The sequence below is a fragment of the Lactuca virosa genome, chromosome 3 (genome assembly GCF_052849685.1).
Source record: "Lactuca virosa cultivar CGN04683 chromosome 3, Lactuca_virosa_CGN04683_v6, whole genome shotgun sequence".
Classification (NCBI taxonomy): domain Eukaryota; kingdom Viridiplantae; phylum Streptophyta; class Magnoliopsida; order Asterales; family Asteraceae; genus Lactuca; species Lactuca virosa.
In genome coordinates, this window is record NC_136428.1 from 410078180 (window position 1) to 410222358 (window position 144179).

Consider the following 144179-nt stretch of genomic DNA (forward strand, 5'->3'; position numbering starts at 1 on the left):
TCAGAGACTACCGACACAGGAACCCCATGTCTAGCCACTACCTCACGCATGTAAATATCCGCCAACTTCTCAGCGGATCTACTTTCTGATATCGGAATGAAATGGGCACTCTTCGTTAGTCTATCCACAATCACCCATACGACATCCACACCCCTTGACGTCCTTGGCAACTTCGTAATGAAGTCCATCGTGATCTCCTCCCACTTCCACATGGGACTGGGTAGCGGCTGGACCTTACCTTGAGGCCGATGATGCTCGGCCTTGACCTTCCTGCAAGTCAAGCACCGCTCTACAAACCACGCAATTTCCCGCTTCACGCACGGCCACCAATAACTCAGCCTCAAGTCCCTATACATTTTCGTAGCTCCTGGATGTATAGAGAACCTGGACTTATGCGCTTCCTCCAATATCTTTTGTCTCACTCCCCCAGTCGTCGGTACCCACACCCGACCACACTGCGTCAATAGGCCTCGACTATCCTTACCAAACAAAGGATACTGCCCTCAGATCCTTTCTACCTTCCAATTCTCTTTCTTTACTCCCTCAACCTGAGCCTCTTTGATCATCTCCAACAATGGAGAGATCACTATCATCCTCAAACACACATTCCTAATCGGGGAACCTGTCGTCTTATGGCTCAAAGCGTCGACCACAACGTTGGCCTTCTCTGGGTGGTATAGAATCTCGCAATCATAGTCTTTTAGCACGTCCAACCACCTTCTCTGTCGTACGTTGAGGTTCTGTTGGTCCATCAAATACTTCAGACTCTTGTGGTCGGTGTAAATGGTGCACCGCACTCCATACAAGTAATGCCTCCAAATCTTGAGGGAAAACACCACTGCCCCCAGTTCCAGATCGTGAGTAGGGTAATTTGCCTCATGTCACACCCCCGAACCAGACGGCGGAAACGTCCGAGGGATCGCGTGACTTAAATTGAAATATCATCAAAATGAATATACATGAAACATAACATAAACATCACCATGCATTAATACATTACAACTGACCTTGTTCACATCAAGTACATTGTCTAAATATTACATATCCATAGCATAAATTGTTTGAGAGTTACAAAACATAACATCCTAACACACTTGGTAATTTTCTTCAGCTTATCTGTTACATGAGAATACAAGTTATTTTGAAAACGGTCAACACATATAATGTTGGTGAGTTCAAAAGCAGGTTTGATATGAAAATGTTTTGTGTAGTTTGTAAAACCTATAAAATCCGATACTTTCTGAAACGGCAATTGCTTACGAAATAGGTGTGATGATCCATAAGTATATGCGTGAATGATTTCAAAACGTGTAAAAGTAGTATGTTTCTCATAATGAATTCTTGTATTATAGTTATCGAAAGTAAAAGTGAATAATGTTGTTCCCCCGGAAAACCCGATGTTTTCCGATATAAATAGTATGATCGTCTTGTATTATTGTATCGTCACAACGAATGAATATGATTTCCCATGATTACTTAGATGGTATTGGATCTCTATATGAGTCGTTATAACCATGCATAATAATGACTATTTTGTCTGTCTTGGCATTCTAATGAAAGCCGGTATTAAATTAAGATTTTGTCATCCTAGACTGGCCGAGTCTAACTGTAGCGATCAACTTAGGTGTGGGGGAGTTACACCCGTATAGATCTACACACAAACTCTCGCTCTCCCTTGAGGAGACTTTGATTATAACTACAGACTATGACCGACACTTATTGGTGTCGCCCGTTATTAGTCACTAAATCCAAATGAAATTGAATAACCTTGTTTAACAACCTGATTTATGTTTACTTGAATAAAAGGGTAAGCCTAACAGACGAAGAGAAGAGGACTACGGGGGCCCACTAATCGCGTATGTTATTATAGGCTGTCGAGTATGCGATAGACACGTTAGCCCATCACGCATATGTTTGATTTGGACCTTACTAGCAATGCAAATGGGCCACTACGGCCCAATAGCATGTAAAAGCCATTGAGGGTCCATTAGGCATGTAATTGGGTCACATGAGGTCCAATAAACATGTGTAATTATATTGGGCCCAATAATCATGATATTAGGCCACAAAGGCCCAATAGCACGAATAGAAGGTATTTGGGCCCAACCATTGAATCGCTTATGTTTTATCGAGTTTAAGTTCGTATTGTTGGTATTTGTTGTATGCTAAATGTTTATTCACAATGTTTTTAAAAAATATCTTAACGTTTGAATTATAACGAAGCTTTACTTATACATATATATATATATATATATATATATATATATATATATATATATATATATATATATATATATATATATATATATATATATATATATATATATATATAAGCTTGATATTTTTAACCCAAACATTCATAATTGTTTATTTGGCCCAAAAACATTTAGATTCACCATTTTGGCCCCTTTTTCTTTCAAAATGGCACTTTTAGTCCCTTTTTATGAAAATTGACATTTTTGGTCCTTAAACCATTTTTTCTTGACATTTTCCACCCAAACTTTATTTGAATAGTAATTTCAGTCCAAAACTATTGCATTTGTCATCTCCAACCTTTATTTGTAAAAATTTTACATTTTTGGCCCAATTTTCGTAAGTTTTACAATTTTGACCCCAAAATCAAAAACTTCGCATTTTTAGTCCAATTTGGTAATAAAATCAATTTCAACCCCTGAAATAGTTTATTTACGTTTTAGACTCATAGTTTGTTAAGTTTTACATTTCAGCCCCTCAAAACTTCATTTTTTCGCAACCTTGGTCCTAAAAACTCGTGAGGCCCCATTTAAAGCCCAATAAGCTAAAATTTATGTTTTTGACCCTTTGAGAAGTATTATTTTCATAAAAATCAGCTTTTATACAAATAAATACCTTATAACCCTCATAAAACCGATAATTATCAATTTACACCCAATCTTTGTTATTTTTGCAAAAATGACACTTGTAAAGTTCTTTGGCTTTGTTTTTCACTTTTTAAGCTTAAGGACCCTTGGATCTATGATGTATGTTGTTTATTATGTTTTTGTTTATGATTCTTTCAACATTTTTGCTATAGATCTCGAAATATCACAAGTATTACATATTATCACAACCAAAAACTAAAGAAAACACTCATAACATGCAAACACACATAGATCATCACATAATACTTGTATTCTCCCCCAAAAACAAGTAAAAACCGAAAACAAGGGGGTATGAACTCACCTTGCTTAGTTGTTTCGGTTTTGAAGAAGATGTGAAGAAGATTTTTGGTCCTAGCAACACCTTGATGTGGATCTCGAACTTGAGATGATTCTAGGAGTATGATTACCACAAATGTTTAAGAGAAGGGATCTAACATGAGAAAAGAGTTATATAATTCTTGGATATGTATAACTTACCAAGAAATGATGATGTTCTTGTGAAAATCCTCTTGATACACAAGCAAAACTTTGAGATTTTGGAGGGAGAAGGAAGATAATACTTGAGAGAGTTTGAAGGAAGTTTGAAGGTGTGTGTGTGTGTGTGTGTGTTTTCCTCTTGCTCTCGGCCAAAGAAGAAAAAGAGAGGGGGGGGGGGGGAGAGTTGAAGTGATGGGTGTATGGATGCATGAGAAGTGCATGGTTATATGTTGTGTAATAAAGAGGTGTCAACATAAAGTCAACTCTCTAAATCTCTTTTTTTTATATAAAAATATAGTTGGGCCGAGAGAGAGAAAGGAGAGAAGTGGTTTGGGCCTTTAGTGCTTGAGTCCGATAATATGAAGCCCAAATTGATGGTTTTCGGCCCATTAGGCCTTTAGGAGGGTTTACGGCCGAATCTTGCATAAAAGAATGGATTTGTGGCCCATTAGGATTAATTGGATTTGTATGGCCCAACAAGGCCCATTAAGGTAAACCAATTCATTTGGGGTCCATTATGGCCCAAAATGTTAAGTTTCATGAAAGTGGGTCCAATTAGGGCCCTTTAAGGGTCCTAAGCCCAAAATAGTCAAATTGGAAGCTTATTGGTCCATTAGGCCCAATAAGGAAATCCTAGTCCATAATGGACTTAAACCGGGATTTTTAGGGTTTCCAATCTTTTGTTGACCATTTGAAGTGTTTGTATAGAGTGTTTGATGAAATTTTCTTTTCATTGAATAAACATCATGCATACTTTCAAGTTTTAGCCACAAATGTTACTCTTGTTAATGTTTACAAAAACCTTAGAATTCCTAGTTGTGACATCATCCCCCCGTTAGAGGGAATTTCGTCCCGAAATTCTTTTTGAAGCTAGATTTGAGAATGCGAGAATAAGTGAGGGTACTTTTGCTTCATCTGGTCTTCGCGTTCCCATGTGAATTCCGGTCCACGTTTTGCGTTCCACCGAACTTTCATAATCGGAACGCGACTTTGCTTAGTACGCTTCACTTCCCTGTCTATGATTTCAACTGGTTCCTCAATGAACATGAGATTCTCGTTGATTTCAATTTCTTCCAATGTGATGACGAGAGTTTCATTGGATAAGCACTTCTTCAAATTGGAAATATGGAACACGGGGTGTACACTGCTGAGTTCGGCAGGTAGCTGCAGTCTATAAGCCACTGGACCGATTCGGGCAAGAATCTCGAATGGTCCAATGTACCGTGGGTTTAGTTTTCCCCGTTTCCCGAAACGAATCACCACTTTCCAGGGAGAGACTTTTAACAACACCCGATCCCCGACTTGAAATTCCAAGGGCTTTCGCCGTTTATCAGCGTAGCTCTTATGTCGGTCTCGTGACGCTTGAAGTCGAGCTCTGATTTGAACTATCTTCTCTGTCGTTTCGCGTATGATTTCTGGTCCTGTTAACGCATTGTTTGGTATTTGTCCTCTTGCTAGCTGAGTGTCACCTACCTCAGGCCAACACAATGGTGATCTACATTTACACCCATATAATGCTTCAAAAGGAGCAACTTTGATGCTTGTGTGATAATTGTTGTTGTATGAAAACTCAATTGAAGGCAAGTGGGTATCCCACGACCTTCCAAAGTCTATCACACATGCTCGAAGCATATCTTCAAGCGCTTGAATGGTTTGCTCACTTTGACCATCCGTTTGTGGGTGGTAGGCAGTGCTCATGTCGAGTTGTGTTCCCATAGCTTTCTGAAGCGTTTTCCAAAAGCGTGAAGTGAATCTGCTATCTCGATCTGAGATGATAGATATTGTTACTCCATGGAGTCTCACGATTTCCTTGATGTAGATTCTCGTAAATCGTTCCATCTTGTATGATTCCTTTATTGGCAGGAAATGAGCGGATTTTGTCAACCTATCAACTATTACCCATATGGCATCCAATCCATCAGTTGTCTTGGTAATTTGGTCACAAAGTCCATGGTAATCCTTTCCCATTTCCACTCGGGTATTACCGGTTGTTGTAATAGTCCCGAGGGCTTCTAATATTGTACCTTCACTTTAGCGCAAGTAAGGCACTTGCTAACGTAAGTGGCAATTTTTGCCTTCATGTTAGGCCACCAATAATGTTGCTTGATATCCATGTACATTTTATCTGAACCCGGATGGATGGAGCATCGTGTCTTATGGGCCTCATTCATGACTACCTCTCTGAATCCCCCAAGTTTAGGAACCTAAATTCGGTTCATGAAATAATATCTTCCATCCTCCTTGACTTTGAAGTTCTTTTCCATTCCACGTAACGCTTTGCTTGTTCTGTTTTCTGTCTTCATGGCGTCGAACTGGGCTGCTTTGATTTGTGAGGACAGATGGGATTGAATGGTTATTGAAAGAGTCTTCACACGACGATTTGAGTATTCTTTCCGACTCAAGGCATCAGCTACCACGTTAGCCTTCCTGGGGTGGTACTTGATTTCACACTCATAATCGTTTACCAGCTCAACCCATCTTTGCTGCCTCATGTTTAACTCCTTTTGATTTAAAATGTGTTGGAGGCTCTTGTGTTCGGTGAAAATGGTGCACTTTGTACCATAAAAGGTAGTGCCTCCAAATCTTCAAGGCAAAGACCACAGCTCCCAATTTGAGATCATGGGTGGTATAATTCAACTCATGTGTCTTTAGTTGTCGGGATGCATAAGCTATCACCTTCCCACGCTGCATGAGTACACAGCCTAAACCCTGATTCGAAGCATCGCAGTAAACTACGAAGTCCTCAGTTCCCTCTGGTAATGATAGTACTGGTGCACTACAGAGAGCTCGTTTCAGAGTTCGGAAGGCAACCTCCTGCTTTTCTATCCATTCAAATGGTACGCCCTTTTGTGTAAGCATGGTAAGTGGCTTGGCTGTTTTGGAGAAGTTCTGAATGAATCTTCTGTAGTAGGCTGCGAGACCCAAAAATTGACGAATTTCTGTGGGTGTCGTTGGGACTGCCCATCCTTCAATGGATTTGATCTTAGAAGGGTACACATGTATCCCTTCTTGACTGACAACATGACCTAAAAAGTTTACGCTACGGAGCCAGAACTCACACTTAGAGAGTTTTGCGTATAAATTTTCGGTTCGTAGGGTTTCCAAAATTTGCCGGCGATGTCGACTATGCTCCTCTTCGCTTCGAGAATAGACCAGGATATCGTCGATGAAAACGATGACAAAGTTGTCGAGGAATGGTTGGAAGAATCGATTCATCAGGTCCATGAATGCGGCAGGGGCATTCGTTAGACCGAAGGGCATTACAACAAATTCATAATGTCCATAGCGAGTTCGGAAAGCGGTCTTGGGGATATCCGCTTCCCGGACCTTGAGTTGGTGGTAGCCGGATCACAGATCTATCTTAGAGAAGTAGTTCGCTCCTTGAAGTTTGTCGAATAGATCTTCGATTCGCGGAAGTGGGTAGCGATTTTTGATAGTGAGCTTATTCAGTTCTCTATAATCGATACACATCCTAAAGGATCCGTTCTTTTTGTTAACAAAGAGGATCGGAGCTCCCCAGGGTGAGAAGCTAGGTCGGATGAATCCTTTGCTCAAGAGTTCGCTGAGTTTGCTTGACAGTTCTTGCATCATCGTAGGAGCCAACCTATAGGGTGATTTGGCAATGGGTGTAGCTCTTGGCACAAGGTCAATTCAGAACTCGACTTGTCTTTCTAGGGGTATCCCTGGAAGATCTTCAGGAAAGACATCCCGGAAATCGCAAGCCACTGGGATGTCTCGAATATTGACCTCTTCCTTGGACTTATCCACTATGTGAGCCAGAAACGCCAAGTCCTTCTTTTGTAGATACTTCTGTGCCTTAATGCACGAGATAAGACGAAGGTTCGTACTGGGTTTGTCTCCGTATATAATTAGGGTTTCGTGGTTAGGGAGATGAAGGCGAACGGCCTTCTCGCGACTCATAATTTCGGCATGATGGGGGATCAACCAGTCCATGCCGATAATCACATCAAAACTCCTAATAGTTACAGGCATCAAGTTTATTTGAAAGGCATGGTGATTTAAGGTTAGGGTACATCCTACGTAGATTTCCCCAGTTGATTCTGTTTTCCCATTAGCCATTTCCACCGTAAAGGTTTCATTAAGCTTTTGGGGTTGTTGTTTTAGCAAATGTTTGAATTTATTACTAATAAAACTTCGCTCTGCCCCGGTATCAAACAGAATGCATGCATATGTGTGGTTAAGGAGAAACATACCAGTGACAACAGCGGGATCCTGAACCGCTTCTCCTTGACAGGAAGTGCCCGGTCGGCTGGCCCTCCGTCTCTCAGATCATAAAATTCCCTGGCCATCCCATATGGGGGTTGCAGCCCCTGCTGACTGCTCCATCTCCAAATATCCATGCCCTATGGAGGCGTGGGGCCATTTGGGCCCATCCGATGAGCGGGCACCCTAATCGGGTAAGGTGGGTTGATGACTTCGGACTCCCCGTCCGAATCACCATCGTTGTCATCACCGGGTTCTTCCTCGGACTCCCCTTCGGGGTCTTCTTCGGCTTCTTCTTCTTCCAAGTCTACCACTGGCTCAGCAGGTCCGCCCTCGACTTCCGCTTTAGGTTCCTCTTCAGACTCCTCCTCTGGGTCTTCTTCAGGTTCCTCTTCCAGCCATCCGTTATCCCCTGGTTAGGGAAATACGGATCTCCAGGATGATGGAAGCCGGCCATACTGTCTGCGAGAGGGTATATAAATAAACTATTATTATTCCTAAGATACTTTTAGTTGTTATAAAAATTGGGTTGATGTTCTCCTCTTGTTTAACAAAAGGGTGTGCCTTAGGTTTACTGACCATCGCGATTGCTCCAGGGCATGTGATAGTTTTGAAGAAATGTAGTTGATCAGGCTACATTCATCCTTAATACAACTGTAAACAGTCCTGGCTTAACCGAGACGTCTGGTTTTCCCAATCATCTTCTTTGATTTGTTATTATGTTCATTTTTCTAAGTCGCACAAGTAAGAGTGTTTATTAGTATATTTTATTTGTTTTGTTCAGAGTTATTTAGTCCCTCTTTGGGTTTATAGTTGCATATCAATGTGTGGTTAGATATGCCAGTTCACTATAAACAGAGCTCTGATACCAACCTGTCACACCCCCGAACCAGACGGCGGAAATGTCCGAGGGCTCGCGTGACTTAAATTGAAATATCATCACAATGAATATACATGAAACAAAAGATAAACATCACCATGCATTAATACATTACAACTGACCTTGTTCACATCAAGTACATTGTCTAAATATTACATATCCATAGCATAAATTTTTTGAGAGTCATAAAACATAACATCCTAACACACTTGGTCATTTCCTTCAGCTTATCTGTTACCTGAGAATACAAGTTATTTTGAAAACGGTCAACACATATAATGTTGGTGAGTTCATAAGCAGGTTTGATATGAAAATGTTTTGTGTAGTTTGTAAAACCCAGAAAATCCGATATTTTCTGAAATGGTAATTGTTTACAAAATAGGTGTGATGATCCATAAGTATATGCGTGAATGATTACAAAACGTGTAAAAGTAGTATGTTTCTCATAATGAATTCTTGTATTATAGTTATCGAAAGTAAAAGTGAATAATGTTGTTCCCCCGGAAAACCCAATGTTTTCCGATATAAATAGTATAATCGTAGTGTATTATTGTATCATCACAACGAATGAATATGATTTCCCATGATTACTTAGATGGTATTGGATCTCTATGTGAGTCGTTATAACCATGCATAATAATGACTATTTCGTCTGTCTTGGCATTATAATGAAAGCCGGTATTGAATTAAGATTTTGTCACCCTAGACTGCCTGAGTCTAACTGTAGCGAACAACTTAGGTGTGGGGGAGTCACCCCCGTATAGATCTATACACAAACTCTCGCTCTCCCTCCAGGAGATTTTGATTATAACTACAGACTACGACCGACACTTATTGGTGTCGCCCGTTATTACTCACTAAATCCAAATGAAATTGAATAACCTTGTTTAACAACCTGATTTATGTTTACTTAAATAAAAGGGTAAGCCTAACAGACGAAGAGAAGAGGAGTACGGGGGCCCACTAATCACGCATGTTATTATAGGCTGTCGAGTATGCGACGGACACGTTAGCCGATCACGCATATGTTTGATTTGGACCTTACTAGCAATGCAAATGGGCCACTACGACCCAATAGCATGTAACAGCCATTGATGGTCCATTAGGCATGTAATTGGGTCACTTGAGGCCCAATAAACATGTGTAATTATATTGGGCCCAATAATCATGATATTGGGCCACAAAGGCCCAATAGCACGAATAGAAGGTATTTGGGCTCAACCATTGAATCGCTTATGTTTTATCGAGTTTAAGTTCGTATTGTTGGTATTTGTTGTATGCTAAATGTTTATTCACAATGTTTTTAAAAAAATATCTTAACGTTTGAATTATAACGAAGCTTTATATATATATATATATATATATATATATATATATATATATATATATATATATATATATATATATATATATATATATATATATATATATATATATATATATATAGAATCATGCGTTATGAGCTTGATATTTTTAACACAAACATTCATAATTGTTTATTTGGCCCAAAAACATTTATATTGACCATTTTGGCCCCTTTTTCTTTAAAAATGGCACTTTTAGTCCCTTTTTATGAAAATTGACATTTTTGATCCTTAAACCATTTTTTCTTGACATTTTCCACCCAAACTTTATTTGAATAGTAATTTCAGTCCAAAGCTATTGCATTTGTCATCTCCAGCCTTTATTTGTAAAAAGTTTACATTTTTGGCCCAATTTCCGTAAGTTTTACAATTTTGACCCCAAAATCAAAAACTTCGCATTTTTAGTCCAATTTGGTAATAAAATCATTTTCATCCCCTGAAATAGTTGATTTACATTTTAGACTCAGAGTTTGTTAAGTTTAACATTTCAGCCCCTCAAAACTTCATTTTTTCGCAACCTTGGGCCTAAAAACTCGTGAGGCCCAATTTAAAGCCCAATAAGCTAAAATTTATGTTTTTGACCCTTTGAGAAGTATTATTTTCATAAAAATCATCTTTTATACAAATAAATACCTTATAACCCTCATAAAACTGATAATTATCAATTTACACCCAATCTTTGTTATTTTTGCAAAAATGACACTTGTAAAGTTCTTTGGCTTTGTTTTTCACTTTTTAAGCTTAAGGACCCTTGGATCTATGATGTATGTTGTTTATTATGTTTTTGTTTATGATTCTTTCTCCCTTTTTTCTATAGATCTCGAAATATCACAAGTATTACATATTATCACAACCAAACACTAAAGAAAACACTCATAACATGCAAACACACATAGATCATCACATAATACTTGTATTCTCCCCCAAAAATAAGTAAAAACCGAAAACAAGGGGGTATGAACTCACCTTTCTTAGTTGTTTCGGTTTTGAAGAAGATGTGAAGAAGATTTTTGGTCCTAGCAACACCTTGATGTGGATCTCGAACTTGAGATGATTCTAGGAGTATGATTACCACAAATGTTTAAGAGAAGGGATCTAACATGAGAAAAGAGTTATATAATTCTTGGATATGTATAACTTACCAAGAAATGATGATGTTCTTGTGAAAATCGTCTTGATACACAAGCAAAACTTCGAGATTTTGGAGGGAGAAGGAAAACAATACTTGAGAGAGTTTGAAGGGAGTTTGAAGGTGTGTGTGTGTGTGTGTGTTTTCCTCTTGCTCTCGGTCGAAGAAGAAAAAGAGAGGGGGGGGGGAGAGAGTTGAAGTGATGGGTGTATGGATGCATGAGAAGTGCATGGTTATATGTTGTGTAATAAAGAGGTGGCAACATAAAGTCAACTCTCTAAATCTCTTTTTTTTATATATATAAATATAGTTTGGCCGAGAGGGAGAAAGGAGAGAAGTGGTGATAGTTTCATTTTATTTACTTCTTTTTATAGTTTATTTTAGCACATTCCATCTCATTTTAGTTAATCTTCATGCATATTTTCTCTTTTTGTTATTTTTCTCCTTTACCGGGTGCTTTCCAGTCTTTTGAGCTTATTTGCAGGATTTATCGAAGACTATTTGTCATTGGAGGTATGGAAGGAGTGCGGGACTATTAGGGGCTTGCAATTTGTTCGTGAACTTGAAGTGTGGCGATTGGGCTCGGTGTCAGTACAAGCGGGATGCGCGTTGGATTTTATATTGGACGAGGACTCGAGTTGAGGAAGATTAAGGAGAATTGGATCAATCAAAGAAGGCTTTGGAATGGCACAAATGGGCTCTAAAGAGTTATGCATGTGGGCTGAAGTGTGAATGAGAAGATTGGGCTAGATCGCATGTTAAATGGCCCAAGTCCCACATTCAGCGTGACCTACGCGGTCTGTGTGGACCCATACGTGGTCCGCGTGAAATGTGCTGACTTGATTCCGAGTTTTGACTTGTTGACTCTACTTGTGGAAAGTTGGTGGGTAGCTTTTGGGCAACTTTTTGAATCGGGAAATGAACCTTATCTGCTGGAGTTTGGGAGCATTCTTGAGGATTATCACTTGAAGAACACACACAATTGTCTCTCAAGAGGGCTTTGGAAGATTTGAAGATTTTTGAAGATTAGTGTAATTTCTTTCCATCTTGCAACTAGAACAATGTTTGGTACCACAAAACTATATTGTCTTTCTGTTACTTTGGCCATGCTTGGCTAAACTTTCATTTGGTTGATTAGGGTTTAATCCCATGGATGATTGGTTGTTTTGTGGACTATTATTATCTTGTGTTGAAATTTATGGAAATGTTTTCTAGTTAAACATCTTGTTGTGTTTATTTATATTTGATCATGAGCTTAGATGAATGAATGCTTATTTTGTAATGGACTTTCAAATTAGTAAGCAACAAATGGTTTATATGTTTGTTTTCATTTCATTTGGACCATGGAAATGTTTCCTCCATAATGATAATGTAAGCATTTGATTATCTTTTGGACTTGGTAACTCTTACAACTTAAAGCTAATTGATTTTCACAAGATTTTATGCTTCATTGATTTTGTGACTTCAATTAAGGAAATGTGTTAAGAGCTCCTCTAGCCATTTTAACATCTAAGAAGAGTTGAGGCAATTTGTGCTTATGAATTGCTATAGCCAAGTTAAACCAATTCACAAGTGTTATTCTATTTAGTCTAATGATAAGTCAACCATGTCATCCATGTGGTGTACCCAAAATCAACCAATTTCACTTCATTGAATTTAATCAAATCTTTTACTTGTTTACTTGTCATATTTACATTCTAGTTAGTTTTAATTTTGTCAAGCAATCAAAAAGAACTAAACCCCCCCCCCCCATTTTTATTTTATTGTCATTTTACAAGTACTTTTGCAGAGAGATTTTCCATAGAGTTATAAATTGAACCAATCTCCGTGGATCGACCCCTTTACCACTATACACTATTTTACTGTAAAAGATTTAGGGTTATTTATTTTTGTTGGCCCCGACAACCACCAATTTTTGGCGCCATTGCCGGGGATTGATTTATTTTTAATCAATTTGTTTCTCTATGCCCAGATCTCAGCGTACATGTGACTTTATTTATAACCCATAAATTGAAAAAGAAGCAAGGCGTTTGGCGAAGGAAAAGCGAATTGAACGTGGTCAAACTTCTAATCCTCACGGGGATCCGGAGGTTGAACCTGCTTCATCAAGTGACATGGAACCCAATTCTAGTCCCGACCCTCGCCAAGAAATTCCCAAAACACCACCTCTACAACAAAATCCACCCGTTATTGAACCAATTGGAATGGAGGACGGAGGAGAAGTTCCCGAAAGAACTTTGAGGCAAATGATGGAAACCGATGTTACACAAACTCCAACCGGTATCAATTACACGATTTTGGAAGGAGGTTCGGAATTGAAGTCAAGTTTAGTCCATCACCTCCCAACTTTTCATGGATTGGAGAATGAATACCCACATAAGCATTTGAAGATGTTCCACATTATTTTCACTAGTATGAAGCCACAAGGGTCAACCGATGACCAAATCAAGCTAAGGGCATTCCCCTTTTCATTGGCTGATAGAGAAAAAGATTGGTTGTTCTATCTTCCCCCGGGGTCGATCAACTCATGGACTGACATGGCAAGAGATTTTCTTGATAAGTTCTATCCCGCTTCAAGAGTCTCAAGTCTTAGAAATGAGATTTGTGGAATTCGCCATGGTCAAAATGAGACTTTTCATGATTATTGGGAGAGATTCAACAATTTGGGTTATAGTTGCCCACAACACCAAATTTTGGAACAACTCCTCATTCAACACTTCTATGAGGGATTGTTGCCAATGGAGAGGAGACTAGTTGATGCCTCAAGTGGTGGTGATGTCTTTAGTAAAACTCCACAACAAACAAGACAACTTTTCAACACCATAGCCGCGAATTCTGAACACTTTGGCCCACACCAAGATATGAAAAGAGACACACAACACAAAGTCAATGAAGTGGGAACATCGAACCTCGAGTCTCAAATCAAAGATCTAACCTCCGTTGTCCAAAAGCTAGCCATGGGACAAATGCCAAAAGTGATGGTTTGTGGGATGTGTGTTACAATGGGACATCCTACGGATATGTGTCCAATTCTTCAAGAAGATGCGGAACATGTAAATTCCACGGGAGAGTTCCAAAATTACCACAACAAGCCATCCGGTTACCAAAATGCTTACAATCCAAGTTGGAAGCCAAATCCCAACATGAGCTACAACCCAAGACCATTGCCTCAAAATGCATTGGTTAGACCTTCCTATCCACCACCACAAGCTCATTACCAACATCCACAACCACACTATCAATCCAAACCACACCCTCCGCACCACCAACAACCTCCTCAATCCCAACCAAGTAGCTCCGGAATGTCTCTTGAATACATTGTCAAATCCCTAGCCACTAGTACCCAACAATTCCAAAAAGAGACAAGAACTAGTATCTTCAACCTTGAAGCACAAATAGGAGATATAGTTACATCCATAAGCAAGTTGGAGTCCCGTGGTAAACTCCCTTCTCAAACCGAAAAGAATCCAAATGTCAATGTGGTGACCTTGAGAAGTGGCAAACAAACCAGAGAAAGTAGTTCAAAGAAGAAGCCAAGGGATGAAGAGGAAGAAATAGAAGTCATTCCCATTGAAGAACCTATAGTCAAGAATGATGCACAAGCCGGAGCCCCAAAGAATACAACCCCTCTAGTGACTCCAATAGCCACTCAACCGCCATTCCCCTCCCGACTTGCAACTTCAAAGAAGAAAATGGAGGAAAAAGAGATTTTGGATACCTTCCGAAAGGTGGAAGTAAACATCCCTCTACTTGATGCAATCAAGCAAATCCCGAGATATGCAAAGTTTTTGAAAGAACTTTGTACCAACAAGAGGAAGTTGAAGGGAAATGAGAAAATTTCGATGAATGAAAATGCGTCCGCGGTTTTACAAAGGAAGCTTCCACCCAAGTGCAAAGATCCGGAAATGTTTACGGTTCCTTGCAAGATAGGAGATGTCAGTTTTAGTAGTGCCATGCTTGACCTTGGTGCTTCTATTAACTTCATCCCCTATTCGGTGTATGAATCATCGAATGTTGGACCTTTAAGTGAAACCGGTGTCATAATCTCTCTTGCGGATAAATCAAGTGTCTTTCCTAGAGGTGTTTTGGAGGATGTCCTAGTGCAAGTAAACCAATTGGTCTTCCCGGCGGATTTCTATGTGATTGATCTAGATGAACAAGTGTCCTCAAAGTCGGGTATAATTTTACTTGGGAGACCATTCTTGAAGACGACTAGCACAAAGATTGATGTGTATGCGGGAAGCTTAAAAATGGAGTTTGATGGTGAAACAATAAGTTTTAACATTTATGACGCTATGAGATATCCTAGTGATGTTTCATCCTTGTGTTTTGTTGATGTTATTGAACCATTAACCCAAGAGTTGTTCGAGTTGTCTAATGGTGACACGTTGGAGATGGTTTTGAGCAAAGGGTTTGATTGTGGAAAGTTAGCCAAGAAGTTGAAGCTCTACTCACTAGACCCCAAAGTTGAAAGATTGGTTAACAATTTGGAGATCAAGAAGACCACTCAATTTAGTGTGAAGCAAATTGAATTACCTCAAACTCACACAAGATTGCCACCCCCCCTTGTTCAACCTCCGAAATTAGAATTGAAGGTCCTTCCTCAACATTTGAAGTATGCGTACTTAGGAAACAACGAGACTCTTCCGGTCATCATTTCAACTCACTTAACCGAATGTGAAGAAGAGCAACTCCTCAAGGTGTTGAGAGAGCATAAAGAAGCCATGGGTTGGACGATTGCGGATATCAAAGGGTTGAGCCCCTCCACTTGCTTGCTCAAAATTCTAATGGAGGATGAATGCAAGCCAAGTAGAGACTCGCAAAGAAGGTTGAATCCGCCAATGATGGAAGTGGTCAAGAAAGAGATTTTGAAGCTCTTAGATGCGGGAATGATCTATCCAATCTCGGATAGCAAGTGGGTGAGCCCGGTGCAAGTGACGGGAATCACGGTAGTCGAGAACAACAAAGGTATGATGGTCCCCACCCGTGTGCAAAACGGGTGGAGAGTATGTATTGACTACCACAAACTCAATGCAAGCACAAGAAAAGATCACTTCCCATTACCTTTCATTGATCAAATGTTAAAAAGGTTGGCCGGGAAATCACATTATTGTTATCTAGACGGGTACTCCGGTTTTCACCAAATCCCGGTGGCACCGGAAGACCAAGAAAAGACAACATTTATATGTCCATTTGCCACTTTCGCATACCGAAGAATGCCCTTTGGATTATGTAACGCCCCGGCCACTTTCCAACGTTGCATGGTTAGTTTCTTTTCCGAATATGTCGAAAACATAATTGAGGTTTTTATGGACGATTTTACGGTATATGGAAATTCCTTTCAAGAGTGTTTGATCAATCTCACCAAAATTTTGAAAAGATGTATTGAAACAAATTTGGGTTTAAATTTTGAGAAGGGTCATTTCGTAGACCCGCCATTTGGTCCCTAGCTTCGGATGGTGTCCCTTTGACTCCTCATGTCGTGAAAAACTCCTTGTTCACGCCGTGAGTTTGGATCTTATCCCCTCGCCGCCTCGTCACACCTTCTAGATCCGAAATGTGTCGGTTTGAGTCCTCACGTCGTGAGTTTTTATGCTCACGTCGTGAGTTCAGTCAAATTAGGGTTTCTGACAGCGATATCTTCGGAATGCCATAACTTTTGCATACGAACTCCGTTTTTGACGTTCTTTATATCCACGCGTAGGTATTTACGAGTACTACAACTCTCTATTAGACTTAAATAGCTAGTTCTAAGTCTATTTTAAATTCCTCTTTTTATAGAGATTTATAGTGTTCGTTTATCATAACTTCTTCATGCGAGGTCAGATTCAAACATTCTCTATATTTTTGGGATCGTATGGACGTATACTTTGAGTTGTATTATAAAGAAGATTCATATTTGTATTAGAATTTATCATGAACTACATAACACTCTTACTACATTACTATTGGATATAGTGTCTAAGTCCATAACTATATTTGGTATGTACTTGACCCGACCCGACATGGTCCATTTGGGTTGCACTTCACCCGAACAATTTATGGATAATCGTTTGAGAATAGTATAAGTTATGATATATTAATATATTATAAGTCCTAATATATTAATATAAAATCATATTATTTAATTAGTATTGATCTATAATTAATTTGGAATTAATTTAGAGATCAAAATTATGACTAATTAAATATGGGCTCTTGTATTTATATAGTGTGGGCTAATGCTTATTTGGGGCTAGGCTTGCATGGAAAGTCCATGGATACTCCATGGAGCTTTAACCCATGGATCTCATGGAAATGAAAAGACATGGGTATTAGGGTTTACATGGATGTAACCCTAATCCACCACACTATATAAAGGAGGCTTTGGTTCTTGAAATTGCACTAGTTGATGTGTGTAAACTAAGAGGGCCGATTTCAAGAAGTTTGTGACTATTCTCTCAAGTTTCCAAGTTTATGGTGATTTGTGACTTCCATTTGAGGCATCCACATTATTGGTGCTAGGGTCTAAAACTCCAAGCAATCAACTACTACTACAAGGTACGTAATTCTACTAGTTTTATTTGATTCAAGTACCCCATGCCATGCTAGTTAGGATAAGAACCTTGGAAAAATAATTATTTGCATGTATCTTAGTCAAACATAGATCCAAGGTTTCTAGGGTTGCATGTACACCATAGGAGTGTTAGAATGCTCAAAACCCATCAATTACTAGGTTAACATAATCACATTACATGATTGGCATAATCGCATGTGATTGTCTATTGACCTATTTTGACTAGTGTTACCCAATCCAACACCGGACACATCGCTATAGACAGCGAAGTCTTCAAGTCCATCGGGTAGAGAAAGAATCGGTGCTTCACATAGCTTCTTCTGTAGCAACTCGAATGCTTATTGGTGTTTATCGCTCCAAGCATAAGTAGCTCCTTTGTGAGTCAAAGCTGTTAATGGAGTAGCGATCGAAGAAAAGCCTTGGATAAACCTTCGGTAATATGCGGCTAATCCCAAAAAGCTTCGGACCTCCGTGGGACTTTTTGGTTGTTCCCACTTCGTCACAACTTCGATCTTTGCTGGATCAACCATTATTCCTTCTTGGTTGACCACGCGGCCCAAGAATTGGACTTCTCGGATCCAAAAATCACATTTGGAGAACTTAGCATAGAGCTTCTCCTTCTTCAAGACTTCCAAAACTTCTCGCAAGTGTCTGCCATGCTCCTCTTGGCTTTTTGAATAAATCAGAATGTCATCTATGAACACTATCACAGATTTATCAAGGAACGGATTACAAACTCTGTTCATTAAATCCATGAATGCTGCTGGAGCATTGGTTAGTCCAAACGACATAACCAAAAACTCGTAGTGTCCATGTCGCGTTCTAAATGCAGTCTTCTCGATATCCTGCTCTCTGACCTTCAGCTGATGATATCCTGACCTTAGGTCGATCTTTGAAAATAACTTGAACCTTGTAGTTGATCGAACAGGTCGTCAATCCTCGACAACGGATATCTATTCTTTATCGTCGCCTTATTCAGCTCTCTGTAGTCAATGCACATCCTCATACTCCCATCCTTTTTCTTTACAAATAGCACCGGGGCTCCCAAGGGTGATGAACTAGGTCTAATGAAACCTTTGTCCAATAACTCCTGAAGTTGTGTCATAAGCTCTTTCATCTCTGTTGGCGCTAGTCGGTATGGTGCTTTTGCTATTGGTGTGGTCCCTGGTAACAAGTCAATACGGAATTCTACTTGTCGATCAGGCGGTAATCCAGGAAGATCTTCGGGAAAAACTTCTGGATACTCACACACGACAGGAATGCTCTTCATCTCCTTTTCCCCTTCTTTGCGTCAATCACGAATGCCAAATATGATGTACATCCTTTGGCCAAAAACTTTCTGGCTTTCATTAGAGAAATGATTCCAGAATTTACCCTGCGTTTTTCCCCGTACACCATAAATGACTCCTTCCCTGGCGGGTTTACTTTTACTATCTTCTTTTGGCACAATATTTCGGCATCATTGGCGCTAAGCCAATCCATTCCCAGCACGATGTCGAAACCATTTAGTTCGATAGGCAACAATTCCTCGTGGAACTTATTCCCATTCAGGTCGATTAAGATGTTTTTCATACGATGGCTAACAGGTACAAACTTGCCACTAGGAACTTCGACTAATAAAGTATTATCTAGTCTATCGACAGGCAAAGCTAGTTTTCTACCAAATTCGTGCGAAATAAAGGAGTAGTTGGCTCCAGAATCAAATAAAATTTGGGCAGGCAATTTGTTTACGAGAAAGGTACCTGAAGCGACATCGGCTTCTTCTTTAGCAGCTTCCAGTGTCATCTGAAAGGCTCTCGCTTTTGGCTTTGGGGGATTGTTGGGTTTTGCTGCCTCCTTCCTTTTCGGACAATCCCTCGAGATGTGCCCCTCCTCACCACACCCGTAGCAGACTTTCTTGGTGAGGGTGCATTCGTTGGCATAGTGCCCTGGCTTTCCACATTTGAAGCATGTGACTTCCCCATCACATTTCCCATGATGCTTCTTTTTTCATTTGTCGCACCACTTCGCTTCCCCTCCTCCTCCTCTCGAACTAGACTTCGAGAATTTTTTTTCTTGTTGGACCCTGAAGGCCCATCCAACTTCCTCTTCTCACCAACCTCTGATCTCTCCAGACCCTTCTCCCTGATCTGAGTCTCAACATTCTTAGCAGCCCAGATGACAGCTTTCAACGTGGTTACTTGCTTAACCATTGGACCATAGTCCGCTGGTAGTCCGAGGGCAAACTTATTGACCTTTGAGAGTTCTGTTGGAACTAGGTATGGGATAAGCTTCATCTTTTCTGTGAAACTAGCAGCGTATTCAGTAACACTCATTTTTCCCTTTTTCAAATTCTGAAACTCATTATTGATTTCCAAAAGGTCCTGCTCGGAGCAGTATTGCAGTTTCAGTTGTTCCACAAAGTCTTCCCAAGACATCGTGCTCGCTTCTCCCTTGGGCATAGAGTCAGCTAACAGCTTCCACCAACTCAACACGCCAGATTTTAACAAAGGGATCGCAAGAGCGGTATTCTGCATGTTGCTGCATTCGCAACTTTCAAACATTGTCTCCATTTCGGAGATCCAATCCATAATTTGCACCGGCGTCAGGCTTCCGGATAGACATGGTGGCTTAGATGCCATAAAATCCTTGTATTTACATCCTCTTCCATCATTTCCTCCATTGCGATTATCTTGTCTAAAAATTGGTGGGTTGGCTTGACCAATGGTACCACTGAAGTTTCCACCTTCCGACGGCCCTCCATTCACTTCGGGCTCTTCAACTTGGATTGAAAGTTCTTCACGATTTTGTTGAAGCAGACGTCTAGTTTCTTCCATCTGACGATCCAACATCGTCTGAATCATCAATTGTACACCAGCCATTGTCACCGGCTCAGGTGCTGCTGCTACAACAGGTATTTGCTCGATTACAGGTGGTTGATTCCTGTTTTCGTTTGTGTTTCCAGCGCCACTTCTTGTTCTTGCCATTGCTGATCTACACACCGAACAAGGTGAATTTAGATCCTCCTTCACGATACATAATTATCCAAATCACTCCGAAACGTTTATATGCTAATTCTAATACCGTCGTCACACGCTTAGAATCCTAAACACATAAGGTTTCCAGATCCAACAGACCATAGATCTGAAAAAATAATATCATATATGGCAAACATATAACATTTAGCACATAAAAGCATTTTAGGCAATTTTCCTAAAATAAACTAGTGCTCGCATCTCACAATCATCGCTTAGCATTCTAAGTTTAAGACTAGAAATCCTACAAGTTCCTAGTTCGCTTAAACTAATGCCCTGATACCAACTGTGACATCCCCAAAATCACGGCTAGAAAAGACCGGTTTCATTTATGCTTTTAAATAAAATCAGAGTAATCCTTTGATTAAAAGAGTAGCGGAATTTGTTCCCAAAACGAAATATGATAAAAATTTATCAAAGCTTTTCATAAAGAAATGCATTTTCGTTATATAACAAAATCTCGGGATGTCATGTTCCGATACAGACCAAAAGCATAAACAATAAAAAATAGACCTTACAACAGTTATACATAACTACAGGTCTATAATCCAAAAATATCTTGACAATGTCATCCAACTTATGCCCTTGCGCCACTACCTGTAATACAAAGAAACTGAGTGGGCCAGGCTTGGGAGCCTGGTGAGCATATAGGGTTTTCAACCCACAATAAATAGTTATATTTAATTTCACCAACCAACAATAACCCGATTATCCATTCCCGTTATCCTCACTTTATGTCCCTAAAACAACAACTATTACAAGGGACCTAATCTAGGATTTTCATCGGGACGGACATTACTACAAAGGGGCTTCCTTAGCAATAGATGTCCTAAAGGAAACCATGAGGGGGATAGAGTACACCGGTGAACACATCGTTCACAACACCTACAAGTTATAAGCCTGCTAGTGCTCCACTGGACTGTCTAGAATGAGTCCGTGGTCGTCATCCATACTCCGCTAGATGACTAGATCAACAACGACATTGAGGCTTCTCATCATTTTAGTTCTTCACACACCAATTGTCTACCCATGTTCTACCCAACATATTAGTAGATAAGATATATACATTTATATACAGCTTAAAACCTGTACAAAACATCCATTCAACAACTAGTTCAAATAAACAAATAATATGTAAACACATAGCACATATTTTTATAAAGAATACTTCATATCTATGTGTTAGAAGAAAACAAATATACACTCACTTGATCAGAAGATGATCGGACAGCACTACGACTCTAAGAGTAGTGTTCTTCGGTGAAACCGGGAGATCTTCACGCACCGGGCTTCTCGCGGGCAGGGCTTCGGCTCGGAAACTCTTTTCTTTTCGGGATCTTCGGTGCTTCGGGACTCGCTTCGGGTCTCGGGATGATACCGGGGCTTCGTGGGGGGGGGGGGGGGGGTTAAAATAGGGCTTAGAGAGAGTATCGGGAGTGAGAGAGAAGAGATTGAGCAACCAAACTCGGCTGCCCCTTGAATTCTATTTATAGGGCCAACATTCGGTACTCACATCGTGAGTTTTAAGTGTTCACGTCGTGAGCACAGTAGGTCACTGCGTTCGTCATTCGTCCACTTGCTCTGGAGGACGTCCAGTCTGTTCTCACGTCGTGAGCACTGTGCTCACCTCGTGAGCTCTGACACAGCCTCGAATAATATGTTCTGAACTTCAGAAATTCATATCTTTCGCATACGAGCTCTATTTTCGACGTTCTTTATATCCACGCGTAGGTGAGATCATGCTCTACAACTCTCGTTTAGACTCCGTTGGCTAATTTTGACTTTATTTTTATTATATTATTTTTAGTAGGCCGGGACAGGAAAACTCCGTTTTAAATCCATAACTTCTTCATCTGACGTCCGTTTTCGTCTGTCTTTTTACTTTTGCACTAATACTGACGAGATCTTCGATTCTCGTTTAGATTGTTTCAGCTAGAAATCACTCGGTCTCAAAATCGAACTTCGGGCTGCATACTGCTAAAGCTGAAACTTAGAAAAATCATAACTTCCTCATACGAAGTCAGATTTAGACGTTCTTTTTATGCACACTCCCGGTTTAATGTATTCTACGACTTTCGTTTTGATCACTAAGGCTAAAAATCACTCTATCGCAATTTCACATTTTACGTCACGCAGCGTCGTGCCGGTTCTGTCGCGAAACTTTGACAGGTCATAACTTCTTCGTTATAACTCGGATTTCAGCATTCTATATATATTCGGAAACCTCGTTACGACCACTACCACATCATTCGTAGATATCGGGTTTGTCTAACATTTTATTTTATCGCTTATTTTTATCCTTAATTCACTTAAATCACACAATTAAGCATAAAACACATAATACTCAAATAATACATTCTTATTATTTCAAAATGACTTACAAAGGTTGACCTAGACTATTACATCAATATTAATGCCTAGCCCAGAAACGCGGGCGTTACAGTATTGTCCTCAAGGGGTCGGATATCTCATTCTTCCCGACTCTCGAGTCACCAACTTCACCTTCCACGATCGCACTCAATGGAGACTCGCGAGGACCATTACTCAGTCAGTCAATGAGGATGTGCTTCAGGATCAAGATGATGACGAGATGCATGTGGATGACGAGCCCGGTGATGAGCCCACCCATGGTCCACAGCACGCCCAGCCCCAAGCACCTCCCGGATATTACCCGCTTCCCCCCAATTTTCCCGAACGGTTCGAAACTCTTTGCATCTCCAACCAAATCATGTCCCAGCAGATGCACCATATGTGGGGGTGATCCCAAAACCATTTTGAGAACATCCCACTTCCACCTCCCTATCCATACCCTCCACCCACCCCCCATTATCCCCCTCCACCTTACCCCTACCCTTACCCCCAATACCCATATCCTCCTCCAGATCCCCCGATCTAGGTACTTTCGCCTCGCCCCAAGCATTGAGGAAAATGCTTATTTCTAAGCTTGGGGTGGGGTATTCCCTTTTCTTTTTAATTTATCATACATTTTAATTAGGTTGCATAACATTTTAGTATAAATTGTATTCATTTTTTATATATATATATATAAAACTCCAAAAAAAATTTATTTTTCTTCTTTTTCACTTTTACTTTTGCATGGCATTTAGCCTAGGGCATAAGCATTCATGCACTTTTGTTATCTCTTTATTCTCATCTCCGAACATCTTTACTTGAAAGACACGACGCACCTTAATTACAATTCTTTTGGAAACTCACATAACAAATAAGAATCGCTCTTAGGGACTTTCAGTTGTTGCTTCTTCTCTTATATATACGTGGGGAGAGAGTGCAAGTAGTTGTGCATATGAATCAACCCATATCAAGTGTGGCATAAGTAGGGGGACGACTTAGCCCCGTGCTGACCAGTCCCTCACCTGAATTCTCCGTGCAGGCCACAATCAAATCCCAAAGAAAGGAATAAAAACTAGATTCTGGTATTTTGAGATCTTTAGTGTCTAACTGCTACAATTCACATCATATCTCACTACTTTATGATTTAGACACATTTTTCCCACTTGATCTCGAATTAGCCTTAGTGTAGTTGTGCTCGTTTGGCCTCTTGTTTGGGTTAGACTTAGACTCTGCTTATAGTTGTATATAGTTTTGTATTTTTTTTTCAGGCTTTACTTGTAAAACTCCTATGGTAAACCAAAAAAGTGAGTCTAAAAAAAAAATTATTAAAGGAGAGACAGCTACCCCCTTTTCCAGTTTTGTTTTGTTTTATGAGTCAAAAGTAAACTGTTTCAAAAGTATCGTTCTAAAAGTTTTGCATCAATTTACTAAAAATAAATAAATAAAAAAAGGGGTTCAATAAAGTCTAGTATTTAGTTCGTGCACTTGAAATTTCAGATGTAACCAATTTGTTTGGAGAAGTCAAACTTTTGATATTTTGTGAAATTTGAACCTTATGTTTGTTGGTTCTAGTCTTTAGAAGTTAAAAAAATAAAAATAAAATAAAAATAAAAATTATTTTTGAAAAGTCGGATATTATCGCAATCATAAAATGCGAGTGTAGTTATATATTTTTAGTATTTTCTTCTTTGTGTCTTAAGTATTTGTATTTGTTTTTGTAACATGTTTTTGGGATTTTGTTGTCCAAAAAAAAAAAAAAAGGTCGGGCCACGGAGTTGTATCCATTTGTTTGCTTTTGTAAATGTTTAGTTTTTCGGATTCTAGCTCATGTAATTAGTTTCTAGTTGATGTTTTTCTAGTTAGATATCATTTTTGTTGGCAACTACCAAGGTGACCTTCACTCATCGCGTGCTCGACTCTTTGCTCTACATGGATCATATTTTGGTGGAAGCACTTACTCTTCTAGATGATTGTAGTTTGCCAACTTTTGTACATAGCTCGCTTCTTGCCATTTTTGGCCCGGGTTATCTTTCTCTAGGTTTTATTTCTTGATGTGGGGTTGAAGTTGTGAGGAGTGTGGAACATTCTAACCGAGGGACACTTTCTCATGGCTAGTGGGCTAGATAGGACCACGAAACAATGTCACATAAACCATACTAGTGAAGTATGCATCCTCGTTTTGCATCTTGATCAACATGTATCCCTTGCTAGAAAGGTAACAAAGGCTCGTCCCTCAAAGTGATTCTTACCCCTAAAAATGGATTATATGTTTTTATTTTAAGGGCGTGTTGTGAATTTCCAATTAAGATGTTCATTCTTTTTTCTTTCTATGATAGTTCATTTTAGTATTGTCTTACTTGAGGACAAGTAAGGTTTAAGCTTGGGGTGATTTGATAGTTTCATTTTATTTACTTCTTTTTATAGTTTATTTTAGCACATTCCATCTCATTTTAGTTAATCTTCATGCATATTTTCTCTTTTTGTTATTTTTCTCCTTTACCGGGTGCTTTCCAGTCTTTTGAGCTTATTTGCAGGATTTATCGAAGATTATTTGTCATTGGAGGTATGGAAGGAGTGCGGGACTATTAGGGGCTTGCAATTTGTTCGTGAACTTGAAGTGTGGCGATTGGGCTCGGTGTCAGTACAAGCGGGATGCGCGTTGGATTTTATATTGGACGAGGAATCAAGTTGAGGAAGATTAAGGAGCATTGGATCAATCAAAGAAGGCTTTGGAATGGCACAAATGGGCTCTAAAGAGTTATGCATGTGGGCTGAAGTGTGAATGAGAAGATTGGGCTAGATTGCATGTTAAATGGCCCAAGTCCCACATTCAGCGTGACACACGCGGTCCGCGTAGACCCATACGCGGTCCGCGTGAAATGTGCTGACTTGATTCCGAGTTTTGACTTGTTGACTCTGCTTGTGGAAAGTTGGTGGGTAGCTTTTGGGGAACTTTTTGAATCGGGAAATGAACCTTATCTGCTGGAGTTTGGGAGCATTCTTGAGGATTATCACTTGAAGAACACACACAATTCTCTATCAAGAGGGCTTTGGAAGATTTGAAGATTTTTTGAAGATTAGTGTAATTTCTTTCCATCTTGCAACTAGAACAATGTTTGGTACCACTAAACTATATTGTCTTTCTTTTACTTTGGCCATGCTTGGCTAAACTTTCATTTCGTTGATTAGGGTTTAATCCCATGGATGATTGGTTGTTTTGAAGACTATTATTATCTTGTGTTGAAATTTATGGAAATGTTTTCTAGTTAAACATCGTGTTGTGTTTATTTATCTTTGATCATGAGCTTAGATGAATGAATGCTTATTTTTGTTGACTAATTTCTTAATGGACTTCCAAATTAGTAAGCAACAAATGGTTTATATGTTTGTTTTCATTTCATTTAGACCATGGAAATGTTTCCTCCATAATGATAATGTAAGCATTTGATTATCTTTTGGACTTGGTAACTCTTACAACTTAAAGCTAATTGATTTTCACAAGATTTTATGCTTCATTGATTTTGTGACTTCAATTAAGAAAATGTGTTAAGAGCTCCTCTAGCCATTTTAATATCTAAGAAGAGTTGAGGCAATTTGTGCTTATGAATTGCTCTAGCCAAGTTAAACCAATTCACAAGTGTTATTCTATTTAGTCTAATGATAAGTCAACCATGTCATCCATGTGGTGTACCCAAAATCAACCAATTTCGCTTCATTGAATTTAATCAAATCTTTTACTTGTTTACTTGTCATATTTACATTCTAGTTAGTTTTAATTTTTTCAAGCAATCAAAAAGAACTAAACCCCCCTATTTTTATTTTATTGTCATTTTACAAGTACTTTTACAAAGAGATTTTCCATAGAGTTATAAATTGAACCAATCTCCGTGGATCGACCCCTTTACCACTATACACTCATTTAGTGTAAAAGATTTAGGGTTTTTTATTTATGTTGGCCCCGACAACCACCAAGTGGTTTGGGCCTTTAGTGCTTGATTCCGATAATGTGAAGCCCGAATTGATGGTTTTCGGCCCATTGGGCCCTTAGGATGGTTTACGGCCCAATCTTGCATAAAAGAATGGATTTGTGGCCCATTAGGATTAATTGGATTTGTTATGGCCCAACAAGGCCCATTAAGGTAAACCAATTCATTTGGGGTCTATTATGGCCCAAAATGTTAAGTTTCATGAAAGTGGGTCCAATTAGGGCCCATTTATGGGTCCTAAGCCCAAAATAGTCAAATTGGAAGCTTATTGGTCCAATAGGCCCAATAAAGAAATCCTAGTCCATAATGGACTTAAACCGGGATTTTTAGGGTTTCCAATCTTTTGTTGACCATTTGAAGTGTTTGTATGGAGTGTTTGATGAAATTTTGTTGTCATTGAATAAACATGATGCATACTTTCAAGTTTTAGCCACAAATGTTACTCTTGTTAATGTTTAGAAAAACCTTAGAATTCCTAGTTGTGACACCTCATGAGGCTTCAGTTGTCGCGAGGCATATGCTATCACGTGCCCTCTTTGCATCAGTACCGGACCTAACCCTGAAATCAATGTGTCATAGTACACCACCAGATCATCTAATCCTTCTGGTAAAACAAGGATCGAAGCCTCGCACAATTTCCGCCTCAAGGTCTCGAAGGCCAACTGCTGATCCGTACCCCACCGAAACGTCACATTCTTCTTGGTTAGTAGTGTCAATGGCACAACAATCTTGGAGAAGTCCTGAATAAATCTCCGATATTAAACCGCTAAACCCAAGAAGCTACGAATCTCTGATGCATTCTTCAATACTTCCCACCGCATCACAACCCCAAATTTGGCTGGATCAACCGAAATACCCTCCTGATTGATGATATGCCCCAAGAATTGTACCTCTCGCAGCCATAAATCACACTTGGAGAACTTGGCATACAACTTCTCCGCCCTTAGGGTCTCCAGCACCTCCCTTAAGTGTTGTTCGTGCCGCTCCCTGGTCTTAGAATAGACCAAGATATCATCAATGAAAACGATCACTGATCGATCCAGCATCGGTCTACACACCCTATTCATAAGGTCCATGAACGCTGCTGGGGCGTTGGTGAGCCCAAACGACATCACTACAAACTCATAATGCCCATACCGAGTCCTGAAAGCCGTCTTCGGTATATCCTCATCCCGAATCCTCATCTGATGATATCCCGACCGAAGATCAATCTTGGAAAACCAAGATGCACCCTGCAGCTGATCGAACAAATCATCGATCCTTGGCAACGGATAACGGTTCTTCACCGTTAGCTTGTTTAGCTCTCTATAATCGATACACATCCTGTGGGATCCATCCTTCTTTTTCAAGAAAAGGATTGGTGCTCCCCACGGGGAACTACTCGGACGAATGAACCCTCAGTCTAAAATCTCCTGAAGCTATGTAGATACTCTTGCATCTCAGGTGGTTCGAACCGATATGGTGCCTTTGCTATCGGAGCGACACCCGACACCAAATCTATGCGAAATTCCACCTACCTCTCCGGAGGCACCCCTGGTAACTCTTCGGGGAAAACATCCCAAAATTCCTGAACAATGGGCACACTGCCTACATCCTTCGTGATCTCTACCCTTGTATCCAAAATATATGTCAGAAATCCCATACAACCCTGCTGTAGGAACCTCCTAGCCCATGCCCTATCACCATGCATGACCAGTTCTCCCCCACTTGGGGTTCGAACCCTCACCAACTGATGCTCGCAGTCAATCATGACCCCGTTGGCCCCCAACCGATCCATTCTGATAATCACCTTCAGCCCTCGCAATGGTATCGGGACTAGGTCGACTCGAAATCTCTCACCAAGTACATTCAGGACACAGTCCCGACACACCCTCGTAGCACTAACGGTGCGGTCATCCCCAATCTTCACCTCGAGTGGGGAATCCATAGTTCCAGGCGCTTCCCGGAACTTCTTGCTAAGCGCAAGAGCTACAAACGATCGGGTTGTACCCGAATCAAACAAGACATGAGAAGACATACCATTGACCAAAAAGGTCCCTATACAAGCGTATAATACACACAAGAAAATGGCCGGTCTGGTTGCAGTGAAAACATATTAAGCCCTTCGCGGGGCAGTCCCTGCTCATATAGCCCTGTTGGCCACATGCATAACATCCCGAACCTGTGATACGACAAGCTCCATTATGTACCCGGCTACAATTTGCACATCGGCCCCGACCCTGGTGACCCTTGCTCGAAGTGTCTGACGTCTTAGGCTTCTTAGCCTGTCCTACTGCTGCCTGAGCCTGCTCAGGCTTCCGCTTCGTGCGGGATTCCAGCTCCATTTCCTGTTCCCAGGCCTTCTCCACCATTTCATTTAGGGTCTTACACCTCGTAAAGCTCACAAACTCCCGAATATTGTCCCTTAGCATGGAATGATATCGGGTCCGCCTCATTTCCTCATCGGTAGCGTATTGTGGAATCAACAAAGCTTCGTTCCCGAAACTTGGCGGTGATTTCCGCCACAGTCTCGGTGGTCTGCTGCAAATCACGAAACTCTCGCACTAAACGTTGCACCTCAATGGGTGGTGCAAACTCCAGATCAAATCGCCGAACAAACTCGACCCACATCATCTCAGCCACCCCAACTGGTCCCACCTTTCTGGTAACCTCGCCCCACCAATCCTGGGCTCTATCTCTCAGCATGCAAGAAGCAAACCCAACCTTTGCCACATCCAGGCAAGAACTTGTGCGCTGGGCGTTTTCGATATCCGCCATCCAGCGTCGACTGACAATGGGGTCCCTGACCCCGAAAAACTCTGGCGCCCCACATGCCTTGAACTCCCGAAACGAGGGAGTTCGGGCCCCCAACTGGCCCGCAGCAATCTCAATCCTGAATGATCTGAGTCTCTCCTCCATGATCTCCATTATACCCTCCTTGACCGTCCCAAAAATGACTGGGGTAGCGTCAAGGATGTCCCTGGTAACGTCGGCTGCAATAAGCTCGCACGGCCTCTCATCTATTCCGTCTGTGGTGTCACCCGATCCATTCCCGGATCCAGATCCCGATCCTGATTCTCCCACCCCGAAACGTGTCACTACCATGCTGAACTGGAATGTCATAAATCATAACGATCAGGATTTTCATAAAACGCATCTCTCCACACCGGTCCTCCTTGAAGTTTTCAGATCTAACATTGGCTTGGGTACAGGTCCTGTGGTTCTAGTAGTACGGGCCCAATACTACCTTCCACACCTACCTGTATCCTTCCCCAAGGCTCGACCTGATAACACCATTTAGTCCCAAATGAACCATATACTACCAACCACATCATAACCTAAATCCTAGACTGTTCTAAGATTTCTCTACCAACATCAAACAGACCAATCATAATAGGTTGCCTTTATGCATGCCAATTATACACAGAAGAGGATCAAATAGACTTTCGAATAAAAGATTATACCCTAGGGCCACAACCAAACAAGGAACAGGAAGTAAGGCCAAGTCGATCATTCTAAGGCTATAAGCTCCTAACCGTATATAAATTTAAGAGCATACACATAGCAAATTCCATACGATCATCCAAGTTCAAATATCAAAATAGCATGACTAGCATATTGGGGATATACTTACTTGGCTCGGTTAATCATGCTCGTTGCACTCTCAGCTTTTCCTTATTTCAAAAGTTTTTTATGTTATTTTTTAAAACAAATTTACCCTTTCCTTAGTTTGAGTCCTAACACACCCGAGAGTATGCCCGAATCCCTCAAACCAAGGCTTTGATACCAACTTGTAACGACCCAAATTTTACAAAGAAAATTTTCATTTTTAATTAATCAACCATTTTCATAAAACATAAAGATTCCAATAATCGTTTTCGAAACCATCAACATTACAACATTATTATTTTCAAAACATCAGAGTGTCCCCCAAACCAGATCGGAAAAGAGAGGTAGAGTGCACGCCGCATCATCACGCCTTGCCTTTACCCTTGGACTCCGATGTACCTGAAACAAATCCACAAACGGTAAGCTGAAAGCTTAGTGAGTCCCCCAGAGCACACCCCACATAAACCACATATCATATTAGCTATAAAGCTACCTGTACCACATATCACATGTCAATTAGCCATGAAGCTATCTCTACCGTTAGCCACAAAGGCTATCTCTACCATCAACCATAAAGGCTGTCTCTACCATTGGCCATAAGGCCGTCTCTACCATTAGCCATACGACTATCTCTACCATTAGCCACAAAGGCTATCTCTACCACATATCATGCACAAATACATATCACACCTCTACATAACAAGTAAACCAAGTATCGCAAAATGGGCCGGCCTTGGTGCCTTGGACCCATTGGTATGGTGAGAAGACTTACCTCTCAAAGGCTGAACTAGCAAACTGGATTCAGCTATGCTTGTGCTGCTCTTCCCAAACTGTTTATAATCAATGAGTAAATATCTCAACATAGTCCCATAAATACCCCCAGGGTCAACCCTGGTCAAAGTCAAAGTCTATAGTCAAGGTCAACAGTCCATATTGACCTTGACTCGTCGAGTACAATCATTCACTTGTCGGGTTCCCTGCTTAACTCGTCCACTCGCCGAGTCACCCGAGGGACTCGTCGAGTTCCTTGGTGTTTACGGCCGTAAACCACCAATCGTACACCTTTGACCGTAAACCCTTGGCCGAACACCCTTGGCCGTACAGCCTTGGCCGTACACCCTTGGCCGTAAACGAGAAAACCCTCTCGACTCGCTGAGTTACTTTCACGACTCGTCGAGTCCCCCAAAGTTCATCATGATTACAGTCCTTTCCAGTGTGACTTAAGGTCCCAAACTTTAGATCCATCATCTCCTATTGTAGATTTCACATAAAGTTACAAACTTTACGTGCATGCAGGGCCTCTCATAACCGTAAACACCAAAACTAATCCTCCAACAAGGTTTTCACGCATGGGAGGGAATAAGCTTATAAAGCATGCAACTTTATGATATTTGGGACCTAGTGAGGTTTTGATTTGGAACCATACCCTTGTGTTAGGTCCAGATCTAGGCTTGCTTCCATTTCCTCAAAGTTGGGTCATGAACTCCCAATTTGAATATAGGCTTAAGGTAACATATTCATACCTCAAATTCTTTCCAATTCAAACCAGGTCTTACAAAACATCCTTTAGTGGACCTTCTATTTTTGGATATATTCAATTTAAGCCCAACATCAAATTCGTTCCTTCCCTCACCCCATTCACGGTTCAAAAAAAATTTGTAAATAATCAAATTAAGTGACACCTCACCTTTAACTAATGGACTTCCAAGCAAATTGCATTACATGTATCTAAACCTCTACATCTTAATCTTCCATGTATTAACCAATCTTCCTCTATCTCTATTCTCTTATTACTCTCGGCCGAGAGCACCCACAAACACATACATTTTTACTTTCAAACTCTCTCATAATTCCTCTCAAGCTCAAGGAAAATTCCCTCATTTCCCTTGCCATTTTCGTGACTTTGGTGTGTGCTTTCAAGAGGTTTTTCATCAATTTCATCACTCTTGGTAAGTCTTTGCTTAAACCTATGGTCTAACTTCAAGATTACATCAAAAATCTCTTCCTAACCCACATCATTTCATGATCTATACTCTTGAACTTCATAGATTTCGAAAACCTACTGAAGGAAGCTCCTAGGGCCGAAAACCTTCTTCAAACTCTTCATCGAACCGAGAACAACAACCCAAAGTGAGTTAATACCCCCTATTTTCTCTTTTTACTAAGTTTTAGGGGGGGAATACAAGTTGTTTTGTGTAGATCTATGTGTATATTCATGACTATGTGTGTTTTTCATGATTTATTTGGTGATTATGTGTTGTTTACTTCATAAATCTAAAAATATGTTAAAAATATGAAGTTTATCACTTAGATCTTCATAAAAACTATGAGAAAGGTATATGTTATCATGTAAAATTGCATATCTGAGATTTATACACTCAAAATAACAAAAACAAGTGTTGTGTTCAAAAATCTATAACCTAGACTCAAAAATCAGCTTTTAACAGAAAAGTTTTGGTCTAGTTACCAACTGTTTTGACCAGCTTGATGGTAATATGTTTCAAAACTGTTATACATGAAAAAAGTTCAGGTTTATACCTTTAAAATGACTACTCTCACGCATTCATATGATTTTTCTATAATTTTTGGCAAGTTTTACAAAACTGCCTATCATTTCGGGAATGATTTCGTACCAGTCAGTGAAATTGAACATTTTCACATAGGTTTGAGGCCATTTCAAATCTTAATAAAAATTATGAATAAAGTAGACTCATTTTCCAAACTCTCAGAGTTTACGGATCTAAATTTCGACTTACGATGATTTTTCTATAATTTTTCTAAAAACAGAGACAGAAAGGTCAAAAACAAGGAAATTATTTTTATCATGCAAAAATCTCTAAAACTAGTCTTAAATGCAAGTTTTGTTCTTAAAAGGGGCCTAAACTGTTATTTTTACCAAAAATGGGCCTTAATTGTAAATTTCCGGCTTAATGGGCCAAAAATGTCATTCTTTCAAAAATTGGGCCTTTTATATCATTTTGGTAAATAATTGTGATAAAACTAGCAATATCATAACAAACGGGCTAATTAGGTCATTCTCATGTTTATTGGGCCTTAGTGGCCCATTAATATGCTTGATAGGTCCTGAATACTATTTATTTGTTTATTGGGCCTCACTGACCCATTAACATGAGCGACGGACATTGGATACTATATGCGTGCTGTTTGGGCCTATAAATACCTTACATGTGAAATGGGCCTTAGTTGTCCTTTTACATATATTTTGGGCCCATGTTATATAATCTCATTTCTTTCGGACCTGAAAATGACTTACGTGTTCAGTGAGACTCAGTGGTCCGCATACATGGTTCATTGGGCCCGGAATGAGTTTTATATGTTTCTCTTCGCATAAAATTCGATTAAGGATCTAGTAAGACTTGTCGGTTGACGCCTATTGAGTGTACGATCACAGCCTCTAGTTATAACGAGAGTCTCTTGGAGGAAGAGCGAGGGTTTGTGTATATATCTATACGAGGATGACACCCCGCACCTGAGCTGTTCGCTACAGTTAGACTACATCAGTCTTGGGTGACGATAACCTTATTCTATTTTCCGTCGGCGTTCAACAACGCCATAACATGCGAATTTATTATTATTATCATGATTATAACGACTCACTTAGAGGAATTAACGTTATGAAATTTACAGGAGACCATTCTCTTTTCTCTTGGATTACTCGGGAACATACTCACACTGGTACTCAACCTCGGGGGTTGGTACGGAAACATTCTCTTTTACATGCAACATAGGGTTGTCTGGGGGCATTCTTTTTACATTCTCTTAACTTACTTTTGGGATTCTACTAAACAAAAACACAAATGCATTAATACAAGGTCGGACACAAACACACTAAACTATTTTAAGAAAATACAGGATTTTCTTGTGATTACAAAGTTGTACAAATCATTTTCTCAGAACATGCTTATGAACTCACCAACATATTTATGTTGACCTTTTTATATTAACTTGTATTCTCAGGAAACTGCCGAAGCAGGTTGAGCTGAACAGTTAAATGAATATTTTGTTATATTTTATTCATCATACTCTAATTATTTTGGCATGTAATATTTAAAGACAATACTCGATGTAAACAACGTATCCTGTTATATTACATGTGTGATGATGATGATGTTATGTTTCAATTATATACTATGTGATGATACTACAAGGATGAAGTCACATCAAGCCCGCGGACGTTTCCGCCGTCTGGTTCGGGGGTGTGACAAATTGGTATCAGAGCATTGTTTATAGTGAACTAGCATATCTAATCATACAAGATATGCAATTATAAATAGAATGGGACTAAACTACTCTGAACATAATAATTAAAATACATACCTATGTGTGCATTTTAGAGTAATAAGACAACAAGAACAATAAAAGTCCTTGGAGGATTTGAAAATCGCGATTAAACTTGGGCAATTATGTAGTCGTATTGGGGGTGAATGTAGCCTGATCAACTACATTCATTCAAAATACGACAAACATGTGTTCGGGAGTAATTGTGATGGACAATGAATCAAAAACTTACCACCTAATTATCCAAAGAGCTTATAGAACCAAACCTAAATAAAATTAAAATACTATTGGAGTATTTGGTGTGCTATTTGTTTCTAGTATTTATACACTTTTGTGTAGACACTATGGCCGGGTATCATTAGCCAGGAGACCCCTATCTCCTTAGTCAGGGGAAGGCAGGGTGGCTTGACCCAGAGGAAGACCCAGAAGGAGACTCAGAGGAAGAACCAGAGGAGGAATAAGAAGTACAACTTGCAGATGGACCCGCCGAGCCAGTGGTGGACCTCGAAGAGGGAGAGCTCGAGGGCAATGATGATGATGACTCGGGTGCAGAGTCCGAGGTCATCAATCCTCCATACATGGCCAGAGTACCAGCTTATCGTATGGGCCTTGATGGACCCACGCCTCATGGGCACATGATATTGGAAGTTGGAGTCACCGGCAGGGGATACGACCGCCCTACGGTATGAATCGAGGTCCTTTCGATCTTAGTCATGGAGGACCAGCTGACCGGGCCCTCTCAGACGTGGTCCGACGCACCCGAGATATTGATAACCAAGCTCATGACACCCCAAATCAAACGGACCAAATGTGGGCTGCTGATGAGAGAGATGAGAGACAAACACATCGAGGACTTCCAAGTGAGGCAGTTAGTTTAGGAGGCACGACTACGAGACACCGAGCGACAAGTAGCTCATATCCAGGGTGCATCCACTTCATCAGCACCACCACCAGACACTTTCCGCCACAATTAGGATCAGCTTTTCCCCTACTACTATCCGTTATGACTCTCTTTCGTGTACTAAGATGGTACTCACTAATGAAACAACTTTTTGCTTTTCTTATTTCGTGTTATTGCATGAGTCCACTTATATGCACAACTGAACCCCCAAAACCGCTAGATACTCAAGGATCTCGAAGCCAAAACAACTTATATACTCTATGGATAGACTTAATATTCGTGCCAAATCTACGATTACCTACTACCATAAATACATCATAGGGATGTAGATTGAAACATTGTGAATCATACGACAAAACGCGAAGTTTATAGAGTACAACCAGAAATGACCATAGTTACTTACGATCTTGCTTATCATCATGCATCAGAAAATGTCATCCCACAAAAATAACAAGCACACCCGTGAGACACCAATCCTACAGATGGACTCTGCTACATTCCAATCTGCTGTAACGGATGCCGTAACCGCTGCTATGGCACTACTCAACGCAAACAACACCAACAAAGATGGAGATAACGTCGACAACTCCAGCCGAACTAACGACCGTGGAAACCAAAGAGTGACAGCTTATCAAGGCACTCCAAAACTCAAGCTTAAGAGCAGGAAGCGAGAGTCTGGGAGTAAGAGGAAGGGACAGCCAACTCAAGGGTCGTCGAAGAAACAACATGCTGTTGCTATCCATGCGGCCATGACACCTACTACATCAACACCAGTAAGAACATATGTTGGAAGTCTTCCAAAATGAAACAAGTGCAATTTCTATCATAAAGGAGCCTGCCGGAAGCCGTATTGCAATAGAAGCAACAAGAAATGACACACCACCCGATACTGCAGATCTCAACCACAACATAACCAACAACCAAACTTCCACAACAACAATAACCACAACAACAATAACGCTGGGGTTAGTCACACTTGTTACATATATGGATGGACCGGCCATTTCAGATGCAATTGTCCTAAAGCCAACAACCAGGGGGCAGGAGGATCAGGAAGGATCTTGACTTTGGGTCAAGGTGAGACAAACCAAGACCCAACGGTTGTACAAGTACATTCCCACATAACAACACTTACGCATGCATCTTATTCGATAGTGGAGCTGAGCGAAGCTTTGTTAGTAACAAATTCAAACACTTACTAAAACAACAACCCCAGAAGCTAAGCGAAGCCTTCACGGTGGAGATGGCTAATGGGAAAACCGAAACAACCAAAGATGTTTACGTAGGGTGCACATTAAAACTAAACAACCATTCACTTCGAATAGATTTGATGCCAGTAAATATTTGGAGTTTTGATGTGATAATCAGCATGGATTGGTTAAGCCCCCACCGTGCTGATATTATGTGCCAATCTTCGTCTCATCTCCGCAATCACTAACCCTAATTTTCTACGACGATAAGTCGAGCGCCAATCTTCGTATCATCTCGTGCATCAAGGCACAGAAGTGCCTGCATAAGAAGAACTATGCCTTCCTAGCTCACGTTGTGGATAAAGACAAGGAAGAAGTAAACATTAAAGACATCCCAGTGGCATGCGACTTCCCGGGTGTATTTCCTGAAGACCTTCAGGGAATACCCCCAGAAAGGCAGGTCGAATTCCGAATCGACCTAATACCAGGAGCCACATTAATTTCCAAATCACCCTACAGGTTAGCTCCCGCCGAAATGCAGGAGTTATCCAGCTAACGAAGCGATATGTTGAGCAAAGGATTCATCCGACCAAGCTTCAAACCTTGGGGAGCTCCGGTCTTGTTTGTCAAGAAAAAGGACGGATCTTTCAGAATGTGCATCGACTATAGGGAGTTAAACAAGCTCACTGTCCAAAACCGATACCCACTTCCACGGGTTGACAATCTATTTGACCAGCTTCAAGGAGCTAGTAATTTCTCAAAAATAGATCTGAGATCCGGTTATCGTCAACTCCGAGTTCGGGAAGAGGACATTCCAAAAACTGCCTTTCGAACTCGATACGGTCATTATGAATTTGTTGTCATGCCCTTTGGTCTAACAAATGCTCCCGCTGCATTTATGGACCTCAGGAATCGAGTCTGCCACCCATTCCTTGATAAATTCATGATGGTCTTCATCGATGATATTCTTATCTACTCTCGAAGCAAAGAAGAGCATGGTCAACAACTCCGTCAAATCTTTGAAACCCTAAGAGCTGAAAGATTATATGCGAAGCTCTCCAAATGCAAGTTCTGGATCCGCAGTGTAAACTCTTTGGGTCACATAGTCAGCGAGGTGGGGATTCACGTAGATCCTTCCAAGATAAAGGCCATTGAAGGTTGGGCGATCCTGAGAATTCCAACAGAAATCCAACAATTCCTGGGACTCGCTGGCTACTACCGAAGGTTTATCCATAAATTTTCCAAGATAGCCAAACCCCTACCACATTGACACAAAAAGGTGTGTCTTTCAACTGGACAGAAAAGCAAGAAACTGCCTTCCAAACCTTGAAGCAAGCCCTCTGTAGTACACCAGTGCTATCTTTACCGAAGGGAACCGAAGATTTTGTAGTCTATTGCATCCAAACAATTAAAGATGCATGAAGTAAATTACACCACCCATGATCTCGAGCTGGGAGCTGTGGTTTTCGCCATGAAGATTTGGAGGCTCTACCTCTATGGTACAAAGTGCACCATCTTCACCGATCACAAAAGCCTCCAGAACATTCTAAACCAGAAGGAGCTAAACATGAGGCAGCGAAGGTGAGTTGAGTTGCTCAATGACTATGAATGCGAGATCAAGTAACACCCAGACAAGGCTAACGTGGTAGCCGCTGCCCTGAGCAGAAAAGAATACTCAGGCCGCCGGGTGAAAACCCTATCGATAACTATCCAATCCCACCTAACCTCGCAGATCAGGGAAGCCCAAACAAATGCATTGAACCCGGAGAACATCGCGAATGAAACACTGCATGGGATGGATAAAGATTTTAAAGCCAAAGAGGACGGATATTATTGTTTCTTGAACAGAATCTGGGTCGCTAAAGTTGGGGGATTCAGATAAAAGATTATGAACGAAGCCCACAAGACGCGATATTCCATCCATCCGGGTTCGGATAAGATGTACCTGGGCATTAAGCAACATTATTTGTGGCCAAATATGAAGGCAGAGATCACCAATTATGTGGGCAAGTGTCTCACTTCCGCCAAGGTGAAAGTGGAATACCAAAAGCCCTCGGGACTATTACTACAACTAGTAATACCCGAGTGGAAATGGGAAAGGATTACTATGGACTTCGTGACCAAATTACCTAAGACGACAGACAGATTGGATGCTATATGGGTAATCATCGATAGGTTAACTAAATCCGCTCATTTCCTGCCAATAAAAGAATCTTACAAGATGGAAAGGCTGACACGAATCTACATCAAAGAGTTCGTAAGACTTCATGGGGTGCCAATGTCTATTCTCTCGGATAGAGATAGTAGATTTACCTCACGATTTTGGTAGTCACTTCAAAAGGCAATGGAAACACAACTAGACATGAGCACCACTTACCACCCTCAAACCAATGGCCAAAGCGAACGAACCATCCAAACACTTGAAGACATGCTCCGAGCCTGTGTGATTGATTTCGGCAAGTCATGGGATACCCACTTGCCTTTGGATGAATTCTCATCCAACAACAATTATCACACGAGCATCAAGGTTGCTCCTTTTGAGGCTTTATATCGTCGCAAATGAAGATCGACTCTATGCTGGGTTGAGGTCGGTGACACCCAACTAGCAAAAGGACAATCACCAGACAGCACTCTGTCACACCCCCAAACTAGAGGGCAGAAACGTCCGGGGGTGGATGATTTCATTTGTAGTATCACGACACATGCATCATAGTAATCAAAGTCCAAACAACCATTGTATTTAAAAAGTATAAGTATTTACATGTGTTCAATCATTGTATATTGAAACCAAAATAGTTATACAAAAGAAGAAGACATGAGTCAAAATAGCTCCATCTTCTCAAAAGATCGGGGAGTACCTGTCTACTGATTCCCTAAGAATACAAGTAATTTGAAAAGAGAGTAACAACATAAAGTTGAGTGAGTGCATAAGTATTTATGTTTGAATGAATGTTTTCTGTTTCTTGAATATGTAAACTGTTCCAGAAAATCCTATATTTTGTGCTGTATATGAAAAATAGTTTTAATCTCATAAAATCGTTCTGTTTGTAAAACAATGTTCTGTATTTGTATTCCTTTATATAAAACTTGTAATTGTGAGTGTGCCTGGTTCCACCAACTGTTATTGTAAACTGTAATGTAATACTGTAAATTGTATCTTGTAAACTAGTACTTTGAAAATGTACTTATGTTTAGTTAATTATACACTAACATATTGTTAATATCTTTTTAATGAGTTATTATAACCATACTGAGACTAAATCGCCTGACCCAATGCTATGAATGCGTTAAAAACTATTGATAAAAACTGTCACTCGTAGGCGTGTATGCCTGACTGTAGCTATCAGTCTAAGTGCGGGGTTGTCAATCCTAATATCGATCTATAAACACATTGTTTCGATCCCCGACTGAGATTCAGGTTATAATGTCAGGAATTTAACTATGTTGTTTAAATGAACTAAACAACCTGAACCAAATGACTCATAAAAAGTATATAGACGTTTCATGTATAATAGTTATGAAAACCCAATCATTCTGAAATGAATGATTGATAGTATGCCCCTGATTTAGTATTTGAAAGATGTATAGTCTTGATTAGTTTTGAATCAAACCCTTGTTCTTGTAACACAATATACTTTAGTCTACTTGAATCATGAAATAATATTCTATGAATCATAAATTATACCTATTATAATTCATATGTACTTTCTGAATTGATACTAACTGTTCATGAATGCAACCCCTTGCTCAACATGTTACAAAGGGTATCTAAAATGAATGAGATAACTTTTATATTTATATACATATACAAATATATATATATATATATATATATATATATATATATATATATATATATATATATATATATATATAAGTAAAATTTAAATGACATTTGGACAAATAAGCGATACTTATAATCCCACATCCAAACAAGGAAAAGGAACCAAAGTGAGTTATCAGTCGTAACCCTTTTAAACCTTATATATATATATATATATATATATATATATATATATATATATATATATATATATATATATATATATATATATATATATATAAGGTTTAAAAGGGTTACGACTGATAACTCACTTTGGTTCCTTTTCCTTGTTTGGATGTGGGATTATAAGTATCGCTTATTTGTCCAAATGTCATTTAAATTTTACTTATATATATATATATATATATATATATATATATATATATATATATATATATATATATATGTATATATATATATATATATATATATATATATATATATATATATATATATATATAAATATGATTTCTGAGGAAAAATATAAGTTTATAAATTCATTTAAAAGAAGTTTCATATTTTGAAATACTTTTGATGATAACTAAAATTCATTTTGATAAGATATTTGAAACTATTTGTTTGTAACACAAATTCTTTGTGTTAGACTTGTATTACGAGGGTATGAACTCACCTGTAGTGAGTGATTAAAATGAAAGATCGATATAGGATGCTAAGAATGTCAAGTGAAGTCTTGAGCATAAACGGATCATATTAAGAATAAAATGACACATATATGTGCATAAATAGTTTATATAACAATTAATCATGTAAGGTAAACAACCTTAGGTGCTAGGAAACACTTGAAATGAAGTGTTACAATCACATGTGATTGATGAAAGGGTGTTCACGACCACACTGTAAGTGTTTACGACTATAGAGGTGTTTACGGCCACACATATGAAGTGTTTACGGCCAATACTTGTTCTCATGAAGGGTTTACGGCCACATCAAGATCTTATGAAGGGTTTACAACCACATCAAGATCATATGAAGGGTTTACGGCCATGGATGAAGGGTTCACGGCCGTGAACTCTTGAAGATCATGCATTTGGGTGTTTGTTTCATGGTTGTAATCAAGTGTTTCTAATGTATAATAGGATGATAGAAGAGATACTCATGTTTTGGAAGTCTATAGGGAGTTTACGGCCGAAGAACAAGTGTGTGTTCTTGGTGTTCTTGGTGAAAAAGATGATGATTTGAAGATCTAAACCAAAAGTGTTGAATTCATGGATGAAATCAAAGAGTTTCTTGTGAATAAGAAGGATATCAATTTAATATGGATGAATCACTTACGATTTTGAAGAGAAAGGAGAGTGTTCTTGATGATACTTGAGAGAGTTTTGAGAGTTCTAGACTTGAAGATGTGAGGAATGAAGAAATAATGAAGGAACACCATATATATGAAGAGGGGTTCACGACCAACATGGGTTCATGGCCATGAACCCTAGTTTGCGGCTGTGAACTCCTTGTGAAGGTGTTTTCGGCTCAATTGCAACACAATGATCTCAAGTTAATACTTTGTAACACACAATCCGTGAGTGTACTAGTCTTAGAACTATCAAACAGACCCTTAACAAAGCTAAATGTTAACAGAAACAAGTCCGACTTTTGATTGAACTGATTGGCTTTACAAGATAGAAAAATAACGGGATGTTACATTATCCCCCTGTTAGAGAGAATTTCGTCCTGAAATTTGGATTAAAGAGATACAGAAAGACTAGGGAAAAAGATGTGGATACTTCTGTTGCATTTGATCCTCCCGCTCCCAAGTGAATTCAGGTCCCCGTTTTGCATTCCAGCGAACCTTCACTATCGAGATACAAATTTGTTTGGTTCTCTTTACTTCCCTATCTAAGATATCTACGGGTTCTTCCATGAAGTTGAGATTCTCGTTAATCTCGATCTCTTCGAGTGGGATCACAAGAGTCTCGTCGGATAAGCACTTTTTCAAGTTAGAGACGTGGAAGATAGGATGTATGTTACTTAGTTATTGGGGTAGTCAGAGTTTCTAAGCTACTGGACCGATTCTAGCAAGAATGTCGAATGGTCCTATGTACCTTGGATTCAGCTTGTCACACTTTCCAAAGCGTATCATGCCCTTCCAGGATGAGACCTTTAACATGACACGGTCACCAATCAGGAATTCCAAAGGATTTCTTCTTTTGTCAGCGTAGCTTTTCTGTCTATCTCTAGAAGCTTTAAGTCGCTCCCGGATTTGTACGATTTTCTCCGTAGTTTCGTGAATGATTTCCAGACCAGTGAGAGTACTGTCAGGAACTTGACCTCTAGCTAGCTGCGTGTCACCTACTTCAGCCCAGCACAGTGGTGATCTGCACTTGCGGCCACAGAGGGCTTCGAAAGGAGCAACCTTTATGCTAGTGTGATAATTGTTGTTGTAAGAGAATTCTACAAGGGGTAAATGAGTATCCCGTGCCTTTCCAAAGTCTATCACGCATCTCGCAACATGTCTTCTAAATTTTGAATCGTCCTCTCACTTTATCCGTCAATTTGTGGATGGTAGGCTGTACTCATGTCCAACCTAGTTCCCAAAGAGTTTTGTAAAGACTGCCAGAAACGAGAGGTGAATCTACTATCTGGGTCTGAAATAATAGATATTGGCACACCATGTAGTCTAACAATCTCCTTGAGGTAAGTTCTTGTTAGCTTCTCCATCTTGTCCGTTTCTTTTATTGGCAAGAAGTGTGCGGATTTGGTCAATCTGTCGACGATCACCCATATAGTATCATAGCCACCCGATGTCTTGGGTAACTTAGTTATGAAATCCATCGTAATCTGCTCCCACTTCCATTCATGGATTTCAGGCTGTTGTAATAAACCTGAAGGTTTCTGGTACTCTACCTTGACTTTGTCACAAGTAAGGCACTTGCCCACAAAGGTAGCGATTTTGGCCTTCATGTTAGGCCACCAGTAAAGTTTCTTAAGGTCCAGATACATCTTGTCTGAAACCGGATGAATGAAGTATCAGGTTTTGTGTGTTTCATTCATAACCACATCTCTGTAACCACTGAACTTTGGTGTCCAGATCCGGTTCATGAAACAATAGACTCCATCATCCCCAACTTCGAAGTTCTTATTCATTCCTCTCAGGGATTCACCTGCCACATTTTCGGGTTTTAAGGCTTCGAGTTGAGCCTCTCTGATTTGTGTGGACAGATGTGAATGGATGGTCATGGTCAACGACTTTACTTGGCGTCCCGAGTATTCTTTTCTGCTAAGGGCATCAGCTACTACGTTAACTTTACCAGGGTGATAAAGAATCTCACATTCGTAGTCGTTCAGTAGCTCCGCCCACCGTCGTTGCCTCATGTTGAGTTCTTTCTGATCAACGATATGTTGAAGTCTTTTATGATCAGTAAAGACTGTGCACTTTGTACCATACAGGTAATGCCTCCAGATCTTGAAGGCAAAAACCACTACTCCTATGAAAGAACCTGAACTTTCGTATTTCTGAAATATTGTTACTCCAAAACATGCTACATGCATAATCATAAAACAATATTTTACAATGATAGTTTATTTACATAGACTGGATACAAACCGACTATTAAGATTTTTACAAAGTTTTATATATTACATACTTTCCCAGGAATACAATACAAAAGTTATAATATTATCTATTCTACATCTCCTACCAGTACATAACTATATTGGATGCTTATCACCTGCAATAGATTAAACATTAAGAGGGATAAGCGGGTGACACTAAGTGAGTTCAATAATAGTTACAATATAAAATTATGCCATATACATATCAATATGACAGAAGCAAAGAGGGACAAAGAACAAGAAAGACCAATGAGTATCATATGACAAGCTTTCAATATCAACGAATAATCAGATTAAAAGATTTGTAATCAATGAGACATAATAATTTCAATACTTGATATACATCAATAAGACTTCAACCCAAGTGGTGCATAAAATATAATTTCAGAATATCATTTTGCTAGAATACACAGGCTCTCAGCCCTATCTTAGCATTCTATTAATGCCAAAGTGATGCTTATGTCATACACTTCATGGCCAAAGGCTACATACCTGTACCCAAGTGATGCTTATGTCATACACTTCATGGTCTAAGGTATAGCTCCTTATCATAATAACATGGAAAGCACATTGAACATATAACACATAACATACAATTGTCCCTATATTGAACTCACCTTGAAATAACCCGGGATTAAATGATAATTTGGGCAGCACTTCGACTCTAAATATGACCTTCTGTGATGAAACCGAGGAGTTTAGTTGAAAACCGGCCTTACTCGGGCAGAGTTTCGACTTGTAAATATGACTTTCTCAGAAACTTCAGACCGTCGAGGCTTACTTCGGGTATCAGGGGCAATACCCGGGCTTCGGGGGGCTAAAAGTGGGTAATGAAGAAGTAGAGAGTGAGAGAGAATAGGTTTTGTAAACAAAAACCCGGAGGTCTTGCTTACTATTTATAGCGGCTAAAACCCGGATTACGCTGGGCGTAATCTTCAAGTACGCTGGGCGTACTGCTCTATTAACCATTATGTTAGGCGTACAGCTTAGTACGTTGGGCGTACTCTGATGCGTGGCATCAGACGTGTCGAACCTGCGTGATACGTGTCGATTGCGAGGAATAGGCGACGTGGCCAATCTCGGACCGTGAACACGAGTACGCTGGGCGTACTCCAAATTTCCAAACTTCAAAAATGCGTATCTTTTGCATACGAGCTCCGTTTTGACGTACTTTATATCCACACGTATGTGAGATAATACTCTACAACTTTCGTTTAGACTCCGTCGGCTAATTTTGATTTATTTTTAATATTATATTTTTAACGGGCCGGAACAGGAAAAGTCCGGTAAAAATTCATAACTTCTTCATCCGTTGTCCGTTTTCATCTGTCTTTTTACCGTTGCACTAATATTGACGAGACCTTTGATTCTCATTTAGGCTGCGTTGGCTAAAAATCACTCGATCTTTATTTCGAGTTTTTAGCTGTCTACTGCTATTCCGAAACTTAGAAAAATCATAACTTCGTCATACGAAGTCAGATTTGGACGTTCTTTTGATGAAAATTCTCGGTTTAACGAATACTACGACTTTCATTTAGATCATAAGGGCTAGAAACTAGTTTATCGAAAACTCACTTTTTACGTCATACGGCGTCGTGCCGGTTCTGTCGCGAAACTTCAAATAGTCATAACTTCTTCGTTATAACTTGAATTTCGATGAGGTTTTTGCCTAAATGTTTCTAACGAGATTCTTTACAGCTTTCAATAATATAATTTTAGTTATCTTAAATTTTATATTTTCGTTAATTTCAATATTTGACTTCTGATTGGAATCTCATAAGACTTCCAATATTTTCCGAGTGATTCTAAACATAGTTTTACTTCAATTCTAGTAAAAACTATCAATTAGAACTCAACACTCAAAATCACATAATATTTCATAATATTATTAACTTTTAATTACAAAACACGATAACTTAACGTGTATGTTACAAATACATCATCCTTTTGAGGATTTCGTCCCCGAAATTACAACGATTTAAACAAATGGGGATACTTCGCTCTTATCTCATTCTTATTTTCCCAAGTATAATTTGGGCCTCGATGGTGTTTCCACTTGACAAGCACCAACTCCACTTCTTTATTTCGTAGATTAGTCATTCTTTCGTTTACGATCTCTTCAGGCTCTTCTACATATGTTAATTTATTATCCAGTTTCACCTCAGATAACGGAACCGCTTCATCATATATGCTTAAACATTTACGCAGATAACTCACATAAAATACATCATGTATACCTGCCAAATCTTTAGGTAATTCTAAGCGGTATGCTTGTTTACCAATCCTCTGGATGATTTTGAAAGGACCAACAAATCTAGGACTTAGTTTTCCTTTCTCCCCACATCACATAATGCCTTTCCATGGGGATACCTTCAGCATTACGAAATCACCCACCTGGAATTCTATGGGTCGTCTCCTCTTTTCTGCATAGGACTTTTGTCGATCCTGGGCCGCTTTCATTCTTTCTCGTACGATTTGAATCTTGTCGGTGGTGTCTTGAATCATTTCAGGGCCTCCAAGGATTTTTTGTCCTATATCACGCCAACATAATAGAGTACGGCATTTCCGACCATATAATGCTTAATATGGTGGCATTTTGATTGAAGCGTGGTAACTTTTATTATATGAAAATTCAACAAGATGTAAATACTTATCCCAGTTACCACTGAACTGCAAGACGCATGCACAAAGCATATCTTCTACTGTTTGGATTGTTCTCTCCGTCTGACCATCTGTCTGGGGATGATAAGTAGTATTGAGAGTGATCCAAGATCCTAATTCACGTTGCATACTCGCCCAGAAATGAGAGGTAAAGCGAGTATCACGATCGGAAATAATATTTAGTACACGCCATGTCTCGCAATGATTTCATCTAAGTATACTTGTGCATATTTCTCCATAGGGGTTGTTTCAAGCATGGCGAGAAAATGGGCGCTTTTAGTTAGGCGGTCGACAATTACCCAAATGCTATCTTGTTGTGTAGCAGTCTTTGGCAATTTGGTAATAAAATCCATGGACAGCTCCTCCCATTTCCACATATGGACATTAATACCTTCTAGACTACCATATGGCTTTTGGTGTTCCGCTTTGACTTGTAAACATACTAAGCATTCCTGCACGTATCTTCCAATGTCTCTCTTCAATCCAGGCCACCAATAATCAGCTCGTACTTACTTGTACCAGGATGTATTGACAGCTTAGACTTATGGGCTTCATCTAAAACCTTCCGTCTTAATCCACCAATCTTTGTAATCCATAGTCGATTCTTAAATACTTTCAGTCCTCGTGGATCATCATGTAAAACATCAGTATAATGTACCATCCCTTTCTTCTTTACATTTTCTGGCTTTAAGGCCTCTACTTGCCATTTCTCTAGTTCATCATGAATAGTGAATCTTACGGTAGTGTGGGAAATAACATAACATACACTATTATGCTAAACCTTCCTGCTAAGTGCATCGGCAACTACATTAGTTTCTAGGATGATACAGGATTTCACAGTCATAGTCTTTCATCAGCTCCATGGCTCGTTGTTGTGTCATATTCAAAGTCTGCTGATTGAATATATACTTGAGACTTTTGTGGCCAGTAAACAATTGGCATTTTGTACCAAAAAGGTAATGTCTCCAAAGTTTTAGGGAAAATACCACTGCAGCGAGTTCGAGGTCATGGGTAGGATAATTCTTTTCATACTCTTTCAGTTGTCTTGAGGCATAGGTTATTACTTTACCACGCTGCATCAACACATAACCTAGTCCTAACCTTGAAGCATCACTATATACATAAAAGTTATTATCACCTTATGGAAGTGATAAGATCGGAGCATGAGTCAAAAGATATTTTAGAGTTGAGAAAGCATTTTCTTGGGCTTCACCCCATTCGAACTTTACTTCCCTTCGTGTAAGACTTGTGAGAGGTACAACTATACGCGAAAAATCTTTAATGAATCTCCGGTAATATCCCGCGAGACCCAAGAAGCTGCGAATTTCAGAAGCATTATGAGGCACTTCCCAGTTCTGAATGGCTTCGATTTTGGTAGGATATACGGATATACCGTCACCAGAAATCACATGGCCGACAAATTGAACTTGGCGAAGCCAAAATTCACATTTCGAGAATTTAGCATATAGTTTCTCCTTTCGAAGAAGTTCTAATATTTCACGAATATGAATGTTGTGATCAGATTCAGACTTGGAATAGATTAGAATATCATCAATGAATACGATGACAGATTTATCGAGAATTGGACGACATACCCGATTCATCATATCCATGAGTACAGAAGGAGCATTTGTCAAACCGAACGGAATGAAAAGGAATTTGAAATGTCCATAACGAGTACGAAAAGCAGTCTTTGGAACGTCCTGCTCGTGTACTTTCAACTGATGATAGCCAGATCTCAAATCAATCTTAGAGAAATAGCGAACACCCTGAAGTTGATCAAATAAATCGTCAATGCGAGGTAGTGGGTAGTTGTTCTTGATAGTCACCTTGTTTAGCTCACGGTAATCAATACACATTCGTATTGATCCGTCCTTCTTATTGACAAACAACACTAGAGCACCCCAAGGAGAGGTACTCAGTCGAATAAAGCCTTTGTCAAGTAATTCCTGTAGTTGGATCATCATTTCCTTCATCTCAGCTGGCACAATACGATAAGGAGTCTTTGCAATCGGAGCAGCACCAGGCACAAGGTCAATTCGGAATTCTACTTGCCTGTCCGGAGGAAGTCCAGGCAAATCATCGGGGAAAACATCAGGATATTCATTAACAATAGGAACGTCATTTACCGTTCTCTTATCCTCTTTTGAGATATCGACAGTATAGGCCGGATAGATAGAACACCCCTTTGATATGAACTTATGAGCTTTTAGGAAAGAGATAATTTTTACGTTTTTTTGTTCACCGCAGACATAAATACGATTCTCCCCTTCAATAGGGATGCGTACTATCTTTTCATAGCATAAGAGTTCTGCATGGTTCTTTGACAACCAATCCATGCAAAGAATAATATCAAAGTTGGGCAAGGAGATAGGAATCAAGTTAGCAAGAAAACTATAGCCTTCAATTTCTATGACACAATCCCTATAGACTTTATCAGCAAGTAATGATATACTTCCCACAGTATCTACGTGAAATGGTTGCGCGAGTGCATAGCAAGCAATTTGAAAATAATGCGTAAATTCATGAGACACAAAAGAATATGAGGCACCAGAATCAAATATAGTGTGAGCAGGTCTAGAGTTGACAAGAAATGTACCGGTCACAACATTCGGGTCCTCGCGTGCCTCCTCTGTGGTAATCTGGAATGCACGACCCTTAGCTTTTGGCACCTCCTTCTTTTTAGTTGGATTACTCTTTGGTTGTTGAACAGGAGCTTGACTTCTCGCCGGTTGTTGAACAGAAGCTTGACTCCCCGTCACCTGACTGGTAAGAGTAGGACAGAAGCGCTTCCTGTGGCCAGTAATACCACAAGCAAAACATCTAATATCCTTCATTAGGCAAACGCGCTTCTTGTGGCCTATTTCTCCACATCCAAAAAAAACCACTGATCCTTTTTCTAGTATGCATTCGCCCGAATGATTCTTTTCACAATTTCTACACAATGGCGATGGAAGAGAAAAAGATTGTGACCTACCGCGGCCACGAGAGGCATTATGAGATTGGACTTGTTTACCAGAATCAGCTCGAATAGATTGGGCTGGTGGCATAGAGGAAATAGGAACAGTTCGATCGATACGTGGATGCTTTAAAACAGAAAGAGTGACACCACGTATCTCTAAGTCATGCTCGCACTTTCGAGCATACTCAACAACTTTGTCAAAGGACAGAATATCCCGATTGGCTACAAAATCATGGATTTCATGTCGTAGTCCCTCCATGAATAACTGAATTTTCTCGTCTTCAGTTGGAATATACTTTGTAGCAAACTGTGATTTTTGATTGAATTGCGTTTCATATTCATTCACGGTCATCTCGCATTGTTTAAGTTCAAGAAACTCTTTCTCCAATCTTCTTCTCATATCTATAGGAAAATATTTTTCTAGTAAGCGAGTTTTGAACATTCCCCAAGATAAATTCTCTTGATCATACTCTTTAAGAGCTTCAAATGTTCCTTCCCACCAGACCAAGGCTTCTCCGATGAACATTGTGGAAGCATAATTGACTTTGTCTTCATTTATCACATGAGAGATACATAATACTTTCTCTGTGTTCTGAATCCAAGTTAGAACAACTATAAGATTAATGTGACAACCCGAAATTTCTATCTTGTATAACTCTTAAACTCAATCAAATTCTGTCTCATTTCTGCTAACTTTTAGCACTGTTTAGAGTCTATTCTGAGTATTCTGAGACTAGTGCATCAAAGGAATCAGTGTTGGGAAGTGTCAGTTTAAGTTCTAAACTATCTAGCTTAGAGCTTACGGTGATGGTGACCGTAAACTCCCTTTATGTACATAATTCATGATCATTTTGATCATTTCTTTCCTTTCCAAGCCTTGTAAACCGAATTCTCTCTCAAGTATCATAAGATCTTCATCTTGATCTTCCAAAAATGTAAGAATTATTTCCTTTGATTTGTTGTTACATCTCTTTATCTAGTGATTATGCATGATTTCATCCATGAAATCTCTTCATTTTGATAGATCTTCAAGTGTTCTTCATTTCACCAAGAACACACACTAGTGTTCTTGGATCCTAATCACCCTTACAAGCTTCTAATCAGTAAGTACACTACCCCTAGCTTGATATGTGCTTGAATAACTAGTTAAACACCTTGAAAACATCATTTTTAGCCAAGAACAAGGTGTTTACGGTCTAAGTGTATCTTGTTAGACTGTAAACTCTAATGAAAGGTTCATTAGAGGCCTTAAACCCTTCCTAAGGCTAAGCATGGTCCCTCGAATCCAATGCCTTAGAATGAAGCCCTTGAAAACCAACTTTTGTGCAAGAATTGATGAGTGTACGGTTGAGTCTCCTTAGATGTAAACCTTATGACCGTAAGGTCATAGGACCGTAAACACATGGGACCGTAAACCCATTTGAACCGTGAACTCCTTCACCGTAAGGTCATTAGACCGTAAACCCACTTGGACCGTGAACTCCAATGGTCATACCATTTTGACCGTAAACTCACTTGGTCATGTCATTTGGACCGTAAACTCTTTAGGGTGGCCATACACCCTAGTTATGCAATCATATGTGATTGTATCCCTTCAATCTAAGAGTTCCTAGTCTATTAGGGTGTTATCCCTTGTAATTAGTTGTTTAAACACTAATTGTAAACATATATGTGTCATTATACGCTAAATAGGATCCGTGTGTGCTCAAGCCTTCACTTGACACCTAGCATCCTTTATCGATCTTACATTCGATTTACTCACTAAAGGTGAGTTCATACCCCTTAACTTATCTTTTAAATGATTTTAAATGCTTTTATGGGGGGGGGGGGGGAATACAAGTTGAACTATTATAGTTATTATATCAATCACATGTGATTAATAACTATCAAATATATGGATTTTCTTACTTTTCAAACTGTGTTATGAAACAAACTACTTCAAATCGTTTTATTAACTCTTTTACATGTTAAATACTTTTTATTAAACTCTTTTAAACTTATATCTTGTCAAATGCATATCTATATAGATATAGTTAAATAAGTAGGATTGAAAGGACTTAGGACTGATAGCTCACCTTACTTCATGTTCCTTGTTTGGTTGTAGACTTAGGGTATCGGTTGTATGTCCGAAGGTCGTTTGAATCTTAGTTATATATTATGTATATGTATACAGATATAAAAGTTCCTTCATTCAGTTCAACACCTTTGGGTAGAAAAGGTATACAAACATGTTTATTCATACAAACAACATTGCTAGTAAACTATAATAGGTATAGTTTAGAGAGTTACTAATACTATTACTAGAACAATGAAACATACTAAGAGTCAGTTCATACATGAATCAAAACATACTATTATGAGAATCAATACTCACTATAAAGAGAAACAGATAGAGAACACTATTATGAGAATCAATACTCACTATAAAGAGAAACAAATAGAGAACACTATAACGAGAAACAATACATACTACACACTATACACTAGAGAAATACTACATACTAGACAGAGAGAACATACACTACACTAGTACATACTATACAAATACAAGAATACTATAACATTAATGTGAGATACTACTTCGGGGCATAGCATAACTGCTATGGCTCGTTTTCTAACCAGAATCTCTTGGAGGGAGATCGTGAATTTGCGTATAGATCTATACTGGATTGAGTATCCTACACCTTTCTGCTCGCTACAGTGGGACTTGCAAGTCTACGGGTGCCAAATGTCATTTCTTCCGACGTATTTCATCGTCGTGTTTTAGTCAGTTAGTATGGTATAATCATATCACATTTTACCTTAATTAACTAACAAGTTAAAGGTAGTTAGTACATTAGTAGTTACCTAGATAAAACTATAGTACATTATTAGTTTCCCACATTCATTCAAATTGTGATCTTCTCACATAAACGGTAATGACAAACTATATTTTGGGAAAACGCACAATTTTACAAAAGAACAAACATAGAGAACATTTGAGTCTTGGTAGAAGGCTACACTAGTAGAAAATATAGGATTTTCTAGGAAGTTTACAAACATTTACATCGAACACTTACAAACTTTTACATCAAACATTTACAATTACATTCTTCAAACTTATATAAACAAAGACACTAAAATAGTTATGAACTCACCAGCTTTAATGCTGATCTACGCTTTCAAAATAACGTGTATTCTCAGGTCGCCAATAGACAGGTACCGATGGGCAGGGTTTGAGAAGATGGAGCACCTTCAAGACTCATCTTTTATTTTGATTATACATTTTGGTGTCTTATAAACTTCATAACACACTTGTATTAAAATTATTACTATTAATGCAATGGATGATGTTGTTGCTTGTTTATTATTATGCATTGTTGTGATACTGTACATGACGTCCTCCGCCCCCGAACTTTTTCGCCGTTCCGGTTTTGAGGTGTGACAGATTGGTATCAGAGCATTGTTTATAGTGAATCGAGTATATCAACCCATAAAAGATATACAACTATAAACACAACGGGATTAAAATTCTCTGACCAAGAGTTTATACTTTTAAATAATAAAATATTTAACCTAAGTATACATACCTGCATTCATACTAAAATCAGTGTCACTAAGACAGAACAAAAGTATTACGATTGTTGGATAGCACGAGTAGTCTTGGGGGCATATAATCAGATCTGGGAGTGATATAGCCTAATCAACTATATCTTTCCGAGAAGTGATTAACATGTGCCCAGGATTGTTTGTGATGTTGCAACAAGTCTAAAAACTTACCAACACTACTCCAACGAAAACATTAGAACAAAACATAAACTTAAAATACTATAGGAGTATTTTGTGTTACTATAAATTACTTATGTGCAAACTAAAAACATCTTTATTAGTATGTCAATAGTTGCTGAGTGGATACGCTAAGGTTATATGTGACTCGGGTGTCATAGACTTAGAATCTATGATCTTTGCTTTACTTCCTGTTCCTTGTTTGGTTGTGGGCTTAGAGTTAGGGTCACCTATTCGAAGGTCTATCTTGTCTTGGTTACATATAACTGGTATGCACTACGCAAATGTTGGAGTAACTAGTAAGGTTCATCTTATAATTATCTTGATTAGTACGTCTATTAATTATTTCTTTTACCCCTTTTCTCGCTTAGATAACATGGCTGGATTCCATCTCCCCGGAGACCCGTACTTTCCCAACAACGGCAATGCTGGATGGCTTGAAGGAGAGCCAGAAGAGGATCATCCAATCCCTTTGGATGATCACCTCGCAGAAGGCTTTTCGGACGGTTCTGACTCCGAACCCTAAGTCAACAACCTACCCCCTGTGGCTCAAAACCCAAATCTAAACCCACGTCCGACTTTTCAAGGCCTGACGCCTCTGTGGGTGGATATTTTGGAGACCTGGAGTCAGGAACAGGGCCAACCTATCGCATACAATGGAGACCGAAGCTTTTACAATTTGAGCGAAGGAGGCTCAGCGGACGGGGTCCTGCCTATCCTGGTCCGCAGGGTTGCTCATAACGAAATTCAGGGAAGGACAGCCCCCCAACGCATTGCGGAACTTGATGCTAATACACTGATCAACACAACCCGCATTCGTCGGCTGGAAGGTGCCCGTGAGAGAGCTGAAAGAGACCATGAATCTCTACTTCAAGCACTAGCTGAGACTAGGGCTGAAGTCATAGAACATCGAGTACGCCAACGAGTGTACGAGCGACGCCTTCTTGAAATGGAGCGTATGATGGATGAGCTAAGCGTTCGCCCAAGGGGTTACCGACGTCATTAGGGGATGCTCTGCTCATTTCTTCTCTTTTGGATATAAATTAGGACTATGTAAAAGCTCTAGTTTTAGTTTTTCCGTCTATATGAAGACCTTGAACTTTCGGCCGTCTAGGTCTAAATTCTGTCAAATTTTCTTAATTTTAGTTTGATGTAAGACCTACTTTTAGGTCGTTTTTCCCGAACTAATTGCGTCTGTAATACCAGTATTATTGACAGATATCTAATCTATTAGAAATTAAGTATTCAATCATGCTTTCATCTGTGTCGTTGGGCTATGGAGAGTTAGTCCATGAGCCACTCTCATCACTCTCTCTATTAAGTTCTTACCAATATCTTCATCTTTGTAAACTTTTAGCTACAAGATGCCTCCGCGCCGATCAACGAGACGCGATCCTCGAGTAACTCCAATACTACCACCTCCTCCACAAATTGATACGGCAGCTCTAAACGCTGCAATAGCTGTGGCTGTGGCAACAGCCATGGCTCAATATCATTCTACCAGTGCCAGCGGAGGTGGAACACATGTTCATTCTACTCAAGGTGATGTCCCCATGCGCTCCAGAGAGTGCTGCTACAAGGACTTCACCAATTGCAAGCCATTGTCCTTTAAAGGGACTGGCGGAGTCATTGCCCTCTCACAATGGTTCGAGAAGACAGAGCCGATCTTCGAGATCTGCTCATGCCCAGAAGGGAGCAAAGTCAAGTTTGCTGCATGCACCTTCGAGGCAAAAGCCCTGACATGGTGGAATAGCCATGTCAAGTCACTAACTCTAATAGTGGCAAATTCTATGGGCTGGGAAGCTCTGAGAGAGCTCATGATTGAAGAATACTGCCCGAGGGGCGAAATCCAGAAACTAGAACAAGAACTATGGAGCCTAACCATGAAGGGCTGCGACATAGTTTCTTATACCGCCAGATTTTGCGAACCGGTGGCCCTATGTCCCAATATGGTTCACACGGAGGGAAAGAAAATAGAGAGGTACATTTGGGGGCTGGTGCCTCCATTTCAGGGGAACGTTCTAGCTTCCAACCCCACTACCTTCGATAGTGCCAAGCGATTGGCACAACGGCTCATTGACCATGGGGTCCGTACCCCATCAGCCACAACAACCCTAGCCATCTCAGAACCCTCCAAAGCCGCCGAAAACAAGCGGAAATTATGGGATGACAAAAAGAAGAAGAAGGCTGCCAAAAAGCAGCAGGTCGTATGTGACAACCCGAAATTTTCATTTGTACGAACTCTACAGTCGAACACTTCAATTAAAAGTCAAATTCATTTCTGCTAATTTTTAGCTCGGTTTAAAGTCCGTTTGGGTGTTTTTAATTTTTAATTTTTCGAGAGAACAAACGAAAGGAAGTATTTTTTTTGAATTATTGGGGAACAAACTAAAACAAATAACACCTTGATAAGGTGTTGCGGCCAAACATGAGGGGTGGGGCCGAAACCCCCCTTTGACCGAGGACTCATGCATAAGGCATGAGTTTACTCCTTCTTTCCTCACTTTTTACTTCAAAACTCAAGAACACCCACATTTTTCTCTCAAGTATCATAAGAGCTTCTTCCAAATCTTCCAAAAATGTAAGTGTTTCTTCTCTTGTTTTGTTGATACAACACTTCATCTAGTAGTTATACATGATTTCATCCATGAAATCTTCTCTTTTTCTTAGATCTTCAAGTGTTCTTCAAGAACACCAAGAACACACACTAGTGTTTTGGGCCGAAAACACCCTTCTTTGCTTCCATATTGTAAGTATCTACTTCCTACACTTGTTATCTAGTAAGGATACTTGATTTAGAAGCCTTGAAATCGTATTTTCCAAGAACAAAAGGAGTTTTGGGTTTAGTGCATCTCCTTAAACCGAAAACCCCTAAAGAAAGGTGCTTTTAAGACCTTAAAACTCACTTAAGGCTTTGGATAAAACTCAGAACCCTTATGCATGTTTGAAAGCCCTTGAAAAACACTACATGCATCAAAGATCTTGAGTGTTCGGTTTTTGGACCAAGGACCCTTCGGACCGAGAACCCTTCGGACCGAGAACCATTCGGACCGAGAACCTTCGGACCGAGAACCATTTGGACCGAGAATACCATTAGGACCGAAAGCTCCGAGGAACATACCACTTGGACCGAAAGCTCCATTTGGTGACCATACACTCCTTTTAAGCAATCCTTTGTGATTATAACACTTCCATATAAATGTTTCCTAGACTATAAGGGTGTTATCCTTCTTAATTAGTTGAATATACTCTAATTGCATGCATATATGTGTCTTTATATGCTAAATAGGATCCGTGTGTGCTCAAGTCTTCACTTGACACTTAGCATCATTTTTCCGATCTTACATTCGCATCACTCATTTTAGGTGAGTTCATACCCCTTAATCAACCTTTGAAATGATTTTAAATGCTTTTATGGGGGGAATACAAGTTGAAGCATTCTAGTTATTGCTTTAATCGCATGTGATTAATAACTAGAACAAACAGAAAAGATTTACTATTACTTTCAAATTGCTATCAAAGTTATGGATTTCAAGCACTTCAAAACCTTTTATTAAACTCTTTTAGATGCTAAAACTGTTTTCAAACTCTTTTAAACTTACATTATTTTCAAACCCATATCTACTCCAATATATTTATATAAGTAAAACTTGAAGGACTTAGGACTGATAGCTCACCTTATTTCATGTTCCTTGTTTGGTTGTGGACTTAGGGTATCCTGTTATTTGTCTGAATGTCGTTGAAATCTTAGTTATATATATATATATATATATATATATATATATATATATATATATATATATATATATATATATATATATATATATATATATATATGTGTGTGTTGGATATAAAAGCTTTCACTTCAGTTCAGTACCTTTGTGTAACGAAGGCATATAAACAACATTACTATTTAACTATAATAGGTATAGTTAAGGGTTTACTACTCACTACTACTATTACAATGACGTATACAAGAGTCAGTATAGTTATGAGTCAATACACACTATATACTATACAAGAGAACACACTATATACTATGCAAGAGAATATACTATATACTATGACATACTATACAAACATTTGAATACAATAAACAGATTGTGACATACTACTTCTCGATACGACACTTTATTGCGCTATCACTTTGTACCCAGAGTCTCCTGGAGAGAGAGCGGGCATTGTGTGTATAGATCTATACGGGACAGACACTCCCACATCCCGACTGCTAGCTACAGTCCCAGCCGATAAGGCCAAGGGTTGACAGAATGTTACCTCACTACATATGACACCGGAGGGTCATCAGTTATTCAGTCGTCGATCAGCATGGTTAGATACGAGTTCACATTCAAACCTTTAATTAACCGATTAAGAATTAAAGGCAAAATAGACTTTCTGAGGCGTATTGTTCATTTAATACCACCTGGAGGCTACATTTTTATTACTTTAGACTCCCCGAGGTGTACTGTACATTTAGTACTACCTGGAGTCTGTATTTCATCACTTTATGACCAGCAGTGTCACTGCTGAGGAAAAACATTATTTTCCCATGACTTTTATTTTGTAATTCTGTCACACACACATTCAAGTAAACTATATTTTTCATAATGATAGTTTTATTTGGGAAAACTCTTACATTTACAAAGGAACAAACATGCAAACAGTCGGTTCTTGGTAGAAGACTACATTTCAGTAGAAAATATAGGATTTTCTGGAGAGTTCAACTATTTACCAACATTTACTAACAACTATGAACATTTACACTACGTTGTTACAAACATTTTCTTACAAGCAATGACACTAAATACTTATGAACTCACCAGCTTTATGCTGATAAACTCTTTCAAAATAACTTCTATTCTCAGGTCATCAGTAGACAGGTACCGATGAATCTTTTCAGAAGATGGAGCGCATACAAGACGCATCTTTTATTTTGATCATACTTTTGGTGTCTTACATACTATACATAATATGCTTGTATTAAAATTATTCTATTAATGCAATGGATGTTGTTGCTTGTCTTTACTATTATGCATTATTAAGATACTGTACATGACGTCCTCCACCCCAGAACGTTTCCGCCGTTCCGGTTTTGGGGTGTGACAGATTGGTATCAGAGCATTGTTTATAGTGAATCGAGTATATCAACCCATAAATGATATACAAACTATAAACGCAACGGGATTAAAACACTCTGACCAAGAAAATATACTTTTAAATAGTAAAATATTTAACTAAGTATATATACATTTATTCATACCAGTGTCAGTATCATACTAGAACAGAACAAAAGTATTACGATTGTTGAACAACACAATTAGGCTTAGAGACATATAGTCAAACCTAGGGGGATATAGCCTGATCAACTATATTTTCTGAGGAGTGACTAGCATGTGCCTAAGAATGATTGTAGTGTTGCAACAAGTCTAAAAACTTACCAACACTACTACAACAAGAACATTAGATCAAAACTTAAACCTAAAATACTATAGGAGTATTTTGTGTTACTAAAATTATTTATGTGCAAACTAAAAAGGACCTTCATTAGTACGTCTGTTAACTATTCCTTTCCCTACTCTCGCTTAGATATTGGTGGATGGCTTAATGATGAGCCAAAAGATGATCACCCAATCCCTTTGGATGATCACCTTGCAGAAGGCTTTTCAGATGGCTCCGACTCCGAACCAGAGGTCAACAACCTACCCCAAGAAGGTCAAGTCCCAAACCTCAACCCCCGTCCGGCATTTCAAGATCCCACTCCCTTGTGGGCAACAACCTTGAATCGTTGGAGTGATGAGCAGGGTCAGCCCTTACCATACAACGGAGACCGAAGCTTTTACAACATAAATGAGGGAGGCTTAGCTGACCGAGTCCTGGCCATCATGATCCGTAGGATTGCTCGGAACGTCGAGCAAGGTCATGCAGCCATCGACCGAGTAATGGAAGTTGACGCCAACTCTGGCCTTAACACAATCCGCATTCACCAACTCGAAGAGGCTATGGAAAGGACCAGGAGAACCAATGAGGCTCTGCAGCAACAGTTAGTTGGATCCCGAGCCGAAGTCATGGAACTCCGAGTGCGTCAGAGGGCACATGAGCGACATCTTCAGGAAGTTGTACGCCAACTGGCAGACCTGAGGGTTCGCCCAAGGGATACCCATCGCCGGTAGAAGATGTCGACTCATTCTTCTCTTTTGGTTAAGGAATAGCCTTTCTTTTCTGTGCTCTATGGAGCACTTGTCTGTAAAACATCCCTAACTTTTAAAAGCACTCTAACTAGGCTACTAAGCTGCCAACATTTTCCCTTACGGTCTGATGTAAGACCTACTGTTAGGTCATTTTTCCCGAACTAATTTTACATCATTAATACCAGTAATATTGGCAGTTGTCTAATCTATGGGAAAGTCTATACTCTTGTGTAGCCCTACTCTATTGTTATGCCTCTATCTAATAGTTGGACTATGGCGATTTAGTCCATGAAACACTCTCATCATACTTACAAATCAATTCTTACTATTATCATTATTATGTAAATTTCCAGTAAAAGATGTCGCCTCGGAAGCGTCCGACTAGAGGCAGACCTGCAAATCAAACTCCACCACTACCACCCCCTCTGCAGTTCGATGCGGTGATGTTTCAATTAGCAGTGACAGCAGCCATGGCCCAAGTAAACTCTGGTGGTGTTAGTGGAACGGGGACTGGCACCAACTCTAGCCATGGTGAAATCCATCCACGTGCACGGGAGTGTACCTATAAAAATTTCATCAGCTGCAAACCTACGTACTTCAACGGAACTGGAGGGATCATTGCACTGTCCTAATGGATCGAGAGAACAGAAGCAATCTTCGAGATGTGCTCATGCCCTGAAGGAAGCAAGATAAAGTTCGTTGCTTGCACCTTCACCGAAAGGGCCCTCACGTGGTGGAATGGCCATGTCAAATAACTCTCACTAGTAGCAGCTAACGCCATGAGCTGGGATACACTAAAGGATCTAATGACAAGGGAGTACTGCCCGAGGGGCGAAATTCAGAAGCTCGAGGAGGAACTATGGAACCTTAAAATGAAGTGTTCCGACATAGTGGCTTATACAGCCAGGTTCTGCGACCTGGTAACTCTATGTCCCAACATGGTCCCCACCGAAAACAAGAAAATCGAAAGATACATCTGGGGTCTGGTACCCCCATATCGACGGAACGTTCTAGCATCACACCCTGCGACCTTTGATAGTGCCAAGGAATTGGCCCAAAGGCTCATCGATCACGAGGTTCCTTCTACTCCAACAAGAACAACTACAATGACTGCCCCCGCACCAACCAAAATAGCTGACAACAAGAGGAAGCATTAGGACCGAAAGAAGGGCAAATTAGCTCAACCCTCTTCCAAGAAGAAACATATGGTGGCTGTCGATGCTGTCACTACTCCTGCTGCCCCTGTACCAGCCAAACCGTATGCAGGTAGCCTACCCAAGTGCACCAAGTGCTCCTTCCATCATAACGGCCCCTGCCGGGAAATGCACTGCGCTAATTGCGACTGGAAGGGCCATACCACCCGGTTTTGCATAACACCACCCAAACCCATCACCCAGGTTCCCGGAGCTGGAGTGAGCCAGGCCTGCTACGGGTGCGGCGAGACAGGGAACTTCAAAAGAAACTGTCCAAAAGCTGGGAATGCGGGAGGAGTAGGAAGACTACTTGCTATTGGCCACAATGAAGTCGTGGCAGACTGTAACATCCGGATTCCCAGGTATCTTATTTTAAGTATTTATATATTGAATTTTAGACAGGGACTCGGCGAGTAGGCGCTCAGACTCGCCGAGTGGGATCGTGCATTTTTGGTCTGATTTAAGGAGGGACTCGACGATTCGATGCGTGGACTCAGCGAGTCCACGCTGTTAAGTGAAACCCTAATTCTCGGGGCCTGTGCCCATATTTAAAGGTCTTTATAGCCTCCATTACGGCCATTTCACCCCTGAGAAACCCTAGAGAGAGAGAGAACGTTTGTGGTGCAATAGGAAGGCTAAAGGAGAGGTAGTTTCCAACAGGAGGAGGTCAAGGGAGCTGTGGATCCAGAGTTTTCAAGTTCAGATCTACACTATTAAGGTATCAAATAGAACTTCCCTTCTGTTTTGGGTTAAGATCTATGATTTAGGGTTTTCTATAAACCTTTTAAGGGTTGAAAGGTTGAGTTTATGGTCCCTTGCTGGGTTAGATCTCAGATCTGGATCCATAGAGGTCCAGAGGACCTTTCCCATTTTGCTTTATGCTTGTTCATGGAGGATTGGAGACTAGGCTGCTATTTTTTGAGTTATTTCTCCATTTATGGCTTGATGTGGGTTGCATGTACGTAAAGGTTGCACCTTTACGTGACCTTTGAGCACTGGAAGGCCAGATCTATAGTTTAGAGAAGCAGATCTGACCTCAAAAGGTCATTTGAGAGTTGTTATGGGAGCAACTCTCCAAGTCCATAAGTGGACTCGACGAGTCAAGTCAGGGTTGCCCCGCCATTCGTGACAGGTGTAACTGTCGAGTGGAGGGATGACTCGACGAGCCAAGAGAGACTGAAAGGATTCAGGGGACCCGCATGGACTCGTCGAGTCGCCTTTGTGCACTCGACGAGTCGGGTCAAAGTTGACTGTTGAATTTCGTTAACTTTAGGGTTCTGGTCAAGACTGATTCAGGAGAGTTTAAGGAAGGGTAGAATGGCCTTCTACCCAATCTGTAGAGATGGGATCATGAGAGAATATTGATCGGAGATGTTATCTAAATAATAGGAGGAAGCTAAGTCGGGACGTTGAGCACGAGAGTTTATCCGACTTCATTGAGGCGAGTCTTCTCACTATACTGTACCTAGAGTGGTACCTATGTGTGACCGGAAGGTCTTGTATGCTATGAGATGTATGTGCTATATGCGATTATGTGATATGTGTGTGCTATGTATGTTATGTATGATAAGGACCGGAAGGTCAAGATGTTATGGACTGGAAGGTCAAGATAATATGGACCGGAAGGTCAAGAGGTTACGGACCGGAAGGTCGATACGGGTAGGACCGGAAGGTCTACCGGGACTCGGGACGGAAGTCCCCTGAGACACATGGATCGGAAGATCCTACAGAGTTATGGCCTGGAAAGGTGTATGTGTGGTTTGTGGTATTTTGGGGAACTCACTAAGCATTTATCCTTACAGTTGTTATGATATGTGTTTCAGGTACTAGCGAGGATCGCGGGAAGGCGTCGGCATGATCCGTACACACTTATGGGGTGTATGTTATTGAGATTCTGGGACATGTTTTTTTATGACACAGTGAATACATTATGTTTTATGATTATCATGTGATTGAAAGTATGTTTTAAAAATGAAAAATTGTTTTGAAAAATTACGTTGTTAAAAGTTGGTATCAGAGCCTTGGTTTGAGGGATTCGGGTGCATCTTCGGATGAATCTGAACTCAAACTGAGGAATTGAGAAAGTTTTCATAAAATAAACAATTTTTCTAAAAGAGTAAAAGATTTTGAGAAAGGCAGAAGGAAGCAGTGTGTACGATCATATTATGACTAGAGTGGTGATTTCCCAAAATACCCTTAGATTATGTGTTATGAGATATGTTATCATATGATATGCATGCTAGAGTAGGCTAGGTATTCCTATTAGGACTAGAGTGGCCTGATTTGTGATGCCTTAGCCTACAAAGGATTTTGCTGCTATGTGATGCTTGAGAGCGAGTAGGTAGCAGTGAGGAGCTGATGAGAGGTCTACAGAAGGGTAGCCTATGCCAGTGAGATATAGGGTACTTGTGATCTGGGATCCAAGGAGGAGGACTTAGAGTGAATACTGATGCGTTGTGGATGGTAGTATAGGGCCCGTACTACAGAAGACACCGGAGAAGTGCGCGCTCTAAGTAAGAATCCTTTGGGTACTAAGGAACAAGTAGGTTTGAGTTATCGAGTGAAAGTATGCTCGAGCGAGTCTCTGATATTATTATGTTGCATTTCAGAGACATTATTGTTGGGACACGTCACAGACCTGGGCCGAGTGGCGTGAGTGACGAGGAGCTTCGTCAGATGATCCACGATGAGGTGGCAGCGGCGATCAAGGCCGAGATTTCGGAGATGTTTGGATCTATCAAGACCACACTGATTGAGAATTTCGATGAGTGGTACGCCGCGGTGACTGAGGCTGCGGCTGCTGCAGCTACTACAGCAGTGGCTGCTGCCAGACCTCAGGGAGGTGACTCGTTGTTGTTTCGGGAGTTCAGCAACACGAAGCCACCAGAGTTTGATGGGACGCAGGATCCGATCGCTGCGATGAGATAGATTTCTGACATCGAAGGATGCTTCTACACGTGTTCATGTCCGGAGCATATGAGGGTATGGTTCGCGTTGAACCAGCTTCGCTTGGGAGCGAAGGATTGGTGGAACTTCGTGACGGCGAGCTTCACTCTTGCAAAGATTTCAGCGGTGACCTTGGAGAGGTTCACCACCATGTTCAGAGACGAGTATGTTCCCCCAGTGGAGAGGGAACGGTTGATTAAGGAGTTCTTGACCCTCAAGCAGGGTACAGATTCGGTTACTGTGGTTACCAGGAAGTTTCATGAGAGGGAGATGTTCTGCCCTGAGCAGGCATGCATGAGCCAGTATTTGGGCGTTTTGAGGAGGGATATTCGGGAGTTCGTGTTGAACTCGACTTACCGGACATTTGCTGAGCACCAGGCAAATGCCCGCAAGAGGGAGATTCAGTTGGAGACTCAGGCGGCCGGCACAGTCTCAGCCGGTAGCCAAGCGGGCCAAGTCCGCTGATACGAGATCTGGAGGCCAGAAGGGCTGCACTTGTGGGAAGTGCGGCAAGGGACATGATGGGGTCTGTCGATCGGTTGCTTGCTACAAATGTGGCAAGGAGGGGCATATCGCCAAGGATTGCCCCAAGGGAGTTATGGTTCGCTTTCATTGCAACCAGACTGGCCATCGGAAGACCGAGTGCCCGCAGCTACATCAGGGATCAACACAGGGATCTGCACCTGCTGCTAGGGCTACCAAGGTTCGGCCAGCGAAGGCCGAGGCACCGAAGGCTCGCGGGAGAGCTTTCCAGTTGACAGCGGAGGAGGTCCGTGCAGCGCCCGATGTTGTGGCTGGTATGTATTCTTTATTTATTTATGCTGAGTTGAGATATTGTGCTTATATGATGATATGCGTAGGTACTTTTCTTGTGAGTTTTGTACCTGCCTTAGTGTTATTTGACTTGGGTGCGAGTCGATCATTTGTGTCGATAGCGTTTAGTCGGCACATCAGTAGCAGACAAGAGGCGTTGAGTCGACCTCTGCGAGTTTCCATAGCTGACGAGCGAGCAGTGTATGCTACGGATGTGATACGAGGATGTGTACTCGAGATCTTTGGTGTTGAGTTCCCGATAGATCTGGTACCGATAGCGATGAGGGATGTGTGTGTCATAGTGGGCATGGATTGGTTGAGACGATTTGGGGCTGTCATAGACTGCGAGCGACATTTGGTGTACGACGAGGGTACCCGATGTGGGTCAGCGTTTTGTTCGGCGGCCAGAGCGAGACAGAGTTTACAGTAGGGCTGTAGCGGGTTTGTGGCATATGTGATGGACACATGAGCGGCCGCCGAGGGGCCAAGTTCGATAGATGACGTTTCGATAGTGCGTGAGTTCCTGGATGTATTTCCTGAGGAGTTGCCGGGTGTGCCTCCCGAGAGGCAGGTAGAGTTCCGCATTGATTTGGTTCCGGGGGCAGCGCCTATCGCCAAGGCGCCTTATCGCCTTGCGCCGCCAGAGATGTAGGAGTTATCCTCGCAGCTTCAGGAGCTACTGGGGAAGGGGTTTATTCGACCGAGTAGCTCGCCATGGGGAGCGCCGATCCTTTTTGTCAAGAAAAAGGATGGTTCATACCGGATGTGTATTGATTACCGGGAGTTGAACAAGTTGATGGTCAAGAACCGTTACCCACTACCGAGGATTGATGATTTGTTCGATCAGTGGCAAGGAGCTTCTTGGTTCTCCAAGATTGATCAGAGGTCTGGGTATCATCAGATGAGAGTGCGTGATGAAGATATCCAAAAGACGGCGTTCAGGACTCGTTATGGGCATTACGAGTTCGTGGTGATGCCTTTCGGGCTCACCAATGCACCAGCAGCGTTCATGGATCTCATGAACAGGGTGTGTAGACCGATGTTGGATCGTTCGGTGATCGTGTTCATCGACGATATACTCGTGTATTCAAGATCTAGAGAGCAGCATGAGGAGCATCCGAGAGAGATTCTCGGGGTATTGAGGACGGAGAGGCTTTATGCCAAATTCTCCAAGTGCGAGTTCTGGTTACGGGAGGTCCAGTTCTTGGGGCATCTCGTCAACCAGGATGGGATTTTGGTCGATCCGGACAAGATTGAGGCGGTTATGAGTTGGGAGGTGCCGAGATCTCCCACCGAGATCAGGAGTTTTCTGGTTACATACGAGTTCACATTCAAACCTTTAATTAACCGATTAAGAATTAAAGGCAAATTAGACTTTCCTAGGCGTATTGTTCATTTAATACCACCTGGAGTCTACATTTTTATTACTTTAGACTCCCAGAGGTGTACTTTACATTTAGTACTACCTGGAGTCTGTATTTCATCACTTTATGACCAGCAGTGTCACTGCTGAGGAAAAACATTATTTTCCCATGACTTTTATTTTGTAATTCTTTCAGATACACATTCAAGTAAACTATATTTTTCATAATGATAGTTTTATTGGGGAAAACTCTTACATTTACAAAGGAATAAACATGCAAACAGTCGGGTCTTGGTAGAAGACTACATTTCAGTAGAATATATAGGATTTTCTGGAGAGTTCAACTATTTACCAACATTTACTAACAACTATGAACACTTACACTACGTTGTTACAAACATTTTCTTATAAGCAATGACACTAAATACTTATGAACTCACCGACTTTATGTTGATAAACTCTTTCAAAATAACTTGTATTCTCAGGTCATCAATAGACAGGTACCGATGAAGCTTTTGAGAAGATGGAGCGCATACAAGACTCATCTTTTATTTTGATCATACTTTTGGTGTCTTACATACTATACAGAACACGCTTGTATTAAAATTATTCTATTAATGCAATGGATGTTGTTGCTTGTCTTTACTATTATGCATTGTTATGATACTGTACATGACGTCGTCCACCCCAGAACGTTTCCGCCGTTCCGGTTTTGGGGTGTGACATCGTAGATATCCACGCTACGATAGCACCTGCCGCTGCTGCACCGGTAAAGCAGTATGCGGGAAACCTGCCAAAGTGCAACAAATGCAGCTTCCACCACAATGGACCCTGCCGTGAAATGCAGTGCTCTAACTGCAACAGAAAAGGGCACACTGCCCCATTTCTGTAAGGCTCCGGCAAAGCCAATCACCCAAGTACCCGGTGCTGGTGTAGGCCAGGCTTGCTACGGTTGTGGCGAGGTGGGCTACTACAAAAGGAACTGCCCGAAGGCAGGGAACGCCAGCGGAGTGGGAAGAGTTCTGGCTATAGGCCACGAGGAAGCAGTTGCCGACCCTACAGTGGTCACTGGTACGTTTCTCTTCGATAACTCATATACATGCATTCTGTTTGATAGTGGAGCAGAGAGGAGTTTTATGAACCAGAAATTTGCTCACTTGCTTAAGAATAAATCGAATGCACTAAAAGAACCGTTTACAGTAGAAATGGCTAATGGAAAGACAGAGAGTACTAGCTGCATATACATAGGTTGTTCACTAACACTAGATAGCCATTCATTTCCAATCGACCTCATGCCGGTCTCAATTAAAAGTTTCGATGTCATAATTGGCATGGATTGGTTGAGTTCTCATCGTGCCAACATCATGTGTTACGAAAAGGCTGTTCGCCTTAATCTGCCGTCTAGCGAAACTCTAGTAATCTACGGCGACAAACCCGACACTAATCTTCGCCTCATCTCGAGCATTCAAGCCCAAAAATTATTGCGAAAGGAATGTCGCGCATTCCTTGCTCATGTTGTCGATGTGAGCCAAGAAACGAAATACATTAAGAACATTCCAGTAGTACGTGATTTTCCCGACATCTTTCCAGAAGAACTTCCACGATTACCTCCGCAACGTCAAGTCGAGTTCAGAATCGACTTACTACCAGGAGCTACCCCTGTAGCCAAATCGCCCTATCGTCTAGCACCAGCTGAGATGCAGGAGCTATCCGGTCAACTTAACGAATTGCTCAGCAAGGGCTTCATTAGGCCAAGCTTCTCACCGTGGGGAGCACCGGTCTTATTCGTCAAGAAGAAAGACGGATCGTTCCGAATGTGCATCGACTATAGAGAATTGAACAAACTAACCGTCAAGAATCGTTACCCTCTGCCTCGCATTGACGATTTGTTTGATCAACTTCAAGGGGCGAACTTCGTTTCAAAAATAGACCTAAGATACGGGTATCACCAGTTACGAGTGTTAGGGGAGGATGTTCTGAAGACAGCCTTCCGAACTTGTTATGGACACTACAAATTCGTAGTGATGGCGTTCAGATTAACCAACGCGCCCGCTGTCTTCATGGATTTAATGACTAGGGTGTGTCGTCCTTACTTGGATCAGTTCATCATCGTCTTCATCGATGACACACTTATCTACTCTCGTAGTAAGTAGGAGCATAGTCAACATCTTCGACAGGTCTTGGAAACTCTGCGATCAGAAAAGCTCTATGCGAAATTCTTGAAATGTGAATTTTGGGTCAGAAGAGTCGAATTCTTAGGGCACGTGGTTAGCGAAGAAGGAATACACGTGGACCCTTCCAAAATCAAAGCCATTGAGAACTGGTCAGCACCGAAGACGCCTACAGAAATTCATCAATTTCTAGGCTTCGCTGGCTACTATCGCAGGTTCATTCAGAACTTCTCACGGATTACGAAACCTCTTACGACATTGACCCAGAAGGGCGTGGCCTTTGACTGGGAAGAGAAGCAAGAGAAAGCGTTTCAAAAGCTAAAGCGAGCCTTATGCACCGCACCAATGATATCCCTCCCAGAAGGGATAGAAGACTTCGTAGTGTATTGCGATGCGTCAAATCAAGGGCTAGACTGTGTTCTGATGCAGCGAGGTAAGGTCATCACCTATGCCTCAAGACAGCTGAAGACACACGTGGTCAACTACACCACGCATGATCTTGAGTTGGGAGCAGTAGTGTTTGCTCTGAAGATCTGAAGATACTACCTGTATGGTACAAAAAGCACTATCTTTACAGACCACAAAAGCCTACAAGACATATTCGACCAGAAGGAGCTCAACATGAGACAACGACGGTGGGTCGAGCTACTCAATGATTACGAATGTGAAATTCGTTATCATCCCGGCAAGGCCAACGTAGTAGCTGATGCCCTAAGTCGGAAACAATACTCTAGTCGAAGAGTCAGATCACTGACTATGACTATCCATTCACACTTGTCCACACAAATTAAGGAAGCTCAGCTCGAAGCTTTGAAACCTGAAAATGTGGCGGGTGAATCCCTGAGAGGGATGGATAGGAATTTGGAAGTCAAGGGTGGCGGAGCCTTATATCTCATCGATCGGATCTGGACACCGAAACACGGTGGTTTCAGAGAATTGGTCATGACCGAAGCTCACAACACTCGATATTCCGTCCACCCAGGTTCAGATAAGATGTATCTGGATCTTAAAAATTTATACTGGTGGCCTAACATGAAAGCAGAGATTACTACATTCGTAAGTAAATGCCTTACTTGCGTCAAGGTTAAGGTCGAATACCAGAAACCATCAGGTTTACTTCAGCAACTGGAGATACCTTAATGGAAGTGGGAGCGGATCACAATGGACTTCATAACCAAGTTGCCCAAGACAATGGGTGGCCTCGATACCATTTGGGTGATCGTAGATAGGTTAACCAAGTCCGCACACTTCCTGCACATCAAAGAGACTGACAAGATGGAGAAGCTCACAAGAACCTACATTCGGGAGATTGTATGACTGCACGGTGTTCCCATATCCATTATCTCTGATAGAGATAGTAGATTCACTTTGAGGTTCTGGCAGTCGCTACAAAGTTCCCTAGGAACTAGGCTGGACATGAGTACAACCTACCATCCGCAAACCGACGGACAAAGTGAGAGGACTATTCAGACTTTGGAAGATATGTTGCGAGCCTGCGTGATAGAGTTTAGGAAGGCATGGGATACTCACTTACCCCTTGTCGAGTTTTCCTACGCTAATAGTTATCACACAATCATAAAGGTTGAACCATTTGAAGCCCTCTATGGCCGGAAGTGCAGATTCCCTCTGTGCTGGGCTGAGGTGGGTGATACTCAGTTAGCTAACGGACTAGTTCATGACAGCACTCTCACAGGTCAAGAAATCATTTGGGAAACGACAGAGAAGGTCGTTCAGATTCGTGAATGATTGAAAGCCTCTGGAGACCGACAAAAAAGCTACGCAGACAAACGAAGGAAACCGTTGGAATTCCAGGTGGGCGATCGTGTTCTATTGAAGGTCTCACCCTGTAAGGGCTTGATACGCTTCGGAAAGCGTGGAAAGCTAAATCCAAGATACATAGGGCCTTTCGAGATTCTCGCTAGAATTGGCCCTGTAGCTTACAAACTCAACCTACCTCATGAACTCAGTAACGTACATTCTACTTTCCACGTCTCGAACTTGAAAAAGTGTTTGTCCGACGAGACTCTTGTAATCCCACTAGACGAGATCGAGATCAATGAGAGCCTCAACTTCGTGGAAGAACCTGTAGAGATCATGGACCGAGAGGTCAAGGAAACGAAGCAAAGCCGTATCCCGATAGTGAAGGTTCGCTGGAACGCCAAGCGAGGACCTGAATTCACTTGGGAGCGCGAGGATCAAATGAAACTGAAATATCCTCATCTATTCGCTTAGTTATTTGTAATTACTTACTTGCTTAAACTCTAATTTCGGGACAAAATTCTCTCTAACGGGGGGATGATGTGACAACCCGAAATTTATATCTTGTATAACTCTTAAACTCAATCAAAGTCTATCTCGTTTCTGCTAACTTTTAGCACTTTTTAGAGTCTATTCTGAGTATTCTGAGACTAGTGCATCAAAGGAATCAGTGTTTGGAAGTGTCAGTTTAAGTTCTAATCTATCTAGCAAACCGTAAACCTCCTCAAAAGGAGTTTACGGTCAGGAAGCTTAGAGCTTACGGTCATGGTGACCGTAAACTCCCTTTATGTACATAATTCATGATTATTTTGATCATTTCTTTCCTTTCGAAGCCTTGTAAACCGAATTCTCTCTCAAGTATCATAAGATCTTCATCTTGATCTTCCAAAAATGTAAGAATTCTTTCCTTTAATTTGTTGTTACATATCTTTATCTAGTGATTATGCATGATTTCATCCATGAAATCTCTTCATTTTGATAGATCTTCAAGTGTTCTTCATTTCACCAAGAACACCAAGAACACACACTAGTGTTCTTGGATCCTAATCACCCTTAGAAGCTTCTAATCAGTAAGTACACTACCCCTAGCTTGATATATGCTTGAATCACTAGTTAAACACCTTGAAAACATCATTTTTAGCCAAGAACAAGGTGTTTACGGTCTAAGTGTATCTCCTTAGACCGTAAACTCTAATGAAAGGTGCATTAGAGGCCTTAAACCCTTCCTATGGCTAAGCATGGTCCCTATAATCCAATGCCTTAGAATGAAGCCCTTGAAAACCATCTTTTGTGCAAGAATTGATGAGTTTACGGTTGAGTCTCCTTAACCGTAAACCTTATGACCGTAAGGTCATAGGACCGTAAACACATGGGACCGTAAACCCATTTGAACCGTGAACTCCTTGACCGTAAGGTCATTAGACCGTAAACCCACTTGGACCGTGAACTGCAATGGTCATACCATTTTGACCGTAAACTCACTTCGTCATGTCATTTGGACCGTAAACTCTTTAGGGTGGCCATACACCCTAGTTATGCAATCATATGTGATTGTATCCCTTCAATCTAAGAGTTCCTAGTCTATTAGGGTGTTATCCCTTGTAATTAGTTGTTTAACTACTAATGTAAACATATATGTGTCATTATATGCTAAATAGGATCAGTGTGTGCTCAAGCCTTCACTTGACACCTAACATACTTTATCGATCTTACATTCGAGTTACTCACTACAGGTGAGTTCATACCCTTAACTTATCTTTTAAATGATTTTAAATGATTTTATGGGGGGGAATACAAGTTGAACTATTATATTTATTATATCAATCACACGTGATTAATAACTATCAAACATATGGATTTTCTTACTTTTCAAACTGTGTTATCAAACAAACTACTTCAAATTGTTTTATAAACTCTTTTACATGTTAAATACTTTTTATTAAACTCTTTTAAACTTATATCTTGTCAAATGCATATCTATATAGATATAGTTATATAAGTAGGATTGAAAGGACTTAGGACTGATAGCTCACCTTACTTCCTGTTCCTTGTTTGGTTATGGACTAAGGGTATCGGTTGTTTGTCCGAAGGTCGTTTGAATCTTGGTTATATATTATGTATATGTATATAGATATAAAAGTTCCTTCATTCAGTTCAACACCTTTGGGTAGCAAAGGTATACACACATGTTCATTCATACAAACAACATTGCTAGTAAACTATAATAGGTATAGTTTAGGGAGTTACTAATACTATTACTAGAACACTGAAACATACTAAGAGTCAGTTCATACATGAGTCAATACATACTATTATGAGAATCAATACTCACTATAAAGAGAAACAGATAGAGAACACTATTATGAGAATCAATACTCACTATAAAGAGAAACAGATAGAGAACACTATAAAGAGAAACAATACATACTACACACTATACACTAGAGAACATACTACATACTAGACAGAGAGAACATACACTACACTAGTACATACTATACAAATACAAGAATACTATAACATTAATGTGAGATACTACTTCGGGGCATAGCATAACTGCTATGGCTCGTTTTGTAACCAGAATCTCCTGGAGGGAGAGCGTGAATTTGCGTATAGATCTATACTGGATTGACTATCCTACAACTTGATGCTCGCTACAGTGGGACTTGCAAGTCTACGGGTGCCAAATGTAATTTCTTCCGACGTCTTTCATCGTCGTGTTTTAGTCATTTAGTATGGTACAATCATATCACATTTTACCTTAATTAACTAACAAGTTAAAGGTAGTTAGTGTATTAGTAGTTACCGAGATAAAACTATAATACATCATTAGTTTCCCACATTCATTCAAATTGTGATCTTCTCACATAAACGGTAATGAAAAACTATATTTTGGTAATGATAGTCATACTTTGGCAAAACACACACTTTTACAAAAGAACAAACATAGAGAACAGTTGAGTCTTGGTAGAAGGCTACACTACTAGAAAATATAGGATTTTCTAGGAAGTTTACAAACATTTACATCGAACACTTACAAACTTTTACATCAAACATTTACAATTACATTCTTCAAACTTATACAAACAAAGACACTAAAATACTTATGAACTCACCAACTTTAATGTTGATATACGCTTTGAAAATAACTTGTATTCTCAGGTCGCCAATAGACAGGTACCGATGGCTAGGTTTTGAGAAGATGGAGCACCTTCAAGACTCATCTTTTATTTTGATAATACATTTTGGTGTCTTATAAACTTCAGAACACACTTGTATTAAAATTATTACTATTAATGCAATGGATGATGTTGTTGCTTGTTTACTATTGTGCATTGTTGTGATATTGTACATGACGTCCTCCGCCCCCGAACATTTCCGCCTTTCGGTTTTGGGGTGTGACAATTAAGGACACTACAAAACTCCGTAGCACCACTACTCTTGAAATCTTTGAACAAGGGACGCTTCACCTCCCCTATTGAAGATTCTATACTGGATTTCTCTTTGCCTTTATCATTATTCTTCTTGTGTTCTTAGAGAGTCTGTCGAATAATACCAGTAAGTTTACCCAAGAGTCGCTCCTCTCCAGGGGATACTGCAGTATTCACTTCACCAGGTTTAGGATCTCCACCCACTTCTGGTGTATGGCTACCTTCTTGTTCACCCATTCATATGAAAATTTGGAGCAACATAATATTTTAGAATATTAGGATTTATTATTACCTAATACTTTACTTAAGTCTTTCGTATGGTTTGTATCCATATACTCCTACTGAATCCGTTCATATATTGAACTTCCAACTGTTTAAGTCTAAATATCAATCTGTGATATCTAGTTCACTTAAACTATTGCTCTGATACCATGATTGAAAGAACCTGAACTTTTGTATTTCTGAAATATTGTTACTCCAAAACATGCTACATACATAGTCATCAAACAATATTTTACATTTATAGTTATTTACATAGACTGGATACAAACCGACTATTAAGATTTTTACAAAGTTTTATATATTACATACTTTCTCAGGAACACAATACAAAAGTTATAATATTATCTATTCTACATCTCCTACCAATACATAACTATACTGGATGCTTATCACCTGCAATAGATTAAACATTGAGAGGGATAAGTGGGTGACGCTTAGTGATTTCAATAACAGTTACAAAATAACATTATGCCATATACATATCAATATGACAGAAGCAAAGAGGGACAAAGAACAATAAAGACAAATGAGTGTCATATGACAGGCTTTCCATATCAACGAATAATCAGATTCAAAGATTTGTAATCAATGAGACATAACAATTTCAATAGTTGATATACATCAATAAGACATCAGCCCAAGTGGCGCAGAAAATATAATTTCAGAATATCATTTTGCTAGAATACACAATCTTTCAGCCCTATCTTAGCATTGTATCAATGCCAAAGTGATGCTTATGTCATACACTTCATGGGCAAAGGCTACATAGCTGTATCCAAGTGATGCTTATGTCATACACTTCGAAAGCACATTGAACATATAACACATAACATATAATTGTCCCTATTTTGAACTCACCGTGAAATAACCGGGCTATAAATGATAATTTGGGCAACATTTCGGCTCTAAATATGACATTCTATGACGAAACCTGGGATTTTAGTTGAAAACCGGCCTTCCTCGGGCAGAGTTTTGACTTGTAAATATGACTTTCTTGGGAACTTCAGAGCGTCGGGGCTTGCTTCGGGTATCGGGGACAATATCGGGGGGGGGGGGGAGGGCTAAAAGTGGGTAATGAAGAAGTAGAGAGTGAGAGAGAATAGGTTTTGTAAACAAAAACTCGGAGGTCTTGCTCACTATTTATAGGGGCTGAAACCCGGATTACGCTGGGCGTAATCTTCAAGTACGATGGGCGTACTGCTCTATTAACCATTACGTTGGGCGTACAGCTTAGTATGTTGGGCGTACTCTGATGCGTGGCATCAAACGTTTCGAACCTGCATGATACATGTCGATTGCGAGGAAGCTTTTGTCCGCATAAATCTTTTGTCCGTCTCTTGAAGCTTTTAGTCGTTCCCGGATTTGGACAATCTCCTCGGTCGTTTCTCTTATGATTTCTGGGCCTGTGAGGGTCCTGTTAGGTACTTGTCCTCTAGCTAGTTGCGTGTTACCCACTTCAGCCCAGCACAAAGGTGATCTGTACTTGCGGCCATAGAGGGCTTCGAATGGAGAAACTTTGACGCTAGTGTGGTAGCTAATGTCGTACGAGAACTCAAACAATGGTAAATGGGTATCCCATGCCTTACCAAGATCGATCACACAAGCCCTTAGCATATTTTTCCAAGGTTTGAATGGTCCTCTCACTCTGTCCGTCGGTTTATAGGTGGCAGGCGGTACTCTTGTCTAGTCTCGTTCCTAGAGATTTTTGTAGGGACTGTCATAACCTCGAGGTGAATCTACTATCTCGGTCCGAGATAATGGATATTGGTACACCATGCTGTCGCACGATCTCCCTGATGTAGGTTCTAGTCCGTTTCTCTAACTTGTCTGTTTCCTTTGTTGGTAGGAAGCATGCGGATTTGGATAACCTGTCGACGATCACCCAAAATGGCATCAAGTCCATCCGTTTCCTTGGTAACTTGATTTTTAAGCCCATTGCAATCCGCTACCACTCCCACTCAGGTATCTCCGGTTGTTATAGTAAGCATGCGGGCTTTTGCTCTATAGTTCATGATAAGACTCATCCTTGGCTCATACATCTGTTGGATAAGGTGTCTAAGTTCATAACTTATTTGGTATATACTTGACCCGACCCGGCATGGTCCATTTGGGTTGCACTTCACCCAAACTGTTTATGGATAATTTTATGAGAATTGTATACTTACGATTTATTAATATATTATAAGTTATAATATATTAATATAAAGTCATGTTATTTAATTAGTTTTAATCTTGAATTAATTATGAATTAATTTAGTGATTAAAAGGAAGACTAATTAAATCATGGGCTATTATATTTATATAGTGTGGGCTAATACTCATTTGTTAATGGGCTAAGCTTATATGGAAGTCCATGGATGATCCATGGAGCTTTTAACCCATGGATCCTTGGAAAGGAAAAGACATGGGTTATTAGGGTTTCACCCTAACCATGCACACTATATAAACAAGCTCATGTTGCATGAAATAACACCCTAGTGTGTGTGTAAGTGTGGTGGCCAAAATCAAGAGTTAGTATACTCTCTCATATATTTTCCAAGTTTGTGGTGATTTGTGATTTCCATTTGAGGCATTCACATTATTGGTGCTTGGCTCTCAAACTCCAAGGAATCAACAATCAACAAAAGGTATGTAATTCATCTAGTTCTTTTATGGTTAAAAGTACCCCCATGCCATGCTAGATAGGTTATAAACCTTGGAAAATAATATTTTGCATGTATCTTAGACAAACATAGATCCAAGGTTTAATAGGGTTGCATGTACACTTAGGAAGTGTTAGAATGCTCAAAACCCAACAGTGGTATCAGAGCTAGGTTTGTTTGTTTGATACTTGATGCAAAATAGTGATAAAAAGTCGATTTTTTGCTGTCTGACTGATGAACTCGCCGAGTCCATGGGGCGACTCGCCGAGTTCATGTGTAAACTCATCCTACTCGCCGAGTAGGTTCGTGCACTCGGCGAGTAGGAGCCTTAGAATGCAGATTTTCGACTTTTGCTGCTGGAAATGGACTAGAAACATTACCCTAAACTGTTTTGGTGTTTTAAAACTTGTTTTAGTTGGTGTAATGGTAGTTCTAATCCATTTACAATAGCTTATATCAAAATTTCATGCTTTGTACGTGTTCATATAATTCTTGAAACTTTGATGATCATGTTCATGTTCTTATGAATTTAGAAGATGATAGGAATTATTTGCTGAATTGTTTAGGATTAATTCTTGATCATTTATGTGTTTAAATGGAGTCCATAATTTGTCCTCAAGTTATGGATATCCAAAGGTCACTTCTTTTAAACATACACTTAAAACACATAAGTTACATAAAATGAAGAGTCTTCATTTTTATGAACCTTTAATTCATAAGTTATGAAATGAAAAGTTTTGGATAGTTACAAAACTTGCCCTCAAGTTTTGGAATTTGTAAAGTTTCACACACTTTAATAAACTTTAATTCCAAATCCTTAGAGTTTTAAAAGTTAAAATTCAACCCTTATACTATTTATAACATTAATGGTTAATTATTATATATATGTATAAGATCAAGTCGTTTTACCGTTAGTAGGCCTCATTCACGAAGCCGGTCTATAAGGGGGGTATAAGGTTGTTGCCTATAAAATGGCAACTTAATGGGTGTCCATTCTCACTTTGTACCTCACCAAGTCGTTGGTGGAGCGTGTGTGGTTAACCGGCACACTAACTTGGACTAGTAAGGATCACGAAGGGTGACTTAATGTTTATCATAGATCGGTGGAGTGTGTGTGGTTAACCGACACATCGATTAGGTGATAATATTAAGGGTACCAAGTGAGTTTTCATGGTTATTCACACCTTGTTTTGTGATCCTCGGCATCCCAGTCACAAGACCTGAAGGGCACAATCGAGATTGAAACATGCCATTGAAAAGTTCAATGAATCTCAAAAGATCTAGGAGTTTCAAATCCAATTAAAACCTAATAAATTATTTCGTTTTTCATGGTGGAAATTGGTGAATCGTCATTCACCTACCTTCAAATATTTTATAGCTTGGATTACGGCATCCCTCTTCCAAGTTATAAAATATTGTGTTGGGTCCTAGCCTTAATATTTCATATTGGGTGTTATATTAAGGACTTGAATCAACTAACTTGATTTTCTCCCATTGTAGATGTCTGGTTCAGACAACTATGATCTTCCCAAATTGCTTGAAACAAGCTTTCCTCCTGAAGATGATGTCCCTCAACATCATGCTTCACTCCCCCCACCTCCTCCATTTATTCTCCCTGACCCACAAGCCCGAAGACTTGAAAGGTTCAAGATCACTCAAGCTCTACTAGAAATGAAACATAAAGATGGAAGACCTGTGTGTACTCATGTCTTAGGAATGAAGTCACACATAGACAGGTTGAGAATGTTGGGTGCTGTTATTTCAAGGAAGTTCGCTGTTGACTGGGTTCTTCAGTCACTTCCTGAGTCATATAGTGAGTTTATTAAAGACTACCATATGACAGATCCCGACATAACCCTAATAGATATTTCTTATTTGCTTGTTGCTGCTGAATCAACAATGATTTGCCGCAATGGTCGAGCAAATATTGATGGAAAATCTATTTCTCAAACTTCCATGGACATGGACAATGGTAACATTGGAAGTCCATAAAAGCTTTCTCGTCCCAATGGAAGGGGATCGGCCTTGGTCAACCCGGTTGACCAAAAGGTAAAGGGAAAGGCTAAGTCTGTGATTGTCTCGTGTACCATTCCCAAAGAGTCTATATGTTTTTATTGTCATGAGAAGGGACATTGGAAGCGAAGCTGCCCTGAATACCTGAAATATTTGAAAGCAAGTAGAGACAAAATGTTTGACTCGGCTTCAGGTAAGTCCACTATCTAACTTTGTTAAAGTTCCTAATTGTTGATTCTTATTACATGATGTGACTAGGTTGCATCTTGATGTTTAGCAGGATTGAGCAAAAGGAAGGTTAAAATAAGAGTGTGTTGAATCTGATCACGAAGATGGATTTCTATCGCATGGTTCGAGGATCGGATTTTTGAGCTACTACTTAAAAGTTATGATAGATTGCTAGGAAATATGTAATATCATAGTTTTCATTTGAAGATGCATTGTAAGGAATATTTTTCCGCATTTTAATAAAGAAATAAAAGTTTTGTTTAGTTTATTTTATATTATATCCCCTTACAACGGCATTTATGGAAAATTGATGTTTGTATGTTTCTAGCAATATTGGAAATATGAGTTTGATTCTCTCATATGTGGTAGTGTCTGAATTTACCAAATGAGGAAAGGTTCTCATCACCCAAGCTTCAGTTAGACAGAAACTTGGAATCATACAAGTTGTATTGTATGATGAATGAGAATTTTCATCTTTGTAAAATTGAGACTAATTCATTGATCACATGCATATGTGAGTCAATTGAAGGACTAAGGAATTAGGTACACTGGGTGTGTGCTGGTCAAGGTCCACCACAAAGATCAATTCGTCATGATTTACTAAAGATTAGTAAATATGGTTATACTTATAAGGTTAAGTATAATTCTGTAACATTGGAAAAGTTTCAATGTATGGCAGAACGGATGAGAAGAATCAAATTTGGCAGAAAGATAAAAGTTTCTCAAATCTGAAAAGATGGGAGAGTACTTTAGTATCATGTTTTATGATCATCTTAATAATTATGAAACCATATCACAAATTCATACTCTAAGGACATCTTAGTGCATTGTTATGACTAAGATGAGGGGTCATGAATTGTTGGAATGGTTAAAATCAAAAAGATGGATCATACATGTTTTTATGATCATCTTAATGATTATGAAACCATATCACAAATTCATACTCTAAGGACATCTTAGTGCATTGTTATGACTAAGATGAGGGGTCATGAATTGTTGGAATGGTTAAAATGAAGAAGATGGATCATACTTCGTTCCAAAACAACTCTTAGAGTCATAATCCAAGATTGTAACATTGAGTGACATAAAGTAAGGTTTAAAACACTTATCAAATGTAGTGTAAAATGTTTTCTACTCCTGTACATTTGAAATTGGTAAGTTGTGATGTCTTGGATAAGACAAAGACCAACTAAGACCAATTGTGTGAAGTGTTTATCTTGATAAGAATCTGCACTATCCCTTGAATATTTGTTTTGTCAAGGAATGGTTCTTGACTAGGGAAACTTATATGTCAAGAGGACAGTGGGAGTCTTAAAGATCCTGAAAGGATTTCAAGATTTAATCAAGAGTAAAACCTGAGTTTTATCACTAGCACACGACTTAAGGTTTGAAACCTATTAAGTTGACATAATTCTTGTTTCTGTGTATGTTCCTATTAAGTTGACTATGCATATGAGTTCTGTTAGTTCTAAACTGTGTGCATAACAGCTTGGAAGCATTGGTGGGCCTTATGCTACCAGATGACAAGAAATTAAGATTGAACAAGTTCAATCCATGTAAGGCTGAATTTGTTACTAACCTTGTCTTGTGATTATGGTTTTGACAAATTCACATGGATAGGAACTCATACACCATCAAATCTAAGTGTCATAAGGTTTCTCTCCGATTCATGAAAATGATGGTGAGGAAATGCTTTCACTAAGAAGATTTTAAGTAGATAGCAATTGTGATGTTCGCATTCTCAAAGTCGTTAGTGGAGCGTGTGTGATTAACCGGCATACTAACATGGACTTATGAGAAATGGCAAAGGTCTAAACAATTAAGACTATGATTACGGCATCCCTTTTTCATAGTTCTGGAAATTGTTTAGACACACATGTGAGTTATCTAAGAAAGGGTGTACGAATCTAAATTTCAGAAGTCCAGCTGATTTCTGGAAATATGTCAGAGCTAGTGGGAGCATAAGTGTTATGCTGATAATCATCATGTTAGTGGGAGCATGATTATTATGTTTAGTGTTGCAAGTTAGCAATGTTAATTATAGAAAAACAAAAGTTTCAATTCGTAAAGTTGTAGGCGTTGAAAAAGTTGTTTTGCTATAATTAAGGGAGAGGAAATTATACTTCATTTCAATTCTAAAAGCTTAGATTGAGTTTTAATCATCTTTAGTCAAGGATATATATATATATATATATATATATATATATATATATATATATATATATATATATATATATATATATATATATATATATATATATGAATTTTATGTTGGAATGGTTCAACATAAGGAAATTCTATATATATTGCATTCTCAAATTCGATTATGATTACAGCATCCCTCTTCATAGTCGATTTTTGAAAACATGGAAAATAAAAAAAATATTGTAGCAAAAGACTGATCCAGTATCAGGTCTTTATGTGAGACATCGTGAATCGTGTCCCATATGCTTCGGGTATAGGATCGGTCACATGTGCTATAATATTCATCCGTTCTAAATTTTTCAAAATACTTAGAGCATTAAGAGGGAAAAAGGAATAGAACCAGATATGACTAAAATGATTAAGCAATTGTCGAGGACAATCTAAGGTTCACGAAAGATTGGTTGCTCAGGGACAGTTGGAAGTATGATGTAAATTGTTGGAAAGGACCATATTGACATATTCTGAAAAGAGGTAACTCTTGTTCGGAAGTGATAGTCGAAATGGGACTATGGAAATGTCTCCATAGGTGGAAGTTGTTCAAACTGTGTAAGATTAGAAAACCTTTGTGCAAGAAGGATGTTCAAAGCATTGTACTTTGAATATGAGACTTCGTTTCCATGGAATTGATCTCCTTTGGAATCCTCTGTAATGACTGATGACAAGGTTTTGGTGACCTTGTGCATAATCATTACGAAAGGATCAGTGCATATAAGTTTAAAATCTAACAGATTTTTGGTAAATTGTAGGAATTGGGAATTCTTACATTTACAATAAGGATTTGGGATTGTGAAATGAGCATCATTGGAATCATGTTCAATTGATCTATTTCACAAAGTAAAGATCATAGACAAACATAGTGTGCATACTTGGAGTATGGCATAACTATTGTTTAGAAAAACAAAGTGTACATGCTAGGAGCATGGGACGACTGTTGTTTTTGTTCAAGTATTAAGTTGATTATTTGAAACATTATACAATGAATAATGTGTAATCAATATGGTGATAAATAAAAGGTGGTTTTATTTATATTCAAAAGGGTTCTGAGACCATATTGGATTCGATTATTATTGTGTTTCACTTTGCATGTTTTGACTTCCAGAATAGCTAGGTTATTCTTTCCGAATGACTAAGTTATTTAAACACTCCACAGTCGTTCATATGTTGGAAGTAGGTATGAATTAAGACTGTCATGAATCGAGTTTGTAGATGGCTAAACGTGTTTAGACATAGCAATGGTTGCTACAACATTCATGAGTACTTATAAGTTATGAGTATTGGAATTAACCCACGCTCACTTGTATCACTTCATGGAATTTATCTCGAGTGATCGTGAGATGGTAATATCATATAAGTCTTCAAACCTAGAGATATGAGTTGTTACCTATGAGTTGGTTGTGCATTGATTGCACGTAAACGCATCAGTAACTTGATGTTATAAAACATGCCTTTGTGTATAATTCAACAAGTAGTAGAAACAAGTATATGAGTCGAAGTTTATCTGTTCCTTCTAGTCCTTGGAGGATTAGAAGCGATATCTGGGCCCCGTGATGATTTTGTTTTGACCTATGTATCGGGCCCGGTCAGAACTAAATTGATGTGTTTGATTAAGTTCTTTGTCAAGCAAATCGGAAATCGGGAAACAAACTGCTGGACAATAAGTAAGACATTGTTCCATGTATTTGGCCGGCTGATATCATGAGAGCAGAGGATTATATGATCACTTATCTAAAATGACGCTTCATAGTTCAACAGAGTTTTTGAGAGCTACGATTGCTGGTTGGTTCCTGAAGTAACATACGCAAATACAGTTATTAGACTTATCCAAGTGGGGAGACTATTGGATAAGGTGTCTAAGTCCATAACTTATTTGGTATATACTTGACCCGACCCGGCATGGTCCATTTGGGTTGCACTTCACCCAAACTGTTTATGGATAATTTTATGAGAATTGTACACTTACGATTTATTAATATATTATAAGTTATAATATATTAATATAAAATCATGTTATTTAATTAGTTTTAATCTTGAATTAATTTAGTGATTAAAAGGAAGACTAATTAAATCATGGGCTATTATATTTATATAGTGTGGGCTAATACTCATTTGTAAATGGGCTAAGCTTATATGGAAGTCCATGGATGATCCATGGAGCTTTTAACCCATGGATCCTTGGAAAGGAAAAGACATGGGTTATTAGGGTTTCACCCTAACCATGCACACTATATAAACAAGCTCATGTTGCATGAAATAACACCCTAGTGTGTGTGTAAGTGTGGTGGCCAAAATCAAGAGTTAGTATACTCTCTCATATATTTTCCAAGTTTGTGGTGATTTGTGATTTCCATTTGAGGCATTCACATTATTGGTGCTTGGCTCTCAAACTCCAAGGAATCAACAATCAACAAAAGGTATGTAATTCATCTAGTTCTTTTATGGTTAAAAGTACCCCATGCCATGCTAGATAGGTTATAAACCTTGGAAAATAATATTTTGCATGTATCTTAGACAAACATAGATCCAAGGTTTAATAGGGTTGCATGTACACTTAGGAAGTGTTAGAATGCTCAAAACCCAACACCATCATCACCTCATGTATACGAGTTGTATATAATTTAAATCAACAAAACCTTCGGTTGGGTGGCTCTGCCCCAAGTCCACAACCAGACAAGGAACAAGAAGTAGGGCGGAATCACACATCCTACATCTTGTTGAGTCTAAATTATATGCCACTTTTTCATATACAAATAGTAGCGATAGATTAACCTAATGAGTTCTTATACTCTATTCTTGAACTTGACCTGCAGTACAAGTGGTCTTCCTCAGAGATCTCTTGGGTAGGCTACGGGTGGTTACTGACTTCTAAGAGTTCTTTGGTGCTTTCTGTTTCAAGTTTTCTATCTATTGAGCAGGCTAGAAGGTGTGGTACCCCTCGCATGGGTACTTCTGAAGTTTTGAAGTGATAGAAGATATAAGGGTTTGCGTTATGGATTTGAAAATTTTCATCTGACAGCTGATTAAGGAAAAAGTTCTTTTACACGGCATAAAAAGAAATTTATGGTAAGGATTTAGCCGAACCGTGTTGGATGAGGATGTCAGAACTTCTCAACGAAGTAGATATTAAGTTATTCTGGAGATGATTACTAAGATAATGAACAAACAATTCTACGCACATAAGTTTTCAGCGCCTTCAGTTTTATTCTGTTATTTTGCTATGAATCACCTTTTTAATTCAAAATTTGGCGAATACTACTAGTACGAGGGTTCTGATAATTTTGAAACTATGAACTTTCATGGAATGATTCCTAATAGGTCTCTCTATCATTGCTTGGTGTACACAAGTCATATATAATTAAGATTTGGTAAGACAGTTGACTGAGCAACCCTGCCCTAAATCCACAACCAAACAAGGAACAGGAAATGAGGCGGGATTACTCACCTTAAATCTACAAATCTTAATTATAAATGACCCTAATGTATACACTAAGCCATCATAGCTTACCTGATAGGGTTCTTAGTTTTATATGAATGTTGTAATTTGGTTCGAATGAGAGAGTAATTTTAATTATAAATAGATTATTGGGGTTTGGAAGCGTACCAAACTATAGCAGGGTTCTTTTATGTTTCCCCATTCTCTGGGGTCAAATTCATCCTGCTCCCCCGTCGTTCTTCTCTGTTGGACAGTCCGTCTTGCAATGTCCTTTCTCACCACAGAGATGACATGTTGGACTTGTTCCAACGTTGGTAGTTGAAGTGATGAATCTGACCGGAGTCCTACAGAAACGGGCGGTGTGCCCCTTCATGTTGCATCTATTCCAATGCAGTACTCGGCAGACTCCAGGATGATGGTAGCTGCACTTACTGCAGTGTGGGAAGTTTTCTAAGTACGGTGTGGTGGGCATTGGGAGAGCAGGGCTGATGGGGGTATTGACTGCCCCAACTTGTTGCCCTTTTGTAGGTCCTTGAGTTGAACAACTCCCTTTCTTGTTCTCGAACTTTCGTTTCAGAATATTAGGTTTGAGGTTCGGAGTGTCTTTACAAGTAGGCACTTGTTGCTGAAATTGATTATCACCACGATCGGGATTGCCGATTGCATTTCTACTAACATTTGTGTTGTTAGCATTAAGGCGAGCCACGACAGCTGCTACGGCTGAGGTGACTATAGCTTGAAACGTAGCCGCATCTATCTGAACGATTGGTGTTTTATCGGAGGGTTGGTTACGTTTCTTTGTAGGCATGATTCTGTTACAAGATGAGAAAATGAGCTCGTGAACGATTATGGTTGGCTTTAGATGTATTCCAATAATTTATCCTAATATAAATTTTTTGTTTCGTCATACTGATCTCAAACATTCGACCTAAATCCCTATGATGCAGTCCTGGTAAAAGAGTAGAATGAAGTTTCTAGAATGGTTACTAGACGAGCGTCATCTGAACGAAGTTATCTTTGGTTGGTGGATACTACGATTCAGTTTTCGAAAAGATTTTAAAGTAATTCATAATAGAGTCTACAATAAACCGACTTATGAATTTGGGAAGTAATCACTCTTGATTGAGATTTCGTGATCCGAATTATTTTTATTAGCCGATACAGGAAAAGACGATAAGTTCGAAACCTAATGTGAGTAATGTATTCATTAACTCACTAGGTTGCAATATTTATTAGGTATTATTGTGACGAAAAAGACACTCAAACACTTCGCGTGTAACACGCGTGGTCCTCCTTCGTTCCCTGTTCTATTCTGGGTGATAATGATTTGTTCTCTCCTGATATTTATAGGGTGTCCTTCTCCTTCGTAGGTATATTGAACTTCTGTGCCGTCTTACTTCCGATTCTTACACCGATCTCCATTACTTCATAATGAAGAGTTCGAATCCCGGGGGTTCATGCGAATGCAAGTTTTTCGTTTTGTTATGCTGTTCTCGATGATTCGACCTACATCTTTGTTACGTTTCTATAAAACTGTAAAAGCATTTAAGTTATTAAGGCAGAGTATTGACGTTAACATTTTAAGTTGGTTCGGGTTTTTACATGGAGGCATCTTTTACTATAAACATTAAAAGATGAAACGATTGTAAGACATCAAGAATGAACATGAATTTGATATCTCATAACCAAAACACTTAGTTCGATAGGGATCATGTAAGGAATTGGAATTAGAAGTTCAATATAAGTACGACTTCTAACAAAATAATGTGAAATTGGGTGGTTATTTTTCAAAATGTAAGAAGTAAATGTTGATTGTATAGGTGTATTAAGTACATAGAGTTTAGAAAACTTGACCTTAAACAGGTCTACAATACACCACAATTCTGGGAAAATCATCGACATTAAAATGACCTACCGAAAATGGATTTTTGCGGTCGAACTGAAAAAGCATGAAAACTAACTCTAAGACATCTCCGAAGACTTAGACTATAACGAAGAGAGTAAACAGAGGGCGAGTAGAGTATGATCTACTTCCTACTAGATCCGGCCCTGGATTTGGCTAACTGGCGTTCTCTTTCGAATATACGCCCATCTTGTACAACATGATGTTCTCGTAATCGTTGCACTTTGGCTTGCGAAGCCGCCAGTTCTCCCTGCAAGAAGTTGGTACGATCCCTTGTTGCGTTATGATTGTCTTCCAGGTTGCGAAGACGAACAACATCGACACCAGTGGTAGCCTCAATCTGTACCACTCGGTCGATGATTGCTCTTCCCTGTTCCGTGTTGCGAGAAACGCGATGAACCAGCACGGGAGGTGCTCTATCTGCTGAACCTCCGGCTTCTAGATTCTAGAAGCTTCGGTCTCCTTGGTAGGGGAAATTTTGACCTTGTTCATGACTCCACCTGTGTAGGTTTATGGCCCACAGAGGCGTCGGGCCTTGAAAGTTCTGATGAGGGTTAGGGTTCTGAGTAACTAGAGGTGGATTGTACGCTTCTGATCCGGAATCGTCGTCTTCGAGAAAGTCTTCAGCAAAATCATTGTCTAGGGGAATTGCAGGCTCATCTTCTGGTTCGGCACTGAGCCAACCAACATTCCCTTGATTAGGAAAGTACGGATCTCTGGGAGAATGGAACCCAACCATTGTTATCTAAGCGAGAATAGGGATATAAGAATTATCTAATATAATTAGTAACGGTAATTATTCATTAGTGTGACGCGTAAGATGTTTTAGTTTCTCTGGCTGATCACTTCTTGGAAATCTCTCCTTGTTTCTCCTTGTCTCCTCTACTGACTGCTATGATGGAGTGGTTACACCTATCTGGGTTTGTCGTGCGAGAATGGAAGTGTGTACCGAATCTATGAGATTAAGGGTAACATTATGGGACGATCCTTAATGGGTCCTCCTATAACCGCGCAATGTATATAAGTTGTATATAGTTTAAGATTCAATAGACCTTCGAATAAGTGATACTACTCCAAAACCACAACCAAACAAGGAACAGGTAGTGAAGCATAGATCACAAATTCTAAGTCTATAGAATCTCAATTATATAAAACCTTGGAAGTATACACTCCGGAATCATAGACCTGTCAGTAGAGTGTTTTAGTTTTTATGGGTAAGATTTTATTTATTTGACGATTTCTAGATCTAACAAAATATCGAGGTTCACACGTTTATTTCAGTTCTTATAATACCATAAAATACTCCTATAGTATTTTAAATTTGTAAGTTTGATTCTAGTGTTTTCATTGGTATGTTTTTGACTTGTTGCTCACTACGACCATTCCCCGACATACGTTGGTCATATCTCGGATAAATATAGTTGATCAGGCTATATTTATTCTCGATGTGATTACATACCCCAAGCACTAATCGTAGCATCTCAACTTGTCTTAATACTTTTGTAAAATTTTGGCTATGATACTAGACCGATGCATGCACGTACTTATACTTTTATAAAACTGGCATTTTATTTTCTTAAAAGTATAGTTTGTGAAAACGTATTGTCAGAGGGTTTTAGTCCCTTTGCATTTATAGTTTGTATATCTGATGTGGTTCGATATACTTAGTTCACTATGAACAATGCTTTGATACCAATCTGTCACACCCCCAAACCAGAATGACAGAAACATTCGGGGGCGGGTGACTTCACGTAGTATCATAACAGTTGAATATTGTAAAGAAAGTAAACACCACCATCATAAATATAATAAAAACTTACATTGTTGCGTGTAATACATGTTTCAAAAGAATTTTACAAATATGATGATTTAAAATGTTTTGATAATAGACGCCTTAGCGTTCCTTCTCCAAAAGCTGATGGTTACCTGTATTACTGATTCCCTGAGAAATACAAGTAGTTTTGAAAAAGTGTCAACAATTAAGTTGGTGAGTTCATAAGCGTTTTTGTACTGAAATTTATATGTCCTTTAGTAAAAATAATTGAACGTGTTTTCCAGAAAATCCAATATTTTCTACATATAGTTTGGAAAAGTTCCAAAGGCTGGAGTGCAATAGTATCTTTCCTGCTCAAAATGGTGAAAGTGTATTTATACTCAAATAATGTATTTACTAAATGCATTCAAGAGTCTCGTAAATCAAACTTATTTTAATACTTCCGTGTGAGTTTTATAACCATGCTATTGACCCAGACTGCCTGTAACAACATTCTTCAGGCATTGCAGTGTTATGACGTTTGTCACCCCAGACCTGCCGGTCTAACTGTTGCTAACAGTTTAGGTGCGGGATTGTGAATCCCGTATAGATCTATACACAAGTATCACGCTCTCCCTCCAAGAGATTATGGTTTATAATACATGACTTGAAGTGCGTACTTGTGAGTACGTTGAAGCTGAATGTCTCACAACACTTAGTATTAATAAATTTACGAAAAGAAAAGTCTATATTTCTTGTAGATGAAAGTATTTCATTTTAAAGTGTTTATGTAAAGATGTAAGGAATTACTCGTAAACTACACCCATTATAGTTTTTCGAAAGTGTGTTCCATTTGATGATAAAAACTTGGTGTAATATCAACTTTGCATGTGAAGTGTAACATTGTATTAATGTCGTTTAACATCCATAAACAAAATCTAGATAAAGTATTTGAAAACATTTCTAACGACGTGTATTTTAAGTGTGAGTTTATCTCGTGTTTCACTTGTATTTACCCCCCTAAAACATGAAAAAGACGTGAAAATGCTGGGGTATGAACTCACCTGGAAAGTGTGGTGATTTGAAGAAAATGAGTTTTTCTCGGGCAGCACTTCGACCGGGAAGTGGTAGGTTTTCTCGGGATTCTCGGCGCTTCGGACCTTCGTCGGGGCTTGGATATGTAACCGGGGTGTCGGGGTCGTCTCGGGGTGCTAAACGTGGAGTAGAAGTGAGAGAGAAGAGTGAAATGAGCAAGGAAAGTCGGAAGTCTCGCATGCTATTTATAGGGTGAATTCTCGGGATTCACGTCGTGAACATGGGATAGTTCACGTCGTGAGTCTGGTCTGTAGACGTGACGCCTGGTGGTCCTGTTCTGGCACACATCAGTCATAGACTCACGTCGTGAGTCTCTTGCTCACGTCGTGAGTTTCGGATAAGGTTGGTGTGCGTGCCTCGAACTTTAGAAATTCATATCTCTCGCATACGAGCTTTGATTTCGACGTTCTTTATATCCACGCGTAGGTGAGAATATGCTCTACAACTTTCATTTAGACTCCGTCGGCTAATTTTGAATTTAATTTTTAATATTATATTTTAAATAGGACGGGACAGGATAATTCCGTTAAAAATCCATAACTTCTTCATCTGATGTCCGTTTTCGTCTGTCGTTTTACCGTTGTATTACTAATGTCGACACCTTCAATTCTTGTTTAGGTTGCGTTGGCTAAAAATCGCTCGAACTTTATTTCAAGTTTTTAGCTGTCTACTGCTGTTCTAAAACTTAGAAAAATCATAAGTTCCTCATACGAAGTCAGATTTGGGCGTTCTTTTTATACATGCTCACAGTTTAACATAATCTACAAATTTCGTTTAGATACCTAAGGCTAAAAAGTATTTTATTGAAATTTCACTTTTTACGCTTAACAGTGTTTTACCGGTTGTGTCGCGGATTTTCGATTGGTCATAACTTCTTCGTTATAACTCGGATTTGGGTGTTCATTATATATTTGGAAGCCTTGACAATATATCTAACAGTTTAGGAAACCCAAATGAGACTTTAGAACACTTCATTTTTGATGCCATTTTATTACATCAAAAATAGTTTAATATTATTTGACTTTTTGAACATTACATTGACTTGAAATATCGGGTTGTCACAATTACTTAGTATATACATAAGGGTGATATGAAATTAACATCCGACATGCAGTGGGATGTGTGACTTCCGCCTCATTTCCTGTTCCTTCTTTGGTTGTGGGCTTAGGGCAGAATCACCCAATCGACTGTCTGTTCGATCTAGATTTCTATAACTCGTATGTACTAGGTGATCACATGAGGGTATTAACATCACTTCTAGTTTACAGAACAAACACGTTTTCGGCTAGTTTTATTTAATAATAAAGCTACACTTTACAACTTAAGTAAGGGAATATACTTGTACTTTTCAGTTTTTGAACATTTAAGACAACAACTCACTTTTATCGAAAAAGTAGGATTTTCCAGGAAAAACATCAGTATTTTACAAGCAATCAGTTTATCATTCAACTAACAAACTTTCATTGTTAATTCTATAATTTCCTTAGTTTATGCATCAAGGTTATATATGAAGAATATCCGATAGACAGTTGGATGTGTGGTTTCCGCCTCATTTCCTGTTCCTTGTTTGGTTGTGGGTTTAGGGCAGATCCACAGAATTAAATGTTCGTTCGATATTGGTTTATATATAGCTAGTATAAATTAAGTGATCATAGAAGGAATTGGTATTAGCATACTCTTATTATGAAAATATAGGATTCTTAAGGAACACTTTCAACATATTTCAAGGAACTAATACATTTAACTCTGTAAGTACCTAGTGAATATGTCAAGGTTATATACATGAGGATCCGACAACCAGTGGGATATGTGGCCTCCGCCTAATTTCCTGTTCCTTGTTTGGTTGTGGGCGTGGTGCAGAACCACACAATCGATTGTTTGTTCGATACGGATAATATATGACTTGTATACACTAAGTACTCGTAGAAGGAACTGGTACGAATCATTTTACTTATCATTCATCACATCAGAAAATATAGGATTTTCTGGAGTATCACATCACGTTTTACAAAGAACAAAGAACCTGTTTTCTAAAACAAAACGCTTATGAACTCACCAACTTTAATGTTCACACTTCCAAAACCACTTGTATTCTTAGGACACTAGTAGACAGGTACACGCAGTGGTTTATGGAAGATGGATCATAGTAGCTTCAAGTCTTTACTTGCTATATACTTTTGGAGTCAGTTATATATGATTCGAATACAATGTAAACATTATATTATTAATACAATGGTTGTTGTTGCTTTGATTACTATTATTCAATTCTTGTGATACCATACATGACGTCCTCCACCCCCGAACGTTTTTGCCGTCTCAGTTTGGGGGTGTGACAGTGTAAGTCCCTAAAATCTCTTGATGTATCAATCTGATCCACTTGATGGTGCGGAATCCCAACCAAGTGGATGATGCAAGATGAAATGGAGAAGAAGAAGAACTTGATGAATCTTCAATGTATCATGATAATATTCAATGATGCTCCTGATGGGTTTTAGTATACTACAACATCCTATGGTGCACACACAACCCTAAATACTTTGGATCTATGTTTTCTCTAATTATACATGCACTATTGTTTGCAAATCATTAAGCTTACAACTAGCATGAAAATGACATAATTAACATAAAAGAGAGTTATAGAGTTACCTCTTTGTTGTAGCTAGTAGAACTTCTTGAGTTTGGCCTTTAAGAACTTAGTGCCCCAAGTGTTGCACCTCAAATGGAATCACAACACACCTAGAACAAAGGATGACTTTTGAGAGAGTTTCTTCCACTCAAATCGGCATTAGTGACTCCAAGAACACTAGTATGCTATTTTGGATACTATGGGACTTCTTATATAGTGTGGCATGATTAGGTTTACACCATGTAAACCCTAATGGGCATGACCTTCCATATTCCTTAGGCTCCATGGGTGTAAACCTCCATGGATCATCCATGGATTATCAAATGGATTTAACCGAACCTAAGGAATCATGGATCATTGGCCCACACCATAAGAATGAATGATTTACCAAATCAACCCCTTATATTTATATATTCTCTTTTGATCACAAAATTAATTCCAAATTAATTCTTGATCAATAATAATTAAGTAATATGATTTCATATTAATATATTAGAACTTATAATATATTAATAAATCAAAAATAACCTCTTCTCAAAAGTCCATCCTATCAAATTGTCCTGGTGATATGCAACCCAAATTGACCATGCTACTCTCGGGTCAAGTACATACCAATTACAGTTATGGGCTTAGACACCTAATCCAACAGTCTCCCACTTGGATAAGTCTAATAACTATTATTGCAAGTACGACTCCACAGCCCGACTAGAAATCATAGTTCTTAAAAGCCGTTGTCGAACTCTGACCTAGTCAATGAAGCGTCCATTAGATAAGGGATCATATATTCCTCTATTCTAGATATCATATGGACTGAGAAATGGATTATAATAATTCTCTCTGTCCATCTGTTGTTTCCCGATTTCCGATTTATGATGACTGACTAATTGAACAAATCAAAATCAGTCCAGGGGTGGCCAAGCACTTAGGGGTGTCATCACTAAACCATCGAGGGGCCCACATATATCGCTTTTATCCACATGAGGTAAAAGGAACGGATAAACTTCGACCCAAATGCTTTCTTGTACTTACTCATCAAATTGCACACAACAATATGTTTTATAACACCAAGTTACTGGTGCGTTTACATACGTCAATGTGCAACCGACTCGCAACTACAACTCACATATCTTTGTTTCAAGAATATAAGATATTATCGTCTCACGATCACTCATGATAAAATCAATGAAGTGATTCAGATGAGTGTGGGTTGTATCCAATACTCGAATCTTATTCCAGGAGTACTCATGAACACTGCAGCTACCTTGTCCTAGACAAACTATAGACCCATTCATGACAGTCTTGCCTCAATACCTACTTCCAATGTATGATCGACTGTGGATGGTTTGAATAACCTACTTATTCAGGAAGTCAAAACATGAAAAGTGAAACACAAGAATAATACTAATCCTATATGGCCCCAATACTTTTGAGTGTCATATTTATTACTCATTATTCATTGTATAATGTTTCGAATAATCAGCTTAATACTTGAATTAAAACAATAGATATACCATGCTCCAAGCATGAAAACTATGTTTGTCTATGGCCACGACTTTGTGAAATGGATCAATTGAAAACATTTCAATGATGCTCATTTTTCAATTCCAAATCTTTATTGCAAGTGTAAGAATTCCAAATTATTGTCACTGCTGAACTTTCATGTAATGCAGACTTTGTAATGTTATGGTACCAAAAGTCACAAAGACTTGACGAACGATATTACAAAACTTTCCACTAGATATTGATAACAAAGCGATTCCAAGGAAGTGAAGTCTCAAATTCAAAGTACATTCCTTTGAACATCCTTCTTGCATTAAGTTTCCTACTTTCTCATCTATTCTTAACATCCAACTCCCAATATGGAAACATTCCATATTTGCCATACGACAAATCTTTATCAATAAAATCTGGCCTATTCATAATAATGTCAATATGGTCCATCCATTACTATACTTCCAACTGTCCTTAAGCGACCAATCCTTAGCGAACCTTAGATTGTCCTTAACAGTGTTTAACCACTTTAGTCATATCCGGTTCTATTCCTTTTTCCCTCTTAATGCCTTAGGCATTTGGAAAAGTAGAACACGAGAATATTATAGCATATGCAATCGATCCTATACACGAAGCATATGGGATGCGATTCATAATGTCTAACATAAAGACACGATACTTGATTAGTCTTTTGCTATAATATTTCTATCTGCCATGTTCTCATAATTCGAATTATGAAGAGGGTTGCCGTAATGATAATTGAATTTTTAGAACGTAATTAATATTTCCATATTTAGAATTTCCATATGTTGAACCTTTCCAACATAACATTCATATATATTTGACTAAATTTTATTAAAAACTCAATCTAAGCTTTTAGATTTTTTAAATGAAGTATAATTTCCTCTCCCTTAATCATAGGAAAACAACTTTTCAAACCCTGCCTCTTTGCAAATTGAAACTTTTGTTTTCTATAATTAACTTTGCTAATTATGCTCCCACTAGCATTATAATTATTATCTTACTTGCATAACACTTATGCTCCCATTAGCTTTGACATGTATTCAGAAATCAGCTGGACTTCTAGAAATTAATACTTATTGACTTTCTTACCGAAGTTCAGATTTCTGATACGATATGCTTCGATAAGACTTTATCTAGGCTTCTCAAACTCATACACATTTCCTACTATAGCTCACATGTGTGTCTTAACAATTTTAAAACTTATAGCAATAAGTCTCAAATGTTTAGACCTTTGCCATTTCTCAGAATTCGAACTATGAAGAGGGATGTCGTGTGACAACCCGTAATTTCTATCTTGTAAAAAGTCAAACTTGGTCAACTAAAGTCAAACATATCAATCAAATGTCAAACTTATATCTTTTATTATCCTAATATAGTCAGGGTAATGAATTTATAGGTGTATAAACCTAGCATTCTTTGGTGGTGTGTGTATTGGAGGGATAGCCTTTGGAACCGAGGACCGCAAACCTTACATGGGCAGTGAACGAGCCTTCAGGCCGTGAACGAGCCTTCAGGCCGTGAACAAGCCTTCGGGTTGGGAACGGACTTCGGACCGTGAACCCTCGGTTTGCGGCCGTGAACTTCCCCTATATATATAAGTGTTGACTAATTTTACCTCACTTCTTCACTTCTGACCGTAAACTCAAGCCTTGTCTCTCTCGATCTTCGATCGAAAACCATCATTCCTCTCAACTATCATCCTTTTCCTTTGAATCATCTTAAGATATTGCTAAAGATCTTCAAGTATTCTTCATTCTTCAAGATCCTTGGGCCGTAAACTCAAGAACATCAAGTTGTTCTTGGGCCATGAACACTTGCATCATCATCATTTCACCAAGAACACACACTAGAGGGTGGGCGGTGAACCCCTTCGAGCCTCCCCTTTTCGACTCTAGCACCCTCTTTTGTAAGTTAAGCTTGCAACTCAATCCGTTTCCTTGCTATATTTATGATTATGATCACTAATTGTATACTAATGCTAGATACCTTGACTCTTGTTCCTTGTTTAGTTGTGGGCTTAGGGTAGGATCACTAGTCCAACCGACGGCTAAATCATAGTTATACTTGCTAAATATATACATGAATATTAAACCCCATTTTTAAAGTACATGCTTAACTCAGTTGCAACACATGGGCAATTGAGTCTTTCCCACAAATCGGTTACAGTTCAAATAAACATTCTAATAAACTATAATAGGTATACTTTAGGGGATCAATGCATATTATATTCAAGAACAGAGGAACAATTCACGTACATATATACTTTACAACACAAGTAAACTAGGAAAGGAACGTACCATCAACTCATTTATTTACAACAAAATATAATAATACTTTTAGTGGATGGTTATATATATATATATATATATATATATATATATATGGTGTACATCTACAAAGTACCAGGGTACATCTGCAAAGTACCGGGTTTTATATATGGGGTACATCTACAAAGTACCGGGTTATATATGGGGTACATCTACAAAGTACCGGGGTACATCTGCAAAGTATCGGGTTTTATATATGGGGTACATCTACAAAGTATCGGGGTACATCTACAAAGTACCGAGTTTTATTTAAAAGGGTACATCTACAAAGTACCGGTTTATAACAAATAAAACATAACAATATATAAAACAGTCTTCTTATAGTCTTATTGTGAACTAAAAATATGTTATACTATTTTATAAGTACAAAGACACTTACACCGAATGGGTTTTAGGCAATTAAAACTACCTTTCAGTTACATCAGAAAATATAGGATTTTCTGGAACAGTAAACGTATTAAAGGAACATAAAACAAACTTTAAACATAAATACTTATGCACTCACTCAACTTTTATGTCGATACTCTCTTTCAAAATAACTTGTATTCTCAGGTCACCAGTAGATAGGTACACTGGACCAGGTTAAGAGAAGACGGAGCATGTTCAAGACTCATCTTTTATTTTGATATATTTTTGGTGTCTTGCAACTATACATAGAGCACACATGTATTAACTATTCTATTAATGCAATGGATGTTGTTGCTTGTTTTACTATTATGCATTGTTATGATACTGTAGATGACGTCCTCCGCCCCCGAACATTTCCGCCGTTCTGGTTTGGGGGTGTGACAGGTTAGTATCAGAGCTTTGTTTATAGTGAACTGAGTATATCAACCCATAAAAGATATACGACTATAAACACAAAGGGATTAAAACACTCTGACCAAGTGTATATACTTTTTAAATAATAAAATATTTTACTAAAGTATACATGCATGCATTCATACTAAGAACAGTGTCATACAAGAACAGAACAAAAGTATTGCGATTTTTGAAAAGCACAAGTAGGCTTGGGGACATATAATCAGGTTTGGGATTGATATAGCCTGATCAACTATATCTAGCCCAGAAGTGATTAGCATGTGCCTAGGAATGGTTGTGGTGTCGCAACCAGTTTAAAACTTTCAAACTCTACTACAATGAAACATCAGAACATAACATAAACTTAAAATACTATAGGAGTATTTTGTTATACCATTATTACTTATGTGAAAACTATAAAGGTCTTTACTAGTACGTTAATACTTGCTGAGTGGATGCACTAAGGTTATATGTGATTAAGATGTTATAGACTTAGAATCTGTGATCTTCGCTTTACTTCCTGTTCCTTGTTTGTTTGTGGTCTTAAAGTTGGATCACTTATTCGAAGGGCTATTCTATCTTGGTGATATATAACATGTATGCACTATACAAGTATTGAAGTACTGGTGAGGATCATCCTATAATTATCTATAGTGATACATCTATTTATATGTCTCTTACACCCCTTTTCTCGCTTCGATAACATGGCTGGATTCCATCTACCTGGCGACCCGTACTTTCCCGATCAAGGGAACGGTGGATGGCTTGAAGCTGACCGCGAAGAAGAGAACCCGGTGGTTCCAGTAAAGGAAGACCCCGAGGAGAGTTATGAGGAAGAGAATGAAGATGATGAGCAGGAAGACTCGGAATCAAAACCCGATGTATATAATCCACCTCAAGTTGCTCAAAATCCTAACCCTGGTCAGGATTTTCAAGGCCCGACGCCTCTTTGGGCAGTGAACTTGGGAAGATGGAGCCACGAACAGGGACAACCACCTCCTTACAACGGAGACCAAAGATTCTACAACTTGAATGACGGAGGCTCAGGAGACAGAGTCCTTCCTATCTTGGTTCGTCGTGTTGCTCGCAATGCTAAACAAGGAAGGGCAACCATCGACCAAGTCATGGAGATCAGGGCTAACTCAGGAGTCAACACAGTTCGTCTCTGCCACCTGACCAATGAGCAGGAGTTAACCAGGACTCACATTGACGCACTACGTATAGAACTGAATGCCTGCCAATCCGAAGTTAGGGATCTTTGACAGAAATAAGTGGCATTGCAAAGGCGTGTGTGGGAAACAGAACACCATTTGGCTGAATCCACGGCAGAATCTAGTACCAACTAGAACAACACTCCTCACGAGTAGAGCCTGCTCTACTCACTCTTTTGGATATAGATTAGGTATACTTTTAGACTCTAGTATTATTTTCATGTTTGTATCTAGACCTTGAACTTTCTGTTCGTTAGGTCGCTATGCTTTCAAATTTTCCCTGTATTGGTATTTATAGACCTATTACAAGGTCAAATTTTCATGTAACTCCATGCATCTATAATAGCAATGATATTGACAAACATCCAATCCTTTGGAAAATCTTATCCAAATTCTTTCATCTTTCAAATGATAGAACTCAATTGCAAACACTTCATCTATTACATGTTGATCTATGATATGTTAGATCATGGAACACTCTCATTATTCTCTCTATTAAATGCTTACAGTTATCTTCATCTTTGTAAACTTATAGTTGAAAGATGCCTCCTCGTGGATCAAATAGACATACTACCCCAATAACTCCAACTAAACCTCCACTTCCTCCACAATTTGATCATGTAGTTTTTCAAGGTGCAGTGACCGCGACTATAACGGTAGCCTTAGCCCAGGTCGACGCTAGCGGTACTAGCGGAGGTGGAACGGGTGTTAACTCGACACTTGGTGATAGTCACGGGCACCCTAGGGAGTGTTGATACAAACATTTCACCAACTGCAAACCCAAATCCTTTAATGGCAACGGCGGAATCATTGCTCTATCGCAATGGATTGAGAAAACGGAGTCTATTTTCGAGATAGGCTCCTGCCCAGAAGGAAGCAAAGTAAAATTCCTTGCTTGCACCTTCTCAAACAGGGCCCTCACATGGTGGAATGGCCATGTAAAGTCACTTACTCTCATAGTGGCTAGCTCGATGGGCTGGGAAGCACTGAAGGATCCGATGATAGGAGAATACTGCCCAAGGGGTGAAGTTCAGAAACTTGAACATGAACTTTGGAGCCTGACCATGAAAGGCTCTGACATAGTAGCCTAAACAACCAGGTTTAGTGATCTAGTGGCTTTATATCCAGGCATGGTCCCTATTGAGGGCAAGAAGATTGAGAGGTACATATGGGGACTGGTACCTCCATATCAGGGGAATGTTTTGTCTTCAAAACGCCACTACATTCGACATTGCCAAGCGATTGGCACATTGACCATGGAGTCCGCACACCAACAACAACCTCTGTCCCAGAACCAGCCAAAACGAGCGAAAAAAAGAGGAAGTCTTGGGACAAGAATAGAAACAAATCGGCGCAAAACTCCGCCAAGAATAAACAGATTGTGGCTGTTCATACCGCAACAACCCCTGTCGTCCCTGCATCAGCGAAACAGTATGCTGGGAGTTTGCCGAAGTGCAATAAATGCAGCTTCCACCACATCGGACCCTGCCGAGAGATGTAGTGTGCTAACTACAACAGGAAAGTGCATACAGCCCGTTTCTGTAAGACTCCAGCAAGACCAATCACCCAGGTACCTGGCATTGGAGTAGGCCAAGCATGCTACGGGTGTGGCGAAGTTGGTCACTACAAGAGGAACTACCCGAAAGGAGGGAATACTGGTGGAGTAGGGAGAGTTTTGGCGATATGCCATGAGGAAGCTGTGGCAGACCCTATGGTGGTCATGGGTACGTTTCTCCTTGATAACTCGTATGCATGTATACTGTTTGATAGTAGAGCGGAGAGGAGTTTCGTGAACCAAAAATTTGCACACTTACTTAAATGACAACCACAAGCACTAAAAGAAACGTTTACCGTAGAAATGGCTAACAGAAAGACTGAGAGTACTAACGATATATACTTAGGATGCATCCTCTCTCTAGATAGCTATTCATTTCCAATCGACCTCATGCCTGTCTCAATTAAAATTTTTGACATCATTATCGGCATGGATTGGTTGAGTCTTCATCGTGCTAACATCATGTGTTTTGAGAAAGTCGTTCGCCTTAATCTACCGAATAGTGAAACCTTAGTTATCTATGGCGAAAAACCAGACACGAGCCTTCGAATCATCTCTAGTATACAAGTCCAAAGGTACTTACGAAAGGAATATCATGCATTCTTTGCTCGCGTGGTTGATATGAGCCAAGAGGCGAAAGACATAAAGAACATCCCAGAAGTATGCGACTTTCCTGACATCTTTCCCGAAGAACTGCCAGGATTACCACCACAACGTCAAGTCGTGTTCAGAATCAACTTAATTCCAGGAGCTACCCCGGTAGCCAAATTGCCTTATCGACTAGCACCAGCTGAGATGCAGGAACTATCCAGTCAACTGAACGAAATGATAAGCAAGGGATTCATTAGACCAATCTTCTCACCCTGGGGAGCACCGGTCTTGTTCGTGAAGAAGAAAGAAGGATCGTTCCGTATGTGCATCGTCTATCGCGAGCTAAACAAAGTTACCATTAAGAACTGATACCCTCTACCACGGATAGACGACTTGTTCGACCAACTTCAAGGAGCGAGCTACTTTTCAAAGATTGACTTAAGATCCGGGTATCACCAGTTATGAGTTTTAGAGGAAGATGTTCCCAAAACAACCTTCCAAACTCGTTTTGGACACTACGAGTTTGTAGTGATGCCCTTCAAATTAACCAATGTGCCCGCAGTGTTCATGGACTTAATGAATCAGGTGTTCTGTCCTTACCTAGATAAATTCGTGATCGTTTTCAATGACGACATACTCATCTACTCACGCAGTCAGGAGGAGCATAGTCAAAACCTACGATAGATCTTAGAAACTCTACGAGCAGAGAAGCTTTATGCGAAGTTCCATAAGTGCGAATTTTGGATTCGAGGAGTCGAGTTCTTGGGTTATGTGGTTAGCGAAGAGGGAATTCACGTGGATCCTTCCCAAATCAAGGTCATTGAGAATTGGTCAGCACCAAAGACGCCTACAAAAATTCATCAATTTCTAGGCCTCGCTGGCTACTACCGTAGATTCATTCAGAACTTTTCAAAGATTGCGAAACCACTGACCACATTGACCCAGAAAGGTGTGACCTTTGACTGGGAAGAGAAACAAGAAAAGGCGTTCCAAACGCTTAAGCAAGCCATATGCAGCGCACCGATATTATTCCTCCCAGAGGGGACAGAAGATTTCGTGGTATACTACGATGCATCCAACCAAGGGCTTGGTTGTGTTCTTATGAAATAAGGAAAGGTTATCGCCTATGCCTCAAGAAAGCTTAAGACGCATGAGCTGAACTACACTACTCATGATCTTGAGTTAGGAGCAGTGGTATTTTCTCTGAAGATCTGGAGACACTACCTGTATGGGACGAAAAGCACTATCTTTACAGATCATAAAAGCGTCCAACATATACTCGACCAGAAGGAGCTCAACATGAGACAACGACGGTGGGTCGAGCTACTAAATTACTATGAATGTGAAATTCATTATCATCCTAGTAAATCCAATGTAGTAGCCGACGCCCTTAGTCGGAAAGAATACTGAGGTCGTAGAGTAAAGGCATTGACTATGATAATCCATTCACATCTGTCCACACAAATTAAGGAGGCTCAGCAGGAAGCCTTGAAACCTGAAAATGTGTCAGGTGAAGCCCTAAGAGGGATGCATAAGAACTTAGTAGTCAAGGGTGACGGAGTCTTACATCTCATGGATTGGATCTGGACACCGAAGTTCGGTGGCTTCAGAGACGTTGTAATGAATGAAGCTCACAATACTCGATACTCCGTTCATCGAGGTTCAGATAAGATGTATCTGGATCTCAGAAAGGTATATTGGTGTCCTAACGTGTAAGCTGATATTGCTACCTTTGTAAGAAAGTGTCTAACTTGCGCCGAAGTTAAAGTAGAATATCAGAAGCCCTTAGGTTTACTATAACCACCGGAGATACCTAACTGGAAGTTGGAGCGGATTACAATGGACTTCATAACCAAGTTGCCCAAGACAACGGGTGGTCTCGATACCATATGGGTGATCGTAGACAGGTTAACTAAGTCCGCACACTTCCTGCCAATCAAAGAAACCGACAAGATGGAGAAACTAAAAAGAACATACATTAGGGAGATTGAACGACTGCATGGTGTTCCCATATATATCATCTCTAATATAGACAGTAGATTCACTTCAAGATTTTGGCAGTCGCTACAAAAGTCCCTGGGAACTAAGTTGGACATGAGTATAGCCTACAAGCCACAAACTGGTGGACAGAGTGAGAGGACGATACAAAAGTTGGAAGACATGCTGAGAGCTTGTGTGATCAACTTTGGTAAAGCATGGGATATCCATTACCATTAGTCGAGTTTTCATAAAACAACAGCTACCATACTAGTATCAAACTTGCTCCATTTGAAGCCCTCTATGGCCGGAAGTGCAGATCCCCTCTGTGCTGGGCTGAGGTGGGTGATACACAACTAGCTAAAGTACAAGTTCCTGACAGCACTCTCACTGGTCCGGAAGTCATTCGGTAAATGATAGAGAAGATTGTTCAGATTCGTGAACGATTGAAAGCCTCTAGAGACCGATAGAAAAGCTACGCTGACAAAAGACGGAAACCTTTGGAATTTCAGGTTGGTGACCTCGTTCTATTGAAGGTCTCACCCTGGAAGGGCTTGATACACTTCGGAAAGCGTGGTAAGCTAAATCCAAGGTACATTGGGCCTTTCGAGATTCCCGCTAGAATCGGCCCTGTAGCTTACAAACTCCGACTACCTCAAGAACTTAGTAACTGTAAGTTCCCAATCTGCTTGTGTATCAATCTGATCCGTTTGATGTTGCGGAATCCCAATCAAACAGATGATGCCAGATCTAATGAAGAAGATGGAGAAGAAGAATAATATTAATCTTGTATGATTTGATTAGAATGAAGATCCAAATACAAGATTCACACACAACTTACACACACTTAAGCTCCTCTCTTCTCTCTAACTTTCTCTCTCTACCATATGCTCTAATCTTCACACTCCTCACCCTTTACATCTATTTATATGATGGACATGGGCCGTGAACAGGTTAACGGCCATAAACACCACCTGGGCCATGAACAGTTTTCAGTCCTAGACATAAAATTACAATTTCCTAGAAAAGCAAAATATAAAGCATAATTTAGACCCAACAATCTCCCCCTTGGTTTATAGCTTTCTTTTCTAATTGACCCAAAAAACTCCCCCTAAAAAGTAGCTGGATTTTATTTGTCAATATTTAGTTTGGAGCTTGACTTCAGCGTTTATCTTCGATTTCTTTACAACTTCAAGATGAACTTGATGAATCTTCAATGAATGAATTCATCTTGAGCAGTTGGGATTTTCTTCAGAATTTGACATTGAACGCACATTGGGCGAGGAGGCTTCTTGTAGAGATTCTTGAAAAATGGCGCTTTCAGCTTGACAATCGTCAGAGAGAATATCAGAGAGAACTAATCTTCTGGATCACTTTCGTAGGTTCATAGATAGCAGCAGATTGATTGAGGAGGCTTCAATGCAATCCGTCACATAATCTTCAAGAACAGCTTGACCTTGCTTCTAGGGTTGAAAGATTGAATGTTGAAAGAATAATCTTCATTTCTTGCTCCTTCGAATGAAAATTTTTCGAAACTCACGGATGAAGTCTTGGCTCAGAAATTCTTGATACAGTCTCCACGAGTGTCATCTACATCTGAATTCATTTTTCAATACAAAAAAAGCTAAAAATAGAAACAATACTAAAATAAAACTTAGCAAACAATATTTTTGGATTTTTCCTATTTTCTGAAAAAGAAATAAAACAGAAATAACACTATTTTTTTTGGATTTTTGATTTTTTTTTATTTTTTTTTTAATTTTTTATATTTTTAATTCTCCCCCTAAATTTATGCATAGAGGAAAACTATGAACAAATTTAACAAAAACAAAAAAATATTTGGGATCAAAGTTGTGAGACAGTCTTAACTTTGTTTATCAGTACCTTCACCTTCATGAATAGATCTGGTCAATTGCCAGTATTGTGATTCACTTAAACACGAAGGATATCGACAAACTTTTCTAAATAAACCATTTAGCTGACGACGACCACGGGTATTGTTTTCCACTTAAATTAAGCAGCGAGATCTATAAACAACCTCTTAAATGGTTCAATTTTAGTTGCACTAGAACGTGTTCCCCACTTCCCGATATACCCTGGTTATCAAGAACTTCCAAAGAACTCCTTACTTTAGAGATAGGTGCATATGTTGTGTCCCAGGTCGGATCTCTTTCAATCACGCAGAGGGGACAATATATGACTAACAAAGATATAGAGGGATTGAGAAGTAGAATGGTGCATATGATGTGAACCAGGTCGGATGTATTATAATCACGCAAAGGAGACAGCATATGACTAACAGACAGGAAGAATTGCATAGATAGAATATGTGCATAGAAATAGAGTTGCATATGTTGCATTCCAGGTCGAGTCTCTTCCAATCACACAGAGGAAGCAACATATGACCGACAGATAGAAAGCAAGAAAATAATTTCCTACGGACCTACTTTATCAGAACCCCCCAGTTTCCCTATCAGAACCAGAATTATGGACATAAGTCCGTACATCAAGGAAGAGTTAAACCACGGTTCTAGATACGAATTACTTTATTTTGACCGATGGATTATCATGTATATATCCCTGCTCAATCTACCCAAGCGTCGTATTGTCAGGCTAAATGGAACTATTTAAGTTAAGATTTGTCAAATCTCTAGCTTCATTAAGTTCATATATACCTAGTCAAGTCCATTTTAAATCTTTCGTGCCTACCAGCACATTGAACACAGGTCATAGACAATTCAACATTAATACCTTACACAAAAGACGGTTGCCTATTACACTTGTTGATATCACTTCCCAACACATCACCTGCAAGCACATATCATTAACAACATATTTTTGGATTTTCTGATTTTCTAATGTTTTTTTGGATTTTCTTAAAATTTTCTAACTTTTGTTTTGTTTTTTTTCTCCCCCTAAATATGTGCATGGGTGAGAAAGAAAACTAAATGCGCAAATTTAAACTATCCTAAAACAAAAATTTGTCTTTGATTAAGAAAAACTCAGGAGTATCCAGAAGAAAAACTCAAACCGTAAGTCACCGATTGAATTTGCATCCACAGGTCTGAGAACAGCACGCATAATCTCATAACAGATCCGAAAATTCTTCACATCGTTAAGCACTAACCCCATGAGTGATCCCTTCCTTTCTTCCTTTCCCGCAAAGAACACATACTCTCAAACAAAGTTCTAAGTGTTGTACAGTTGAGAGATAATTCCTATCATGTGCCAGGAGCAACCCTTCTCAACACATCGAAGTGTGATGATATGCCTCCATAGCTGCTCTAACACAGAGCGCGATCAGTTGGTCTTTGGAACCCAGTCCATTTTGAAACTGGGTTGACCTTTGTCACCCTTGCAAGAAACTCTCTCCCACGACATGTCCTGCTTATCACAAACAGAAGATGAAGAAATATTAGAGTCATTAGAAGATTTGGGAGAGTGAACCTTGGGAACCCATCTATAGTTGGGTTTAACCCATTTCTTGTTCGATCCGATGGGTGCCTTGGTACTTGCTTTTGAGTCTGAAGTCGGCCGCCGAGATGACTTTGACCTAACCGGTCTTGGCTTCACTAGAGCATCTCTTGAACTTGGATTCTTAGCCGGCATTCCCTTCTTGACCTTGGGGTTTTGATTATTGGCCTTGGGAGTTGAATTCTCGTTCTTCTTGGCATTCTAGTCGCCATTTCGTGATTTTGATCTCAAATGATTTCCTTTGGAGAATCTCCCTCTTGGCACCTTCTGCCAGCCTTGTGCGTAGTAGGGAACGTATGCGTGATTTAAATAGTTTTTGGCAATGTGTTCAGGTGTTCCACAGAGAAAACATGTATTTTTCTTCACGTAGGAGTTCTTTCTTCCTGCCCCTGGTGGCGTATCCATGCCTTGTCTCTTATTGTTCCCACAAGCACAATTACAGCAAGCACTCTGTTTCACTTGTTTTGGTGGCCTGTATTTCTCAACAGTAGGTTGATCAGAAGCAACTGAGTTCGAAGCAAAATATTCAGAGTTCAAGGAGACATTAATTTGTTCAATAGTTTTCTCCTTGTTCTCATCTTCCGTTACTTTACCTGCACAAGAAGTAGAAGCATTAAAATTGTTCAGCTCAACACTTTCTGGCACAACCACGGCAGAATTATCAAAGATATCATCAAATATATCGAAAAAATTTAAGTCATCAGACTTTGACACAGAATCAGCACAAGACAAAGCCTTGTTTTAGAGTTAGAAACAAGAGTAGCATCGTTTGAAACAAAAACATCAGACTTTGCAACAATCTTATTATCAGACACACTCTCTTCAGCAGGTTGCTTGCAATGACTTAGTGGTTGATCTGCATAAGAAGTAGAGACATTATTACTTGCAACCTGAGGACCACATCCCGACACAAATACAACAGGTTTCCATATTTGAGATGTGCCTCTCTATCTATTTCCTCTTTTGTCAAAGGGTTATACTGATAGGTGTGATTCAAAGGAGGAGGCAATTTATCATACACTAAACCCTTTTGCTGGTTATTTTTAAATCTCAAACTATTTTCCATCATTGACGCAACTACTTCACTCGACACATCAAATTTTCTGAAATTAAAATCTGCATTTTCAAACTTATTTTTCAATGTGTCAAGTTCAGCAGTTAACTCAGCAAGTTGTTCTGTCACAAATCTTTAGTTTGCACATTTATTTCTATACTCTTCCTGAAGTTTCCTAAAATCTTTGGTTTTTGCTTCTAATTGTGCTTTCAGAGGTTTTTGTCCTTTCCTAAGTTGATATCATTCGTATTTTAGGTCCTCATTTTCCCTTTTTCGCAATCAATTTGTTCGCGAATAAATTTAATCGTAGCTTCACAAGATGGAGTACATGAAACTTCATTTACAGGAATAGATGTGGAAATCATTGTTTACAAAAAATGCCCTTTGACTTAAAAACTAAAAAATCAATCCTTAAAAGTCAAATTTAAAAAGTCAAACTTAAAAGTCAAACTTGAAAAGTCAAACTTAAAAGTCAAACTGAAAAGCTAAATGTGAAAATTTTAGGGTTAAACGAGCAAGTCAAAGTCAAATTTTAAGGTCAAAAGTCAAAAATAAAAGTCAAAAATTAAAAACTAAAATTATTGGGTTGAAAATGAAATTTAAAAATAAAAGAAATTGATTTTTGGGCTGAAAGTGTCAAAATTTGCGAAATTAGGAACCGAACTAGAGTCCTTTTGAATTAAATTTGGGAGCAATGAAGAAAGAGGCAGCCTAGCCCAACTGGTAAGACGCGTGGGATGTTGAAGCGAGGCACCCGGGTTCGATTCCTGGCAGCTCCAAAAAAATCGCTCCTTTTTTTTTAATAAGCGCTGAATGACAGAGGCTGCTACTGAACGTATCTGCGCACACGAGTATGCTGAACGAGGATCGCAAACGAAGATGAACCGTGCGACACTAGCCGTCAACCTCAGACCGCAAACCACCGACCGTGAACCCGAGTACCGTGAACTCCGAGGGTCGTAAACTGCTGAGCCGTAAACCCGCCTGACCGAACACGTGTCTTCGGACCGTAAACTCGTGAGACCTCGGAGCGCAAATCGTTTCCGGCCGCAAACGCTTCGGAAACCCTAGCTGCTGGCCGTAGACGCGGCCACCCTCTCGCTGGTTACGACCAAAAACAACGTTTTTTCGACTTTGTAGCTCCAAAACTCGATCAAAAACTCGTTTTTATGAAAAACGCGAAGATCAAACCCCCTATTTTTTAAAGATCTATCCAAAAATGCAAAAATCCTTCAAAAATAAGGTCAAATACGCTCCAGATCTGGCCAAATTGATTGATACAATCCAAGCTCTAATACCACTTGTAAGTCCCCAATCTGCTTGTGTATCAATCAGATCCGTTTGATGGTGCGAAATCCCAATCAAACGGATGATGCCAGATCTAATGAAGAAGAAGGAGAAGAAGAATAATATGAATATTGTATGATTTGATTAGAATGAAGATCCAAATACAAGATTCACACACAACTTACACACACTTAAGCTCCTCTCTTCTCTCTAACTTTCTCTCTCTACCATATGCTCTAATCTTCACACTCCTCACCCTTTACATCTATTTATATGATGGACATGGGCCGTGACCAGGTTCACGGCCGTGAACCATTTCACGGCCGTAAACACCACCTGGGTCGTGAATAGTTTTCAGTCCTAGACAGAAAATTACAATTTCCTAAAAAAGCAAAGTATAAGCCATAAAGGGGTGCCAATCTGATGAGACTCTTGTTATCCCACTCGATGAAATCGAGATCAATGAGAGCCACAAATTCGTGGAAGAACCCGTAGAAATCATGGATAGGGAAGTCAAACAAACCAAGAAAAGACGTATTCCGATAGTGAAGGTTCGCTGGAATGCAAAGCGGAGACCCGAATTCACTTGGGAGTGAGAGGATCAAATGAAACATAAGTTTCCTCATATTTTCCCTTAGTCCATGTGTATTTTCTTAATCCTAATTACGGGATGAAATTCTCTTTAACGGGGGGATGATATGACAACCCATAATTTATGTCTTGTAAAAAGTCAAACTTCGTCAATTAAAGTCAAACATATCAATCAAAGGTCAAACTTATTTTTTTATCTGAATATAGTTAGGGTAATGGATTTATAGGTGTATAAACCTAGCATTCTTTGGTTTTGTGTGTTTTGGAGGGATAGCCTTTGGAACCGAGGAATGCAAACCTTGCATGGGCCGTGAACGAGCCTTCGGGCCGTGAACAAGCCTTCGGGCCATGAACGGACAACAGACCGTCAACCCTCGGTTTGCAGCCGTGAACTTCCCCCTATATATTAGTGTTGATGAATTTTACCTCACTTCTTCACTTCTGACCGTAAACTCAAGCCTTCTCTCTCTCGATATTTCACCGAAAACCCTCATTTGTCACTCCCCAAACCGAAACGGCGGAAACGTTCGGGGGCGAAGGACATCATGTACAGTATCACAAAAATTGAATAATAGTAATCAAAGCAACAACAACCATTGTATTAATAGTATAGTGTTTACATAACATTTGAATCATACACGATTGACTCCAAAAGAAAATACAAGTAAAGGCTCGAAGCTACTATGCTCCGTCTTCTTGAATCCGGGCGTGTACCTAACTACTAATGTCCTGAGAATACAAGTAGGTTTTGAAAGAGTATCAGCATAAAGCTAGTGAGTTCATAAGCATTTTGTTTTGGAAAACTGTTCTTTGTTTTTTGAAAAGTGCGTTATGTTTCTCCAGAAAATCTTATATTTTCTGATGTAATGAATGTATAAACCTTAAGTAAAAAATGATTCTTACCAGTTCCTCCTGCGAGTACTTAGTGTATACAAATCATATACAATCCAGATCGAACAAACAATCGATTGTGTGGTTCTGCCCCAAGCCCACAACCAAACAAGGAACAGGAAATGAGGCGGAGGCCACACATTCCACTGGTTGTCGGATCCTCATGTACATAATCCTGAAGTATTCACTAGATACTTACAAACTTAACTGTTTTGGTCCTTTGATATCTGTTGAAAGTGTTCCTCAAGAAAATCCAATATTTTCTTATGTAAAGCATGATTAGACCCATTCTTTCTATAACTACTTAGCTCATACTAGTTACGTATAAACCAATATCGAATGGACAGTTAATTGTGTGGATCTGCCCTAAACCCACAGCCAAACAAGGAACAGGGAATGAGGCGGAAACCACCCATTCTACAGTCTATCGGATATTCTTCATACGTAACCCGGCTGCATAAACCAAGGAATTATAGAACTAATAATGAATATTCGTTAATTGAATAATTAAACAATTATTTCAAAAGTACTGATGTTTACCCTGGAAAATCCTATATTTTCTCTAAGTGTAAGTTATTGAATCCTCTGTTGTAAATCGTAGAGTACAAGTATCTACCATACTTATGTTTTTTAAACATTATTCTGTTTGAAAACCCTGGCTACCACCAGTAATGTATAGTAGTCTTACTACATAAATAAAACTAGTCGAAAACATGTTGTTCTGTATACTGAAAGTGTTTTTAGTACCCTCCTGTGATCACTTAGTACATACGAGTTATAGAAATTTAGATCGAATAGACAGTCGATTGGGTGATTCTGCCCTAAGCCCACAACCAAACAAGGAACAGGAAATGAGGCGGAGATCACACATCCCACTGTATGTCGGATGTTAATTTCATATTACTCTAATGTACATACTAAGTCATCACATAGTTACTAACCCTGTTGATTATTTTTTAGGTATATTATTAGGTGAACGAGTCGTTGTTTCCCCTGTGAGTTCTTATAACCATACAGATGAACGAATACCAAAACGACGTACTGCGGACGTCGAAAACTGAACAGACGTTTGTCACCCCCGGTTGACTGTAACTAATATTCAGGGTGCGGGATTGTCAGTCCTGTATAGATCTATACACAAACTCACGCTCTCCCTCCAGGATATGCTAGCTATAAGGCGTGTCTCACACTGTAGTTCTCTCAATGAATCCATGAATAATACTATGAAAACCCTTTTTGTTATTAACATGAATCCTTATAAAATAGTACCTTTTATTTCATAATTCATAAGTTAGTTTCCTTTGTTTTGAAAGATGTACTTGTAACGTTTGTATCTTAACATGTTTTGTAAAATGATTTCAAGTTTAGTAGTAACTGTGTTCATCATTTTTAGTATGTTCGTTGTTCAATGTATACTAATGATAGGAAAATATAATAAACCAAATTATATTTTTAAACAAAAGATTACTTGTGCTTTTACTTGTATTCCCCCCTTAAAACATTAAAAACTTGGAAGGTACAGGGGTATGAACTCACTGTTAGTTGTGTAAAAGCGTCGAAGCAACGAACTAAAATGAAGACCCTCGAGTTGTAGTGTGTGGCACTTAACGGAATCCTAATAACAATTAAATACATATATGTCACACCCCAAAACCGGAATGGCGGAAACGTTCGGGGGTGGAGGACGTCATGTTTAGTATCACAAGATATGCATTATAGTAAGTAAGTAATGAATAACAATTTCATTAGAAAGAAAGTGTTTACAATGTGTGTGTTCACAAAACATAGAATTCATAAGCAAATAACAAAAAAAGACTTGAAGCTATTATGCTCCATCTTCTGAATTCCCAGCACGAGTACCTGTCTACTAGGCTCCTGAGAATATAAGTTATTTGAAAGAGTTGATCAGCAATTAAGCTGGTGAGTTCATAAGATTTCAGTGATGTAAGTAAGTTGTAGAAAGTTGTTGTGAAATGTTGTTGAAAATGTATTTGTAAAATGTATTTGTAAAATGTAGTTGTAAAATGTATTAAGTTGTAAGTTCTGTTTAGAAAAGTTCGCCTGTTCCTCTAGAAAATCCTACATTTTCTACTTTAATGAAAGATAAGTAAAAATGACTCTACAATCCTTTCTATGAGTACTAAATGGATACAAGTTATATAAAACTCAGAGTAAACAAACAATCGACTGTGTGCATCTGCCCTAAGCCCACAACCAGACAAGGAACAGGAATTAAGGCGGATAGCACACATCCCATTGGTTGTTAGATCATTGTTGTATATAACCCTGGTGTATTCACTTGTTACTCATGGAGTTAATTGTAATGGTTCCTTTATATTTAATGAAAAGATTCTTTAAGAAAACCCTTATTTCTTACAATAAAGTGGTGACCACGGTGATTACTTCTATAATCACTTAGTTTATACTGGCTATATATGATCTAATATCGAATAGAAAGTTAATTGGGTGAATCTGCCCTTAGCCTACAACCAAACAAGGAACAGGAAGTAAGGCGGAAAGCACACATCCAACTACCTATTGGGTATTAATGATATATAACCATGATGTATAAACTCATGTATTATAGAGTTAATCACCTAAGGTCCTTTAAGTTTATACTGGTTTAATAAAATGGATTAAACCCTTAACTGGTAAGTTTCTAGTTTTGTATACCAAAAGTTCTGATTTGGAAAGTATGTTTTGTACTAGAAAACTGTGCATTGACTCTGTGTCCTATGAGTTGACCCATACTTGGTACCCTTATGATGACTTAATGTATACTAAGCACATAAATATCTAGAATCGAATAGAAAATAGACTGGGTTAATTCGTTCCAAGCCCACAACCAAACAAGGAACAGTAAGTGAAGCGGAGAACACACATCCTATTACCTGTCGGATCCTATTGATATATATATATATATATATATATATATATATATATATATATATATATATATATATATATATATATATATATCCTTTGATGTATACATTAAGGAATCATAAGGTTAGCATTATGGTCCTCTCTACTAAACGTAGCCTTCTACCAAGGCATCTAATGTTATATATGTTTGTTTCTTGCATGAGTTGTGTAATTTCCCAAGTGAGACTATCATTAACCAAAAATATAGTTTTTACATTACTGTTTATTGTTAGAAGATCAATTTGTGAATGAAATGGGGAAATAATAAAGTACTGTAGTGTTGTATTATAGTAACTACTGCTGTACTTTTGTACCTTAATCCGGCCGTTAATTAAGGTTAAATGTGGAATGGTTGCACCATACTATCGACTAAGAACACGACGATGAAAGACGTCGGAAGAAATGACATTTGGCACCCGTAGACTTGCAAGTCCCACTGTAGCTAACAATAAGGTGTAGGATAGTCAATCCAGTATAGATCTATACACAATATCACGCTCTCCCTCTAGGAGATTCTGGCTACAAATCGAGCCATGACAGGTGACGCCATTCCCCGAACGATGGTTCACATTTATGTTATTGTATACTTGTATATGTAATGTATGTACTGGCTGTATTGTATGTTCTCTCTGTCTAGTATGTATGTACGTTCTCTTAGTTTCTCATAATAGTATGTTCTCTTGTATAATGTATAGTATGTACTACCTGTATTGTATGTTCTCTATGTCTAGTATGTATGTATATTCTGTTTGTTTCTCATCATACAATGTTTGACTCATGTATGAGCTGACTCTTTGTATGCTTCATTATACTAGAAGTAATGAATCGTATCTTCCTAAGCTATACCTATTATAGTTTAATAACGTTTTACTTGAACTGTTATTGAAAAGACTCATTTTACTACTAAGTTATGCTTGTACTTAAAAAACGAAGTTTGATTAAACTATAAAGTAACATAACTTTAAATGAGTTTTTGAAATGTTTTGATCACTTATAAAAGACATAAGCAACATTTTGAAAGATGTTTATAACAAAAAATTACACAATTATCATTGTGTTCAACTTGTATCCCCCCCCTAAAAGCATTTAAAACAGTTAAAAGATTCATTATGGGGTATGAACTCACCTGATGTGGGTGATTCAACGAATACGCGTGTAAGGATGAGAAGTTCAACGAATGAAGTCTCGAGACACAATAAGTCCTAAATGACATATATTGGCATGAATATAGTGTTTATAAGCAGCTATATGAAAGGAAACACCTTCTGGGACTAGGAAACACTTTGACCAAGTGTTGGAATCACATATGATTTTTCAAAGGAAAGTGGAATGGTAATACCATGAGTTTACTACCATGGGCTTATGGCCAAAGGGAGTTTACGGCCGTAAACTCATGGTCAAACATGCATAAGTGTTTGTTTGAAGGCTAGGGAAGCGTGAGGAACTTTTGCTCTACACAAAGATGATAAAGACCAACTCAATGGAGGCTTTTGATGAGTTTACGGCCCAAAGGAGTTTACAGCTGTAAACTCATGGTCACTATGCATTTGAGAGTAGTTTAAGGTCATATTCTCATCAATGAAGGGTTCTTGGTCACAAGCTTTGCATCTAGGAGGGTTTATGGCCAAAATGGTACCCTTAAAGGGGTTTACAGCCATGGGAGATGGCTTGGCCGTAAACTCCTTTTGGTCTGGTGTTTTTGATGTTTTCAAGGCTCTATGCATGAGTCCTAACTAGATATCAAGTGTAGGGAAGAGTATTTATGACATAGAGGCTTGAAATGGTTGATTTTGGCCAAGAACACTAGTGTGTGTTCTTGGTGTTCTTGGTGTTTCTTGAAGACCTAAGAAAAGATGATTTCCATGGATGAAATCAATGGATGAAGCTAGTTAAGAAGGTGTATCAACTAATCAAGGAAGAACACTTACAACTTTTGAAGATCTAGGAGGAAAATCGGGATGATACTTGAGAGAGAAATTTAGTGTTCTTGAGGTTGGAATGCAAGAAATGGCTAGAAATGACCAAGGGCCATATATACGGCCGTAAACTCATTAGAATTGTGGCCGTGAACTCTCTTTGATGAGGTTAAGGCTTGATTCGGTGTACAGTGTCTCTAGCAGGTACATTCTAACACTCATTACTTAAGTGTATTAGGCTTAAAACTCCATAGAATGACCTTTAACCAGGCTAGAACTCATTACCAGTGAGTTTGACACTCAACTGAGTTGACTGATTGAGCTTTCAAAACAAAAAATTTTCGGGTTGTCACATCATCCCCCCGTTAGATGGAATTTCGTCCTGATATTAGCTTTCTTAGCAGTACTACTGGGGTTGCGCTCCTCTGATTGGCAGAATACCTACTCGTAGACCTGGCGACTTTGCCCTGGTGTTCATGATAGGATTCATACTTGGTCCATCTATCATTACCTCGTGTATACAAGTCGGATGTGCAACTCTACCCGAAATTTTTTTGTTTTTGAAGCTTAGTCAGTCAACTCAACTGAGTTTCAAACTCATTAGTAATGAGTTCTAGCCTGGTTAAAGGTCATTCTAAGGAGTTTTAAGCCTAGTACCCTTAATGAACGAGTGTTAGAATGTACCCGCTAGAGACACTGTACAACGAATCAAGTCCTAACCTCTTCACTTAGAGTTCACGGCCACAACACTTGAGTTTACGACCGTAAAGTCAAGGTGGGCCGTAAACTCCCCCTTAAAGACTCATTTCCTTCACTTTTCATTCATTATCTCATTTCCAACTCAAGAACACTTCCAAATCCTCTCAAGTATCATCGAGTTCATCATCTTAGATCATAAAAAACGTAAGTGTTCTTTCCTTGATTTGTTGTTACACTTCATCTCCTAGTTACACTCTTTGATTCCATCCATGAAAACATTCATTTCAACTAGATCTTCAAATCCTCAAGTTTCACCAAGAACACCAAGAACACACACTAGTGTCCTTGGCCAAAATCAACCATTTCAAGCCTCTATATCGTAAGTACTCTTCCCTACACTTGATATCTAGTTAGGACTCATGCTTAGAGCCTTGAAAACATCAACAACACAAGAACAATAGGAGTTTATGTGACATCCCGGAATTTAGGTCAAAGACTGTGAACGGTCAAGCCACAGCAAATTTCGTGGTAATTTTATTCATTGAGTTTTAGTGAATCTAACGTAAAATAAATGAGTTATTTCATCTATTATAAGATATCAGATGATATCTTACTTCCAATTATGTAATCTGACAAACAAATCAAATAGCCCAAATTCAATAATTTCGTGAACAGCTATATGTATGAATGTATATTCGGGTATGAATGCGTGTCACGATCAATTACATGTGGTTGGTTAAATTTTCATAAATATACAGTATATATGTTTGCATTTTAAACTTAACCAACCAAGGTTTAACAAATTAATAAATATTCATTCCTAATATATATAAGTTCAAATTTATATGTATATTATTTAGTCTTGAAAATACCCGAATACATGGATGATATATAATTATATTTATATTCGAAAACTTAAATACATTTACACATAAGATTGTGTTTTGTGTATAATTCCAAAAGACCAAATACAATATATAAATACATACACAAATACATATATTTAATCTACCAAATACAAATAAATAAATAAATCAATACTCATCCAAATGCACAAATAATTGGGTTATTACAATGCTTCTAAATCCAAACCAAACAAAATACTTATGAAAATTTGTTAATTACAAATTTTACACATTTCTTAATGAAACAAATACATTATACTGAAATGAAACTTATATTCTTTATATTCTTTACTCTTTCAATTGACAGCTTGCTAAACAAGTACACTATAAATTTTTGTACTACTCAAATTGTTGAGTCTAACCTTTAACTTAAACAAATTCACATGGAAATATTTCTCCTGTTTGTCCTTCAATTGCTGCCAGTGACTCATTCAAGACGGCAACAACACTCTTGCAATCTTTCTTCTTCCCCACGGGTTTCACAGCAACACCCAAAACACCCTAAAGGTTTTGTTCATGTTCTTCTTCTCCTTCACTTCCCTGTACAAATATTAACATGAACACTCAAAAACAAACTATCGAAACACTCCTTTTAATCAATGATTTCTCTAGCTATTTCAATCACCCTTCGTGTTAACTACCAAACAACAAAGAAGAGAGTGTAAAGAGATTACCAAAAACCTCAAACGATTGCTATCTTCCCTCAAAATTTCCTATCAAAAATCAAACCCAACAACCCTATCAATCACTGTGAAACATCGACCTAAACATCCTTTCCCTCCACAGATTTCTATCAAAAACAATAAAAAAGAAAAGGAAAGAAAGAGGAACCTTGCCTGTGTTGATAAGCTTCCTTTCCCGGTCAACAAACAGCCCACCTACGGGCAACCTTCGTCTTTCCTTCCTCGATCAAGCAAAGGATCGGAGATCGTGAATGCTCCATTGAGGCAGTCGACCTGCACCTCGTCACTGCAACCACTGGGTCCGATGAAAACCAACAGACACCACCGAACCATCGATCCACAATGTCGATTTCTCGCCTTCGATTTGCTTCGACCCATTCGTCTTTCCCATCTCGATCAGACGAAGACGAACATGAGAGGATCTTTCCTTTGGTCCTCTCTGCTGCATTCGACGAGTAGAAAGCCACAAGGGTCGCCGAAGATAGTTGCGACCTCCCCCTTGCATCATAAATCATCCACCGCTGAGACATCGCCTTCGTCTTCCTCACGTTCATTTGTGTTCCTCGAGACTTCTTTGAAGTTTGAACGATTGTGTCCCCTTTATCTTCTTACCCGATCAAAATAAATGGAACGGGTTTAAAGACCCTAATCTCCTTTAGATAGATCCAGTAGGCGGGTATGGAGCTTCAACCAGAAAAGAAAACGGGCTCCGAGGTTGACCCAGTCAAAAGTCAAGGGTAACACAAACTTTCATTTGAATTTATTAAAAACAACCCCATTATTAAAACCTTATTTCAAAATCAGTCCTAAAACCCTAAATCAGTTTCAAATGCACATGTTTAACCCCTGTCTTGAGAATAGTTTCTCAATATCAGTCCCTGAAGTATGATTTTGGCAAAATCAAACCCTAGAGTTTATTCATTTTAAGAAAGACCACCATATACTTAATAATTAATACCAAAACTACTATTTGGTTTATTAGGAAATACAAATATACTCGGTGATTAGTCTTACGAACGAGGAATGTCACGTAACAAATCTCACGACAAGTTTCTCAAAAGGAACCGACTTCGAACGATTGGAACTCACGCTTCAAGGATGAGTGCTTACAACCCCTTTTTAATATTTCAATTACTTCGGGGGGGAAAACATGTGTCGATATATTTTGTTTATACAAACCAATTACCTTTTTATGCGAAAAACCTAGTTTATAAAAATATTATTATTTAACAATTTACTATATTGTTACGAACAAACTAGTATAAATTTCCGTATATGTATTATGGTTATTTTATTGTGAAATAACCATTTCACACAACAAATACTACATGATACAAAGTTTTATAAATTTTATATTATAACAAGTACGTTATGAAATTGTGTAGTATTTCAATGGTTCAAGATGTTACTATACATGTATATTTATATGTTTATATGAATAAAGTTTATACATGTACATATGTTCATTAATTTGAAACATTCATTTTTAGTCTTATATGATATGCATACTACCAATTTAAAGTATTCCAAAGTTTTAAGACTTCTATACATGAATACTTTTATGCATAAGGCTTTACACACATATACAAGTTTAAAGTATTTAAAAGTTTCAAAGACTTTTATACATGAATACTTTTATGCATGAGGCTTTACACACTTATAAAAGACCATTATATTGAACTACATTTCTCTATAAAAGCAAGTAATTTATACATTTATAAATACGACAACCATACTCGGCTTTTACGAATGCTATACTATGAAATTCATTATGCCTGGCACTTAATTTAATTAAGTTAGGCTGAGAGTTATTCACAACTTTTCGTTAATGGTTTTTGAGTGAGACGCTACTATTCATTAGTTGAGTTTAACTACTTAGCCTGCCCCACACTGCTATAATCGTTAATCTTCGGAGCGAGATACATATGTATAGATCTATATGGGGTCGACAACCCCACGTGCGGTTGCTAGCTACAACCATCGACTGATCAATCGTAGCAGGTGATATGTGTCTACGATCGTTACTACGACGTCCAATGAAGCGTCGTAGGGAGGGGTACTTTTCGTCCATAGCTCGATTATAGAACTCACTAAAAACATTAACACGAATCTCTCTCTCTCTCTCTCTCTCTTTCTCTCTCTCTCTCTCTCTCTCTCTTACTACAACCATAGGTTTGGTTGCTTTCAAGTACATTTTTAAGTATGAAAATTACTTATACAAAGCATTCATTTGGACTTTTAAGAAGTCGTTACAAGTATATTTTTAAGTATGGAAATTACTTATACAAAGCATTCATTTTGACTTTTAAGAAGTCATTACAAGTACATTTTATGTATGGAAATTACTTATGGAACATAAGGTTTTGGCTTTCAAAGATTCATTACAAACGCAGTTTTAAGTATGGATGTTACTTATACAAAGCATTCATTTTGACTTTCAATGAGTTATTACAAGTACATGTTAAAAGCATGAATTTACTCATATCAAAATACATTCTTGGCTTTTAAAGACTCTTTGCAAATACTGTTTTTAACGATCGTTATACATACAAAGATAATACTTTTTAGACTTATTAAAAGTATTACTGCGTTAGCAGAAAACCTGTGACACTCACCAACCTTTGTGTTGACTTTCAAAACTACATGTATTCTCAGGAAAACACTAAACAAGCATTCAAGACAGATTGGATTACAGGTGACCTAATTTACTTACTATTGTATTAAATGCCTATTTGTTGAGGCAATTAATGTATAATTATTATTATTTGTAAAAACCTTGTATTCAAATATCAAGATGGAACATGAATGCTATTTTGTTTATTGTTGTACTTGTGCTATATATTCAATTTTCCTGTGATCCATGAACCTAGTCGGATAACCCGGCGTGTTCCGTCGCCTAGACCGGGGGTGTGACAGTTTACGGCCAAGCCATCTCCCATGGCCGTAAACCCCTTTAAGGGTACCATTTTGGCCATAAACCCTCCTAGATGAAAAGCTTGTGACCTAGAACCCGTCATTGATGAGAATAGGACCTTAAACTTCTCTCAAATACATAAAGACCATGATTTTACGGCTGTAAACTCCTTTGGGCCGTAAACTCATCAAGAGCCTCCAATGAGTTGGTCTTTCTCATCCTTGTGTAGAGCAAAAGTCCCTCAAGCTTCCCTAGCATTCAAACGAACACTTATGCATGTTTGACCATGAGTTTACGGCCGTAAACTCCCTTTGGCCGTAAACCCATGGTAGTTAACTCATGATAGTGCCATTCCACTTTCCTTTGATGAATCACATGTGATTCCAACACTTGGTCAAAGTGTTTCCTAGTCCCGGAAGGTGTTTCCTTTCATATAGTTGATTATAAACACTATATTCATGTCAATATATGTCATTTAGGACTTATTGTGTCTCGGGACTTCATTCGTGGAACTTCTCATCCTTACACGCGTATTCGTTGAATCACCCACATTAGGTGAGTTCATACCCCGTAATGAATCTTTTAACTGTTTTAAATGCTTTTAAGAGGGGGAATGCAAGTTGAACACAATGATAATTGTGTAAATTGTTTGTTATAAACATCTTTCAAAATGTTGCTTATGTATTTTATAAGTGATCAAAACATTTCAAAAACTCTTTTAAAAGTTATGTTACTTTATAGTTAATCAAACTCCGTTTTTAAAGTACAAGCATAACTTAGTAGTAAAATGAGTCTTTTCAAATAACAGTTTAAGTAAATGCATTAGTAAACTATAATAGGTATAGTTTAGGAGGATATTATTCATTACTTCTAGTACAATGAAGCATACAAAGAGTCAGTTCATACATGAGTCAAACATACTATGATGAGAAAGAAACAAAACATACATACATACTAGACAGAGAGAACATACAATACAGCTAGTACATACATTACATATACAAGTATACAATAACATAAATGTGAACCATCGTTCGGGGCATGGCATCACCTGTCATGGCTCGATTTGTAGCCAGAATTCTCCTGGAGGGAGAGCGTGAATTTGCGTATAGATCTATACTGTATTGACTATCCTACACCTTGCTGTTAGCTACAGTGGGACTTGCAAGTCTACGGTTGCCAAATGTCATTTCTTCCGACGTCTTACATCGTCGTGTTATTAGTCGATAGTATGGTGCAACCATTCCACATTTAATCTTAATTAACGGCCGGATTAAGGTAGAAAGTGTTGGATTAATGTCTAAGTCCATAACTATAATTGGTAAGACTTGACCCGACCCGACATGGTCCATTTGGGTTGCATGGCATCATGCATTTGGATAGACTATAATGAGAGAAATAACACTTAAGGTTGGTTAATATATTATAAGTTCTAATATATTAATAAGGTTATTTAATTAGTATTGATCAAGAATTAATTTGGAATTAATTAAGTGATCAAAAGGAGACTAATTAAATATATGGGTTGATTGTGTAAATCATTCATTCTTATATATGTGGGCTTGTGATCCAAGATTTCTTATGTTGGACTAAGTCCATGGGGTGACCCATGGATACTCCATGGAGGTTAAAATCCATGGAGCATAATGAATGGGTAAAGTTATGAGTTACACGGTGTAACCCTAATAGCCACCATATAAAAGAATCCCATGGCTCAAGAAATCGTGCACTAATGTGTGAATATGAGGGCTAGACGATTTCAAGGAGTGTTCCATTTCTCTCAAGTCATTCCATGTTCATTTGGTGTTGTGTGAACCATTTGAGGTGTCACACTTGGGGCACTAGGCACTCAAGCTTCATGGAGACAAGCTACATCAAACAAATGTATGTATTCTATCCATTTGATTACCCAAGTATCAAGTATTGTATGCTAGATAGGGTAATACCTTGGAAAGTTCATAATTGCATGTATAATAGAGAAAACATAGATCCAAGGTATTTAGGGTTGTATGTGCACCATAGGATGTTGTAGTATACCAAAACCCAACAGTGGTATCAGAGCCAAGGCTTGTTTTCTTGTTATACTTGCAAAATTAGCTAAAAAATCGAATTGTATTAGTTTAAAAGTTATGCTAATTACTTGAAAAAAAATTTGATGTGAATTATCTTTGTTCATATGAGTTTATTAGATTAATAGAAAAGTTAATTGATTATGTGTTTTCAATCCATTTTAATCTAAGAGTTGATTCTAAAATGTGTTTTTGTAACTTGTCCTCAAGTTATATGAAAAGTCACATTTAAGTTTCATAAAACTCATAAAAAGTTGGCAATGGTTACAAAAATGAAGAGTCTTGTCCTCATTAAATGGTTTTATGACTCCATAACTTGTCCTCAAGTTATGGAGGTTCAAGAGTCACTTCATTAAATGATAAAATGTGTAACCTTAATTAGTTCCATAAGTTACAAAAATAAAGAAAAGTTACATTCTTTTATTAGTTTAAAGTCTTCCATAACTTGTCCTCAAGTTATGGAACTTGAAGAGTTTTTTTTTAATTAAAACTACTTTAAACACATAAGTTATGAAGTTAATTAGTTTTGAATATTTTTAAAACTTGCCCTCAAGTTTTGGAATTTGTAAAGTTTTCCCATGAATACTTTAATTCCAAGTTAGCCCTTAGAATTTTAAAAGTTAAAATTCAACCCTTATACTTTATAGTATTATAAGTTAATAATAAATATATGTATAAGAGCAAGTCAGTCTTACCGTTAGTAGGCCTCATTCACGAAGCCGGTGTATAAGGGGGGTATAAGGTTACTGCCTATAAAATGGCAGTTTAATGGGTGTCCACTCTCACCCACCGCTTCCTTGACTGGTGGAGGGTCGTTAGCCGAACGGGTAGGACAAGGACTATAATTCTCCCTTCATTAAAAGTATTAATGATAAATACTAAGTAACTAAACTTTTTATAAATTCCCAATCTTAGTTACTTAGGAAAATGTAAATAAGGTGCTAATCCATGAAATTACACTTTGCACTTTGTTTAAACCGTTAGTGGAGCGTGTGTGGTTAACCGGCACACTAACCTGGATTTAACAAAGTAGGCAAAGGGTAACTTAATATTTATCATAGTATCGGTGGAGCTCGTGTGGTTAACCGGCACATCGATTGAAGGGTAAATATTAAGGGTACCAAGTATATTTGCATGGTTACTTCACACCTTGTTTTGTTATCCTCGGCATCCCAGTCACAAAACCTGAAGGGCACACTCGAGATTGAAACATGCCATTGAAAAGTTCAATGAATCTCAAAAGAATCTAGGAGTTTCAAAACCAATTAAAACCTAATAATACATTTCGTTTATCTTGGTGGAAATTGGTGAATCGTCATTCACCTACCTTCAAATATTTTATAGTTTGGATTACGGCATCCCTCTTCCAAGTTATAAAATAGTTTGTTGGGTCCTAGCCTTAATATATCATATTGGGTGTTATATTAAGGACTTAAATCAACTTTACGTGAATTTCTCCCATTATTGATGTCTGATTTAGACAACAATGATCTTCCCAAACTAAGCTTTCCTAATGAATATGACTTCCCGAGTTTGGCTCATGGAAGTCATACTTCTCTTCCTCCACCTCCTCCAATTATTCTCCCTAACCCACAAGTTCAAGGTCACTCAAGCCCTAATGGCAAGCAAGGTCTATGTGTGATCACATCTTAGAGATGAAGTTACATATTGACAAGCCGGGAGAGTTGGGTGTCAAAGTCTTGAGAAAGTTGGATGTTTAATCACTTTCTAAGTCACATAGTGAGTTCCTTTGGGACTACTATGAAACAGACTATGACATGAACCTTAATGATCATATCTATTTGCTTGGTGCTACTGAATCAGCAATGATTTGGAGGACCAGTAAAGCAAATTTTATTAGAAGATCAACTTCCCAAACTTCTATGGACTTTGAAAATGGTAACATTGGATATCCAGACAATCTTTCGCTTCCCAATGGAAAGGGATTGGCCATAGTCAACTCGGTTGACCAAATGGTAAAGAGAAAGACAAGTCTGTGATAGTCCAGTACACCATTCCCAAAGAGTCCATATGTTTCTCTTTCCAAAGGAAGGGGCATTGATTGCGAAGCTGCCTATTTACCTGAAAGATCATAAGGTTGATCAATTCAAGAAGTTTGACTCTTCTTCAGGTAAAAGTCCATTATCTAACTCTGTTAAGTTTCTATTATGAGATTCTCATTACATGATGTGACTGGGTCACATGTTGATGCTTTAAGAATCAAAGAAAAGTGAAGAAACTTAAAGGAAGTACATGCTAATTCTGATCACGAAGATGGATTTCGATCGCATGGTTTGGTGATCAGAATTTTTGAAGCTGTTACTTAGGAGTTATGATATATTGCTTAGGAATAGATAACAACAAGTTTTTCATATGCATTTGCATTGTAAGGATAAGTTTTTCTGGAAGTTTTAAAATAAAAAACAGTTTTGATTTATTTATTTTAAGTATCCTTACAATGGCATTTGTGAAAAATTGTTGTTTACATGTTTCCATTGATAGCAATATTGGAAAATGGATTTGATTCTTTCATTTGTGGTAGTGTCATAATTTACCAAATAAGGAAAGATTCTCATTCCCAAGGCTTCAGTTGGATAGAAACTTGGAATCATGCAAGTTGAATAGTATGATGAATGAGAACTTTCAAGCATTGGAAAATTAAGACTTGTTCACATGGATGTGTGAGTCAAGTTAAGGACTAAAGGGATCGAGTACACATTCTTGTGCACTGGTCAAGTCCACCACAAAGCTTGTTAAGACTATTCGTCATGATTTACTAAATTTTAGTAAATATGGTTATACTTACAAGTTTAAGTATAATTCTGAAACATTGGAAAAGTCTCAATGTATGGCAGAACGAATGGGAAGAATCAAATTAGGCAGACAGATAAAAGTTTCTCAAATCTGAAAAGATGGGAGAGTACTTTAGTATCATGTTTTGTGATCATCTTAATGATTACAGAATCATATCACAATTAGTCCTCTAAAGGTCATCTTAGTGCATTCTTATGACTAAGAAGAGGAGTCATGAATTGTTGAAATGGTTAGATCAGGAAGATGAGTCATACTTCGTTCCAAAACAATTCTTAGAGTCATACTCCAAGATTGTAACTTGAGTGACATATCTTAAAGAAAGGTTTAAAACACTTGTCAAATGTAAGAGTAAAAGTTTCCTACTCTTGTACATTTGAAATTGGTAAGTTGTGATGTTTTGGATAAAACAAAGACCAACTAAGGCCAATTGAGTGAAGTGTTTGTATTGATAATGAATCCGCACTATCCCTTGAATATTTGACAAGAGAGTCTTATATGTCAAGAGGACAGTGGGAGTCTTAAAGGTCTTGAAAGTCTCAAGAACTAATCAAGAGTAAAACCTGAGGTTCTTCACTAGCACACGACCTGAGGTTTATAACCTATCGTGTTGACATACTTCTATTTTTGTGCCCATTCCAGTTAAAGTTGGTTTTGCATATGAGTTCTTAGAGTTCTCAATTGGTTACATAACAACTTGGAAGGAATGGCAGGCCCTTGTACTGCCAGGTGGCAAGAAATTAAGATTTAGTTCAGTCCATATGAGTTTGGATTTGTCACTAACCTTGTCTTGTGATTATGGTTTTGACAGATTCACATGGATAAGAACACATACACCATAAAATCTAAGGGTCATAAGGTTTCTCTCCGATTCATGAAAATGATGGTGAGGAAACACTTCCACCAAGTAGATTTGAAGCAGATGGCAAAAGGTCTAAACAATTGAGACTATGATTACGACATCCCTCTTCATAGTTCTGAAATTGTTTAGACACACATGCATGCTATCTAAGGAAAGGTGTATGATTTTGATAAAGTTTTATCAAAGCATCTCGTATCAGAAATCTGAACTTTGGTAAGAAAGTCAATAAAGTATCGATTTCTAGAAGTCCAGCTGATTTCTGAGTACATGTCAAAGCTAGTGGGAGCATAAGTGTTATGCTAATAATCATCATGTTAGTGGGAGCATGATAATTATTGTTAGTGTTGCAAGTTAGCAATGTTAATTATAGAAAACAAAAGTTTCAATTCGTGAGGCTACAGGGATTGAAAAAGTTGTTTTGCTATAATTAAGGGGGAGGATATACTTCATTTCAGTTCTAAAGGCTTAGATTGAGACCTTAATCATCTTTAGTCAAGAATATATATATGAATTTCATGTTGGATTGGTTCAACTTAAGGAAATTCTATATATTGCGTTCTCAAAATTCGATTATGATTACGGCATCCCTCTTCATAGTCAAATTTTGAAAACATGGCAAATAAAAATATTGTAGCAAAAGACTGGTCTAGAATCATGTCTTTATGTGAGACACCATGAATCGTGTACCATTTGCTTTGGGTACAGGATCGATTGCATGTGCTATAATATTTGTCATTTCTAAATTTTTCGAAATGCCCAGAGGCATTAAAAAGGGAGAGGTCTAGAATTGGATATGACTAAAATGATTAAGAAATTGTCGAGGACAATCTGAGGTTTACCAAAGATTGGTTGCTCAGGGACAGTTGGAAGTATAGTGCTAATTTTGGAAGGACCATATTGACATATTCTGAAAAGAGGCATCTCTTATTCAGAAGTGATAGTCAAAATGAGAATATGGAGTTGTCTCCATAGGTGGAAGTTATCCGTGTAAGATTAGAAAACTTAATGCAAGAAGCATGTCCAAAGCAATGTACTTTGAATATGAGACTTAGTTTCCATGGAGTTGATCTCCATTGGAATACCTTATAATGATTGTTGACAAGTCTTTGTGACTTTGTACATATTCATTACAGGAGGGTCAGTGCATATAAGTTTAAAATCTAAACAGATTTCGATAAATGATAGGAATTTGAAATTCTCACATTTTTCGATAAGGATTTGGGAGTGTGAAATTAGAATCATTGAAATTATGTTCAATTGGTTTATTTCACAAAGTAAGGATCATAGACAAACATAGAGTGCATACTTGGTGTATGGCAAAGCTATTGTTTAAGAAAAACATAGTGTACATGCTTGGAGCATGGGACAACTAGTGTTTTTAATTCAAGTATAAAGTTGATAAAACCGAAACAATGAATAATGAGTAATCAATATGGTGATAAATAAAAGTGTTTATTTATATTCATAGGGTTTGATACCATATTTGATTCATTTATTCTTGTGTTTCACTTTGCATGTTTTGACTTCCAGAATAACTAAGTCGCTCTTCCTGAATGATTAAGTTATTCAAACCATCCACAGTCGGTCATATGTTGGAAGTAGATATGAATCAAGACTGTCATGGGTTGGTTTGTAGAGGTCCAAGTTGGTGGACAAAGTGGTGCTACAACACTCGTGAGTGCTCATAAGTTCTGAGTATTGGATTCAACCCACGCTCATTTGAATCACTTCATGGATTTTATCATGAGTGATCATGAGACGATAATATCTTATATTCTTCAAACCTAGAGATATGAGTTGTTACTATGAGTTGGTTGTACATTGATTGCACGAAAACGCATTCGGTAACTCGATGTTATAAAACGTGCATTTGTGTATGATTCAACAAGTAGTAGAACAAGACATATGAGTTGAAGTTTATCCATTCCTTTTACCTTCGGGATAAAAGCGATATCTGTGGGCCCCTCGATGATTTAAAGATGATACATGTGAGTGCTTGGCCAAGCCAGGACTGATTTGATTTGTTTAATCAGTCAGTCATCATGAATCGGAAATCGGGAAACAACAAATGGACAGAGAGCTACGATTGCTGATCGGTTCCTGAAGTCATACACAATAATAGTTTTAGACTTATCCAAGTGGGAGACTGTTAGATTAATGTCTAAGTCAATAACTATAATTGGTAAGACTTGACCCGACCCGGCATGGTCCATTTGGGTTGCATGGCATCATGCATTTGGATAGACTACAAAGGTCAGAGTTCATCGACAAGGTCGGAGTTCGACAGAAGCTTTTGAGAGCTACGATTGCTGATCGGTTCCTGAAGTCATACACAATAATAGTTTTAGACTTATCCAAGTGGGAGACTGTTAGATTAATGTCTAAGTCAATAACTATAATTGGTAAGACTTGACCCGACCCGGCATGGTCCATTTGGGTTGCATGGCATCATGCATTTGGATAGACTATAATGAGAGAAATAACACTTAAGGTTGGTTAATATATTATAAGTTCTAATACATTAATAAAGTTATTTAATTAGTATTGATCAAGAATTAATTTGGAATTAATTAAGTGATCAAAAGGAGACTAATTAAATATATGGGTTGATTGTGTAAATCATTCATTCTTATATATGTGGGCTTGTGATCCAAGATTTCTTATGTTGGACTAAGTCCATGGGGTGACCCATGGATACTTCATGGAGGTTAAAATCCATGGAGCATAAGGAATGGGTAAAGTTATGAGTTACATGGTGTAACCCTAATAGCCACCATATAAAAGAATCCCATGGCTCAAGAAATCGTGCACTAATGTGTGAATATGAGGGCTAGACGATTTCAAGGAGTGTTCCATTTCTCTCAAGTCATTCCATGTGCATTTGGTGTTGTGTGAACCATTTGAGGTGTCACACTTGGGGCACTAGGCACTCAAGCTTCATGGAGACAAGCTACATCAAACAAAGGTATGTATTCTATCCATTTGATTACCCAAGTATCAAGTATTGTATGCTAGATAGCGTAATACCTTGGAAAGTTCATAATTGCATGTATAATAGAGAAAACATAGATCCAAGGTATTTAGGGTTGTATGTGCACCATAGGATGTTGTAGTATACCAAAACCCAACAGAAAGTACAGCAGTAGTTACTATAATACAACACTACAGTACTTTATTATTTCCCTATTTCATTCACATTGTGATCTTCTCACAATAAACAGTAATGTAAAAACTATATTTTGGTTAATGATAGTCTCACTTGGGAAATTACACAACTCATGCAAGAAATAAACTTAGATAACATTAGATGGCTTGGTAGAAGGCTACATTTAGTAAGAGAGGACCGTAATGCTAACCTTATTATTCGTTAATGTATACATCAAAGTATATATATATCAATAGGATCCGACAGGTAATAGGGTGTGTGCTCTCCGCTTTATTTCCTGTTCCTTGTTTGGTTGTGGGCTTGGAACGAATTCACCTAGTCTGTTTTCTATTCGATTCTAGATATATATATGCTTAGTATACATTAAGTCATCATAAGGGTACCAAGTATGGGTCAAGTCATAGGACACAGAGTCAATGCACAATTTTCTAGTACAAAACATACTTTCCAAATCAGAACTTTTGGTATACAAAACTAGAAACTTACCTGTTAGGGGTTTAATCCATTTTATTAAACCAGTTTAAACTTAAAAGACCTTAGGTGATTAACTCTATAATACTTTAGTTTATACATCATGGTTATATATAATTAATACCCAATAGGTAGTTGGATGTGTGCTTTCTGTGATAATCCGAAATTTTTATCTTGTACTCTTATTCAAATCAATGAAGGTCAGACTCGTTGTTTCTATCTTCTAGCACTGTTTGGAGTCAATTAGAGTGTTTAAAACCTAGTAGAATCAGGGTATGAGTCGTGGGATGAGTATTGTGAGTCTAACACCTTGAAAATGAGCCAAACACACCAACACAAGGTGTGTGCGGCCGCACACAAGAGTGTGCGGCCACACAATCATCCCAACCGCACACTCTCCCCTATATATTCAACACTTGTCATTTTTGAACATTTTCCCACTTCTTCAAGACTAGAACTCGCAATCCTCTCAAGTATCATCCAAATCTTCATCTTGATCTTCATAAAAGTAAGTAATTCTTCCTTTTGATTTGTTGATACACGACCCTAACTAGCAAAATCCTTTGCTTTGATCCATAAAAACATCCATTTTTAGTCAAGAACACCAAGAACACCAAGAACACACACTAGTTTTGGACCTTAATCACCCTTTCAAGCCTCTATAACGTGTATACACTTATCATAACTTGTTATATGCTAAGAACACTTGATGATATGCTAGAAAATCACGATTTTACCATCTTCATAAAGGGTGTGCGGCCGCACACATCATGGTGGCCGCACACACCCTTATTCGGTCCAAAAATGGCAATGAAATCCATATAAGGCTAAAGCTTGAAGTAAGAAACTTTCCTAGATGAGTCCTAAAGCCTTAAAATACGTTTTGGCACATTTCATAGGGAGTGTGCGGCCGCACACACACCCTGTCCGCACACACACAAGGATTGTACATTTTGCCATACACTCCCTTGTATAGCCATATACCCTTTATATACAATCATATATGGATGTAACACTTCAAAATAAGTGTTTACTAGTCCCTGAGGTGGTTCCAATTCAATAATTAGTTGTTATAAGCACTAATTGTATTCATATATGTATCATTATATGCTAAATAGGATCCGCGTGTGTGCTCAAGTCTTCACTTGACACTTAGCATCATATCCATCACTTTCATCCAAACCACTCACTACAGGTGAGTTCATATCCCTTAATCAACCTTTTAAATTATTTTAAATGCTCTTACGGGGGGATACAAGTTGAACTATTATAGTTATTATATCAATCACATGTGATTAATAACTACCAAACAAGTAGATTTCGTACTTTTCAAACTATGTTATAAATCAAACAACTTCAAACTGCTTTACAAACTCTTTTACATGTTAAATACTTTCATTTAAACTCTTTTAAACTTATACTTTGTCAAATGTGTATCTATATAGATATAGTTATATAAGTAGGATTGAAAGGACTTAGGACTGATAGCTCACCTTGCTTCCTGTTCCTTGTTTGGTTGTGGACTTAGGGTATCGGTTATTTGTCCGAAGGTCGTTTGAATCTTAGTTATATATTATGTATATGTGTATAGATATAAAAGTTCCTTCTTTCAGTTCAATACCTTTGGGTAGCAAAGGTATACAAACATGTTCATACATACAAACAACAGTACTAGTAAACTATAATAGGTATAGTTTAGGAAGTTACAATACTACTACTAGAACAGTGAAACATACAATGATTCAGTTCATACATGAGTCAATACACACTATGATGAGAAACAAACATAACATACAGATATAGAACACTATGATGAGAAACAAACATAACATACAGATAGAGAACACTATAACGAGAAACAAACGATAACATACAGAGAGAACATACATACATATTAGACAGAGAGAACATACAATACAGCTAGTACATACAATACATATACAAGAACATTACAACAATTATGTAAGCCACGTAACGGGGCATGACATCACCTGTCATGGCTCGTTTTCTATCCATAATCTCCTTAAGTGGAGAGCGTTGAGTTTGTGTATAGATCTATACTGGATTGACTATCCTACACCTTGTTGCTCGCTACAGTGGGACTTGCAAGTCTATGAGTGCCAAACGTCATTTCTTCCGACGTCTTACATCGTCGTGTTTCTAGTCGGTAATATGGTACAGGCCGATCACATGGTACTTTAAATAACAATTGGTTTAAGGTAGTTAGTAAAGCAGTAGTTACTTAATACAACACTACAATACTATTTTATTTCCCCATTGCATTCACTTTGTGATCTTCACACAATGAACAGTAATGTAAAAACTTATTTTTGGTTAATGATAGTCAGATTTGGGAAAATACATACTCTTACAAGAGTCTTACATACAAACATTTGATGCCTTGCTAGAAGGCTACTTTTAGTAGAAAACATAGGGTTTTCTAGGAGAGTTCAAACACTTACAAACCTTTACAAACATTTACAAACTTGTACATCACATACTTACAAACACTTTCATACAAACACAGACACTAAAATACTTATGATCTCACCAGCTTTAAAGCTGATAAACTCTTTCAAAATAACTTATATTCTCAGGTCACCAGTAGACAGGTACCGGTGCCAGGTTTTGAGATGATGGAGCTCGTTCAAGACTCATCTTTTATTTTGATTTATATTTTTGGTGTCTATTAACTTGACAGAACACACTTGTATTAAATTATATTATTAATGCAATGGATGATGTTGTTGCTTGTTTACTACTATGCATTGTTGTGATACTGAACATGACGTCCTCCACCCCCGAACGATTCCGTCGTTCCGGTTTTGGGGTGTGACAGATTGGTATCAGAGCATTGTTTATAGTGAATCGAGTATATCAACCCATAAAAGATATACAAACTATAAACACAGAGGGATTTAAAAATACTCTGATAAAGTGTTTATACTTTTAAATAATAAAATATTTAACCAAGTATACATACCTCCATTCATACTAAAGTCAGTTTCACTAGGATAAAACAAAAGTATTACGATTGTTGGACAACACAATCAGACTTAGAGACATATGGTCAACCCTGGGAAGATATAGCCTGATCAACTATATTATCCGAGGAGTGACTAGCATGTGCCTAAGTGTGGTTGTGAGGTTGCAACAAGTCTAAAAAGTTACCAACACTACTACAATGAAAACATTAGAACATAACATAAACCTAAAATACTATAGGAGTATTTTGTGTTCCTATAAATTACTTATGTGCGTATTTCTTATATCCCTTTTCTCGCATAGATATCATGGCTGGATTCCATCTTCCCGGAGACCCGTACTATCCCAACCACGACAATGCTGGATGGGTTGGAGAAGAGCCAGAAGATGATCACCCAATCCCTTTGGATGATCACTATGCTGAGGGTTTTTCTGATGGTTCTAACTCAGAACCTGAAGTCAACAACCTACCCCCAGTAGCTCAAAACCCAAACCCTCGTCCAACATTTCAAGGACCCACACCTCTGTGGGCCACAAACATTGAACAGATGGAGTCAGGAACAGGGTCAACCCATTCCCTACAATGGGGACATAAGCTTTTACAACCTCACCGACGGAGGTTCAGCTGATCGTGTCCTGCCCATCATGGTCCGTAGGATTTCTCGTAACATCGAGCAAGGTCGAGCAACTATCGACCGAGTGTTGGAGATTGACGCCAACTCTGGCGTTAACACGGTCCGCATTCGCCAACTCGAGGTAGCTATGGAAATGGCTAGGATAACCAATGGGACTCTGCAGCAACAACTAACTGCATCCCAAGCTGAAGTCAGGGAACTTCGGGCTAGGCAGTCAATGTATGAAAGGCGTATGCAAGACATAGAGTGCCGTCTGCCTGAATGAAGAACTCACTCTAGTAGTTCTCGTCGCCGCTAGAGTCTCCTCGACTTCTCTTTTGGATATAACTTAGTTTATGTAAAAAAAAAAACTCTAGTCTAATTTCCTACTTTGTTAGAACTTGGACCTGTTAGGTCTTGGTTAGGTCGTAGATTTGTCAAAATTTTCCCATCTTGGTTTGATGTAAGACCTACTTCTAGGTCATTTTTCCCGAACTTGTTACATCCGTAAATACCAATATTATTGACAGATATCTAATCTCATGGAAATTATTATCCACATGCTATCATCTGTTAGTACTAGATCTACATTCAATCGTGCTGTTGGACTATGGAGACTTAGTCCATGAGGCATTCTCATCAAATTCTCCCTACTAAATTCTTATCAATATCTTCATCTTTGTAAACTTATAGTTGAAAGATGCCTCCATGCCGATCAATGAGGCGCGATCCTCCGATAACTGCAACACCACCTGCTCCTCAAATCGATACGGCAGCTCTGAATGCTGCTGTAGCTGCGGCTGTGGCAACAACCATGGCTCAATATCATTCTTCTGGTTCCACTGGAGGAGGAACCCCTATTCAATCTACTCATGGTGAAATCCATGTGCGCTTGAGAGAGTGCTCCTACAAGCACTTCACCAGCTGCAAGCCACTGTCCTTTAAAGGGATTGGCGGAGTCATTGCCCTCTCGCAATGGTTCGAAAAGACGGAGTCGATCTTCGAGATTTGCTCATGCCCGGAGGGAAGCAAAGTCAAATTTGCTGCATGCACCTTCGAGGCAAAAGCCCTAACATGGTGGAAGAGCCTTGTCAAGTCACTATTTCTAATAGTGGCAAATGCTATGGGCTGGAAAGCACTGAAAGAGCTACTGATTGAAGAGTACTGCCCGAGGGGCGAAATCCGAAAGCTGGAGCAGGAACTGTGGAGCCTAACCATGAAAGGCACCGATATAGTCTCCTACACCGCCAGGTTCTGTGAACTGGTGGCCCTCTGTCCCAACATGGTTCATACAGAGGGGAAGAAGATAGAGAGATACATATGGGGGCTGGTGCCTCCATTTCAGGGGAATGTGTTAGCCTCAAACCCCACTACATTCGATAGTGCCAAGCGGTTGGCACAACAGATTATTATACATAGGGTTCGTACCCCGGCAGCAACCACAACCCTGGCCATCTCAGAGCCCGCCAAAACCGCTGATTCCAAGCGGAAGTTCTGGGATGACAAAAAGAAGAAGAAGGCGGCCAAAAAGCAGCAGGTCGTGGGAGTTCATGCTGCGATAGCACCTGCCGCTGCTGCTCCAGTAAGGCAGTATGCTGGAAGTTTGCCTAAGTGCAACCAGTGCAACTTCCACCATATTGGAGCCTGTCGTGAAATGCAGTGCTCTAACTGCAGCAGGAAGGGGCACACTGCCCGCTTCTGCAAAGCTCCATCAAAACCAATCACCCAAGTCCCCGGCGCTGGTGTGGGCCAAACTTGCTACGGTTGTGGCGTGGTGGGCCACTACAAGAGGAACTGCCCGAAGGCAGGGAATGCCGGTGGAGTGGGAAGGGTTCTGGCCATAGGCCACAAGGAGGCAGTTGCTGACCCCACAGTGGTCACTGGTATGTTTCTCCTCGATAACTCTTATGCATGCATACTGTTTGATAGTGGAGCGGAGAGGAGTTTCGTGAACCAAAAATTTGCTCATTTACTTAAGCAAAAATCACGAGCACTTAAAGAACCGTTCACTATAGAAATGGCTAATGGAAAGACGGAGAGCACTAGCAGTATATTCATAGGGTGTACCCTAACGCTAGATAGCCATTCATTTTCGATCGACCTCATGCCAGTCTCAATTAAAAGTTTCGACGTCATTATCGGCATGGACTGGTTGAGTCTACATCGTCCCGACATCATGTGTTACGAAAAGGTTGTTCACCTTAATTTGCCGTCAGGCGAAACTCTGGTAGTCTACGGCAACAAACCCGGCACTAACCTTCGTATCATCTCGAGCATTCAAGCCCACAAATTCTTGCGAAAGGAATGTCGTGCATTCCTTGCTCATGTGGTAGATGTGAGCCAAGAAACGAAAGACGTTAAGAACATTCCATTAGTACGCGATTTTCCCGATATCTTTCCAGAAGAACTCCCAGGATTACCTTCCCAACGACAAGTAGAGTTCAGAATCGACTTAGTTCAAGGGGCTACCCCAGTAGCCAAATCGCCCTATCGTTTAGCACCTGCATAGAAGCAAGAACTGTCCAGTCAACTTAACGAACTGCTGAGCAAGGGCTTTATAAGACCAAGCTTCTCACCCTGGGGAGCTCCAGTCTTATTCGTCAAGAAGAAAGACAGATCGTTTCGTATGTGCATCGACTACAGGGAGCTCAACAAGCCAACCATCAAAAATCCTTACCCTCTGCCTCGCATAGACGATCTATTTGATTAACTGCAAGGGGCGAACTTCTTTTCAAAAATCGATCTAAGATCTGGATATCACTAACTACGAGTGCTAGGGGAGGATGTTCCGAAGACAGCCTTCCGAACTCGTTATGGGCACTACGAATTTGTAGTGATGTCGTTCGGATTAACAAACGCGCCCGCAGTATTCATGGATTTAATGAATAGGGTGTGTCGTCCTTACTTGGATCAGTTCGTCATCGTCTTCATCGATGACATACTTATCTATTCTCGTAGTACGGAGGAACATAGTCAACATCTGCGACAGGTCTTAGAAACACTGCGTTCGGAGAAGCTCTATGCGAAGTTCTCGAAATGCGAATTTTGGATCCGAAGAGTCGAATTCTTAGGGCACGTGGTTAGCGAAGAAGGAATATACGTGGACCCTTCCAAAATCAAAGCCATTGAGAGCTGGTCAGCACCGAAGACGCCTACAGAAATTCGTCAATTTCTAGGCCTCGCTGGCTACTATCGCATGTTCATTCAGAACTTCTCACGAATTGCAAAACCTCTCACGACTTTGACCCAAAAGGGCGTGGCCTTTGACTGAGAAGAGAAGCAGGAGAAAGCGTTCCAAACGCTCAAGCGAGCCTTGTGCACCGCACCAATACTATCCCTCCTCGAAGGGATAGAAGACTTCGTTATCTATTGTGATGCGTCAAATCAAGGGCTCGGCTGTGTACTGATGCAACAAGGTAAGGTCATCACCTATGCCTCGAGACAGCTGAAGACACACGAGGTCAACTACACCACACACGATCTTGAGCTAGGAGCAGTCGTGTTTGCTCTAAAGATCTGGAGACACTACCTGTATGGTACAAAAAGCACTATCTTTACAGACCACAAAAGCCTACAACATGTATTCGACCAGAAGGAGTTCAATATGAGACAACGACGGTGGGTCGAGCTACTCTATGATTACGAATGCGAAATTCGTTATCATCTGTGACAACCCGAAACTTTTATCTTGTGCCATTGATCTTTACATCCATATGAAATTCAATTTTTATCACCATTTTACGCTATTTCAGGGTCCGTATAAGTGTTCTAAGCTTGAGTACAGTTGGGAATGAGATTAGGAATGAGTCGACACGTCGTTTAGAAGCAAAACTGGGCCATACACCCTTCTAAGAGGTGTGTACGGCCGCACACATGGGTGTGCGGCCGCACACCCACTCTCCAGCCGCACACACCCTTATATATATAAGGGGACCCCTTAACTCATTCTTTTCCTTTGGCTGCACTCTACTTTCTCTCACTACTTTCTCTCTCTAAAAACTTCACCCAAGAACACTCAAAAGGGCCTCAAAATGTAAACTACTCCATCATTCAGCTTGTTATAGGGGTAAGACACCTGAATCTAAGCCTAAAACTCATAGTGTTCTTCGTGTTCTTCATCCTTTGAAGGTGTACGGCCGCACACCTTCATAAGGTGGCCGCACACACCTTAATACTCTCCAAAGTGAAGAGTTTGGCCTTCATTTACTAATAGGACTTGGTATTAGCAAAAGAACACCTCGAAAACACCTTAAAATCGACATTTCGGATACCAACGAGGAGTGTACGGCCGCACACACCCTCTGTACGGTCGCACACTCCTGTGTGCAACCGCACACACACCCTGGCCGCACACCAGGCCGCACACACATAAAAGTCGAGTTTGGTGGCCTTACACTCCATTCTAAAGCCCTACACTCATTTGGGGACTTCAATAGGTGTTTGTAAAACCTAATTCTAAGTGTTTTCATGTCCCTAAGATGTGTCCGTTTGTCTAATAGTGACTATATACCCTAAATGTAATAACATATGTGTTATCACATGTTAATAGGATCCACTTGCGTACGAAACATCGGTTGACTCTCAACACTCGTAACAAATTGTGCTTTTGGATCCTACAATAAACTGTGAGTTCATACCCCTACACCTTTAACCGTGTTTTTTTCATGTTTTCAGGGGGGGATACAAGCAAAAGTACAAGGAAACTTGTACCCAAAACCAATCATTACGTATGAAATACCTACATGTTCAGCATGCTTTTAACACAGAAAACCGTTTTACCAATCGATTAAGAAATCAACTTGTAAAGCTAGTCTTTCAAAACTAAAGCAAGGAAACTCGTGAATCTTATCATAAAATGTTATATTTTACAAAGGATTCATACCAACCATAAACAGGACTTTCTACATTATTACTTGTAAATTCGTTATCTCAAGATTGGAGACACGTCCTTGGTAACACTCCACCAGAATACGCGAGTGTAGGACTAACCCCTATAACCAGAGTCTCCTTGAGGGAGAGCGTGACTATTGTGTATAGATCTATACGAGACTGACTACCCCGCACCTCGCTACTAGCTACAGTGGGACCGATAGGTCTACGGGTGACAAAGTCATAAAAGATACTGGCCCGTTACGTGCCATATCCAGTTTAATGTATGGTTATAGAACTCGCAACTTAGATAATGGAGATTTACTTTTGGTAATAACGAACCTAGCGAACTAACCTCAAAGTAATAACTGATTTGATTACTAGAGGGTATCAGCAGTACCCTTAGGAATTAGTTCACTACTTACTTATTAGTTTTATGTGTGTAATAAAGCTAATACATCTCACCGAGAGTAACAGAGTTTTTCAAGGAAACTACACCTCACGATACAAGTATGGTAGATACTTGTACACCTCATTTCAGAACCGATAATCAACTATCAACTTTTAAGGAAAATACGAGATTTTTCTGGGATAACTTAACTTTTCATAAACAGGCTGTTTAACAAATGGATAATCAAACTTCTTTCATAAGAAAATATTGGATTTTCTTGGGAAACAACTTTTCATCAAATCAAAGGAACATTTCTTTTACCAGAATCAACCGCTTATGAATTCACCAGCTTTATGTTGATATTTCTAAAACTGCTTGTATTCTCAGGGTAACCATAGACAGGTATTTCTGCCAACTTTTGGAGAAGACGGAGCATCTTTGGAGCCATGTCTTTAGTTTTGCTATATACTGATATGTATAACCCAAGTTTTTGAACAATGTAAATATTCTTATTATAATGTAATGTTTGTGTTTACTATGCTTGCTATACAACTTTTGTGATACTACACATGACGTCCTCCGCCCCGAAACGTTTCCGCCGTCGGTTTCGAGGTGTGACAGATTGGTATCAGAGCTATTGTTTATAGTGAACTAAGTATATCGAACCTTACATGGTATACAACTATAAACACAATGGGGCTAAAGTGCTCTGAACTAAAAGTATACTTTCAAAATATAAGTATTTTTACCAAAGTATACAAGTATACCTACGTACCAGAAACAGTATCATGAGTAGAACAAAACAAAAGTATTTAGGATGTTGAACATTGCGGTTAAACCTGGACAGTTATGTAATCATGTCTAGGGTCGATATAGCATGATCAACTATATTCATTTGAGACATGACCAACATGTGCTTGGGAGTGACTTTGGTGTTGCAACAGGCCTAAAACTTACCCAGTAACCATCCAACTTAAAATACTATAGGAGTATTTTAGTCAGAGCCGAATACATTGTAGGAATTCATTCCTAATGTTGCTACTTATTCCTTTTAGCGATAACTTAACTACATTAATAGCTCTTCCTTGTCTATCGCTTAGTAGAACACTCTAGCTAACATAGTGAGATATATCTATTGCTTCATATCTCTTGATTCGATTCCAGAGGACTTATCATCCTCTTCGTCCTGATTGTTTCTAGAACAAGATGCCTCCCCGAAAGAGACCTATCAGGAGAAACGACGACACTCCACCACCATCACCGCCCCCTCAGTTCGATCATGTTATGTTCCAGGCAGCTGTTACTGCTGCTGTGGCTACCGCGATGTCTCAAATGAATCCCGACGGATCTGTCGGGTAGGGGAGTGGTACGCATTCCCAAAATCATGAAGGTGGTCAGGGACACAAGAAGGAGTGCTCCTATAAAGACTTCATGAACGCAAAACCCACATCCTTCGATGGAACTGGAGGTGTTTTTGCCCTGACTCAATGGTTCGAAAAGATTGAGTCCATTTTCGAAATCTGTTCCTGTTCTGAAGCCAACAAAGTAAAATTCGCCGCTTGCACTTTCGCCAACAGGGCACTAACCTGGTGGAATGGTCGGGTCAAATTCCTAACCCTACCGGTGGCAAATGCTATGGGTTGGGAAAACCTAAAGGAACTCATGATAGCTGAGTACTGCCCACGGGGCGAGATGCAGAAACTAGAACACGAACTTTGGAACCTAAGGATGAAGGGTTCCGACATTGCTGCTTACACGTCTAGTTTTGAAGACCAAGTACTTCTCTGTCTGGGAATGGTCACCCCGGAAAGCAAAAAGGTTGAAAGATACATTTGGGGACTGACCCAGCCGACCGAAGGGAATGTTTTGGTTGCCCGGCCAACTACATTTGATAGCGCCAAGTGCCTGGCGTAGATCCTCATAGATCATGGAGACGATCTCGATGAAGTGACAGCCGCTCCTGAACCGGCTAAAGGGAGTGGTGATAAAAGAAAATTCTTGAAACAGAAGAAGGTTCAGTCTTCGCAGGAGCCCTCAAAGAAGCAACAGACGGTGGCAGTCCACGCTGCTACTACTCCTACTGCTGCTCCTGCCACTCAAGCACCTACTAGTAAATATGTTGGTATCCTTCCTCGGTGCGACAAGTGTAACTACCACCATAATCCCGGCCCATGTCGTGAAATGTCATGCTCTAACTGTGGCAAAAAGGGGCACATGGTTCGGTTTTGCAAAGCACCAGCTCAACCAACCAATCAAACATCTGGAGCAGGCGTCGGTCAAGCCTGTTATAATTGTGGAGAAGTCGGGCACTACAAGAGAAACTACCCCAAGGCAACAACAGCTGGTGGCACAGGGAGAGTACTGACGATGGGACGCGAGGAGGCAGTCGCTGATCCCACAGTTGTTTCGGGTACGTTCCTTCTCGACAACTCTTACGCATGCGTTCTTTTCGATTCTGGTGCGGAGAGAAGTTTTATTAGCCATGCATTTAAACATCTCCTTAAACATAAACCTCAAACCTTAACCGAAACATTTACCGTCGTGATGGCTAACGGTGAGAAAGAGAGCACTAACGAGATATACGTAGGTTGTACCCTCACCTTAAACGATCTTTCTTTTCCCATCGACCTTATGCCCGTTTCCATAAAAAGCTTCGATGTCATCATCGACATGGATTGGTTGAGCCCCAATCATGCTGATATCCTTTGTTACGAAAAAGCCGTCCGTCTCAATCTTTCCTCTGATAAAACTCTCAGGATCTACGGCGATAAGCTCAGTTCAAACCTCCGTATCATTTCGTGCATCAAATCCCGGAAACTCCTGAGAAAGGAGTGTTATGCATTCCTAGCCCACGTCATTAACGAAAAGCAGGAAGTTAAAGACTTCGAGAGCATCCCCGAAGTCTGCAACTTTCATGATGTTTTTCCAGAAGATCTCCCGGTAATCCCTCCCGAACGCCAAGTCGAGTTTCGCATCGACTTAGTCCCCGGAGCTACTCCCGTAGCTAAATCTCCGTATCGCCTAGCACCAACAGAAATGCAGGAGCTATCTAGTCAGCTCAATGAGCTGCTCAGCAAAGGATTCATCAGACCGAGTTCCTCACCCTGGACAGAGAAACTGTACGCGAAATTCTCCAAGTGCGAATTCTGGATTCGAAAGGTAACCTTCCTAGGTCACGTGGTAAGCGAAGAAGGCATACATGTGGACCCCTCCAAAATCAAAGCGATAAAGAACTGGTCAGCACCGAAGACACCCACATAAATCCGTCAATTCTTGGGTCTCGCTGGCTACTATCGCAGATTCATCCAGAATTTCTCCCGAATTGCCAAACCCTTAACCTCTCTGACTCAGAAAGGCGTACCCTTTTATTGGAGTCAAAAGCAAGACACTGCGTTCCAAACGTTGAAGCAGGCCCTATGCAGCGCACCTATCTTGTCTCTTCCCGAAGGGACGGAGGACTTCGTTGTCTACTGTGATGCATCTAATCAGGGCCTGGGCTATGTGCTCATGCAACGGGGAAAAGTCATTGCTTATGCCTCAAGACAGCTGAAAGCACACGAAGTGAACTACACGACGCACAACCTAGAATTGGGAGCAGTGGTCTTCGCATTGAAAATATGGAGACATTATCTCTACGGAACCAAGTGCACTATCTTCACCGACCATAAAAGCTTGCAGCATATCTTCGATTAGAAGGAGCTGAACATGAGACAACGGCGATGGGTTGAGCTACTCAGCGATTACGAGTGCGAAATTCGCTACCATCCCGGCAAGGCCAATGTGGTGGCAGATGCCCTCAGCAGGAAAGAGTACTCAGGTCGTAGAGTGGAGGCAGTGACCATGACTATCCATTCCTATTTACCCGCGCAAATCAAGGTGACTCAGCTGGAAGCCTTGAAACCAGAGAACATGTCGGGTGAAGCCTTAAGAGGAATGGGAAAGAACCTAGCGATCAAGGGAGACGGAGTCTATTATTTCGTGGACCGAATCTGGACCCCAAAGTTCGGTGGTTACAGAGAAGTTGTCATGAGCGAAGCTCACAAGACCAAATACTCCGTTCACCCAGGATCGGACAAAATGTACCTCGATCTCAAGAAACTATATTGGTGGCCGAACATGAAAGCAGAGATCGCTACCTTCGTGGGCAAGTGTTTGACTTGCGCCAAGGTGAAGGTCGAATATCAGAAGCCCTCGGGTCTACTCCACCAGTCGGAGATACCTGAATGGAAGTGGGAGAGGATTACTATGGATTTCATCACCAAATTACCCAAATCTCCGAGTGGGTACGACACCATTTGGGTAATTGTCCATCGACTGACTAAATCCGCTCACTTCCTGTCAATCAAAGAAACTTTCAAAATGGAGAGACTTACATGAATCTACATCCAAGAAATAGTCTGACTGCACGATGTGCCTGTGTCCATTATCCCCGATCGAGATAGCAGGTTCACTTCGAGGTTCTGGCAGTCACTACAGAAAGCTCTTGGAACTAAGTTGGATATGAGCACAGCTTATCATCCTCAGACTGATGGACAGAGTGAGAGAACAATTCAGACATTGGAAGATATGTTGAGAGCCTGCGTCATCGATTTCGGCGCATCATGGGACACTCATCTTCCATTGGTCGAATTTTCCTACAACAACAGTTACCACACCAGCATCAAGGCTGCACCCTTCGAAGCCCTCTATGGCCGCAAGTGCAGATCCCCTCTGTGCAGGGCTGAGGTGGGCGACACGCAGCTAGCCAAGGGACAAGTCCCTGACAGCACTCTCACTAGTCCAGAAATCATCCGCGAAACCACAGAAAAGATCGTACAAATCCGAGAACGACTTAAAACCTCACGAGATAGACAAAAGAGCTACGCCAATAAACGACGAAAACCCTTGGAGTTCCAGGTTGGAGACCGTGTCCTGTTGAAAGTCTCACCCTGGAAAGGCATGATTCGCTTTGGAAAGCGTGGAAAGTGTTGGGTCAAAAATATGGTTTATACTTTACTTTTCTAGGAAAATGTATTTTTGTGTCTTGGACCGTAAACAGCTTGGTGTTTACGGTTGTATACGTGTTTACGGTTGTGTTTACGGCCGTAAACAGGTTTACGGCCGTAAACACATTTACGGCCCATGTTCACCAAGCCCATGTTTCTTATGTATAAATATAGGTGTAAGGGGTGAGGAGTAGAGTGATGAACACATAAAATAGAGGAGCTTAAGTGTGTGCATTTGAAGGTGTTCTAGAGAGAGAGAAAAGAGAGTGTGTGTTAGTGTGTGTGAATCTTGTATTCGGATCTTCATTCATATCAATACATACAAGATTCATCATCTTCTTCTTCTCCTTCTCTTCTATTTGATCTGACATCATCCGTTTGATTGGGATTCCGCACCATCAAACAGATCTGATTGATACACAAGCAGATTAGGGACTTACAATTGGTATCAGAGCTTGGATTGTATCAGTCATTTTTGTCAGATCTGGAGCATATTTGATCTTATTTTTGAAAAATTCCTGCGTTTTTGGATAGATTTCTGAAAATTAGGGGGGTTTGTTCTTCGCGTTTTTGATAAAAACGAGTTTTTGATCGTGTTTTGGAGCAAAAATGGTGAAAAACGTCGTTTTTTTGAGATCTGAAGCTGTGTTTACGGTCTTTGAAGGGTTTACGGTCCGGAGTTTACGGCCGTAAACGTGTTTACGGTCGCCGGAGTTTACGGCCGTAAACGTGTTTACGGTCGCCGGAGTTTACGGTCGGCGGTTTACGGTAGCCGGAGTTTGCGGCCTCGGCTCGGAATTCGGCTTGGTGAACGGCTAGGGAAGCCGGCTCAGCAGCAGCAAGCTTCGCATCAGCGCTTCGCACCTCACCTCGTTCAGGAGCCTCGGTCTCGCACCTCGCACCTCGTCCTCGCAAGCAACAACATCTTCCTTCGCACATTGAAAAAGGGAAACGGATTTGGGGGTGCCGGGGATCGAACCCGGGACCTCTGGTTAATCAACTCAGCGCCTTACCAACTCCTCTAAGCATCCGTGTTGTTCCTTAACTCCCGTTTTTTATTCTTAAAGACTCCCATTCGGTTCCAAACTTTCGCAAATTTAACACTTTTATCCCCAAAAATCAATTTCTTTCATTTTTTAATTTCTTTTTCAACCAAAAATTATAGTTTTTAAATTTTGACTTTTATTTTTGACTTTTTACTTAAAATTTTGACTTTGACTTTTAAAATTTGACCTTTGACTTTAAGCTTTGACTTTCTCATTTAACTTTTAAATTTTCAAATTTAGCTTTTCAGTTTGACTTTTAAGTTTGACTTTTGAGTTTGACTTTTTAAATTTGACTTTTAAGGTTGACTTTTGAGGTTTATAGTCAAAGGTCATTTTTAAATTTAAGTTTGACTTCTAGTTGTGCTTTTAATAGTTTTTGAAGTTAACGAGGGAATTGAAGACATGAAAGAGAGTCGTCAGGATATGTTAAGACAAAATTTCAACATGTTCGATTATATCCCTGGAGAAACCCTGGAAGCTCAGTTGCAGCAATTTACCACACTCACTACTGAGATGAATATAGTTGGGATCTTCTTGACTAAATCTGAGATAAACAAAAAGCTATTGAATTCACTTCCGAAATCGTGGGATATGAACGTGGCTGTCATCAAGAAGACAAAAGATCTCAATCGTCTTAGTCTTGCTGATATAATTGAAGAACTTGACGATTTGAATTGTCGAAAAACAATGAGTTCCGCAAACCTTCCGGTCAATGAAGTTTCATGTTCTCAATCATGTGAAGTTTCATGTACACTATCTAGTGAAGATACGATTAAATTTCTTCGGGAACAAATTGATTTATTAAAAAGAGAAGTTGAGGACCTGAGATATGAAGGATATCAACTCAGGAAAGGACAGAAACCCCGGAAGGCTGAATTAGAAACAAAGATAAAGGAATTTAAGAGAATTCAGCAAG

The 144179-nt window shown here is 39.2% G+C and overlaps 1 protein-coding gene across 1 annotated transcript; it reads left to right on the forward strand.

Moving 5' to 3' along the window:
* The first annotated feature begins 14276 nt into the window (after nt 1-14276).
* On the forward strand, nt 14277-115712 carry LOC145165027 (uncharacterized). The gene is made up of 2 exons (XM_079083667.1): nt 14277-15942; nt 115705-115712. Exons 1-2 carry the CDS (start codon nt 14277-14279, stop codon nt 115710-115712), a joined length of 1674 nt encoding a protein of 557 aa, XP_078939793.1.
* Nucleotides 115713-144179: the final 28467 nt, after the last annotated feature.

Excerpts from the sequence above, each read along its gene's own strand:
- LOC145165027 (XM_079083667.1), top strand. The coding sequence starts at position 14,277 with ATGTCTCTTGAATACATTGTCAAATCCCTAGCCACTAGTACCCAACAA.